This window comes from Haliotis rufescens, unplaced genomic scaffold, assembly GCF_023055435.1.
Source record: "Haliotis rufescens isolate VD_foot unplaced genomic scaffold, xgHalRufe1.0.p SCAF_47, whole genome shotgun sequence".
NCBI classification, from domain to species: domain Eukaryota; kingdom Metazoa; phylum Mollusca; class Gastropoda; order Lepetellida; family Haliotidae; genus Haliotis; species Haliotis rufescens.
The window spans coordinates 3,057,399-3,201,577 of NW_025964190.1; the positions used below are offsets into that span (position 1 = coordinate 3,057,399).

Here is a 144,179-nt window from a genome sequence, read left to right on the forward strand (position 1 = left end):
TAATAGGAAATCTCCTGACATTTTACATTCCTAATACACATTCCTAGTACCAAATGTCCTTTAACTATATATGCCTAATACAATGCATTCCTAACACTAAACATTCCTAATACTTGTACTGTACATTCCTTATACACATTCCTAGTACCAAATGTCCTTTAACTATATATGCCTAATACAATGCATTCCTAACACTATGCATTCCTAACACTAAACATTCCTAATACTTGTACTATACATTCCTTATACACATTCCTATGGAAATTTTTTATCCACATTATATGTGATGGTTAGAGATCCATTCATTAAAAAGACAAAACATATATATTTATATCCTTCGAGTCTATGTGTATGCATCAGTATTAAACAATTTAAAAGTCAGAATCTACAAGTTTTCTGTCCTTACTTTTCTATACTCCGTCATAAATCATTGTGTCATTGTGTCAAGCCTCATCGTTTTTTGACAGAAAGAAAGTTTGTAAGTAAACCAGCAAAACACTTCATTATGAACACTTTTTTTTCATCTTACAAACAAACAAACAAACAAACAAAGAAAATAAACAATAACAGGAGCTGCCTGCCCTAAAACGTGAAGAAACAAACAAACAACTCCCTTTAAACAACTGTCCTGTTTAGACCAGGAGAGTCTGTGCCGGAAAGGGGAGTTTAGAGTACCGTACATCGCTGTTTTTTGTACCTAGAATTAGGGGTTTAAATGTGATGGTCTGTTCATTTCCCTGCATTCACTGAAGGGGTACAATGTTATTTTTTTCTGCGGAAGACAAACATGTTTTTATTGCAAATGTAGGGATTGGGTATGCACTGGTGACGTGCTTCATTCCGATTTGCTTAATAGACGGGGTATATAAATTAGCATTGATTTTAAAGGCTTGTACAGGGGGTCGTCTCATATGTGGCGTCGCTTTATAGACGGCGATATACGGTACATGTGTTTGTTGTTTTCTTGAGTTGAGACAGCCAATGGTGGTTGAGGATCTGCTTCAAATTGTATCCTTGGTGAAGTGTTTTAGTCTTAAAAGGATACGCAACATTTACTTTGAAAGTAAAAGTGGTGTTAACGATAACTCACTTGGTTGAATTCTAGAGATACAGATATAGAGAACAATATTCAGTTATCTTCATCTTTACATGTCAGATTACAGTTGTCTAAGGTGCTGCATTTCGCTGTGCAGAGTTGCATCCCTTGGGCACACCAGGAACCTGTGATCATGGGATCCAATCCTGGTTCGCCACAATTATGTTTCTGTCTGCTTCATACCCGTGCTTGTGGGTTTCACCGAAGTGGTAAACGTCTGAGACCTGCATCACTTCGGGCTTTCCTCCCACATTAATCTGACACGGGATACAGCAGGAATACTGTTAAGAGCGGCGTTTAGCTGACTCACTCGTTTTGATGTAATTTGAAAACTGTTAAGCAGTGTTGAAGTCATAGAGAAATACTATATATTTTGTTTACACAATATGTGTAGTTGTCTTGGAAAGACATTTATTCATGCAAATTAAGCATATGCCTTTATTATTTTAACAGTATTACATCGTTTATCTCAATTTGTTTAGAGTTTACGACATCACCCGTGTTTGCCGTCTATTTCACTGCACTGTTAATAACATTCTATGAAATAAATTTTGTATATAAGAATGTATTTTGTTGTTTATCTGTGTTGAGTACTCACACATTGGGGGGCACGGGTGGCCCAGTCGTCTAAGGCGCCGCAATTCGCTGTGCAGAGTTGCGTCCCTTAGGCACGCCAGAAACCTATGATTGTGGGTTCGAATCCTGGTTCGCCCCGATTATGTTTCTAGGTTTGTCAGCACCATACCCGTGCTAGTGGGCTTCACTGAAGTGGTAAACGTCTGAGACTTGCATCACTTCAGGCTTTCCTCCCACATTAAGCTGACATGCCGTGATATAACTGGAATACTGTTAAAAGCGGCATTAAACCCAACTCACTCACTCACACATTGACTCTGAAAATATATTACTCAAAAGAAGTTAAAGAACACCCAATTTTTTTATATGACTAGTTAATCTGTCATGGCTGGTTGGTGTCTTGCAACACACAGCCTTCCAATTGTGGGTGTTCCTTAACTTCTTTTGAGTAGTATATATTATTTTGACAGAAACAAGCAACTGCATGTAAAGTTAGGAGTTCCAGTGAGATGGGAGTTTCTTGTGGAAAATCTAGACTTGCTTCATTTAGGGCTACAACATTAAGGTAAGGGCTGGCGGAAGGGAAAATAATTTGGTTCAGGGACAGTGACACAGACAATGTTTTATTATCAGGCTGAGTTGTCTGAGGCACGACAATTCACTCTGATGAGTTGTGTCCCTTAGACGTGCCACGATCCAGAGTTTGATAAAAGTTTTGTCATCTTCCCCAGGCAAGGGAGTTAACTGACTATAAAAGACAAGTTAACTAGGCTGGAGTTATATTTTGACTAGATTAAAGTCTATGCATAGTCCGATCCAAATCAAGTAACTAAATTGACATCTCGTTCGTAAAATACCATGCAGATTTTGGTTGATTGGATTTGCAAAACATGTGTATCGACAACTTTGCGCCAACAGATATTTTCCAAATCTTTTAATGTTCTCATTCAAGGTGCTCACATGATTTGATGCACTTTCGAAAGATATCTTGACCTGTTTTATCACATTACAGATTATAGTTCAGATCGTCGTGACTGGGTGCCGCCATTTTGTTTGAAGCAAATGCAAGTGATATGAGAGGTGGAATATAATTGGTCAATAGGAGGGGCATAGAAGGGACATAACTAGTAATAGCCACTGGTGGCGCTAAGGAACAATTGAGCCCAGAAATTCAAGCCTAGTTTGAGGGGCATGGATGGCCAAGTCGTCTAAGGCGCCGCAATTCGCTGAGCACCATACCCGTGCTCGTGGGTTTCACCGAAGTGGTAAACGTCTGAGACCTGCATCACTTGGGGCTTTCCTCCCACATTAAGCTGACACTCCGTGATGTAACTGGAATACTGTTAAAAGCGGCGTTAAACCCAACTCACTCACTCAAGCCTATCTTAGGCAAGGGCCATCTTCCCGAGACAAGAGAGTTAACTGACTTTAAAAGTCCAGTTTCAACCCTTCCAAACTGGGCTGGAATTCTTGGGCTCGATCGTAGCGCCACCATTGGCTGTTATGAGTTATGTCCCTTCTATACCTCTCCTGTGGACCAATCAGATTCCACCTCTTGTATCACTTGCATTTGCTTCAAACAAAATGGCAGCGCCCAGTCAAGACGATCAAGATCTATATTGTGATAAAACGGGTCTTACAACGCGAAATGCATCAAGCACGTTAGCATCTTTATTAAAAACATGAAAAGATTTGGAAAATATCTGTTGACGAGTTGGCGGTGCACATGCTAAATTGCAAATCCTGCAACCAACTGAACTCTGCATGACAGTTTACGAACCGGATTTCTATTTCGGTGTTTTTGATTGGACTACGCATAAGACTCGTTAGACCCTCCAAAATCTAACTCCATCATACCAGCGTAGTTCGGCAAGGGTGGAAACTGGACATTTACAGTCAGTAAACTTGCTTGCCTCGGGAAGATGAAATCCATCTGATTATGATCACTGGTTTGTTTGAACCATGAAAATCCATGTGGGTGGTGCCAAAATGTCAAATGTCGAGAACCTGCATCTCCTGCTTCATCAAAATGCACACTGTTATATAACTGAAATAGTGTTCACTTTCTCGACCTGTGAAGATCCGGGGTAGAATAGGTCTTCAGTAACCCATGCTTGCCGTAATAGGCGACAATGCTTGTCGTTAGAGGCGACTAACGGGATTGGGTGGTCAGGCTCGCTGACTTGGTTGTTGCATGTCATCGTATCCCAATTGCGTGGATCGATGCTCATGATGTCAATCACTGGATTCTCTGGTCCAGACTTGATTATTTACAGACCGCCGTCATATAGCTGGGATATTGCTGAGTGTGGCGTTGTTACACTAGACCCCAAGTCTGACTCTACATGGCCAGGTACTTCGTCTGCATAATAAATATGTGAATACTTTATAATTGGTTGTTTTTAAATTTGGTTTGATGTCCCCCCTGTGTGACACATATTTCCTATCATAATCGATGGAACTATCATCAACCAGTGTAAGCCAACTGTTTGCTGAGGTTTTATTTATATTGGCTGGTATTGTGCGCAACCATCTATCAGTAGCGAAAGTGATGACGTGAATCCTGCTTGGGTATCTTGCAGGAAGCTGAGGCAAGACATTCATTCCCTCTATCTTTTGGGGGGGCACGAGCGGCCCAGTCGTCTAAGGCGCCACGATTCGCTGTGCAGAGTTGCGTCCCTTGGGCATGCCAGAAACCTATGATTGTGGGTTCGAATCCCGGTTCACCCCGATTATGTTTCTAGGTTTGTCAGCACCATACCCGTGCTCGTGGGTTTCACCGAAGTGGTAAACGTCTGAGACCTGCATCACTTCGGGCTTTCCTCCCACATTAAGCTGACACGCCGCGATATAACTGGAATACTGTTAAAAGCGGCGTTAAACCAAACTCACTCACTCACTCACTCTATCTTCTTGTGTGTGAAACCGGAGGACAAACATTTGTTTTCTTAAATCACATAAAATCTATCAACATTAAATTAAATTATGAACTTGTATAGTGCACTTTCACATTTATACTTGCTCGAATATGGTTAGGCCATGATAGATCATATTACTCTGGTCAATGTGCACTATCATTCTGAGGCACAAGAAGGTTAAAAGTCACATCCTACCGGGTACCCATTTACTGCTAAGTGAACAGAGGCGTACTTCAAACAAAGTCACCTGCCCAAGGAGACGCCACACATGATACATGTGCTTCAGTGTGGGGCAGGACCGAAGCCCTATAAACTCCCAGGAGCCAAGCCGCCTAACGACCAAAGTTTTTGCAATCGAAATACAAGTAGCGCGGGAAGTCCCTACGGTGACTGGTCAAAATCGTTCCATACGTCAAAAAATATCCTACATACCATCTGTACCAAAGTGCTACGCTTATGGTTCTTATTATTTTAAGTATATATGGTGGAAGCTGGAACTAAAATAACACGATATTGGAATATATTATTCCTGATAAAATAATAATTTCAGATACATTTTTTTCCTGATTGCTATTTCCGGCTTAGTTTACGAGAAAATACACAGGGTAATCTTAATCTCTGCATATAAAACAATGCCGTTGAGAGCAGGAAATACATTTTAAAGGGTAAAATCATCATGTCTAGTGATGTTTTATATCAAGTTTCATACTTTTATTGACAAAGTTTGTTATGCCTGTTTATTCACCTGAAGTCGTTGAAGGGATACGATAACGCTCATCAATTATTTGGACCCCGAAGGTAGTGTTGTTTGTTTTTTAAAATGTCTGGACAGAAAAATTTAAATGTCCAGTGAGCAATATTTTAAATCGGACATTTGAGATTCCCAATCGGACATGTCCGGCGCATATGACCGTTTCCGGACCCCTGGACCAAACGTTGCTTAACTTCATCTGAGTTGTGACCTGTGCGCTGTGCAGGGGACCATGTGACACCACGATAAAAAAAGAAAGAAATTTAATAGTTCCAACAACCTCCAACCATGATAACAGAAAGGCCTTCTTGAGACTAACAGCAGCTTGTCCATGAAGGCCAAATAACCGTATAGCCTTTAACATGGTTTCCTGGAGAACATGGAGTTTCATCAACACATCACAACAAACACAATATATTAATGAAATAACTGTTTATGTATATTGACACATGTAGCACATTTCAAATATTACTCTTATTTCTGATATCATGTAAAACAGATTTACTGAAATTATACTACTCAGAAAATGTTAAGGACCACTCGATTCTCTCATATTACTATAAGAGCTGTATATTACTATGGTAAAAGTCCTAACAATTTTTGAGTAATATATGTCAATAAAGTTAATCATTTTTTCACAAAATAACATCAATATCTCACAGGACTACACAGCAACAACAGACAACACAGCAGGATAACATATACTGCTCAAAAGAAGTGAAGGATCACCCAATTCTTTCATAATGGTAAAGTTAATCTGTCATGACATGAGAGATTAACTATAGTAATATGAAAGAATCAGGTGATCCTTAACTTCTTTTGAGTAGTATATTATCTAAATCAATTGTTTGACACATGATGGGTAAAATGTCACAAGAATATATATAATTAACTTCATGATGTAATCAAAGACATATCTGACGGTTCCTGAGTTCTCATCCGTGACACTGCAGCCAGTATGAGTGAGTGAGTTGAGTTTAACGCCACTTTTAACAGTATTCCAGTTATATCGCGGCGTGTCAGCTTAATGTGGGAGGAAAGCCCCAAGTGATGCAGGTTTCAGACATTCACCACTTCGGTGAAACCCATGGGCACGGGTTGAGTGCTGACAAACCTAGAAACATAATCGGGGTGAACCAGGATTCGAACCCACAATCATAGGTTTCTGGCGTGCCCAAGGGACGCAACTCTGTACAGCGAATCGCGGCGCCTTAGACGACTGGGCCACCCGTGCCCCCCAGGCAGTATGAGGAACATTTGGAAGTATTAAAGCTTACTGTTCAACTGCTGTCCAAAACTTACTGAAGTACATGCAAACTTGCATTAGGGTTTTGGTAACATATTTACAGTCCTAGAGGTATAAATCGTGACATGAATAATTTACTTCCACCATCAGCCATCAATAAATACAACAATAAATGATGACAAGTCAAAAAGTCATATTTTGATATTATTTTCCACATGATTATTGAGATCAAACCCATCAGCCTGTTAATTATACAAAGCTACTGGAGTGGGTAAAAAACACATTCAGGAAAAAAACAGAAAACAAGCCACAAATTCCTGAACTAAAAAACGATAAAAAGTTAAAATATCCCTACCTAATTATCAAAGTTATTTACAACTCATAAACTGTTAAGTCAAATATTCCACTGTACATCACAGCTAATCGGCATCTTCAAGTGGCAGTCAGCCGCTGCAATCAAGACGGAGTTGACTCGTGGATTTCAACAGGTACAGATGCTAATACTTTTATAACAGTACCATCTGTTTGATAAATGTACGGATATGTCACGGCACTTACAGAAAAAAGAAGTTGATGATGGGGCAGGAAGTAGCCCTGAAACGTGTATGTATCATAAAAAAGTAGTTATACACAGTTGCACAATGCCATAAGTATGTACTCAAAGGCCTGTGATGATGATGATGATGGTGGTGATGATGAAAGAAGTTGTAATACTCCTCATCATGAAACAAGCTGAAATCCACAAGTCAACCAAATCTTCATTACCGGTAATTTAATCTGACTTTTTTCTACATGATTATCTTAAATAACATAAACGATAATGTCACGTGTTGTATATTGGAAGATCAGGTGCGTTACATATATATCTTTCCATCTGCTTTAGACTACTCTACCAACACCTCCAAGTATCATGATTACACTCGATACCTAACACAATTTATTCATGCAGAAACACAATCAATTCATGAATGACTTATCACAGATACTGATTTGCATAACGAGAAACAACAGATTGGTGACACAGCAAGGTTATATCACCACTGAACACAGTGGAATATAATCTGTGGAATAAACACAACGATCTTAACAAAATATATTATCACAAGAATAATGAATCTGGAATGAAGATCATTCTGACAGCATCACAGACTACAGTTAGGAATATCGACTTCTAAAGACATACTGACTTACAAGAGTGGACTTCTAAAGACATACTGACTTATAAGAGTGGACTTCTAAAGACATATTGACTTATAAGAGTGGACTTCTAAAGACATATTGACTTACAAGAGTGGACTTCTAAAGACATACTGACTTACAAGAGTGGACTTCTAAAGACATATTGACTTACAAGAGTGGACTTCTAAAGACATATTGACTTACAAGAGTGGACTTCTAAAGACATATTGACTTACAAGAGTGGACTTCTAAAGACATATTGACTTACAAGAGTGGACTTCTAAAGACATATTGACTTATAAGAGTGGACTTCTAAAGACATATTGACTTATAAGAGTGGACTTCTAAAGACATATTGACTTACAAGAGTGGACTTCTAAAGACATACTGACTTACAAGAGTGGACTTCTAAAGACATATTGACTTACAAGAGTGGACTTCTAAAGACATATTGACTTACAAGAGTGGACTTCTAAAGACATATTGACTTACAAGAGTGGACTTCTAAAGACATACTGACTTACAAGAGTGGACTTCTAAAGACATACTGACTTACAAGAGTGGACTTCTAAAGACATACTGACTTACAAGAGTGGACTTCTAAAGACATACTGACTTACAAGAGTGGACTTCTAAAGACATATTGACTTACAAGAGTGGACTTCTAAAGACATACTGACTTATAAGAGTGGACTTCTAAAGACATATTGACTTACAAGAGTGGACTTCTAAAGACATACTGACTTACAAGAGTGGACTTCTAAAGACATACTGACTTACAAGAGTGGACTTCTAAAGACATATTGACTTACAAGAGTAGACTTCTAAAGACATATTGACTTACAAGAGTGGACTTCTAAAGACATACTGACTTATAAGAGTGGACTTCTAAAGACATATTGACTTACACGACTTCTAAATATAATCACAGTGTGAGGTCTTGAGTGAGTGAGTCGGGTTAAACGCCGCTTTTAACAGTATTCCAGTTATATCACGGCGTGACAGCTTAATGTGGGAGGAAAGCCCGAAGTGATGCAGGTCTCTGACGTTCACCACTTCGGTGAAACCTAGGAGCACGGGTATGGTACTGACTAACCTAGAAACATAATCGGGGCGAACCAGGATTTTAACCCACAATCAAAGGTTTCTGGCGTGCCCAAGGGACGCCACTCTGTACAGTGAATCGCGGGCCCCACGAGCCCCTGCGAGGTCTTGAAGGGCAACTAGATGCAAGTACCAGAAAACACATAAGTATATACTTAAACACTAAAATACATTTTGTTTTCTTTACACAATAACTCTGATAGGCCAAAGTAATGAATTATTTGTTCTCGGGTTCTTCCTTCAGTGACAGTAAGTTGACAATGTTTTGTTAATCTTGTTTTTGAACGGCATTTAGAAGTGATACACATAAGGAAAAGAATGTATAGGTTGGATGGTTTGTTGTTTAACGCCGCACTCAGCAATATTCCAGCTATATGACAGCGGTCTGTAAATAATAAAATCTGGACCAGACAATCCAGTGATTGATATCATGAACATCGATCCAAGCAATTGGGATCGATGACATGTATCAACCAAGTCAGTGAGCCTGACCACCCGATCTCGTTAGTCGCCTCTGACAACAAGTGAAAAAAATGTATAGATGTCAACTTCTTTATTATGAGGAACACAACATTTTGGAGCATATACTTACTCCTTTATCAAGTGAATGATAAAGGAGTAAGAATATACTCCGAAACGTCATGTTCCTCATTATAAAGAAGTTGACATCTATTAATGTTCTTCCCTTTGTTAAATCTGTTAGCATTTATTACTCTAAGAGATATTTTCCCACATAATTTAAACACTCATTGAATTTCAACAATAAAATATTATTGTCTGTGCATTTTCTCTTTTAGGAACATTAGGTGGGTTCATCGTGTCCCTGCACCTTTCCTTGCTAGACATTTTTTTAGAAAGGCTGGTCCATGTTAATATTGTTCATAATCCCAAATTTGCCACAAAAACAACAAAACATTATAGAAAACAGGGTGACGAGATCCCGAAGAACAAATATTAACTAGTTGGGGAGTTATTATAAGTAGCAGATGCATTTCACTCAACAGGTTAACTAATAACAATCAGGTTCATCAAGATGCGTCCTGTCACCTGACCAGTAACAGATGAATCTCATTATCAGAACTCTTCTTGGCTGAAAGGAGGTATGAAGAGCAGATACTGACTTCCAGTTTACAAACATCGGAATCCCATAAAACTGTTTGGAGTAGGTTTGTACTGCATTAAAGTGTTCCGGTATATAACGACTGTACGTAGATCACTGAGCTCTTGTCTCAAAATGTGACCGCTGACATCATGATGACCTTGCTTTCAATGATGTCCTTCAGCCACTTCTCTCGGAACCGAGACATCCCTGGTCTGAAAATACACAAAGGATGGTCATCATCATCATCATCATCATCATCATCATCATCATCATAAACAACAAACTACTCAAACCACTTTTCTTATAATTCTCTAATACATCAAATATCACTTTGAAAAACATACTCTGCAGACTATTACTGAGTAAACAGGAGGTCAAGGTCATGTCAAAGGTCATGTCAAAGGTCATGTCAAAGATGCTAACAATAACCGTATTCGATGTAATAAACGCCCAGGGCGCTCACAAAATTACAAATAGGAGGCTCTTATTAGAATAACATTTTGGTGGGAAAAAAACAGTTGAAATATTGTAAATTTTGTGGTTTATGCTGACAGTCTGAAATAATACAAAAGAAAAGTCTATGCGTATTATACACGACATATATATTTTTCCAGAATTTAATTGCCCATCATTAAGGGTGCATATAACACACGAGTGTGTATTATACACTAATAAATAAGTCTTGTGCACATTGATCAATCGGAAGGGGTGCTAATGGGGATTGTTCACTAGCTTATATATTAGCAAATATCGCCGTGGGCGCTTATAAGCGTGGGGCGCTTATTACGGCGAATATGGTAACCAAATTCCACAAAATCATATTAATACAAATTCAACGGGTCTATGAAACCTGCAGTAGAGTCATAGGATTGTATTAAAATTCCTTCATTCTGGGTTGTTATTTCATAAATAGAATCCGTCTCTCAAGTTTTTTATATGGGAAAATGTTGGAATTCTTAGTAATTTACAACAAAGACCTAAAGAAAAAGGATAACCTGTGGTTAATATTCCAAATATAACCAAAACAAAAAGGACGAGCTGGGGTGAGGTGAGTTGAGGTGAAATGGATTTTAACGTCTCATTCAAGATTATTGCACTTATATAGCAATGACACTCTACGGTAAATCGTCTTGATTCTATATAACGTATGTACATAAAATTGCTGACAGAGCTGTTTGTGGCTATGAGACAATGGCCATAATGAACTGTGTAGACTGAGTGTAGCCAGATATAGCAATCTCCACACTCAATCAATACTACCCCTCATGGCTGTACCAACTGACAGTGTTTGTTGTCATAGCAACTGATTCTGATTAACGATAAAGAAAAATGTACAGGCTTTTTCATTTCATGATGAGACAACCATCACAAGATGATTTGTTTTGTATTTTTTTATGTTGACATTACATGCTATATAGGTCACTGATACCATAGCAAAATTAGTTGATACAAAATGTAAATCTTAAATATTTTATGTTTGTTTGTTTGTTGTTTAACGCTGCACTCAGCAACATTCCAGCTATATGATAGTGGTCTGTAAATAATCCAGTCTGGACCAGACAATCCAGTGATTGACATCATGAGCATCGATCCACGCCATTGGGATCGATGACATGCATCAACCAAGTCAGCGAGCCTGACCACCAGATCCTATTAGTCGCCTCTTACGACAAGCATAGTCGCCTTTTGTGGCAAGCATGGGTTGCTGAAGACCTATCCTACCCCGGATCTTCACGGGTCTATTGACTGGGTCTGTGTTTAACATTGTTGGTTGGTTGGTTTGTTGTTTAACGCCGCACTCAGCAATATTCCAGCTATATGACAGCAGTCTGTAAATAATCGAGTCTGGACCAGACAATCCAGTGATTGATATCATGAGCATCGATCCAAGCAATTGGGATCGATGACATGCTTCAACCAAGTCAGCGAGCCTGACCACCCGATCCTGTTAGTCGCCTTTTACGACAAGCATAGTCACCTTTAACGGCAAGCATGGGTTGCTGAAGACCTATTCTACCCCTTGTAAAATGGCTTAAATATTATTGTTTTCACAACACTGAACTCCATCAGAATAGCGTGTACAAGAGAGGTTAACTGTATGAATAATACCAACATGTACTTCCTGAGTTCCCCTGACCTCAAGATGGCTGTAAGCAAGTAAGAGTTACCCCCCCTAGATCTAAGCTATCCATGTCTTCACGTGTTTAAAATATATAACCTTGCATGTCATAAATTCATAAAACTTATTTTCTGTTAATGATGAAATCTTTTGTTTAATTTAATATAAGAACATGAAAATTGGCAAATTTAACTCTGAAAGAAATAATTTGCATTAATGTGTAGAATGCAAACTCATGTTCTGACAAGACAGTATCATCTTTGCATACAAAGCACACATGGCAACATAATGACATATTTCTGACGAATAGCTAAGAAATCTCAAATATTCCTTTTCTATTTTCCCCACTACCTAAATCACAGAAAACATTGTAAAATTAAAATGGAATATAATAAGTCAAAATGGGCGTAAAAGGCAAAATAGCACCGAAAATTCTATGAATGGATCACTGAAAATCAGTGATGACACCAGGGCCCACTTGCACAAAGCGATCTTAGCGCTAAGATGATCGTAACTCCCATACTTTAGCATAGGCTTACAATAGTCTTAACGCTAAGATCGCTTTGTGCAAGTGGGCCCTGGACCCAGTTGCACAAAGCGATCTTAGGGCTATGACTATTGTAAGCCTATGTTAAAGGATGGGAGTTACGATCATCTTAGCGCTAAGATCGCTTTGTGCAAGTAGTCCCAGGTGTTTGTACCCGTCACTCACACAATTTGCGAAAAATGTAAGTGTTTGTTTGTAGCCTGATGCCACAAAGCAGTACTTCTACCATACAACGACAGCCTGTAAACAAACCAGACAATCACATGACGGAACAAAAATTCCAATGATGCGATAGCCTATAAATAAAACCATTTAGTATTTTTTCCAGAAATGAAGGAATGATATTTTATTGAGCACTTACCTGTGAACAAGTCTGTTTGTTTCGAAAACATACAACACTTCAACGGGGTAATTCTGGAAAGATGAGAGAAAATATGAGAATTCGAGTAATCAGACAGTGATGAATGAAATGAATAATGTGGTCAGCTGAAAGCTAGGAATGAGATACTGGTTCGTCCAATCTTGCTTGACCATTAGCAGGCCATTGACCTTTTACCACTGATCATGTGAGTGAATCAGTGAATAAGGTGAGGTTAACAATGTTTCATTTACACATGTACCACGAAAAGGTATCTAAAAAGCATGTTTCAATCAATAACATCAAATCTTATCGCTTTAACTTTTGGAACTTTACAGGTAAGTTTGCCCGACAAACAAGAAAATAAATTGGTCAGACCATAGCCCATGTTAACAGCATTACATTAACTAACACAAGTGGTGTAGGGAACAGGATACGTGGACAACGATACAATACATTAATCTACAACCCCTGTATCGCGATACATATGATACATAGAGAATCTCACCCGAGTGTCTTTTGATATCAAATATATCAACACGAGTTGATAAAAGTGGAAAAATTCTGAGGCTTGCCGAGGATTTTTGCCACTTTTATCAAAGAGGGTGAGATTTTATTTATCATCCAACATCATTCTTTCAACTTTTTCAATTTGTAGACAGTAATTAGCAGTGTCTTCAGTGTAAAAAGTACTGCAAACAGCTTCAGTAGCAGAGCCATTAGTGATGTCATTTGATTGTGACGTCATGGTAACCAGTGACGTCACAATGGTCTGCAAACCTTTGTGATGTAATTTCATTGCAGCGATATCTACAGTGTAGATATTGCTTGATCTCATCCAAGCGATATCTCCTGTGGATGATAAATTACATTCCAAGGTGTAAAAACGTGAAGAATAACAGAAACTGTTCAACAACCAGCTTATGTAGATTCTCTAGTACATCCTGGTTGGCTATAAATCGTATGTCATTCCCAGTGCAATCTAGCCAATATATTTCTGCCCTACAATATCCCATCTTCAATACCTGAAATTTAAGAACAAATAATTCCAGGTTCTGATTCACCTGCTAAAATAAAGAATATCAACTTATGTAACAGAAATACTGTATCATGATACATGTACAAATCATATCGCACCAATATATAGTATCAGGATATGTATCGTATCGCAACACCACCATATCGTTACACCTCTAGCAACAGCTTCTCCTTGACATCGTTTGTGGTTTTTAGCATGTTTGTTTTTGTTTGTTTGTTGTTTAACGCCTCACTCAGCAACATTCCTGCTATATGACAGCGGTCTGTAAATAATTGAGTCTGGACCAGACAATCCAGTGATTGATATCATGAGCATCGATCCATGCCATTGGGATACGATGACATGCATCAACCAAGTCAGCGAGTCCCGTTAGTCGCCTTTTATGACAAGCATAGTGGCCTTCTATGGCAAGCATGGGTTGCTGAAGACCTATTCTACCCCGGATCTTCAAGGGTCGGTTTTTAGCATGGTTACCTTCGGTTTAATCTTGGAGACGATAAACGTGAAATAGACCGACGCTGTTGCACGTGGAATGGGTTTCCTCCTCGTGGGAATACTCCATCGAACACGGAACTGGAAGCGCCTGTCAAACTCGTGATCATCTTCGCCCATAAAATCAACACAGTAGAGCCAACTGTTCTCGTACTCCCAGGTCTGTTGATAAAAATAATCATGCCATAAAATGAAGGGTTCTTAGACTTTGCCTACAATTTTCCAACAATTCAAATTATGATGCTCCTAAAAGTATTACATTTAAATTCATATCAGTGAATGAGTTAGACATGTTAGCATGGTTAGATTTAATACCTTTTTCTGTAAAATTTAAAAATAAATATTTCAGGCAAGTGTTCATCATCTGTTGTGCCGTAGCTCTTTAACATGATCGAAGACATTATTATTATCATGATTATATTATACATTTACAGTAAACTACGGTTATAACAAACTCAAAGGGACCACTAATTTTAGTTAGTTATATCCGTCGTTTGTTACACGCATTTCAACCGTCAGACATCTTTTATCGAGTCATGTGACTCGATAAATAACAAAAGTGTGCACTGTACATATGCAGAATATGTCCACTTCAATCACTGTCAAGAACGGGCTCACACATCATGCACATTGTACCTATGTGGGGAATGTGTCAAAGGTGACAAGCTGTTGCTGTAGCTACAAGCTTACCCCATCTACACAAAAATCATATCATAATGATCATTTTGTTGACACAAATTACATAAGTCACATCTTAATTGGATAAAAAAACATTTATCTTCAAGTTGTTAGACATTTTTTGTGTAGTAATAAAAAGATATTGCTGGAAAGTTAGAACCTGCTGTATACCAACAGATCTGCTATTATAAAATTAAGTTTTCATTTCATCATGTTCATTCGTTATGTTGATAACCATTATTGAAGAGTTTAGCAAATGGAACAAACCTCAATGAATTCATTGATCTTCTTTTCTGCAGCATCAGGAGAAAATTCTTCTATTGTTAACCATTTGATATTCTGTACTTCATAGTCCTCCTCTCTAATTAATGTGGTCTCCCTTGAAGGAGGCAGCAGCTCAGACTTCAGGGAGTCGCTGGTTTTCTCCCGCTCAAGGTCACCTGTTTCTAACCGTCTGAGAGCATTCTGTATAACCTCGTTCACCATTGACTTCGCCTGGTCGGCATATTCATCGCCTGGCTCGGACATCTGTAATCATGGTAATGAAAGCTTTTTTTCAAAGTATGTGCATTAAGTTGACGTTTACAACATTATCATGTCAAGCATAACCATCACAAAAAGGTGCATAAATCTTGAGGATACTCATAGTCTTTATTTAGGTGGTGGAATCTTGGTTGTTGTTGAAAATATTCATTCTACTAATCATTTGTTTAGAGACTATTTCTTATATGCGTTGTAATAGGAATGTCAAGCAACAAACTGGATGGCTTAAGTCCCACAGTGGTACAATAAAAATTAAATATGTTCGAACTTCTTGTATACATAGTCTGTTATCTGTCATGAATGTAGCTGTTACAACATTCACATGATAATGATGTCAATTTCGGGTCAGGAAAGAATTTTGGCAATGTTTTGAAGTCTGCCAAAAACAATATTAACAAAAAACTCCAGAAAATTACATATTATTTTATCAGAGCGCCTTTAGAACCACAACTTAAGTGAGGCTGACAATGGCATATCAGACATCATAACTGGTCAGGCATACGAGAGGCACAGAAAAGTAATTTCGTGAATTTCTCTTTCCAGGTCACAATGAGACAGAGAGAGATGTCAAAATAATATGTGGGGCTATGTGAAATCAAGTGTCATACCTTTACTGTATCGCGGTTTTCAATATCAAGTCTACAGACGGTTACAAAATCCAATTTGCGTTGTATAGTATTTACACCATGTAAGTCGCCATTTTGTACACTATACTGTTGCCATGCCAAAGATTGGCCAATAGAAAACCATTGTGCAAAGAGCAACAGTTAACATGTTAAGCATTGGCCATCCATCATTACGAATATCCAATGAGATTAGTTGTTAGAAATACGGACAGTACATGCATTGTCATTGGCCAAACGTGTACATCATTCAAAGATGGCGGGGGAAATCGAAGGAAGTGCTCCACAAGCATCTGTCGAAACCAAAATAAACCTTGTAAGGTTGAGAGAACGAGTGAGGAGTTACATTGATAAGGTAACAAGCACTTGAATCAGACACGCACCAATATCATAATCATAAATGTTGCTGGACAGAGAGGGAAACAGTTGACACACGGTCACAACCTGTCACTGGTATAATATTTTACTCAGATTCTTAGTGTTATCATACAATCTGCAAAGCAGTATATCATATATGTATTTTACGATAGAAGAATTCGATCTAAAGCAAGTCAAGACTGCATTTCAACGGGCACAGCAAGCTTTGCGCTAATTAACTCTTCTGTGGCTCTAGTTTCACTGACCTTACTTTTCTTCTCCATGCTCTCGGTCCTAAGGTGAGGGTAGGTCACCCTAACACTCCCAATAGCCCTTTGATCCCCTTTCAGCACACATGCACAATCATTAGGCCTGATCACCACTTGCTGATAAAAATCCCTTTACAATCCTCCAGGTTAGGTACCCCTTTTCGATCCATAGGTTAGGTTTTAGTTGAGTTAGGTTATTTCACCACATTTTACAATTAAATCAAAATTAATCAGAAGTGAATCAGTGGAATTGTTATGAAGTTTCAAGTTTTGTGGGAAAAGTGGCTATATACCGTATTTGACGTAATAAGCGCCCGCGCCGATATTTGCTGATATATTGGCTAGTGAACAATCCCAAATAGCACCCTTCCGATTGATCCATGTACACAAGACTTATTTATTCGTGTATAATACGCACACGTGTGTTATATGCCCCATTAATTACAGGCAAGTCAGTTCTGGAAAAATATATCTGTCGTTGATAATATGCACAGACTTTTGTATCATTTCAGGCTGTCAGCGTAAACCAAGAAATTTACAATCTTTCAACGCTTTCACCAAAATTATATTCTAATAAGAGCCCCCTATTTCTAATTTTGAGAGAGCCCTGGGCGCTTATAACGTCGAATATGGTATGCAGCATACGTTGTAATGTAAATATGCTTGTGGTGATCACCAGGTATATGATCACTGTTTATTTATTATAATAATGCCGATGGTTCCATTAGCATTGATTAGTAAGTAGTCCAGCTAAACCGGCAACGATTTAGATCCACCATGCAGTGTAACTTGGAATCAGAAAAGAAAGATTGTTTAGTGAAGTGCAGTAAGGTGAAGAGCAAACATGTCAGACCCAGTGCAGAAAGTGCAAATAAACATGGTCTGACAATAATCATTTTCTATTTCATGATATTTGTTTCCACATGTTTCGTAACATGTTTTTTAATCATTTGTTTGCAACAAGGGAAAAATTGCTGAATTTCATATTAATGTTATATTTCCTATTTCCTAGCCATGGATGACATGATATGACTAGAATACTGTTCAACACGTTCAAAGCGACATTAAACTCAACTAACTCACTCCAAGCCATGATTTTGCTTAAATGGTATATTTTATAAAAGACCCCTTAATATGCTTAACCACATGGACAACAAATACTAAATAGTCTTTTAATCAGTGAATTTCTGACCTGTAGTTTACAACCCCTTTTAAAAATAAAAGATTCATGCATTTTCTATTTATTCATTCCATAGAGTCACTGTCAGTATATTATTTATTTTTGGTTGGTGTGTATGGATTAATCAATGAGCTGCTCACACAGATGTTATCATGTTAATAATGCTTGTGGAAATATTGTTTTTCAGCACCACTATGATTCAGCGTTGTTTTGGGCAGATAAGCTGGTGTCACTATCTGGAGGTACGTAAACAAACGTTATTTGTCCTTAATCTTGTGAATGCAAGTAGTAACCAGTTGATGATATTTACCGTATTCAACGTAATAAGCGCCCAGGGCGCTCTCAAAATTAGAAATAGGGGGCTCTTATTAGAATATTATTTTGGTGGAAAAAACAGAGTTGAAAGACACATTTCGCAGTTTATGCTGACGGCCTGACTGTTTATATACGACAGATATATTTTTCCAGAATTTAATTGCCCATAATTAAGGGTGCATATAACACACGAGTGCGTATTATACATGAATAAATTAGTCTTGTGTATATTGATCAATCGGAAGGGGTGCTAATTGGGATGGTTCACTTGCCAATATATTAGCAAATATCGCCGTGAGTGCTTATTAGAGCGGGGCGCTTATTATGTCGAATACGGTAGTGTTGTAAAAGTACGAAGGAGGAGAGCACTGTGCATTCCAGGGTTGTGTCATATGCACAAAGTGGGGAATAGGATTTGTATCATAAACATGAGGTTGGACCCTTGTCTCACCACCTTATGCATTTTAATCCAACATCATCAGAAGTAAATCCATACAAGTGTCACGAAATGTGGCTATATACCATGCATGCTCATAATATTAAAAGATGATAAAAAGTATCAGTCTTGGTACAATAAATAGTTTTTTATTTAATATTTTCAGATCATATTGCTTTAAAACTCTTTTCTGTTATTATTTGGTATATTTTCACTGAATCACCAGTAGATAATGAGAGAAAATGTGTGTACAGCTGATTGCCTTTTTAGTCTATATTACAAGATATAGATGTTATCTTGTTACATGTTGATTTCCAAATTGAAACACTTTGTTAACCCAGAAATCTGTACGTAAGAGAACCTTGTGTGACACCAACAAACAACCAACAAATAGTCAATCTCATTAAAATCAGATCTTAGTTCTCGTTATCGCTAAACAAAGATCTGAGGACATCCCATTACGGGTCACGTCAGAACGACCTTTCATCCAACCAATCAGAGCGTTGCTTACCAGATCATGAAAGTGACAGTCGGAATGTGTTTTCAAATCATGCAACCACGATATATTTAACACGGGGTATTCTGAACGATAGTTACGAGTTTTATGATTATATCCATACAATCTAGGCCATCTATAAGCCATTCCAGAATGTTCTTCTTATCAGATTTTAAATTTTTAATCAAGAATATGTCAAAATATGTTTCGAAGCGAAGTCGCCAATTTGAAATTAGTGCCGTTAAGCATGAGAAAGCAGCCTTCTGATTGGTCATTCCATTGGTCGGGCAAAGTTCGCGCAAGGTCGGTCTGATGTGACCCTAATGGGATGTCTTCAGATCTTTGTTAAGCGGTAGAGAAAACTAAGATCTGATTTTAATGAGATTGAACAAATAGTATACAATCAACAATTGTATTACAAAGTTGTTATTGCAGACATAATACTTATGCCAGTACCATAAGGAATATATTGAGGGAAAAAAAGAGAGAAAAGCCTGATGTTTGGGAACTCCATAGCAGGGGCTGTCAGGAACTTGGAATCACATATTTCCAGCCCATGGGTCCGACAAAGTCTTTCTAATCCTAATTTGTTAACTTAAAAACTTCACTGTTTCAAAGTTAATACAGATTTTCTCTTGGTGATCATACAGGTTCCGTGGAAGACGTATATTGGTATGCTCAGACCTTATACCTCACAGGTCAGTATCACCGAGCCTCCCATCTACTGCGGAACAAGAAGTTAGACAAGGTGGGTTATCTCCCTTCAGTTTGATTAAGTTTAACATTAAGCTTGTAGTCAGTCTCAGTAAATCTCTGTCAATATCTGTCAATATCTGACAAACTGAGATTCGGTACCATTGTCAAACTGGAAACCCTCGACAACAGTGATCACTGAACGAGTAGATTTACTAATTGGTATGGGTAAAATGTAATCACTTCCGAAAAAAAATCTAAATTTGTTTAGTGAAAGACACGGCTGAAACAACAGGGTGTAAAAAAATTTAAAATAGTGCAGCCATTATTGTTGTTCCTGTGGAACTGTCCTTTTCTGTTCATTTTCGAGAAGCAGACATCAGATGGGCTACTTTGATTGCTTTGCCCTCTCATACTGAGTTTTAACAATGCTGGTCATGTAAGATCTTGACATGCTTGGAATAGAATCGGAGTAAAAGATGTAATATTATTGAAATTGAAATAATATTATCATGATTATTATATGACTAAATATGTATTACAATAATCATGATGGCAGGTTATGATGAGTGTTGTACTAATCACACAACAAACAACATGTTTAACAATGTTTAATACTCAGAAGAGCTATGTATGTGGTCCAGTGAAGATACGGGTTAGAATAGGTCTGCAGCAAGCCATGCTTGTCATAAGGCGACTAACGGGATCGGGTGCTTAGGCTCGCTGACTTGGTTGATGCTGGTCATTGTATCCCAAATGCGTTGATCAATGCTCAAGGTGTCAATCTCGGGTTTACCGATCCAGACTCGATTATTTACAGACTGTCTTCATATAGCTGGAATATTGCTGAGTACGGCATTAAACAACAAACAAACAAACCGTCAGGTGTGTAAAACACTTATGATCCTGGGTTTGAATCCCTGATTTGCTTGGCTCATCATGTTGGCCATGTGTGAGACAATAATCTTGTCAAAATTGTGTAAAGGTTTGATTGTACACATTTATTTGATCAATACTTTGAATGATTAGTAATGTAATGGTTCAATATATCTTTGGGAACTTGATATTCCAGACACATCCATCATGTAGATATCTCGCTGCTAAGTGTCATGTAAGTATGTGGATTGATTTCGCCATTTTCATTTTTAACCAACTGTTGTCACCAAGAAGAGGGAATCTTGAAAAGATAAGGAAAAGAACTGTGTCAGAAAGGCCAGTTCTGCTCTTTTCAGTAGTTGAAACAAAGCCTATGCACAAGCTTCTTCCCGAGGCAAGAGAGTTAACTGACAATAAAAGTCCAGTTTCCACCCTTGCTGAACTAGGCTGGTATTATGTAGTTACATATTGGCTGGACTAACGAGTCTATGCATCCAATCACAATGGAGCAATGCAATAGAAATATGGTTCCTAAACTGTCGTGCAGATTTTGGCCAATTGCAGGATTTGTAAAGCATGTGCGCTGCCAAATCGTTGTCAACATATATTTTTCAAATCTTTTCATGTTTTTAATCAAGGTGCTTCGCGATGTAAGACCCGTTTGATCACAATATAGAATTTGATTATTGATCAGATGGTCTTGACTGGGTGCAGCCATTTTGTTTGAAGCAAATGCAAGTGATACAAGAGGTGGAATCTCATTGGTCAGTAGGAGAGGTATAGAAGGGATATAACTCATAACAGCCACTCGTAATAGTCACTGGTGGCGCTACGATCGAGCCCAGGAATTCCAGTCTAGTTCGGCAAGGGTGGATACTGGACTTTTAAAGTCAGTTAACTCTCTTGCCCCGGGAAGATTACACACAAGATGTGTGTGGTGTTTATGCTTTGTCATTTCTATCAGGGCTCCAGATAACCTTTTGATTTGTTATCATGTTACATTGTGTTTTCATCAGGGCAGTTACAATTCACTCGCATATTTGGTGAATCATATCCGTTCATGAATTGAATTCGTTACTTGTGGCCGAATATTTATGAATATGCAATCATGTTCATTTACATACCCTGTACCTATCCATAAGAACATATTATATGCATAGATTTCTTCACAGACAACACTCTTATAATATTTGATTTGACAGTATTGGGTTCACTGGTCATTGTCACATTTGAGCAGATACTAGAACCTGGAGAAGTGCAGTATATAAATGTGTAATATATTAATAATTAACAAACCATGTCAAATAATTCTTGTTTTTTGTGTTTTTTTCACTGAATATAACAAATAATAAATGCTGACTTGTTATTGTATTGTAACCCATGCTTGCTGTAAAAGGTGACTATGCTTGTCGTAAAAGGCGACTAACAGATTGTGTGGTCAGACTCGCAGACTTAGTTGATGCATGTTATCGTATCCCAATTGCGTGGATCGATGCTCATGATGTCAATCACTGGATTGTCTGGTCCAGACTCGATTATTTACAGACCGCCGTCATATAGCTGGAATATTGTTGAGTGCAGCATTAAACAACAAACAAACAAAAACAAGCATTCAATCAGTAAATGAAGATTTGTAAATAAATACAGGTGCACTAGTTGTGAAGGCCACATTGGGTGTTGTTATACTATTGGGTGTTGTTATACTATTGGGTGTTGTTATACTATTGGGTGTTGTTATACTATTGGGTGTTGTTATACTATTGGGTGTTGTTATCATGGTTATACTATTGGGTGTTGTTGTACTATAGGATGTTGTTACACTATTGGGTGTTGTTATACTATAGGGTGTTGTTATACTATTGGGTTTCCAAATTCTCATGCATATTTGTAGTCTTGTAGGTAATAATAATTATTTATTTTGCGTACTTGGCACAAATACGCAGGTCATGTGGAGCTTTTGTTTGTGCACTTAAGTCTATGAACGTAATAAATAAGAGTAGCTATTTGGTATAGAAAAAAAATTTTTTTTTCAAAAACAACAATATCAGTGTACAATTGTGCGAAAATGTTGACGTTTTATGACTTATGGTTAATGGACAGGTTATATGTCAGAAAAAATTAGATCTTATTTGAGAAAAAAATATTTCTTTGATTAACTGATCATGCGGATATATAGTTTGGCTCTGATTTGGTCCAATAACCAGGTGTGATATGGAGAACTGTTGTTTCAGTATGAATGCCGTGAGTGGCAGGAAGCCCTCAACATCCTCGACATGGTGGATAACACTCACTCACTCAACACAGCGCCACCTAGGTTCAACCTCACAGATGCGGAGACAAGCCTTCTTATCAAAGATGTAAGTACTAATTGTAAAACAAGCCTAATAAAAAGGGCAATGTTTCAAGACTTCTTGTCCAATATCTTATTCAGCATTTGTTAGAGTGTGATTCAAATAGCTTGTTAAGATTTGTTGTCGCTGAATACATTTTTATCCCCCCGGCATATAATGCGGAGGGATATAGCGATCAGCCAGTCTGTCTGACCGTCCGTAATCATTTCCTTTTCTGAGGCAGAACTCGAAAACAATTCAGTGTATTTGATTGAAACTTTGCAAATCTATCAGTCACATACTGAACTGGTGCCTTTTGCTATTTAGGAATTTTATAAATTTTTATGTTTTACGTTTCCATGACAACAAGTTGGACTGCAAGGGTGGTTTTCGTTTCCAGGGCGTAACTCAAAAACTGTTAAATACTTTCTTACAAAACTTTGCATGTCTACCAGGCACATACTGAACTGGTGCCTTTTGCTACTTAGGAATTTTTTTTCTTTTTTTTTTCTTACGTTTCCATGGCAACAAGTTGGATTTAAGTTTTAATATAGGGTGGGTTCACTTATGGAGTATAACAAATAAACTGTTAAATATTTCCCTGCCAAACATTGCATGTCTATATATAAAGCACATACTGAACTGGTGCCATTTGATATTAAGGAGTTTTAGAAATGTTTATTTTAGAATTTCTATTGCAGCTATTTTGACATGGGCTATGAGAAATGTTGGGTCAGTTACCTGGTTTGGGACCATAACGTGTCCTAAGAGGCGATTTACAGGATCAGGTTGTCAGGCTCGCTGACTTGGTTGATGCATGTCATTGTATTCAAAGTAGATTCAAGTGTAGATTGATGCTCATGATGTCAGTCATGATGTGATTATTTACAGGCCACTGTCATATAGCTGGAATATTGACAAATGAGGTATTAATCAAACAAACAAAGAAAACATAAATCTTCAGCATGATCAGTAGGTATTGCCTACCATATGCTTCAGTTAGACAACCAGTGTCTTGAGTGTAAAAAGCAGAGCTAACCAGCTTCAGTGGCAGAGAAATTAGTGATGTCATGAGATGCCGACATCATGATAACAGAGCTCCAGATAAGCTTTTGGTGTTGTGGGTATTTTACCCATGCATTTTAAAATCATTGGGTATCAGTAATTCTATCTGGGTATTCAAATTTCTGTTACCCACTAGTTTTTACACCTGTCGGTATTTAAGTTAAATATTTAAAAACTCTATTCATCTAGTCCCTGCAAACTGGTGTCGTTTGGGTTTCGAGAGCTTTATAGGACTCAAAAATACCACGACACTTCCACAAGAAAGTGTGATGGCAAATATATATAACTGTCATCGTGGAGTTTGGCAAGGTTGACGGAATGCCTGTTTATAATTTCAAAATAAGTTGCTGATTTGCTAATCGAATACACAGGGTTACTTCACAATATTTTGATGATACGCACAAGTTTTATTTTTGTAGCGTATCTGTAATGTTCGTTGCGTATTTGATAAGCTTAGATTTTATTTTACTGCATATTTCTGATGCATATTTTACGCAGATACGCAGCTTATCTGGAGCTCTGTGATAACCCATGATGTCTCAATGATCAGCAAATCTTGTGGAAACCAGTTTTGGAGAATAAATATACATTTGTATAATCAGGACGGTTGCCTGGAAACATTATTTATTTAACCATTTCATTTATCGCTTGTTTTGCCAGTCTGAGAACTCAGTGAACCTACTGCGAGGTAAAATCTACGAAGCAATGGATAACCGACAACAGGCAGCAGTGTGCTTCCAGGAGGCACTGAAGCAGGATGTCTACTGCTATGAAGCATTCGACCTCCTTGTCAACCATCACATGCTGACGGCAGAGGAAGGTAGGAGTTATCTCCCTTCCTATTTTGATCCAGCCTTTGATTTTATTCTTGAAAAATTGACTGCGGCATATGAATATTGAGTCTGGATCACACAAAATAGTGATTATATCATTAACAGAATCTCTCAGTCCAGGGATACGATGACATGCAATCATGCAAGACACCAAGTACCTAGTCTGACCATCAATTGACCGCCTCCGTGGTCTAGTGGTAGAGCGTCCGCCCGGGGAGCGGAAGGTCCGGGGTTCGATCCCCGGCCGTGTCATACCGGAAGACGCTAAAAGATTGTACTTGTTGTTACCCTGTCTGGCGCTCGGCATTAAGGGGCTAAAACAAGGACTGGTCGGCTCGGAGTCAGTATACTGTGTCTGAGCAGGGTATTCATGTTAAACTGCGGCATGGTATCTCAGTGTGCTAGCACTATAAATCGGCATCAGTCCGGGCTAGTACTAGCAGCCACACACACACACACACACACACACACACACACACACACACACACACACACACACACACACACACACACACACACACACACACACACACACACACACACACGTGTGCATATTAGTGCAATAATCGTGGACGTGACGTAAAACCCAATTTCACCTCACCTGACCATCAATTTAACTTGGTCGCCTCTCAGTGATTTTGTTAGGACAAATGTCATAAGGAGATGATATCAGCAAATAGAGACAGGACATTCTTTAGTGGCATTACCAAACTTGAAAAATATCTGTAGGACATTTTGAATGACAATCAGTCAATGTCCTAGAAAACGAACTAATCGGAAACCCTGCCTCGTAGACAAGCAGAGGTTTCTGGGGACCTGTTCTAAACAGGAATTCCTACATCAGTTCCAAGTTTAGTTTTCAGAATACTTGACATTCATACCTCGGGGATTTATCTCAGATTTCAAACTTGGTGCCCATGGCAGGAAAACTGGGGAAATTGTTTTTGTATTTTGACATTTTGTTTTTTTAAGTTCTTATTTTCAGAGGTATTTTAAACGGCACCGTAACACAGGCCTCAAAGTTGCGACTAAAATGGTCGCCAATGCGACACAAATTTCAATTTGTCTACTGTCTAAAATACAGAGGTAGCCAAATGACTACCTTGAAAAATATCTTGTGGCAACTAAATTCTATTGATACACATATGTAGACACAAAAATAAACATGTCTGCTAATAATTGTACTCACAAATAATTCCTCCCGAAGTCAACAATGAACCGAAATACATGAATATTAATGTAATTAGTATTTTATTTTAGTTGATACTTTATTGGATAAGCAAGGATATACCTATATAATCTAGTAACATAAATTGCATCATTGTTCGAGTCACAAACAACAAAAATCAAGTACAGTTTCCACTAATATGCAATAGAAGTTATTTGATAAAAAATAATTTCAAATGCTTTTGGCTACCTACACTATTGGCTCGACTTCTTAATTTTACCACTGGCTACCTGGAAAAAACTACTTGTAGCCATATGGCTACTTGGTAAAAATTTAAACTTTGAGGCCTGTAGCAATACATTCAATACAGTAATGTAAAATGTTCCTATTCCTCTGTTTCGGTCTCGTCATGTCGACAAAGCTATCATATTCATTATAACTGTATTTACATGAAAGAATTTTTTTACTGCCAATTGCTGCAGACTAAGAGATTCTGGTCAGGTCTTGATAAGTCCCTGTACCTTGCTTGTGAAACTTGGAAAGTCTCTATATACTGAAATCATTAATTATTTGTGCTTGGTTTTCACTCACTCACTCACTCACTCACTCACTCACTCACTCACTCACTCACTCACTCACTCACTCACTCACTCACTCACTCACTCACTCACTCACTCACTCACTCACATTAGCATTCATTAAAGCACTTATCAATGTGATGTTATATGAAATGTCACCTCTTGTCTACACACTGGTGGTATTTCTTGACAAGTGCTTCTTTTGATCAGTTAACATTGTGCACAATAGAATGACTTTTTGACTTTGTGTTTTTCAAGCACACTTGACTACCTGCAAATGCAACATTATTATATTGTGTCTGTTTGGGGGATAAGGAGACGGGTGCTGAAACATTAATGCCCAACTTGTCATGCTTGTCCGACTCACATGAAATTGTAGCAAACAAGAAAATCAGCTTCAGACAATCTTAAAATTAAGAATCTCTTTAGTCAGTTTTGATAAAATCTATTTGTAGTGCTAAATATAGTTTTGTAAAAATGTAAACGAGTTTATGACAAATCCTACTGACGGAAGCGTATTGTTAACTTCCATGTTCTGATCGGTTTGAACCGTGAAGATTCCGGGGTAGAACAGATCTTCAGCAACCCATGCGTGCCGTAAAAGGTGACTATGCTTGTCGTAAAAGGCGACTAACGGGATCGGGTGGTCAGGCTCGCTGACTTGGCATGTCATCAATCCCAATTGGGTGGATCGATGTTCATGATATTAATCACTGGATTGTCTGGTCCAGACTCGATTGTTTACAGACCGCCGTCATATAGCTGGAATATTGCTGAGTGCGGCGTTAAACAACCAACCCACCAAATCAACCAACTTACTTCATTAAGTGACCAGGATGCTAATCAGAGCTCATATTGTTTTTTCGTTGCTTTGTGAGAGGTGAAATTTCACCTCACTGCAAATCAAAAACAGCACAAGATTTTATCACCACTGTTCATAAAAAAATGAAAGATTACATATAAAATTCTTTTATCTAACAAAACAATCAATTATCTTTCGGTATCCTTTCGTAATCGTACTTCCGTGAAGGTGTGCATGTGAGCTTGGTTTTTCATTCATTATAGCAGTGCTAATCTGGAAGTTGAAAATCTTTCTTTTCTTTTTGACCACCGACAATGAATGTTAGGCCATTGTTTGGTAAACCAACTAACAAGAAATAAAGGCCTTATGTTGATGACTGTAACATACAAATATGGCTGGAACATTGTGTGTGAGGAAGAAATGATGTCCACATGACAATCTTTTTTAATATTGTCTTCAGTACAAGAAGTAAAAAACAATGTCTATGGTGTCCGTTATCAGATACTGTTGGTGGCCGTGATGGCAGCTTCCCGAGGCAAGAGAGTTAACTGACTATAAAGGTCCAGTTTCCACCCTTGCCGAACTAGGCTGGTACTATGGAGTTACATTTTGGCTGGACTAACGAGTCTATCCATAGTCCAATCAAAACCTCGCAACGAGATCGAAATCCGGTTCGTAAACTGTCGTGCAGATTTCGGTCGATTGCAGGATTTGCAAAACGTGCACCACCAACTCGTTGTCAACAGATATTTTCAACATCTTTTCATGTTTTTAATCGGGGTGCTCGCCTGATTTGATGCACTTTGCGATGTATGATCCGTTTTATCACAATATAGATCTTGATTATCGATCAGATCGTCTTGACTGGGTGCCGCCATTTTGTTTGAAACAAATGCAAGTGATGGAATCAGATTGGTCCATAGGAGAGGCTCAGAAGGGACATAACTCAAAATGACCACTGGTGGCGCTACGAATGAGCCCAGGAATACCAGCCTAGTTCGGCAAGGGTGGAAACTGGACTTTTAAAGTCAGTTAACTCTCTTGCCTCGGGAAGATGGTGTGAAGGCCACACACTGGGGGCCCAACAGTACTGGGGCCGCCTTCACAGTTTCACCACAATAATCCGGTGTTTGTTCTGACTTTGTACTTAAGAAAACGTAGATCTATATGGATAACAACTTCTGGTTTATTGCGTATAGCCACGATTCAATGTAGATCTTACACCGTTATCAAGCGGGATAACATTGTGAGAATCTACATCCAAACGTTGCAATATGCGATAAACAAGAAGCTGTTATCCATAAAGATTTCCTTTTCTTACTTACTCGCCAACTTCTAGAATGCCAATCAAACCGTGATTCTGTTCAGATATCTGTACACTGTCAGTCCAAGTCAAAACAAAGGCTCGTCCCGAAACACTTTTCACATTCAGACTTTGGTTGATGAAATGTGTACAGTTGTATGTTGTAACGACAGCACCATAATCCATATGAAATGGGGATTATGTGAAATAATCCAATTCTTAAGTTTTGCTACAAAAATATCAGTTGATTAATTGTTGCAATATTGATGTCAAATAAATGTCTCACAATTCTCTGTAACAAAGTTCAATGATCCAAAATGAAATATTGCGAATGACAGTCGTCAGTTTCGTCGTGTCTTCAGTCTGCATACAATAGGTATCCTGAAAACAGTGAGTGCCTGCCAGTGTCTCCATACACGTAGTAAATACCCGCGCTCAGCTCGATCCACAGTCTGTCTCCTACCGCCAGGCGAACAGCGATGGTGTTGCTGACGCCTGTGTAGCCGCCCGTCTCACGGGAATGGACGGAGCTGATGATCTTTGCGTTGTGGAGCAGCGTCAGTTCCACGGCTCGCCCGTACTGGGACAAGGCATTGTAGGACAGGACGTACGTGCCGTTGTGCGGAGCTGTGAAGATGCCGGTGATGAGGTTGTAGGCTGCACCTGGAGAGATGAGAATGTTGCAGCTTTAGTAGTGATTTGTCTGGAATAGGGACCCCTCTACAAAGTGATCTTAGCGCTAAGACTGTCGTTAGCCTAATGGACGTCATGACCATCTTAGCACTAAGACTGCCGTTAGCCTAATGGACGTCATAAGCATCTTAGCGCTAAGACTGTTGTTAGCCTAATGGAAGTCATAAGCATCTTAGCGCTAAGACTGTTGTTAGCCTAATGGAAGTCATTAGCATCTTAGTGCTAAGACTGTTGTTAGCCTAATGGAAGTCATAAGCATCTTAGCGCTACGACTGTCGTTAGCCTAATGGACCTCATGAGCATCTTAGCGCCACGACTGTCGTTAGCCTAATGGACCTCATAAGCATCTTAGCGCTACCACTGTCATTAGCCTAATGTACGTCATAAGCATCTTAGCACTAAGACTGTTGTTAGCATATGGACGTTATGACCATCTTAGCGCTACCACTGTCATTAGCCTAATGTACGTCATAAGCATCTTAGCGCTACCACTGTCATTAGCCTAATGTACATCATAAGCATCTTAGCGCTACCACTGTCATTAGCCTAATGTACCTCATAAGCATCTTAGCGCTACCACTGTCATTAGCCTAATGTACGTCATAAGCATCTTAGCACTAAGACTGTTGTTAGCATATGGACGTTATGACCATCTTAGCGCTACCACTGTCATTAGCCTAATGTACGTCATAAGCATCTTAGCACTAAGACTGTTGTTAGCATATGGACGTTATGACCATCTTAGCACTAAGACTATCATTAGCCTAATGGACGTTACAAGCATCTTAGCACTACGACTGTTGTCAGCCTATGGACGTCATGAGCATCTTAGCGCTAAGACTATCGTTAGCCTAATGGACGTTACAAGCATCTTAGCACTATGACTGTTATCAGCCTATGGATGTCATGAGCATTTTAGCGCTAAGACTATCGTTAGCCTAATGGACGTTACAAGCATCTTAGCACTACGACTGTTGTCAGCCTATGGATGTCATGAGCATCTTAGCGCTAAGACTATCGTTAGCCTAATGGACGTTACAAGCATCTTAGCACTACGACTGTTGTCAGCCTATGGATGTCATGAGCATCTTAGCGCTAAGACTATCGTTAGCCTAATGGACGTTACAAGTATCTTAGCACTACGACTGTTGTCAGCCTATGAACGTCGTGAGCATCTTAAGATCACTTTGTGGAAAGAAGCCCTGCTCGGGAGCAGATATTCGGCCCCAAGTCTGTAGTAAATGTCCCAAATTTGGAATTTATTTCCTAAGTGATGTCAAAAGAACTAACATAATGCCTTTGTAGAGATGACTTGTATTTCACTGATGACAGGACCACTATAGAGGAAGAGGCATAATGCTAAGTCGTACATTATTGCAATGTTGAAATCCTCTGAAAATCAGACTTTTGAAAATAAAAATTGAAGAAAATTATTACAAAAGAATTTCAATTAAACTGCCTGCAAGGGCACCTGCTGATGGTAGCTGTCCCAGATAATCCCTGCTTAGGTTTTTAAGAAGTTTGGATATTTATCTGACCTGTTGTTCAAATTGAAGGCTTCATGGGGTCTGCTAGTTTATCCCCATTTATCATTCGTTTCAATATAAGGTCATGACAAAAATCTTGACTTGTTTTACCACAATTTGAGCACTGGTTGGGTTTGTCCGAAGGTCTCTTATATCATTAACATGATGAACTTATGTAAGATAAACTACTCAATCAATAAAAATAAGTTCTGTGAAGATTCCGGGGAGACTATGACTTCAGCAACCCATGCTTGTCATAAGAGGCGACTAACGGGATCGGGTGGTCGGGCTTGCTGACATGGTTGATGCATGTCATCATATCCCAATTGCATAGGTAAATGCGCCTGACGTCAATCACTGGATTGTCTGGTCCAGACTTGATTATTTACAGACCGCCGTCATATAGCTGGAGTATTGCTGTCTATAGAGACCTATGTAGCCTATTTACCTACTCATTTCTTCATGGGAAATGTCCGAATGTTCGCTGACAACGACCATGCTGATGTCATTTGCCATCATTTTCAAGATTTGGGATTTCTGACAACGAGATCCATGCTCAGTTTCCTGACCTTTATTTTTCATTCCATTTCAATTCAAGTTTTTTTCAAGATAAAATAATTGCATATTTTTCTCACATTAAAGGTGTTCGATTTTTATTTTTTTTATCAAAATATTCATGAAACAAAATTGAAGTTAAGTTTTCTTTAAACTCGATTCTTTCATAAACCGAGTGTTGATATTTTTTATCAAAATGTTTTAAAACAAAATTTGAATTATGTTTGCTTGATATGAAACTGGATTCATTCTTAAAACAAGAATTATTTATGGTCAAAATGTCATGAAACAAAATTCAAGTTAAATATTTGTTCTTGTCATGAAACCATTTTCATTCATATGATGAGTGTTTATATATTTTAGCAAAATGTCTTTAAAAAGCAAATTGAATCATATGTGTTTAATTTGGAACCAGATTCATTCATAAAGCAAGTGTTGGTATTTAAAACATTCCAGGTTCAGAGACCCGGAAATTAACATGAGGTTTTGATATTCTTAAATGAAGGAACCCACTATATCCAATCAGAGGCCGGCTGGAGGGGCTCTCCCTCCCTCCGTACCACCAACACCTCCGCATCTTGTTCTCATTACATTGTGGGAAATGAATTAGGTGTTTCAGTGCAATGTTGGTCCTGCCCTCAGTTGGCTCAGAGCCTAATGTGAGCAGGGAGCAACTATCACAGACTTTTAGTCAAGAATATGGACTCGGAGATTTTACTCTATTATCTTCACATGTTTGTCATATAGAGAATCTCACACTCGTGTCTTTTGATATCAAATATATCAACACAGGTTGATGAAAGTGGAAAAACTCTGAGTCTTACTGAGGTGATTTTCCTCTTTTGTCAACGGGGGAGATTTTTTTATCATCCAACAGCTTGATCACAACCAAGCGAGACCCGTGAAGATTCCGGGGTGGAATAGGTCTTCAGCAACCCATGCTTGCCGTAAAAGGTGACTATGCTTGTCGTAAAAGGCGACTAACGGGATCGGGTGGTCAGGCTCGCTGACTTGGTTGATGCATGTCATCGTATCTCAATTGCGTGGATCGATGTTCATGATGTCAATCACTGGATTGTCTGGTCCAGACTCGATTATTTATAGACCGCCGTCATATAGCTGGATATTGCTGAGTGCGGCGTTAAACAACAAACCAACCAAATCAACCAAGCGATATCTCCTGTGGGAACCAATTTGGGATAATTAAGGATTATATACTTCTCAAAACAGTCAAGGAGCACCTGATGCTTTTATATTACTATAGTTAGTCTATCAATCGATGACATAATAACCATAGTAATACGAGGGCGTTCAATAAGTTTTGCAACTTCAATATAAGACGAAGTCGCAGAATATCTTTTGCACTTTATATTTTCAATATAATCTCCATTCACCTCAATACACTTATTCCATTTGTCCTTCAAGATTTTAATACCACTTTTATAGAAATACACAGATTGGCCCTCTAACCACGCCTCTGTGGCAGTCTTTATGTCCTCGTCGTCCTGGAAGCGTCTTCCACGTAGGGCAGATTTCATTTGCAGGAACAGGAAATAACCACTGGTGGCTAAGTCTGGGCTGTAAAGTTAAATCACCCACCCTTCAGCCCAGACTTAGCCCCTAGTGACTATTTCCTGTTCCGGCAAATGAAATCTGCCCTACAGAAAGTTTACATATTCTTGTGGACATTTTAAGGCCAGATTTGAACCAAATTATGCAGGTTATGGATAGAAGTTGTTGTGACACTGCTGCTGGCCTGTAGGACCAAGTCTAGTCAACCTGCACAACAACCAGTGCTATAGTTTCAATGGTAGTCCACCGCTCTAGTGTGATATCGTGCGCTGTTGATTATTTCTCGGGTTAGAAATTGAAATCTGGATGAAGCTATAAGCTTAATCAACAACCTGAGCAAATTTGTTGATTTTTTTTGTTTATTTGTTTGTTTTTGTCTTATGACGCCCTCAGCAATATTCCAGCTATGTCAGGGAGACCTGTAAATAATCAGGTCTTGACCAGAAAAAACGACGATTGATACTCTGTACATGTTGAGCAACATATCACACAACTGTCGGGTAGATTGTTGATAGAGTAAACATTACTGATAGTTACTTGTTCTTTGTTTATGGAGGGGGGCACGGGTGGCCCAGTCGTCTAAGGCGCCGCAATTGCAGAGTTGCGTCCCTTGGGCACGCCAGAAACCTATGATTGTGGGTTTTGAATCTCGGTTTGCCCCGATTATGTTTCTAGGTATGTCAGCACCATACCCGTGCTCATGGGTTTCACTGAAGTAGTAAATGTCTGAGACCTGTATCACTTCGGGCTTTCCTCCCACATTAAGCTGACACGCTGCGATATAACTGGAATACTGTTAAAAGCGGCGTTAAACCCAACTCACTCACTCATTGTTTATGGATGATATCATAGGCAGTACCCAGATTCCGGGATAAGCCAGTAAAATTGTCCCAAAATAAAATTAAGACTTTCTATACCAAGGTGAGCAGTAAAATTATTACTTTTATTTTTTAACTCTACAAAGGTGACTTGTCAGCTGTGTTTCTCTGATAACACGACCATTAAAGGAAAAAAGGTCAAATACCTAGTTTCACATTATTCTTTTGAGTGCAATGCTCCTCTCTCTGAATTTAAGAAAACATTTTAATATTTTTATAAAAATCCCAGTTTGGGAGAAAATGATAAATGCTACAGGCACTTGCTATAAACTGCTACTAATATAATCCCTGTTGTTGAGAGTGTCCCTGATATGGGTTACCGTTGTTTATGATGATGTCTTTGTGTTTAGTGGAGTGTCTAGGTTTATGAAACTATCTCTAAATTTATGTGATCAAAAGGAAAAAATAATATGTATTTTTAAGAAAATCTCACTCCTGGATATAATTACCACACACACACACACACACACACACACACACACACACACACACACACACACACACACACACACTGTTGTTGAGCGAGTCTATGACCCACGTTACCTTCGTTCAGGACGATGTCTCTGTATTTGAGTGGAGTGGCCAGGTTCACTGGGCCGACGTTTTCTGTAAGTGCGGCGGTGAATGCAACACGCTTCTGGTTCGAACCGCTGCCTTGACCTGAAAAGTATATAATGAATTAAGTACAGGGTAAATAGAGAATGTATCAGATGGAATGTGTGGATCTTCTCGTACCTTGAACCTTCTGATGGGGCTGTGACCTTATTTAGGCGGGGTTGTTGGGTTGTACAAGAAACTGTTACTACCTGACCTGGTAATCCAGAAGGAGTTTTCAGGGAGAATAGGATCAGGCCATTTGGCAGCCGTTGCAGTTTTGATTCAAATCATTCAAAACCCACATTGCCTGCTTAAATGGCTAAGGCAACAATTTTTGTCCTCTTTGGTGTAAGGATTTGACTAAAATAATTAATTTTATTTTACGTGACTGACTCCTTAATCTATAATTGACTAGGGTGCTGTTGTACAAAGCGATCGTAGCGCTAAGGTGATCGTAACTCCTATACTTTAACGTAGACTTACGACAGTCGTAGTGCTAAGGTGATCGTAACTCCTATACTTTAACATAGACTTACGACAGTCGTAGTGCTAAGGTGATCGTAACTCCTATACTTTAACGTAGACTTACGACAGTCGTAGTGCTAAGGTGATCGTAACTACTATACTTTAACGTAGACTTACGACAGTCGTAGCGCTAAGGTGATCGTAACTCCTATACTTTAACATAGACTTATGACAGTCGTAGCGCTATGGTTGTTTTGTACAACAGCACCCAGAAATATGTAAAGATATAACTTCAAATATCTTGACTATTATTTTTAAAATTAATTATGTTACTCCGGTAAATTCATTGTATCCATAAAAAAGTGTTTTGTTTTTGCATTGTATGAAGTTTCAGGCCAGGACAAACTTCTTGTTTGAGTGAGTGAGTTGAATTTTACACCGCTTGTACTTGTAGCAATATTCCAGTAATATCACAGCAGGAGATACCAGAAATGGGCATCACACATTGTGCCCCATATTTGGGGAATCAAACCCGGGTGAACACTTTAACCACTAGGCTATCCCAGCAACCCTTCTTGTGAGAACAAAGTCTTCTAGACAGTCAATACATATCAGCAGTCCCAGCTGTTCAAATCAGGCCAAAGAAACAACACATCAGCATAGCCAGACACTGGCCACCTAACACAATCTACAATGCACGTTTCACAGTTTGAAAAAAGATTAGAATAGTACTTGTTTATGATTCATAGTGTACTGGTAAAAAATAGATTTTTCATATGTTATGTGATTTAAAAAAACACACATCGTATCCCTTCACCGAATCCAGGTGAACGAACAGGTATAACAAACTTGGTCAATAAAATTATTAAATTTGGTATAAAACATCGCTAGACATTGTGATTTATAATTTGAATTGTATTTCCCGCTCTCCAAGGCATTGTTTTATGTGCAGAGATTAAGATTACCATGTGTATTTTCTTGTCAACTAAGGTGGAGATAGCAATCAGCTGTACACACGTTTTCTCCAAAATTAACGGTGATTCCATTAAAAAGTACCCAATGATGCAACTTCAAAGAATTTTGATGCAGTGGTCAGAAGAAATGTATCTGAAATTATTATTTTATCAGGAATAATATATTCTAATATCGTGATATTTTAATGTCAGCTTTTATCATGTTTATTATTTATATTTAAAATTATAAGAACCACAAGTGTAGCACTTTGGTACAGATGATTGCTGGATATTTTTATGTATGAAACAATTTCACCGAGTAGTGCTATATTGAAGGGTACAATGGCAAGGAAACTCTGTTTGACTATCCTCATACAAATCATATACAAACTTTCTCTCTCAGTAACTGGGCAGGAATTATGGGCAGGACTCGGAGTTCTCTCCCTTTAACAATGTATAATGTAATTAACGAAACTAATACCATTGTATTATGTGATGATTACTTGGTGCCAGCACACCAAATATTTCAGCTTGTCTGGCTCGTTATCTTGGATATTTGGGTTAGATCTAATAATATATAAGTTGTATGTTTGCTTGGATTGGATTTAGTATCAGGTTCAATCGGTAAACAATTTCTTTTGTTCAAGCAGAACAGGGATTCAACTTAACACGTCATGACCTGTAACATTCACTGGCCTGTATAGTGGATCATGGGGACACCCCCCAAACTGTCCTCAAGGTAACACGTCATGACCTGTAACATTCACTGGTCTGTGTAGTGGATCATGGGGACATCCCCCAAACTGTCTTAAGGTAACACGTCATGACCTGTAACATTCACTGGTCTGTGTAGTGGATCATGGGGACATCCCCCAAACTGTCCTCAAGGTAACACGTCATGACCTGTAACATTCACTGGTCTGTGTAGTGGATCATGGGGACATCCCCCAAACTGTCTTAAGGTAACACGTCATGACCTGTTACATTCACTGGTCTGTGTAGTGGATCATGGGGACATCCCCCAAACTGTCCTCAAGGTAACACGTCATGACCTGTAACATTCACTGGCCTGTGTAGTGGATCATGGGGACACCCCCCAAACTGTCCTCAAGGTAACACGTCATGACCTGTAACATTCACTGGCCTGTGTAGTGGATCATGGGGACACCCCCCAAACTGTCCTCAAGGTAACACGTCATGACCTGTAACATTCACTGGTCTGTGTAGTGGATCATGGGGACATCCCCAAAACTGTCCTCAAGGTAACACGTCATGGCCTGTAACATTCACTGGCCTGTGTAGTGGATCATGGGGACATCCCCCAAACTGACCTCAAGGTAACACGTCATGACCTGTAACATTCACTGGTCTGTGTAGTGGATCATGGGGACATCCCCCAAACTGTCCTCAAGGTAACACGTCATGACCTGTAACATTCACTGGTCTGTGTAGTGGATCATGGGGACATCCCCCAAACTGTCCTCAAGGTAACACGTCATGGCCTGTAACATTCACTGGTCTGTATAGTGGATCATGGGGACACCCCCCAAACTGTCCTCAAGGTAACACGTCATGACCTGTAACATTCACTGGCCTGTGTAGTGGATCATGGGGACACCCCCCAAACTGTCTTAAGGTAACACGTCATGACCTGTAACATTCACTGGTCTGTGTAGTGGATCATGGGGACACCCCCCAAACTGTCCTCAGGGGTCTTGCAACTGTTGACAAACTGACTTGGGCAGCGCTAGTTTGCCTCCCTGCAGAATATGCTGATATCAGTCCCTGCTGTATTCTGCGATATCATGGTTGCGGAATATTTGCAGAAATGCATCTATCTTGCAGAAAATCACATTTTGTGCAGAACTTGTGCAGAACTTATGCATAATTCTTCATTTATCATTTAACTAAAGCATTTATCCATGACATAAGCTTATGACATAAAAACATGTATGTCATACCCCAATGACATAAGTATGCAAATTATATATGCAAATTAGCTAACCGGAAGAGAGAGCGGTTTGATTTGAAACTATATATTATAAGTGAAGTTACACCAGAGATATAATCAGATTACACAGAATCGTTGTTGTTACCGTTATTAAAGTTTCAATTATTCTGCCAAAGTCTGTTCAAGTATTTTGTTTAAAATAATCCGAGGAACTTTTTTTCTCAGCGAATTGTTTATTTTGGTTTACATGGCTATGGAAAACATGTATCACTACGCACGAGTGAGAATACGCACGTAAGATTTCGACAAGTTGCTGATGTTAATGTTTAATGCAATTATTCCTTAATTTGGAAGCAAAAATGTGAAAATGATAAATAGAATTCATCACTCGTGTTTTTTAATATGGGAAATATCAACCTCGTCCCGTTAATCGGTATTTGCCTCGCCAAAGGCTCGGCAAATACCGATTAACTAAGACTCGGTTGATATTTCCCATATTAAAAAACACTCATGATGAATCCTCTATATATCTGCTGCAGAATATGTCAAATACACTGCAGAATTTTAATTTGTCAGTCGAAAACTTGTTTTAAATGTGTAAAAGTCTAATAGATTTATGAAACAGTGAGTCATTATTGAATTGAGCATTGTATTCATTAATCATTCCAAATAATTATTTGATTGAAGTGTTTGTGTTATATGGACAAAAATATTTTAAAAATAATTTACAAACGATTTATTAAATATTTTACATTTTGAGAAATGGTTAAATGAAACCAGTATCCTAAGTGATGTTGATTTTTGCTTACTGAGAGTGCATGTCCTTCTGTTTACACTAGTGATCTCCAGATTCCCTTCAGTAGGCTATTCTAGCCATGGATATGTTTATGAATTTAAATGCCCGCCGCAAGTCAAACAGGTGCAAAACTATGAAATTCATAAAAACAAAACTTAAAAGTTTGCAGAATTGTGTGCAGAATTTACAAATAATTACTGCAAAATTGTTATGGTTATTTTTGAGTTGTGTGGGGGGATTTGATGGTAATATCAGTGGAAACTGGATAGGGCCTGATATTGTCTGATTGGTTTGTGTACTTCACAGGGAGTTGAGAATATATTTTGACAGCAATCTATCATCTGCTGACAAGTAAAAATTTCCCGTACAAAGCCATCCGTGGAGGACTGTGGCGTTTTATAAGGGTCCAATTATGTTATGAATATTGATATTAACAGCAGTACATAAAGTTTGATACAGCGAACATAATATATAACAAAATGTCTTCTGGATTTTCATTTCTTTTACAATGTAACATCAGCAGTAAGATGTACATCTCTTTACAACCTGGGTAGTAGGTGTTGGCCTCCTGTGTTTGTGTGTATAGTCCTCCATCTTAATTTAAGGAAATCACAATGACAGAGATATCTGAGGAATGCCGTGAAGAAAAGAAGTGGGGGGAAAAATCACAGAAGCCTAAAACGTGGTTATGTAGAATGGCGCCCCCAGCTGTTACAGCGACGAGTATGACTGTGAGGTCACTCAGGCTTATCAACTCATTTCATTACAACAAACAAGCTACTCTGTGCCCTGTCAATCCACACTGATACACTATACAATACCGTATACACCCCTAGAAGTTTTCAATAGTTTTCAAGAAGTCCCGATTGCTTATACGTGTAAATCTTATTTCACCAATCCTCGGAGTTTGTTGCTTGTCCTGCTTGATGAAGACAAAATGTTTACTGTGTTTAAATTATGTCTGTTTTATTCAGTTCCAATTTTGAAGTATTGAGAATCTTGAAGCATATACCTAGTGCTGCTTGAAGAAGACAAAATGTTTACTGTGTTTACGTTTTATGTCTGTTTTATTCAGTTCCAATTTTGAAGCATTGAGAATCTTGAAGCATATACCTAGTGCTGCTTGAAGAAGACAAAATGTTTACTGTGTTTAAATTATGTCTGTTTTATTCAGTTCCAATTTTGAAGCATTTAGAATTTTGAAGCATATACCTAGTGCTGCTTGAACAAGACCAAATGTTTATTGTGATTATGTTTTATGTCTGTTTTATTCAGTTCCAATTTTGAAGCATTGAGAATCTTGAAGCATATACCTAGTGCTGCTTGAAGAAGACAAAATGTTTACTGTGTTTAAATTATGTTTGTTTTATTCAGTTCCATTTTTGAAGCATATAACTAGTGCTGCTTGAAGAAGACGAAATGTTTACTGTGTTTAAATTATGTCCGTTTTATTCAGTTCCATTTTTGAAGCATTGAGAATTTTGAAGCAAATACCTAGTGCTGCTTGAAGAAGACAAAATGTTTCCTGTGTTGTAGCATAGAGAACTGGTTCAGAATTATAGCCCTCAAATGTTACCAGTCAATGAGGACTACCGTCACTGGATCTGTACGTGTCCTCAGCACAATTTAGTTGTCTCGGTCCGGAGGCTTGATACCACACAAGTGTACAAGATGGTACACTTTAAGATTTGATTGACCAGCATGTACCCTGGAACCTTATAAACTAATATCAAAGCTTTAACCTTTTCATGTCCCTAATATGATAATCAGAACAATAAACGCAAAGGTTAAACATGAAAAGATCAGTAGAACGTGACTGTTATGGAAGCCATGTCTCGCATGTGTCAGGCATATTGTCGGACGGTAACCCCAGCCGTGGTGCGAGACAATGGCTGATCAGGTTTACCAGTCATGCCACTGTGTCTTGTTTGATCTACTCTTTGGGGTTCACTGTGATGACTACGGTCACTTCATTTGAAATAATACAACTTATACAATACATCAGTGAAGCGTGATCCCGCTTTAATTGTACTAGAACATCTGGAGAACACTAAACTTAAATTTCCCCAACTTGAATAGGAAGAAAAATGTGGGCACACAAACCAAAAATAATTTCTTGACATCTACACAAAAGACTTCTAAGATCGTCAAACACATACATAATACCGGTATCCTTCATGGCTTACTAACCATTGTTCCATTGTGGCCCCAACAACTGACCTACCGTATTTCACTTAAAACAGGGACGGTGGAAGAACGGTTGATTATGACACTAGCTATTTGCATAATTAAGAAATTATTAAAGCCAAGAAATTATGACAAACTGAATTAGAAATTTAATTTTTAATATTCAAATAAAAAATATAACTGTACTTTATGTTTATGATATTTAGCTCCTAATATAAGTCACTGATTATTTTCTGCTCGCTGTAAGAACACCGTGATATAAGTGGAATAATGTTTTGGTGTTAAACCCAACTCACTCACTCACTCACTTGCTGTAAGAGGAAACTATGCTTGTCGTAAGAGGCGACTAACGGGATCGGGTGGTCAGGCTCAGTGACTTGGTTGATGCATGTCATCGTATCCCAATTGCAGGGATCGATGCTCATGATGTCAGTCACTGGATTGTCTTGTCCAGACTTGATTATTTACAGACTGCTGTCATATAGCTGGAATATTGCTGAGTGTGGCGTTCAACAACAAATAAACATGCTTACAGTTAGAAACAGCTTCCACTACAGTAATGATATAGCCTAACATTCTGATAAAAGTCTCTGGACTAGCCTCAGAAAAACAAATTTCCAAAGCTGGGTAACAATGTCTACTGGTATTTTGAGCTGTCATGCAAGAATGTATGTTAACAATATACTGTCACGAATAACTGTTTTCACATTTTTCAAATGTTTTATTTTACTTTAATTGTCATTTGTTTCGTTGAGAAAATTACCAAACGTCCCAAAATGTTTTATAAATGTTATCATATGTGTGCAAACAATATTCATGGTAGAATGCCCGCTATTGGTAGTTTGACTTGTCATTGATGCATGACCAGAATGAATGATGAACTGCCTTGATTGTTAGAGACCGCCTCCGTGGTCTAGTGGTAGAGCGTCCGCCCGGAGAGCGGAAGGTCCGGGGTTCGATCCCCGGCCGCGTCATACCAAAAGACGTTAAAAGATGGTACTTGTTGTTACCCTGTCTGGCGCTCGGCATTAAGGGGCTAAAACAAGGACTGGTCGGCTCGGAGTCAGTATACTGTGTCTGAGTGGGGTATTCATGTTAAACTGTGGCATGGTATCTCAGTGAGCTAGCACTATAAATCGGCATCAGTCTGGACTAGTACAAGCAGCCACACAAACACACACACGTACATGCACATCGCTATATAGGTGCAATAATCTTGGACGCGACGTTAAACCCGATTTCACCTCACCTCACCTTGATTGTTAGATGGAACATTACGCCCGACACGTCTATGTGTTGAGTTACACTTACTCCCCGACACGTCTATGTGTTGAGTTACACTGGGGGCATTAGGATCTTGTTACATGTTGTCACACTGGGTGACAGAAAATATTTTCTTGTGTGTTCTGAAAATGTCAAATATTTAGTTAAGTTCCTGAGATTCCACGTACTATTTTCTCTGTATGTTCTTCGTGATCTTTATGATACTAATCAGGCCACCATAATGCCATCGAGGCAGACTTACTGCTCAGACATAAAGTGTTATTTGACTCAAATGAAATATGGATAATATGTTTTCAGATGAATAGTATTTCATCACAGAATACATGCTATTGCTGAATCTCACTACACTGTAACATAAACATATATACTACTCAAAAGAAGTTAAGGATCACCCAATTCTTTCATAATGGTAAAGTTAATCTGTCATGATATGAGAGATTAACTATAGTAATATGAAAGAATCAGGTGATCCTTAACTTCTTTTGAGTAGTATATATACTACGAGATGGACCATTTTACATTCTGTTGGGAGCCTGGGGTATTTGTAAGGCAAAGAAAGTTTTTTTATCACTTCTTCAAGACATACAATTTTTATCTCAGAAAGGAGCCAAACAATAATTTTTTCAAAAATGTTCAGTGAATATTGCTTTTCGTGAAAGCAGTATAGAAGATTCGTTTTTGTAAGAATAAATTAAAAACACAAATCACAGACCCCTCCCAGAAAAAACAGTGGATCTCTAAATACACAGCAAGCATCATACCTGTCAATCCTGGCACTCCTGGCACGCCAGGCGCTCCCCGATCTCCGTTCCGGCCCGGAAGGCCGTCTGCTCCTTGCAATCCTGTCTTGCCAGGTTCACCTTTCTGACCAGGAATACCCAAAGATCCCGGACGTCCCGGTTTCCCTGCGACACCAGCAGGTCCCCGAGACCCAACAGGACCTGGGAACCCTCGTATTCCCGGTGGGCCCTGCATCCCAGGGGCGCTGCGAGATGACCCCCTTGATGCAGATCTTCCCGGTTCTCCCTTCTGACCCATGGCGCCAGGGGGTCCTCTGGCGCCCGGCAGCCCCGGAACACCCATCTCCCCCCTCGAACCCATCTCCCCCCTCGACCCCTTCTCACCCTTTACTCCATGCATTTGAACATTTTGTGGACCTGAACCCCGATACTGTTGGTAGTTACTCGGTTGATTACGTCTATAGGGTACGTCCTGAGAAGCTCGTAAAGCTCTGCGTTCGTGTCTGGAAGTTGCTTGGTCGACGATGTTGCTGCAGTCACATTTACACTGACTGCTGTCACAGACGCCGGGTTCACCCTTCTGTCCCTGCATCACTGGCATGGCCATGGGCATGACGGGCATGTAGTTCACGTTCTGACCAGCCTTCATCTGGAATGGCCAGTTGGGTTCCTTCACATCATGCTTCTTGTCACAGTCCTCTGACTCCTCAGCGGCAGATTTACCAATCACAAAAACTGTGAATATCACAAAATATACAACTCTTTTGAATGCCATTTTGGAAATATTCCAACAGGTTGGGGAAATCCCTGATAATTCCAGTATTGGAAGGTGTGGAAGTTAGTGGAAGTTAGCACAAGGTGATATGGCTGTAGTGTTGCAGGGTAGGAGATGCCATGTGATACAGGTGTGTATCACGCTATGTGATACGAGAACTAGCTCCCTCACCTGTATCGCCAGCTGCCCGGCCACTCAGAATCCCGTTCCCTCCTCCCACATCTCAGAGCTCACTTCTACATCTTCAATGAAATGAGGCTCCACAGGAGGGGGTCAAAATGCTCTGTTCTGGATTTCATTGACCTAGCTGCCATTTGTTTGTGGTCTAGCCTAGGTGGTCTTATAGTGCTGTGTTAGAAAATTATCAATGTTACCAAACTAAAGCTAAGCAATTAAATATTCACTCTCTCTTGATGCTATAGAAATATTCAAACTCTAACACTATGTTGTTTATTAACCAATGTTTGCTGACATAGAGAATATCAGAGTTAGAAACTAACAATTTTAGTCTACTTGTCCTTATAATGATAACATATAGCAAAACACTTAAAAATTTCTTCTGATTAATTTCGTCTTCTTGAACAACCGTTGGTCTGTGTTTGTAAGCATTAATGACATTAATAATCACTGTGATGAAATCACCCTTGAAATATTGAACTTATTGGTATTGAGTTCATCCATAACATTGCATCTCAGTGGCATCATGGAAGAGTAAATTTCCAGCGTGACTTAATACAGATGCAATATGGACTTAATACAGATGCAATATGGACTTAATACAGATGCAATATGGACTTGGTACAGATGCAATATGGACTTGATACAGATGCAATATGGACTTGATACAGATGCAATATGGACTTAATACAGATGCAATATGGACTTAATACAGATGCAATATGGACTTAATACAGATGCAATATGGACTTAATACAGATGCAATATGGACTTAATACACATGCAATATGGACTTAATACACATGAAATATTTCTCAACAAATTTAAATCTTGCCCCATTCACTACAAAACACAGGTACTTCATTTTACTTAAACTATTGAATTGATGACCTCTGTAGTGATTTGGCACCGTGGAATGGTTAGGGCACAAAGGGGTGCCCCTTTAAGTACTTTAAGATTGCAGGGAAAACTTTGGGAATTAATGGATGGAGCTTGGATCATATTTTGAGGTAGAGAAACGACCCTTGATCTTCCAAAATGGTTGAAAACAAAGTTTAAAAACAAGGTCACTATACATTAATTACCATGATTATGAGATTTGGAACCAAAATGTTAACAAATATGATATGTGAGACATTTTATTTTTAGTATTATTTGTTTTATATGAAGTGTTTCGAAGCAAAGGTTGGCATTGAATATGAGCATGTGATTGCTGTGAAGCCGTCAGTGTTTGGTTTCACATAGTGTTTATATCATCACATAGTGAAGGTTGGCAATGAATATGAGCATGTGATTGCTGTGAAGCCGTCAGTGTTTGGTTTCACACAGTGTCTATATCATCACATAGTGAAGGTTGGCAATGAATATGAGCATGTGATTGCTGTGAAGCCTTCAGTGTTTGGTTACACACAGTGTTTATATCATCACATAGTGAAGGTTGGCAATGAATATGAGCATGTGATTGCTGTGAAGCCGTCAGTGTTTGGTTACACACAATGTTTATATCATCACATAGTGAAGGTTGGCAATGAATATGAGCATGTGATTGCTGTGAAGCCGTCAGTGTTTGGTTACACACAATGTTTATATCATCACATAGTGAAGGTTGGCAATGAATATGAGCATGTGATTGCTGTGAAGCCGTCAGTGTTTGGTTACACACAATGTTTATATCATCACATAGTGAAGGTTGGCAATGAATATGAGCATGTGATTGCTGTGAAGCCGTCAGTGTTTGGTTACACACAGTGTTTATATCATCACATAGTGAAGGTTGGCAATGAATATGAGCATGTGATTGCTGTGAAGCCGTCAGTGTTTGGTTACACACAGTGTTTATATCATCACATAGTGAAGGTTGGCAATGAATATGAGCATGTGATTGCTGTGAAGCCGTCAGTGTTTGGTTTCACACAGTGTCTATATCATCACATAGTGAAGGTTGGCAATGAATATGAGCATGTGATTGCTGTGAAGCCGTCAGTGTTTGGTTACACACAGTGTTTATATCATCACATAGTGAAGGTTGGCAATGAATATGAGCATGTGATTGCTGTGAAGCCGTCAGTGTTTGGTTACACACAATGTTTATATCATCACATAGTGAAGGTTGGCAATGAATATGAGCATGTGATTGCTGTGAAGCCGTCAGTGTTTGGTTTCACACAGTGTCTATATCATCACATAGTGAAGGTTGGCAATGAATATGAGCATGTGATTGCTGTGAAGCCGTCAGTGTTTGATTACACACAATGTTTATATCATCACATAGTGAAGGTTGGCAATGAATATGAGCATGTGATTGCTGTGAAGCCGTCAGTGTTTGGTTACACACAGTGTTTATATCATCACATAGTGAAGGTTGGCAATGAATATGAGCATGTGATTGCTGTGAAGCCGTCAGTGTTTGGTTACACACAGTGTTTATATCATCACATAGTGAAGGTTGGCAATGAATATGAGCATGTGATTGCTGTGAAGCCGTCAGTGTTTGGTTTCACACAGTGTCTATATCATCACATAGTGAAGGTTGGCAATGAATATGAGCATGTGATTGCTGTGAAGCCTTCAGTGTTTGGTTTCACACAGTGTCTATATCATCACATAGTGAAGGTTGGCAATGAATATGAGCATGTGATTGCTGTGAAGCCGTCAGTGTTTGGTTACACACAGTGTTTATATCATCACATAGTGAAGGTTGGCAATGAATATGAGCATGTGATTGCTGTGAAGCCGTCAGTGTTTGGTTACACACAATGTTTATATCATCACATAGTGAAGGTTGGCAATGAATATGAGCATGTGATTGCTGTGAAGCCGTCAGTGTTTGGTTTCACACAGTGTCTATATCATCACATAGTGAAGGTTGGCAATGAATATGAGCATGTGATTGCTGTGAAGCCGTCAGTGTTTGATTACACACAGTGTCTATATCATCACATAGTGAAGGTTGGCAATGAATATGAGCATGTGATTGCTGTGAAGCCGTCAGTGTTTGATTACACACAGTGTCTATATCATCACATAGTGATGGTTGTTGATGGACATGGCTATTTTCCTTATCTGTAAGAACATGGGGACAAGCGAAGGATGTGAGATGGATGTTCAGTAGTGAGGGAGGCGGGGTCAAAATCTTACAGTTGTCATGGTTATGCTCTAACATACGTACTACAGGTGTTTTTATCAGTGTGTGTTTTTTGCAGTCGTATCAAGATTTATTTTGGAAATGGGCAACATTTCAAAGTTAGAAATTGGCACTATTATAAATTATACTCCTTGCCAAACTGCCCAATAGTTAAGGTTTCCTAAGGACTAGCAGAAATTTGTCATTTTTAAGGGTTTTGCTATATGTTATCATTATAGGGACTTGTGGACGAAAACTGTTAGTTTCTACCACTGCATTTGCTGGATTAGTATGATACTTGAAAATACTTGAAGAAAGATACATTTTGAATTTTGAATTGAAACTATAGAAAAAAGTTGGGTTTTTTGTCAGTATACAGTTTTCTTTTGAAACTCTCCAAATCCAGCAGGGTATTGATGTCAGCTATAGGTTTTTATCTTTTCATCAATATTCTACCTTTGGACCATAGATTGCCGAGGTACATTGTTACACCTCTGCTGACCACAGAGAAAAAACCACATCTATCACATGGTTTTGTGGGTGAGGATACAGACGAGGGGGGGAGGATGCTGGAGCAGTGGTTGAGGTAACAATGTGCAACTCATCTGCCCAAACATCCCCACATCTTGTTTAGAAAGGTGTCCCCCATGTCAGTGGCCTGGATCACCTGGGTATGCCAACATCTTCGTTATGGCCAGTGTGTGTGGGACGTCTTGGTCTCAGACTACAGGCACAAGTGGCCATTTTGCCGTCTTGTTTACAGATGAATGCAGGTTCTGTACTGTGCTTCTGTTGTTTTATCCTCAGTGGGATTCATGTCTTTGGCTGAGGTTATTTTGGGTTATTTTAGTTCAGATTTGTTTCTGAGGCAGAGGTCCGTCAAAATGTCCTTATGGCCAGACTCAATTGTGGAATCAATTTCTTTGTTTTTATACTGTTGCATGACCGAGTCGTGTTACATAACATATTTCAATTGTGAGGAACTCTCCAAAGTACAGTACAAAGTCATCTAATCTGTGTCTCAGTTTGCTGTGCAAGGTTGTGTCTCTTAGGTCTGCAGGGTTGTGTCTCTTAGGTGTGTAGGGTTGAGTCTCTTCGGCATGCAGGGTTGTGTCTCTTAGGCGTGCAGGGTCGTGTCTCTTAGGTCTGCAGGGTTGTGTCTCTTAGGCATGCAGGATTGTGTCTCTTAGGTCTGCAGGGTTGTGTCTCTTAGGTGTGCAGGGTTGTGTCTCCTAGGTCTGCAGGGTTGTGTCTCCTAGGTCTGCAGGGTTGTGTCTCCTAGGCGTGCAGGGTTGTGTCTCCTAGATGTGCAGGGTTGTGTCTCCTAGGTGTGCAGGATTGTGTCTCCTAGGCGTGCAGGGTTGTGTCTCCAAGGTGTACAGGGTTGTGTCTCCCAGGTGTGCAGGGTTGTGTCTCCTAGGTGTGCAGATTGTGTCTCCTAGGTGTGCAGGATTGTGTCTCCTAGATGTGCAGGGTTGTGTCTCCTAGGTGTGCAGGGTTGTGTCTCCTAGGTGTGCTGGATTGTGTCTCCTAGGTGTGCAGGGTTGTGTCTCCTAGGTGTGCAGGGTTATGTCTCCTAGGTGTGCAGAGTTGTGTCTCCTAGGTGTGCAGGATTGTGTCTCCTAGGTGTGCAGGGTTGTGCCTCTTGGGTGTGCAGGGTTGTGTTTTCAAGGTGTGCAGGATTGTGTCTCCTAGGTGTGCAGGATTGTGTCTCCTAGGTGTCCAGGGTTGTGTCTCTTAGGTTTGCAGGGTTGTGTCCTAGGTGTGCAGGGTTGTGTCCTAGGTGTGCAGGATTGTGTCCCCTAGGTGTGCAGGATTGTGTCTCCAAGGTGAACAGGGTTGTGTCTCTTAGGTTTGCAGGGTTGTGTCCTAGGTGTGCAGGGTTGTGTCCTAGGTGTGCAGGATTGTGTCTCTTAGGTTTGCAGGGTTGTGTCCTAGGTGTGCAGGGTTGTGTCCTAGGTGTGCAGGATTGTGTCTCTTAGGTGTGCAGGGTTGTGTCTCTTGGGTGTGCAGGGTTGTGTCTCTTAGGCGTGTAGGGTTGTGTCCTAGTTGTACAGGGTTGTGTCCTAGGTGTGCAGGGTTGTGTCTCTTAGGTGTGCAGGATTGTGTCTATCAGGTGTGCAGGATTGTGTCCTAGTGGTACAGGGTTGTCTCCAAGGTGTGCAGGGGTATGTCTCTTAGGTGTGCAGGGTTGTGTCTATCAGGTGTGCAGGATTGTGTCTTTTAGGTCTGCAGGGTTTTGTCTCTTAGGTCTGCAGGATTGTGTCTCTTAGGTGTGCAGGATTGTGTCTCTTAGGCGTGTAGGGTTGTGTCTCCTAGGCATGCAGGGTTGTGTCTCCTAGATGTGCAGGGTTGTGTCTCTTAGGTGTGCAGGATTGTGTCTCTTAGGTGTGCAGGATTTTGTCTCTTAGGCGTGTAGGGTTGTGTCTCTTAGGTGTGCAGGATTGTGTCTCTTAGGCGTGTAGGGTTGTGTCTCCTAGGTGTGCAGGGTTGTGTCTCTTAGGTGTGCAGGGTTGTGTCTCTTAGGCGTGTAGGGTTGTGTCCTAGTTGTACAGGGTTGTGTCCTAGGTGTACAGGGTTGTGTCACTTAGGTGTGCAGGGTTGTGTCCTAGGTGTGCAGGGTTGTGTCCTAGGTGTACAGGATTGTGTCTCTTAGGTGTACAGGGTTGTGTCTCTTAGGTGTACAGGGTTGTGTCCTAGGTGTGCAGGATTGTGTCTCCAAGGTGTACAGGGTTGTGTCTCTTAGGTGTGCAGGGTTGTGTCTCTTAGGTGTGCAGGGTTGTGTCTCTTAGGCGTGTAGGGTTGTGTCCTAGTTGTACAGGGTTGTGTCCTAGGTGTACAGGGTTGTGTCACTTAGGTGTGCAGGGTTGTGTCCTAGGTGTGCAGGGTTGTGTCCTAGGTGTACAGGATTGTGTCTCTTAGGTGTACAGGGTTGTGTCTCTTAGGTGTACAGGATTGTGTCCTAGGTGTGCAGGATTGTGTCTCCAAGGTGTACAGGGTTGTGTCTCCTAGGTGTGCAGGGTTGTGTCTCCAAGGTGTGCAGGGTTGTGTCTCTTAGGCGTGTAGGGTTGTGTCCTAGTTGTACAGGGTTGTGTCACTTAGGTGTGCAGGGTTGTGTCCTAGGTGTGCAGGGTTGTGTCTCCTAGGTGTGCAGGGTTGTGTCTCTTAGGTGTACAGGGTTGTGTCTCTTAGTTGTACAGGGTTGTGTCCTAGGTGTGCAGGATTGTGTCTCCTAGGTGTGCAGGATTGTGTCTCCTAGGTGTGCAGGGTTGTGTCCTAGGTGTGCAGGGTTGTGTCCTAGGTGTACAGGGTTGTGTCCTAGGTGTGCAGGGTTGTGTCCTAGGTGTGCAGGATTGTGTCTCCTAGGTGTACAGGGTTCTGTGTCTTAGGCGTGCAGAACATTTCCCTGGCTTTATGACAACCGAGATGTAGACAGTGTAATGATTTCAATCACCTCCCCTATGAAATAAAACCTTTACACAAAATAAACCAATGACATATACATGTTTAAAAACGTGTTTTTCAAATCTTGTTTTCTCTCTTTGTATGAACTACTGGCCCTGGGCGCAGATTAGTGTTCAGATATGGGTGAATTGTGCAGTTTATCATTAAAACATGAAACTTTGCACACAGCAAGACTAAGCATAAAATAGAACTTTATCTATAGGGCCATCACACATTTTACACTCTTATTTCTGATACGAACTCAACCACAACATTTCCTTGTGTGTTCCTGCCAGGCAGTACTGTTATCCTTGTTATTGAGGGTATTGAAAAGTCATTCAAGGGTCATGTTAGATATCAAAGCCAAGCTGCCTGCTTGACAGTCGTGGTTATTTTGAGTACAGGGGAAACATGAAAGTCTGATAGGATGTAGACAGGAGGCTACCTGAAGGACAAGCCCGGCACTTCCTAGGTTTAATTGAAGCAGCAGGAAGCAAACTGCTGCATGGCACATAGTGATGCCTCCCCCCACATGGCCGGCTGGATGGTCGTGATAAAGCATTCACTAATCACACCATCTCAGGTCATTCATTTTAGAGTGGGCGTTTTGTTGTTTAACGCCTCAATCAGCAATACTCCAGCGATATGACATTCTACCATGCCATTGAAGGATCCTTGATTCTGATTGGTAAAACAGAGGTATTTCTTCCTACTGATACCTCTTTTAAATTAAGTCATAAATTTGCGGAAAAAACTAAAATGCTTGGTTTCAAATTAAATTAGGAAGTATCTGGTCTACAGTGGGACTACATCAAATTTCAAAACACAGTTGGTTTATTTCCTGAGCGGCCTGTAAATTATCGAGTCTGGCCCAGACATTCCAGTGATAGATATTATGAGCAATGATCAACCAGGGCCCACTTGCACAAAGCGATCTTAGCCCTAAGACTATCGTAAGCCTATGTTAAAGTATGGGAGTTACGATCATCTTAGCGCTAAGATCTCTTTGTGCAAGTGGGCCCTGGTATGATGGCATGCCATCAACCAAGTAACGGAGTCTGACCCAAAGTCTGGAAAAAATGTCAAATTGGAATTTAAGTTTGTATGATTCATGTGAACATGGTTAATATATATATTATAACTAATGGTAGTGCTATGTGGAGGTGGCTTGTATTTCACTGATGAAAGAGGACATGGCTTTAATGCCTAGTTTAACATCTTTATGCAGAATGCAATGTTAACACACCTGGCTAAACTACCTGTGAATTTTGGACAATGTTACCTTATAACAAATCTCAATGTTAGACAAAATAATGTTTTTTTCCCAATTTCTCTGGCAAGGGCACTTTAAAGTCCTAAATTTAGATACATCTTTGCTATCAACCAAAAGTTGCTTGTAGAAATGTTTTCAATAAATTGTAAGTCTAGTGTGGACGATCTCATTACGTTTGTGTTTTACCAAGATAATGTTTCACAAGACCTGTATATCAATCAATGAGACAAAGATTTAATATCCAAAAACAACTTTTGAGATAGTCCTTATATACAGTCAACAATAGTTTGAGATTGAAATGCTATATGCAAGAAACAATTTATGGTCTGTTTTATGTAATATGTTCGACTTGTAGATCAGCTTCATCCCTTGGATCTGATGTGTAGCCCAGCGTTACGAGCGTAATGTCCACCACAATTTGTATTGTACAAGGTATTGACATAGACAGCGTGGGACATCGGACCCCCACTAGTTTCTCCACATCCCATGGAGCTGGTGTTGTGTTTCCAGCAGGCTGTTTTATGGACAAGCTGAAACCGTTCAGAGCCTCAATAAATTAGTCTGTGGTTGTAAGAAGCTTCACCTCTCGCCTGTGTTTAAGGCACGACATGTCACTGTGTTGTGTCCTTCTGGGATGGACCCATGAAGATTCCGGGGTAGAATAGGTCTTCACAGGGGTAGAAACTAACACTTTTAGTATACTAGTCTTTATAATGATAACATATAGCAAAACCCTTAAAAATGGCAAATTTCTACTAGCCCTTATGATACCTTAACTATTGGGCAGTTTGGCAAGGACTATAGGACTAGTGCCAATTTCTGACACTGTCTTCAGCAACCCATGCTTGCCGCCAAAGGCGACTATGCTTGTCTTAAAAGGCGACTAACGGGATCGGGTGGTCAGGCTCGCTGACTTGGTTGATGCATGTCATCGATCCCAATTGCGTGGATCGATGCTCATGATATTTATCACTGGATTGTCTGGTCCAGACTCGATTATTTACAGACCGCCGTCATATAGCTGGAATATTGCTGAGTGCAGCGTTAAACAACCAACCAAACCAAACCTTCTGGGATGCCAGAAACATGGATTGGGTTCGAATCCCCCACTCACTCTGATCTGACTCTAGGTTTGTCAGCACCATGCTGTGCTCGTAGGTGGTGAGAGTTGTAAACATCTGAGACCTGCATCCCTGAGGGCGAAGCTGACAAGCTGTGATGTAACTCAACTCTGTTCAAAGCAGCCTTAAACTGAGCTGACTGACTCCGGCCCCACACTTGGCTTCAGTGAGCAGGATGATAGCCATGGGTTAGCCTAGGCATTCAAGCGTCAGGCTGAAGATTTGGGTGCCCTAAGGGTCTGACCATTTTATATTCTTGGGGGTGGGGGGGATGGACTTTAGTTTTATCCAGCAGTAGAAACTAACATTTTTAGTCCTCTAGTCCCTTAACATATTGCAAAACCCCTCAAAATGGCAAATGTTTACAAGTCCTTATGATACCTTAACTATTGGGCAGTCTATTTAGCAAGGACTACAGGATTAGTGCCAGTTTATTCCACTGTTAATAAAAGAAATTAGTTCCCCAGAAAATTCTTGAAAAAATAATTATGCTTCAGACTGTTGAAAAAAAAGAATATACCTGCCATAAAAATGACATAAATGTTGCAAGGCTCACAGTTTTACATTTAAAAATCTGATTTTGTAGATGAAGCTGAAAATTTATCTGATCTGAGACCAGTGTGAAAACATCGTAAAACCAGTGCACACTACATTGCCTATATTTACATTGATAAGTATGAAATGTGATACAAGGATTTATTAAGAATGCCAAACAAAGTGCTTTTGGCAGACAAATGTTTTTCAGGGGTATTTTAATATTTCACTGAATGGTCCTGTTATTGGTGAAATATTAATCACCTCTGCATTTGTTATTACAATAATCATGATAATAACATGACTTGACCTTTTTTTATTCCAATTTAGGAATTTTTGCTGACATCGACTTCCAACTTGAGGTCAAATATCAGCCTCAGTGAGCAGGTGTAGATGTTTGATCACAGTATTGATATTCTTTTCACAGCATTTCTATTATCATTACTATATACAGATTAGAATAAATATATACTGCAAAGATGATCATGGCACAGTCAGGCTCCTTGTCCCCTCCATGGGCAGCCCAGACAGCGAGGCGCTGCCTAGTCGAACCCACCCAGAACTTTTCGGAGAATGTGAAGACTCCCCAACACTGCAGCCTTCTGCATTACCCAGATTGTCAGAAGGGCTGTATTCCTGGTAGCAAATCCGGGTACTCACCCAATGTCAGTCAACAGATTGGGGGTACCAAACCTAAGGCACCGAAAACAATGGGGAGTCGGACAAACTTGGTACTTGGAATGCAAGCGTGACATTTCGTAAGCAAGGCCTGCATTTTTGCTGTGTTATTCTGAATCTTGTCAATCACATTAGTGTCAAAAGGAACAGAGAACTCAATGATTTATATATATATATATGATTTCATTGGATTTATCAAAAAGGACAAGATCAGGTTTGTTGGCTGTATGTGGGCCTATCCCAAAGATACAGTGGGATTACTTGAACACAGTTGTGATTGAAGAGACAGTAAGAACTTGTAGTGTCATGATCTTTTGGGGAACGCCAAAAGGTCTTAAATATCAAGGGGCACGGGTGGCCCAGTCGTCTAAGGCGCTGCCATTTGCTGTGCAGAGTTGCGTCCCTTTGGGCACCAGAAATCTATGATTGTAAGTTCAAATCCTGGTTCGGCCCGATTATGTTTCTAGGTTTGTCAGCACCATACCCATGCTCATGGGTTTCACTGAAATGGTAAACGTCTGAGACCTGCATCTCTTCGGGCTTTCCTCCCACATTAAGCTGACACGCCGTGATATAACTGGAATACTGTTAAAAGCGGTGTTAAACCCAACTCACTCACTCACTCAACTACTTCAACTTGTGAATGTTACCAACGAATAAAGAAAATTACCACAACAATAACGTCTTGCTGCTGCTGTGGTTCTGCCCAGCAGTCAGTGACTGTTCAAGGGGTGAGTGTAGGGTGAGGGAGAGGTCAGTGTTTTCAGTGACAACAAGCCCGTGGTGGCAGCACGTTACCTGCTCTCGTGGGGAGGCAACACAAGGAGCCTTTGTTCCACCAGACTAAATACATGTTTAAAATAACATCATTAAAAGACCTTCCCAGTTGGAGTTGACCAAACAACGTATTTACCATATTTATGTCGTTATTGAAGTTCTTTGAAACCTTCCAGCAATCGTTATGCCTTGTATTGCAAAGTCCCCAGGCTATTGTATAACTTGATTCTTTAGAAGTGAAAATAAACCTGCCTGTTTGCTTTATCTACAGCTACAGATTGACTTGCGAAATATGTGAAACATGTTGAATGTGTTCAGAGGACAATATAAGTGTCTCATGACTGGGCTATATTTAGTGGGAAGTGATACATGTCAAGTTCTCCAGATACAGTTACAGCCGTCAGTATTTACTCACAGGTTGTCATTCGCCTTTTGGTATTCAATATATTTCCACCCCTGGGTCTAGTGAATTGGGAATTTTAAACCCCAATAATTCTGCTTAAAATGCTGTTGCAGATGACTTTTAATTTGCATCTGTTCATACACTGTCCCAAGTGTGTTGCAAGCTCACAACAGCTATATTTATGTTACCATAGTGAGCAAGAGTTGTGCTTCTTTTTTTTAATATATAAGATGAGTGTCGGTACTTTATCTGGATGTAAACATACTGTCGCGAGAGCAAATGGAATGGCAGAAGTTCTCTATCTGTCTTAGAGCACAGGAAAATACTTAAGTTCGACAAACTATACATTCCACCATTCACATTCAAACAGCGATAGAAACTGAGTCCACTCATCCTTATAATAACGTCGCAAAACCCTTAATAATGGCAGATTTCTACAAGTCCTCATGATACCTCAGCTATTGGGCAGTTTGGCAAGGACTACAGGACTAGTGTCAATTTCTAACACTGCATTAACTGATTTCTAAGCTGTTTGTTTTATTTCTGGTTGTCTGATACATTGCAAGTATTAAATCTTCATACTCTGGTCTGGTAGCGTTAAGGCGTTCCCTTGTCACGCCAAGGACCCGGGTTCGATTCCCAATATGGGTACAATGTGTGAAGCCGATTTCTGGTGTCCCCCGCCGTGATCATGCTGGAATATTGCTAAAAAGCAGCGTAAAACCATACTCTCAGTCGCTTGCTCGTTCGTTCGTTCGCTCGCTCGCTCACTCACTCACTCACTCACTCACTCACTCACTCACTCACTCACTCACTCACTCACTCACTCACTCACTCACTCACTCACTCACTCACTCACTCACTCACTCACTCACTCACTCACACTCATATAATATTTCCAGTAAAACATATTCTCTATAGACTCGATTTATAGCTGAAGAACAGTTTCTGACATTGTGATGAGATGATTTCAGTGAAGAAATCAAAGCCGATTATATGATTGAGTGTGGTTCGTACAGTACAGTGTTTGTAGTTTTATTCCTGTCGTGCTGAAATCTATAAGTGTCACGAAGCATGAGAGATGTTCAATAAACTGCATACCTTGTAGTACTCTATCAGCATTTAGATGTGGTCACTTGTCCCAAATAGTGACCACCCATTACACGAAAATATTTACCTGTGCTTGAAGCAGTATACCCTGCAATAGATTTATGTGATGCTTGCATTCAATCTGTAAGTAATGATATACTAGTACGCAGTCTGAAATTGCCACACAGACCATTAGTCCATATTGAGGTTTTGAATATTGTCTTCAATATTTGGACGCAAGCCAGTCAAAATTAATGAGGTATTGCTAAATTTATTTACATATATACGCAGAGCTCTGCATATATTTTGTTGTGTTTATCAGTTCACATCATTAGTGTCAGATGAAGCTGATTGTCGGATTAACGAGTGTCAAATTATCAAGACTTGACTGTGAAAGGCTAAGCTAATTATAATGTTTTTAATATATACAGACAGAATGGATAACATAAATATTAATATTGTGGTGTCCACTGCCTACATGCCTATTAACGTTGGGGTAGCCTAGTGGTTAAAGCATTCGCCCGTCACGCCAAAGCCCCACTCAATCACTCTCACTCGCTCGCTCGCTCACTCACTCACTCACTCACTCACTCACTCACTCACTCACTCACATGCTTAAATATACCGTTATTTGACGTAATAATCGCCCAGGGCACTCTTAAAATTAGAAATAGGGGGCTCTTATTAGAATATGATTTTGGTGAGAAAAAAACAGAGTTGAAAGATCGTAAATTTCGTGGTTTATGCGGACAGCCTGAAATGATACAAAAGAAAAGTCTGTGTGTATTATACACGACAAATATATATTACCAGAATTTAATTGCCCATAATTAAGGGTGCATATAACACACGAGTGCGTATTATACGCGAATAAATAAGTCTTGTGTACATTGATCAATCGGAAGGGATGCTAATTGGGATTGTTCACTAGCCAATATATTAGCAAATATCGCCGTGGCGCTTGTTACGTCAAATACTAAGAAATATAGTCCTAAATATATTGAATCGTGGTTGTGCTATATCCCTAGCTGATATGTAGGTAGTGTTTTGATTGGACACGTGGTGTATGAATTAGATACCTCACCAAGCAACTAGACCACAGGTAGATGAATGGAATGCAAGCCATGTATCGTTCTTCCTGGGTAATCTCCTTTCATTACCTGCCATATGGTCAGGTGGGAAGTAGTTGCATGCCAGCTAGTACATTCTGGCCAATGCTAGCATCAGGAAGACTTATTCTCATTACAAGTCTGCAGCAGCCTCTGCCTGACAGTGGAGCATCACTTAGCTTGTTGCTGACAGCGGCAGGTGGATTTCTCTCAACTTGTTGTTAGGAAATTAGTCTTGCTACATCAAGTCTCAGTTTGTTAAAGGTAGTTTCAAGATATGCCACACCAGTATATGTAATAAATCCTCACAGTGTGAATGAACGGGCATTAAGTACTTTCATGGGAACCAAATTTTAAGAACGAGAACAAAACTAGCGAGGTTGTTTCCATAGTTTGGTATCAATTCATCACCCACATATCAATCAGGAATCTGCCCCTGGTATAACATCCATGTTAGTTCTGCTGACAGGCTGAAAACCTGTTTCCTAAAATCCTGTTCATGTTGTACACTTTTTCACAATAAACACAAACTGCCAACTCTAACCAATTTCTCAACTCATTTCCTAAGAACTGTTTGTCTTTCTTCTGTGTGTTTTCCTAATGATTAATTAAGCAGCGTATGATCTGTTCCACTGACATTAAATATTTATGTATACAGACTTTTGTAACTAGGCCATTTTCTTTTATTGCCATGATGACCAAGTATAGCAACCAGATGCTGCTGATATTTGACCTGGAACACAGAGTGAATTACACTGGCAGTTTGTTCCTGAAATTTCACTCTATCTGCTCTCCCTCCGTCACTCATTCACACACTCGCTCACTCCGTCCCTCACTTACTCACTCACACACTCCATCCCTCACTCACTCACTCACTCACTCACTCCGTCCCTCACTCACTCCGTCCCTCACTAATTCACTCACTAATTCACACACTCACTCCCCACTCACTCCCTCACTCACTCACTCCGTTCCTCACTCACTCATTCCGTCCCTCACTCACTCACTCACTCCGTCCCTCACTCACTCACTAACTCCGTCCCTCGCTCACTCACTAACTCCGTCCCTCACTCACTCACTAACTCCGTCCCTCGCTCACTTGATCACTCCGTCCCTCACTTACTCACTCACTCCGTTCCTCACTCACTCACTAACTCCGTCCCTCACTCACTCACTAACTCCGTCCCTCACTCACTCACTAACTCCGTCCCTCACTCACTCACTCCGTCCCTCACTTACTCACTTACTCCGTCCCTCAGTCACTCACTCACTCCATCCCTCACTTACTCACTCACTCCGTCCCTCACTTACTCACTTACTCCGTCCCTCAGTCACTCACTCACTCCATCCCTCACTCACTCCATCCCTCACTCGCTCACTCACTCACTCACTCACTCCGTCCCTAACACACTCACTCACTCCATCCCTCACTCACTCACTCCGTCCCTCACTCACTCACTCACTCACTCCGTCCCTCACTTACTCACTCACTCATTCACACACTCACTCCCTCACTCACTCCGTCCCTCACTCACTCACTCCGTCCCTCACTCACTCATTCACTCACTCCGTCCCTCACTCACTCACTCACTCTGTCCCTCACTCACTCACTCCGTCCCTCACTTACTCACTCACTCACTCACTCACTCATTCACACACTCACTCACTCACTCACTCCATCCCTCACTCATTCCGTCCCTCACTCACTCCGTCCCTCACTTACTCACTCACACACTCCATCCCTCACTCACTCACTGACTCTGTCCCTCACTTACTCACTCACACACTCCATCCCTCACTCACTCACTAACTCCGTCCCTCGCTCACTCACTAACTCCGTCCCTCACTCACTCACTAACTCCGTCCCTCGCTCACTTGATCACTCACTCCGTCCCTCACTTACTCACTCACTCCGTCCCTCACTTACTCCGTCCCTCAGTCACTCACTCACTCCATCCCTCACTCACTCCATCCCTCACTCGCTCACTCACTCACTCACTCACTCCGTCCCTAACACACTCACTCACTCCATCCCTCACTCACTCACTCACTCACTCACTCACTCACTCACTCCGTCCCTCACTTACTCACTCACTCATTCACACACTCACTCCCTCACTCACTCCGTCCCTCACTCACTCACTCCGTCCCTCACTCACTCATTCACTCACTCCGTCCCTCACTCACTCACTCACTCTGTCCCTCACTCACTCACTCCGTCCCTCACTTACTCACTCACTCACTCATTCACACACTCACTCACTCACTCACTCCGTCCCTCACTTACTCACTCACTCACTCCATCCCTCACTTACTCACTCACTCATTCACACACTCACTCCCTCACTCACTCCGTCCCTCACTCACTCACTCCGTCCCTCACTCACTCCGTCCCTCACTCACTCACTCCATCCCTCACTTTCTCACTCACTCATTCACACACTCACTCCCTCACTCACTCCGTCCCTCACTCACTCACTCCGTCCCTCACTTACTCACTCACTCACTCACTCACTCACTCATTCACACACTCACTCACTCACTCATTCCGTCCCTCACTTACTCACTCATTAACTCCGTCCCTCACTTATTCACTCACTCCCTCCGTCACTCATTAACACACTCACTCACACACTCACCCAGTAAGCATCATTTCCATCAAGCTGTTTATAGAGAAATGTGTTGAAAAATCCCTGTCAGAATAGTAGCATTACTTATCAACTCCAGGGGCGGTCATCTAGCCAAGTGGTTAAAGTGTTTACTCATCAGGTCAAAGACCCGGGTTCGATTTCTGACATGGGTACAATGTGTGAAGCCCATTTCTGGTATCCCCCGCCGTGATATTGCGGGAATACTGCTAAAAGCAGCATAAAACCATACTCACTCACTCACTCACTCACTCACTCACTCACTCACTCACTCACTCACTCACTCACTCACTCACTCACTCACTCACTCACTCACTCACTCACTCACTCACTCACTCACTCACTCACTCACTCACTCACTCACTCACTTATCGATTCCACATCCCTGCACATATACATGTACATATACATTTGTTTAAGACCCAACTCGGCCATGTTTCCAAACAAGAAGCCAGCTTCCCTGTCAGAGACGACTCAATGGCTTGCTTACACGCGAGGTCAGCTGTCGACATTTTCCAGTAGAACTACGCTCCCCACGGATCGTGTCTCCTTATCTGATTGCTCCCTGAATCTGAGCCTGTCCGAATACACCAGAGCTTTATAATTCATCACCCTGCATGTCCCAGATCGTGGTGCATGCATCAGATGTGTGTCAGTGTTTGCTTGTGAAGCATGTTTCTAGCATGAGATATGGAGTACTTCCTTTAATGTAAATAACAATTATGTCAGCTGTCAAAAAATGTGCTTCCACGGTATACTTGTTGCTGCGAGAAGTATGGGCAGCTTGCCAAATGTCGTTTGATGAGAAGCATTCCCGTTTAAACTGATATTACAAAATGATTAATTGTTGTGACAGAGAAAAATGTTACTTTTCAAAAGTATAATCTCCCAACAGAAGTACATTATGATCTATGAAATGTGGCATTCTGAGTAGGCTAAAGGGACCCTTTTTATTACCTGATCATATTCAGGACTGTCAAAGAGGTTTGATTTTTGTCAGATGGGGTTTAGCAGGACTGTCAATGAGGTTTGATATATGTCAGATGGGGTTTAGCAGGACTGTCAAAGAGGTTTGATATATGTCAAATGGGGTTTAGCAGGACTGTCAAGGAGGTTTGCTATATGTCAGATGGGGTTTAGCAGGACTGTCAAGGAGGTTTGCTATATGTTAGATGGGATTTAGCAGGATTCTCAAAGAGGTTTGATATATGTTAGGTGGGGTTTAGCAGGATTGTCAAAGACGTTTGATATATGTCAGATGGGGTTTAGCAGGATTGTCAAAGACGTTTGATATATGTCAGATGGGGTTTAGCAGGACTGTAAAAGAGGTTTGACATGCAGTCAGATGGGGTTTAGGAGGACTATCAAAGAGTTTGATGTACTGTCAGATGGGGTTTAGCAGGACTGTAAAAGAGGTTTGACATGCAGTCAGATGGGGTTTAGCAGGACTGTCAAAGAGGTTTGACATGCAGTCAGATGGGGTTTAGCAGGACTATCAAAGAGGTTGATGTACTGTCAGATGGGGTTTAGCAGGACTGTCAAAGAGGTTTGATGTACTTTCAGATGGGGTTAAGCAGGACTGTCAGAGGTTTGCTATATGTTAGATGGGGTTTAGCAGGACTGTCAAAGAGGTTTGACATGCAGTCAGATGGGGTTTAGCAGGACTGTCAAAGAGGTTTGACGTACTGTCAGATGGGGTTTAGCAGGACTGTCAAAGACGTTTGACATACTGTCAGATGGGGTTTAGCACGACTGTCAAAGACGTTTCATGTACTGACAGATGGGGTTTAGCAGGACTGTCAAAGACGTTTCATGTACTGACAGATGGGGTTTAGCAGGACTGTCAAAGAGGTTTGGTACACCAGTATTAAACGACAAGGTTTCAACTAGATGGGATAATTACGTCAACTGGGTACTGTAGACAAACATAGACACACAGGTGAGAGAATCGGGGAAGAGTTACCCACAGTTCCCCCATCTGGTAAGAACGTTACTGCAGGGAGCTCAATATATTAGTGTTATGAATGATTCCCAGATTACTATTCTCATGCTTGAGGTGAGATTGCTATCCAGTATAAGCACTGTACTGATGTACCGTGTCTGACCTACCTACTGGGCTGCAGATGGTGGCTTACCTGCATCGCTTGCATACCTGTGACCCATGCTGGTAGTGGGGATGCTCAGGCTGGAGATTAGGATCAACATTTCATCATCGTTTGATCATTTTCAGCATCAGGAAATAATAATTCAACTTTCCAAATAAATGTAATAATTGACTGACAACAGCATATTAAATGTCCATAAATCTTAATATTATTTTATATATTTATGTTTCTGTACCTGAAGAGTGGATCTCGGTTGTGAAACACTTCTTTACAATTAAATTTGTGCTCTTGCCCAACTCTCTGAACATCGCAGGTCATGCTCGTAATAAAACAAAGAATCAAGGGAGCATCGATTGTATCAAAATGGTGCCAAACAGTCAGTGGGAGCCTCTATAACTATGTACCTACAGTCACAGAAATTAACAAGTTAAAGTCAAATAATAGTCCAAACATTAAGTACACAGGGTGCTGAATGCTACTGTATGTATTTGTAGACTTAAAACGTCCTGCAAATGTTATGATTACATTACAGAGAAAGCTAACACATCATTATCATTATGATCATAATAAATATTATTATTTATTATCTAAAGCCTATCTATATATGCTATCTAAATGACATAATTGTGCTGGATATTTCTGTTTTCAAGTTTCTGTCCACATCAGTGATATATGTATAATGAGCTTTAAAGTATTGGTTGGGGGGGGTTGGGTAGCCTAGTGGTTAAAACCTGGTTCGATTCCCGGCATGGGTACATTGTGTGAAGCCCATTTCTGGTGTTTCCCGCCGTAACATTGCTGGAATATTGCTAAAAGCGGCGGAAAACCATACTCACTCACTTACTCACTTTTGAGATAATTAATAAATTTATGAAGCAAGAGGTTTTAGAGTTGCACTTCAGAGATTTAATCATTTCCTACTTTTTGTGGTAGTCTATCATGATACCAGTGGTATTGTCAGTCCGTATCATGATACAAATTGTATCGCAAGATGCAAGACGATACTCAGCTCTAATGTAAATAATCATATACCTATTAAGATTTCCTTGGCAAAAGCATGGAAACATAGTATCTAGGGTTTGAAATTGCGCATGGCACAGTTAAAATTGGGATGTTAATGGTTAAAATATGCTCCCTGTTCTTAATTGAAGGGTACACTAAGTGTTTAGAATAATATTTGATGGTTAAGTTGGTTGGTTGGTTTGTTGTTTAACGCCGCACTCAGCAATATTCCAGCTATATGACGGCGGTCTGTAAATAATTGAGTCTGGACCAGACAATCCAGTGATTAAAATCATGAGCATCGATCCACGCAATTGGGATCGATGACATGCATCAAATAAGTCAGCGAGCCTGACCACCCGATCCTGTTAGTCGCCTTTTACGACAAGCATAGTCGCCTTTTACGGCAAGCATGGGTTGCTGAAGACCTATTCTACCCCGGAATCTTCACGGGTTGGTCCCTTCAAGTTTGTTAACCATAGTCTATTCTTCCGATGATGATGATGATGATGATGATGCCAACAGTAATTGTTTTACTGTGTTCAGCTGTAACAGCACCTGTGCAATTGGCAGGCAAAGAACACTAAATCATGTACAAACGTTTTATTTTTATCCTAACTCTAAAGCCAAGCTGAAATTACAACGACACAGTGTGGTCGACACAAGGCACACATATTTTTTTTATGCTTTTAGATCTGTACCCGCGAAGTGTGTGAGCGAACTTCACATAGAAACGAAACAGAGCGACCTTTTCAGAAACTTAGCATACTTACAGAAATACAATCTGTGATAATATCCTTTTGTAATTGTTTTACTCTCTGTTTGTTTCCCAGGACACCGGGATGTATTTAATACCCTGCTTCGTCAATACAGTAAAGGGGTGGTGGGTAGCCGAGCGGTTAAAGCGTTCGCTCGTCATGCTGAAGACCCGGGTTCGATTCCCGACATGGGTACAATGTGTGAAGCCCATTTCTGGTGTTCCCCGCCGTGATATTGCTGGAATATTGCTGAAAGCGGTTTAAAACCTTACTCGCTCACTAATACATAAACAATATTGTGTACATGTGTTATTAGGAAAAGATGGTTTTTGATTTCTTTGTTTAGCCAAATGAATCAACCGCTGGATTTTCTGGCCCAGTCTTGATTATTTATGATATTGCTGTAATACCGCTGACCGTGATGCAAAACAAAATCTAAGACCTGTTGATTGTGTTACACAGTTCTTGCAGTAACCATGGCAACTCCAAAGGTGTGCATGACATTCATCCCTGCCACAGTGGAATTGTGATTTTCCAGACATTCAAAACATTTTGTTTGGATAGAGTGTCATTTTGTTTTGGAAGTTTGTAGAAGCTCTTCATAAGATGTTTCTTTGTCTCATGGCTTGGCCTTCATTGTGAAAATAAACAAAATGATTACCATGGCAATAGGGTATCTGAATATTACGGTTGTGAATTGTACATGTTCCCTTTGCGTGTCAGATGATTCACACCATTAACACGTATTCTATTTTGTTACTATCAGCAACATTTAGCTTGTATTGATAGTCATTTAAAAAAAGACAAAAGTTTGAAATTAATTTCAAAGACTCTACTTATTGGTGACATATTATTTTGTCCCTTTTTCAGTTGAACCACCCAGGTTAATATCTTGTACAGTAAACTACGGTTATAACAAACTCAAAGAGACCACTAGTGTTTGTTTGTTATAACCATAGTTTTATAAGCATATATTCTGTAAATGACAAGGACCAAGCCATAAGTTTGTTATATTCATCAGGTCATTATAAGCATGTTCATTATAAACGTAGTTTACTGTTTATTGTCAGTAGTGCATATCTTAGGATTCCCAGACTCCACGTTTCAGGAGCACAAGATCCTCGCTAGACTGCCTCCGTGGTCTCGTGGATAGAGTGTCTGCTCGGACCGCCTCCGTGGTCTCGTGGATAGTGTCTGCCCTGATCGCCTCCGGGGTGTCGTGGATAGTGTGTCTGCCCGGACTGCCTCTGTGGTCTCGTGGATAGTGTGTCCGCCCGGACTGCCTCCGTGGTCTCGTGGATAGAGTGTCTGCCCAGACTGCCTCCGTGGTCTCGTGGATAGAGCGTCTGCCCAGATCACCTCCGTGGTCTCGTGGATAGAGTGTCTGCCCGGACTGCCTCCGTGGTCTCGTGGATAGAGTGTCTGCCCGGACTGCCTCCGTGGTCTCATGGATAGAGCGTCTGCCCGGGTCACCTCCGTGGTCTTGTGGATAGAGTGTCTGCCCGGACTGCCTCCGTGGTCTCGTGGTCTCGTGGATAGAGTGCCTGCCCGGGTCACCTCCGTGGTCTCATGGATAGAGTGTCTGCCCGCACTGCCTCCATGGTCTCATGCATAGAGCGTCTGCCCGGGTCACCCCCGTGGTCTCCTGGATAGAGTGTCTGCCCGGACTGCCTCTGTGGTCTCATGGATAGAGTGTCTGCCCGGACTGCCTCCGTGGTCTCGTGGATAGAGTGTCTGCCCGGACTGCCTCCGTGGTCTCATGGTTAGAGCGTCTGCCCGGGTCACCTCCGTGGTCTCGTGGATAGAGTGTCTGCCCGGACTGCCTCCGTGGTCTCATGGATAGAGCGTCTGCCCGGGTCACCTCCGTGGTCTCGTGGATAGAGTGTCTGCCCGGACTGCCTCCGTGGTCTCATGGATAGAGTGAAAACACAGTACTTATTGTTACCCTGCCTGGCGCTCGGCATAGTGGGGTGTCTCATTGGACTAGCACTATAAAACCAGCACTATAAACCTCATCAGCCAGATTCTCTCCATGTATATGATTGGTTTATCAGCACCATGCCTGTGGGTTTCTCCAAGTGTTAAACTTCTACGACCTACATCACTTCAGGCCTTCTCACATTAAACTATTCTGCTATGAACAACTGACATTCTGTTCCGCAGTGTGTTCAACCAAACTCACTCACCTACATTCCCTTATTGTGTTTCCAGGGGGGCAGTCAGGTAGCCTAGTGGTTAAAGCGTTCGCTCGTCACGCCGAAGACCCGGGTTCGATTTTCCAACATGGGTACAATGTGTGAAGCCAATTTCTGGTGTCCCCCCGCCCTGATATTGCTGGAATATTGCTAAAAGCGGCATAAAACCTTACTCACTCACTCACTATTGTGTTTCCAGAGAGAAGCCTACTGGATTGTCTCCCCTTCCAATCCCAGTGTCCTGAGGAAGAGGTGGAGTTGGTCAAGTTTCTTTACGAAAACAAACTGAAGAAGGTAAGAATGTGACTGCTAATGTTAGTGTGCCTGCTAGAGGTGTTGTAATATTATCCATATATGTGGCCCACCCGGAGAAACGGGACTTAATGGGTGCGAGGATACGAGTGTGCTATGTCGTCATAAAGACGTTTGACGTTTGACTTCAGTGTAGATCGATATGTGTGATGTCATGTATCTCTGTAATAGTTATGAACTGAAGCTTGTGAATTGTATTGACCGCATCCACTAACATGTCAAGGGACCCGTGAAGATTCTCGGGTAGAATAGGTCTTCAGCAACCCATGCTTGCCGTAAAAGGTGACTATGCTTGTCGTAAAAGGCGACTAACAGGATCGGGTGGTCAGGCTCGCTGACTTGGTTGATGCATGTCATCGATCCCAATTGCGTGGATCGATGCTCATGATATCAATCACTGGATTGTCTGGTCCAGACTCGATTATTTACAGACCGCCGTCATATAGCTGGAATATTGCTGAGTGCGGCGTTAAACAACAAACCATCCAACATGTCAAGGACTTGACTTTCAAGCTTAATGTTGAGTACTGTACAATACAAAACTACTGTGTAGTTCTGAGTAGGCTCAAAACACAAGAAATGTCCCCAATTAATCAGTGTGAGAAGAAATCAAGTAAATTGCCAGGCTGCCATCAGGACTCACAGACTTTAGAGGCTGCAAGACCCGACCAAACTCTTCAGACCCTCAGGGGGCGGTCGGGTAGCCTAGTGGTTAAAAAGCGTTCGCTTGTGACGCCGAAGACCCGGGTTCGATTCCCGACGTGGGTACATTGTGTGAAGCCCATTTCTGGTGTTCCCCGCCGCGATATTGCTGGAATATTGCTAAAAGTGGCGTAAAACCATACTCACTCACTCACTGCCATGAGATCAGTCTGCCATGAGATCAGTCTGCCATGAGATCAGTCTGCCACGAGATCAGTCTGCTATGTGATCAGTCTGCCATGAGATCAGTCTGCCACGAGATCAGTCTGCCATGGGATCAGTCTGCCATGAGATCAGTCTGACACGAGATCAGTCTGACACGAGATCAGTCTGCCATGAGATCAGTCTGCCACGAGATCAGTCTGCCACGAGATCAGTCTGCCACGAGATCAGTCTGCCATGAGATCAGTCTGCCATGAGCCTACAGGCAGGCGCTGATTTCAAACACTGCCATTAATTGCAGCCATTATTTCCTATTTTAAACTGACATTGAAAAGATGGCGATGTATGTCACCAACCATGAAATGAGGGACCTCATGAGTGAAAAATCACTTTTTCACTTTTCTTTTTATTTTAAAACTACAGTATCTGGAACGCAAAAATACAATTCACAAGCTTCAATTCATCTTTAATACAGAGATACAGGACATCAAACATTTGGACTACTTTTCAGACTTATAACTGTTTATGTAATAATTGCAGTTTTTAAACATAACGTCTTTTGAATTGAAAGTAGACATGTTTGCTGAAAGGTTTTGATACAATATTTTTATTACATTACACGAGAGAAATAAGATGTTTTTGTACAGTCCGCACAAATGGCGTTCTTCACAGAAGTAAGTTGACGTCTAACGTCTTTATGACATCACAGCACATTTGTATCCTGGCGCAAATTAGGTCTTTTCACCTGGTGGGTCACAAATGTTGTCTGGATTAATGACTGCTGCCGCCATGGTTGTACGTATGTGTGCTGTATGGCGCCTAGTGCAAGTGAGTGGTGCATGGGTTTCATGTGGGTGCCAGACATCTATCATCTTCCCAAGGCAAGAGAGTTAACTGACTTTAAAAGTCCAGTTTCCACCCTTGCCGAACTAGGCTGGAATTACTGGACTCGATCATAGGGCCACCAGTGGCTATTACCAGTTATGTCCCTTCTAAGCCTCTCCTATGGACCAATCAGATTGCACCTCACGTATCACTTGCGTTTGCTTCAAACAAAATGGTGGCGCCGAGTCAGGACGATCTGATCGATAATCAAGATCTATATTGTGATAAAACGGGTCTTACATCGCGAAATGCATCAAATCACGTAAGCACCTTGATTAAAAACATGAAAAGATTTGGAAAATATCTGCTGACAACGAGTTGGCGGTGCACATGCTTTGCAAATCCTGCAATCGACCCAAATCTGCACAACAGTTTACGAACCGGATTTCGATTTCGGTGCGCGATTTTGATTTGGACTATGCATAGACTCGTTAGTCCAGCCAAAATGTAACTCCATAATACCAGCCTAGTTCGGCAAGGGTGGAAACTGGACTTTTATAGTCAGTTAACTCACTTGCCTTTGGGAAGATGTGTAGTCCTTGTCAAACTGCCCAATAGTTAAGACATCATAAGCACTAGTAGAAATTTGTCAATTTTAATGGTTTTGCTATATGTTATCATTATAAGGACTAGTGAACTAAAACTGTTAGTTTCTACCCCTGTACTCCTATCAATAAGACTCTGCTTTCCGGGAAGACGCAGCCATGGTCATCTGATGTTCTCCAATCATCGTGTCATTCCATGTAGCAATGTAATGTTTAGTGTACACATTAGATAAAAAATTGATGTGACCTCCACTGGAGGAGCAAAGAATGTTCAGACTCACATTTCTCCATCTCTTTCCAGTACAACAAGCCCGGGGATATTAACCTACCTTCCTCTCTCGCATGTCTCAATGACAACCTTGACATGGTCGTCAACCTGTCCGAGCGCCACTACTACAACTGTGATTTCAGAGAATGTTTCTCAATAACTTCAGTGTAAGTAGACAGTAAAGCCTTTCAGTTTTTCTTACCCTCCTGGGGGCACGGGTGGCCCAGTCGTCTAAGGCGCCACGATTCCCTCTGCAGAATTGCATCCCTTGGACACGCCAGAAACCTATGATTGTGGGTTCGAATCCCGGTTCGCCCCAATTATGTTTCTAGGTTTGTCAGCACCATACCCGTGCTCATGGGTTTCACCGAAGTGGTAAACGTCAGAGACCTGCATCACGTCGGGCTTTCCTCCCACATTAAGCTGACAAGCCGCGATATTACTGTAATACTGTTAAAAGCGGCATAAAACCCAACTCACTCACTAACTCACTCTTACCCTCCTGGTTTGAAAAACGGGGGTATATAGCGATCACCACGTCCGTCCGTCAGCTGCCTGTTTTCCGTTTTCCGGAGCAGAACTCCAAAACTGTTGAATATTTCATGTTGAAACTTTCTATGTATATATAAATCAATCTAGTAGGAAACTGGTGCCTTTTGATGATTTGTATTTTAGAATTTGTCTATGACGATAAGTTGGACTTAAACTGAAAATGAAAAGTGCTTGTTTCAAAACTTCCAAACTGTTGAATATTTCAGAATGAAACTTGCTATACAGATCAGTCTAGCAGTGAACTGTGCCTTTTGATGATTTAGGATTTTGAAAAATACTAATAGCATTTTTTTTTTCTTCACTGAACTGAAGGTATCCAATGGCAATGCCTCAAAGTAGCCAAACTCTAGGATTATCCTGGAAATTTTTACCTATGAGAGAACATCTCCCCTGGTGCAAAAGCAATGAGATTTTAATGAGATTGTTTGGCGTGTGATGAGATTTTACTAATTTTCAGAGATATTTCATCTTAACACATTGTGGAAACTATTTGATTTTTGGTACTTGTGACTCGAATAATGTTGCAAATAATGTTACTAGATTATAAAGACATATCCTCGGATATCCTATTTTCTAACATTAATTATTCCACTGCGAATACATGTATTTAAAAATATTAGCATTTAATAAGTTTAAACCAAAATTTACATTTGACGCATATTTCTTCTACTTTAGGAGAAATGACACTAATATTTCTGTATTTCTGTTCATTGTCGAATTGATGGGGAATTATTCGCGAGGACAATTATAGATTGTTTAGGGGGCATCAGCTGTTCATTTAGTTGTCACACAGGAGACAACAATCTGGGGTATTAGTTGCCAAACTCTATTTCCAAACTGCACCATCACCTGATGACACTTGTTAGTTTGATTACAAAATTGTTGGCCTAAATTTCAGTGTAAAAATTCTTTAGAAAAAATTCAACTTCCACATTAATACTGCTGCTAATGAATGAACAACAAACCTGTTTGACCACGGCGCTGATGTTGACCATATCCTGTTTGTCTTCCAGAGTTTTGTGTAAAGACCCCTACAACAGCAAATGTCTCCCCCTACATATAGCCGTGTTGGTGGAACTGAAAAAAGCCAATGGTAAGTTCTCCTGAAAAGTACCCGTGAAGATTCCGGGGTAGAATATGTCTTCAGCAACCCATGCTTGCCGTAAAAGGTGACTATGCTTGTCGTAAAAGGCAACTAACGGGATCGGGTGGTCAGGCTCGCTGACTTGGTTGATGCATGTCATCTATCCCAATTGCGTGGATCGATGCTCATTATATTAATCACTGGATTGGCTGGTCCAAACTCGATTATTTACAGACCGCCGTCATATAGCTGGAATATTTGCTGAGTGCGGCGTTAAACAACAAACCAACCAAATCTCCTGAAAAGTTTCTGGGTTCCGTTTTTTAAATTTAGGACAAAGTTACGTCTACTCTTTAAAAGCACTAACTTGAAGTTTATACTGATGTGTGCGCTAAATGTAACCATGGTAACACGTGTGTATAGGACAATGGACCCATTACTCTGGGTAAACAAGTCGTTTCACATTGCAAACTGTTCTAGTTAACCCCAAAGAAATGGAATGGTAGCCTAGTGTTTAGAACGTTCACTCATCATGCTGAAGACCTTGGTTCTGTTCCCCAAAGGGTATAATGTGTGAAGCCTTGAAGTATTGCTTAACGTAGTGTAAAACCATGCTCACTCACTCTTCAAAAGAAATCACTGGATTGTCTGTCCAGACTCGATTATTTACAGACCGCCATCATTAAGCAGAGTGTGGCGTTTAACAACAGACAAATAATCATCTTTACTGACCAATCAGAGGCCAGTTGCAGTGATGTTTTCTCTCTTTTTGTTTCAGCATTGTTTTATATAGCACATAAACTAGTGGAATTCTATCCGACAAAGCCAGTAAGTGTGTCACCATTTATACAAAATATTTATATTTATTTATTTAATATTTATATAGAAACGGGCTCCATCACGTCCGTCACGTTTCGTGTCCGAAGCATAACTCAGAAACCGTTCAATATTTTTTCATCAAACTTTGCAGGTCTGTCAAGTACATGCTGAATTGGTGCCTTTTCCTATTTAGATGTGGTGTCTTATTTTTTCCGATTCCATGGCAACAAGATGGACTTAGGTTCCAAACTCTCCTTTTTTTTACAATTTCCATGACAAGTTCCACTTCGGTTAAAAAAGGTTAGGGTTTGTTTAGATTTAATTATGTCATAAATTCTGCAACAGGGGCGGGGGATATAGCAAACTCTTGTTCTTAATTGGAATGTTGAGAATAAAATAGACCATCAAGACAATCCCGTCTTCCACCTTAAGAATAAAAGAAGCTGTTGTTATACTTGATACCTTAGTGTAGCCTTGATTTGTGGATATAAGGAAAGTGCACCGAATTTTGTGGTTTAAGTGTACGATTTTGTTTTGTATACTCACTAATCATTAATGAATCTATTCAGCTAAAGGAAAAGGCCGAACATTCCACTCAGGAGTGGAAAGTTTGTTTACCGAAGCCATTTGCATTGATCATCCATTCATGTGTACCGGTACACAAAATGTGACGTCACCTTGATTCGTGGATTACGTAGTATTAATATATCACTATGTACGACAGCCTGGTACAGTCAGTGTGTTATAACTACACAAGCAGATGAGATTCGAGAAAGTTGGTGCTTACAGTATCCTTTTTATTTGACTTTTTGTGAACATAAGATTTGGAATGGTTGATCTAGTGCTATTTGTCTCAATGTTTTAATATTTGATTTTACTGTTGGTACGTGTAATGCAGTGGGGGCGGTCGGGTAGCCCAGTGGTTAAAGCGTTCGCTCGTCACGCCGAAGACTCTGGTTCGATTCCCAACATGGGTCCAATGTGTGAAGCCCATTTCTGGTGTCCCCAGCCGTGATATTGCTGGAATATAGCTAAAAGCGGCGTAAAACCATACTCAATCATTCAATCAATGTAATGCAGTGATTCGGAACATCATTGTCAGCAGGGTGTGGGAGTGTGTACACCAAGAGTACCGCTGTGTGACGTCATGTGTGTGACGTCATGTGTGTGACGAGATATCAAAATAATTACTGCAATCCACGAATCAAGGTTATCTACAGATTTAGGTAACTGCTCTGTTAGCTTTATTATTATGATTATTAACATTTATTTCAAACATAATGTAATCATGTTAAATTTTTTTAATATTTGTAAAAAGTGTCGATCAGCAGCTTGGAAACCAAGCAATAAGATTTTATTCAATTTAGAAAACAAACACTCACGCACCTCCCTCTCCGACATTAGGGGGATGGGTCGCCCAGGAGTCTAAGGTAGTCATCGTATCGCAATTACATGGATCAATGCTCATGATGTTAATCACTGGATTGTCTGGTTCAAATTTGATTATTTACAGACCGCCGTCATATAGCTGGAATATTGCTGAGTGTGGCGTTAAACAAAAAAAAAAAAAAAAAACAAAACACATCCTTAACCATGTCACTTGGTGTGCATCCAAGATTTGAGTTTGTCATGATTGAGGGTTTGTCTGCACCGGTGGACATAGATCCCCCAGTGGGACCTGCCTCACTTCAGGCTGTGACAGGGGCGGTCGGGTAGCCAAGTGGTTAAAACGTTCGCTCGTCACGCCGAAGACCCAGGTTCGATTCCCGACATGGGTACAATGTGTGAAGCCCATTTCTGGTGTCCCCCCACCGTGATATTGCTGGAATATTGCTAAAAGCAGCGTAAAACCTCACTCACTCACTCACTCACTCACTCACTCACTCACTCACTCACTCAGGCTGTGACATGCCACGATATTACTGACACGGTGTGCAGCATTATACCCCTCCTCTCCCATCTCTGTGTTCTCCAGGTTGCCTGGTTCGCTGTAGGCTGCTACTACCTGCTTATAGGTAAAAGTGAGCCTGCCAGACGATATCTCAGGTACGTAGCTTCACTAACATTTATTCCAACAAATATAGTTATCTTATTTATAAATATATGTCCAGAAAATATAAAGCAAAATCCAAATGAAAATATTACATCACGTATATGTCCTGTATACAGACAAATGTTGATCCTCTGGTTTCAGTAAAGCTACAACACTAGATCGAGCGTATGGACCTGCCTGGCTGGCGTTCGGACATTCTTTTGCAGCAGACAACGAACATGATCAAGCCATGGCAGCCTACTTCACAGCCTCCCAGATCATGAAGGGGTGAGTGGAGTTGTCTCCCTTTACAGTTCTTAGGACACTTCTACAAAGTAATCGCAGTGCTACGTCTGTCCTAAGTCTGTGTAAAAGTATGGGGGTTATGATTGTCTTAGCGCTACAGCTGTCACAAGTCTATGTAAAAGTATGGGGTCACAATTGTCTTAGTGTTACATCTGTCGTAAGTCTATGTCAAAGTTATGAAGTTATAATTGTCTTAGCGCTACAGCTGTCATAAGTCTATGTTAAAGTTATGAAGTTATGATTGTCTTATCGCTTCATCTATCACAAGTCTATGTAAAAGTATGGAGTCACAATTGTCTTAGTGTTACATCTGTCGTAAGTCTATGTTAAAGTATAGGGTCACAACCGTCTCAGCGCTGCACCTGTCCTAAGTCTATTCTATGTTAAGTATGGGAGTTACGATCGTCACACTGGTAAACAGTGATTTAAAATCAGCTATGTCACCTAGCAATACCTTGTCACCTTGTCAAGTAGCCATAGTGTACTTAGTTTTTATGTAGGTAGAATTTTGGTTCTTTAGTAGCAAATTCAAACATGCAAAAAGAAATTTTATTCAACAAAATACTGAAAAATTAAAACCTTTTGCTCAGTTTCTTAAAGGAATAGAGTTGAATTTCACTGTGTCATGATGTAATGTTAGGGGTAGACACCATCGGTCATATCAAGCTGGTCCACAGTTCATGTCAGACTAGTGTTTATTTAAAATAACTAGTTTGTGGAATAAAACAGGTTTGTCAAGATTGTTACTAGTCCCGGACTAACAGACTAGTGGCATTGTCTATCCCTGAATGTGCCCTTCAAAAATAAATATGCTTATCTCAATTAAAAAAAATTCAGTTAAGTATTAAACACATCCCATGGATGTTGATTTCCATATTTTGATTTCTCTATTGCCTTCTAGGTGCCACCTGCCTGTGTTGTATATTGGCCTGGAGTACGGCCTCACCAACAACTCCAAGCTGGCCGAGAAGTTCTTCAGCCAGGCTCTCAGTATCGCCCCCGAGGATCCGTTTGTCCTCCATGAGATGGGCGTCATAGCCTACCAGAACAACGAGTGAGTCCGGTCGTCAGGCTTCCGCAGGCTTATACAGAGGGCGCTAATACTTCATGCTTATTAAGTCCATGGATTCATCTCGGATTGTGAACTGCCCTTGCGGTCACATCAGCAAAAATGCATTATTCTGTCCCAAAATTGGAACGTCATATAATGCGGGGGGATAAAGTCAACGCCTCATCTGTCTGTCCGTCCGTCTGTCCATCTGTCTGTAATCATTTCATTTCTGAAGCATATATCTCGAAAACCATTCAATATTCTTCAACAAAGTATGTCAGAATTATCAAACAGATCCTGAAGTAGTGCCTTTTGCTATTTACTGATTTGGGGCATTTTTATTTTTATTGATTTCCATGGAAACAATTTGTACTGTGTATGTATAAGGGGATGTATTTCGTTTCAAGAGCACAACTCAAAAATCATTCAATATCTTTCAACATTACTTGGCAGATATATCAAACAGATCCTGAAGTGGTGCCTTTTGCTATTTGCGGCTTTTGGCTTTTTTATTTTTCTCAATTTCCATGAAACAATTTAGACTGAGTCTCTAAAGGGGGGAAGGTGTTGTTTCCGGAGCACAACTTTAAAACTGTGAAAGACTTTTCATCCAAACCTGGTACGTGACTAACCAAGGGCTGAAGTGGTGTCTTTTGCTATTTAGAATTTTTTCAAAATTTGATTTTTCCCTATTTCCATGTAAACAAGTTAGACTTAGCTAAAACAGAGGTTGGTGTTGTTTCCGGAGCAGAAGTAAAAATCTATTCAACATATTTCATCCAAACTTGGTACATGTATTAATCAAGGGCTGAAGTGGTGCCTTTTGCTACTTGGGAATTTTAATACAATGTATGTTTTCCTGTTCAGAGTGGTGTGTCTGTCTGGACCATACTCTTTCTTGAAACTGTGTACACACCAAGACCAGGTTGTCAACTGGTGCCTTTTGCTATTTAGGGATTTTTAAAATTTATAATTTTTCTGTTTCCATGGCAACAATGTTTGATTTTGACTCGGTTCATTGTGGTGTGTACCTGACATAGAAATTCAAAGTTCCAAATCCCACTTCCATGGTATTGTTTTGATAGCTCAATAACTACTCTTGTATACGGACAGAGATATTAGATGGCATTGTCAGATGATTTGTTCTTTCCATATTGTTGGGGCCGGGGGGATTTGACTCTTGTTTTATATTGCTTCAATTTCTTGATGTCAACTAACTTGCAGTTAACTATCCTGACATAAAGTAATCCCCCTTTCCAGAGTTATCTCCCCTGCCGTTTAGTTATCTCTCCTGACAAGGTTATCCCCCCTGGCATGTGGTTATCTCCCCTGAAAGATGGATATTTCTCCTGACATGTGGTTATCTCCCCTGCCGTTTTTTAATCTCTCCTGGCATGTGGTTATCTCGCCTGTCGTTTGGTTATCTCCCCCTGACATGTGGTTATCTCCCCTGACACGTGGTTATCACCCCTGACATGTGGTTATCTCCCCTGACATGTGGTTATCTCCACTGACATGTCATCTCCCCTGACATGTGGTTATCTCCCCTGACATGTGGTAATCACCCCTGACATGTGGTTATCACCCCTGACATGTGGTTATCTCCCCTGACATGTGGTTATCTCCCCTGACATGTGGTTGTCTCCCCTGACATGTGGTTATCACCCCTGACATGTGGTTATCTCCCCTGACATGTGGTTATCACCCCTGACATGTGGTTGTCTCCCCTGACATGTGGTTATCTCCCCTGACATGTGGTTATCTCCCCTGACATGTGGTAATCACCCCTGACATGTGGTTATCACCCCTGACATGTGGTTATCTCCCCTGACATGTTGTTGTCTCCCCTGCAGTCTGGTGGAGGCGGAGCAGTACTTCATGGAGGCGCTGAAGAAAGTGCAGGCTATCAGCAAACAGACCATGGCGGAGAAGTGGGAGCCGCTCCTCAACAACCTCGGCCATGTCTGCCGCAAGAGGAAGTAGGTCACTCTTCTCTTTCAACCCAGATTCAGGGGAAGCAGTTGTCCATCAAGAGTGTCACCATGATAAATATTGCCTAGTTAGATTTTTCTAATTGAGAAACTGATTGTGCAAGAAAAGCATAAAATAATATTATGCCTCTGAAAGATCAGAACAATGCTGAACAGTGGGCCACCTCCTAAATGTTGTTTGTTTGTCTGTCCCCAGGAAGTATGAGGACGCCCTAGAGTACCACAAGCAGGCGGAGATGATCTGTCCGCAGAACCCCTCAACGTACTCCGCCATCGGCTACGTGTACTCCCTCATGGGAGACAACATGAAGGCTGTCGACTACTTCCACCGCGCCCTCGGGATCCGCAGAGACGACGCCTTCTCCACCACCATGCTGGGTCATGTGATCGAGGCCCTGATGATGGATATGTCACCATGTGAAGGTAACCACGTGGCCTTGACTAGCTGATACACTACGTTCACTACTGTATTCAATGTAATAAGCGCCCAGGGCGCTCTCAAAATTAGAAATAGGTGGCTCTTATTAGAAAATTATAGTTAAAGGATAAATTTCGAGGTTTATGCTGACAGCCTGAAATGTTTATATAGGACAGATATATTTTTCCAGAATTTAATTGCCAATAATTAAGGGTGCATATAACACACGAGTGTGTATTATACACGAATCAATAAGACTTGTGTACATTGATCAATCGGAAGGGGTGCTAATTGGGATTGTTCACTAGCCAATATATTAGCAAATATCACCGTGGGCGCTTATTAGAGCAGGGGCGCTTATTACATCGAATACGGTATTTGTTTTATTAAATTGTGAGATTTATTACAAAAAGACATCGTGGATAATGGTGACTAGTTATTGATTTCACGGCAGTCACAGCAGCCGAGGCAGGGTGTTATGGTGACAGTAGAAAGCGTATAGGTTGAAAAAGATGATATGAGTATCATTCTGTCGGACATTTTACTTTGTAGTGTAAGGAGATTAATAGTAAATGTCACAGTTTCAGCGAGTAAACAAATAGGAGTTTTGCAATGCAGTGCAAAAAATCATCCAATTTAGTCAAAACCATAGTCAAACAAGATAATGGTGCTACATGTATTTTATTGTAGACACAATTTATGGATAACAACTACTTTAATACTGTAAAGGCGACGTGTATAGATCCTTATACTGTTGTCAAGCCTTTACGGTATTAAAGGTGTTTTTCTCCATACATTGTGTCTACTTTGTCGTCCGTCAGCTCTAAGTAATGCCTATCAAACAATTCATGTATTTCATTTATTTAAATATCTACTTTTTTAACCCAATTATTCTTAATTGGATTTGTCATCTCTACTTAAGCCTTCGTTCACTCGTTCTGTTCGGGACAATTAACCTAAAATTGATGTTCTATTTGAGGTGGTGAAGAAGAGGTGCCAAAGTTCGACAACCCCAAATTCAAATTGGTGGCAACACCCATAGCAATGTCTGTGGCTGAGGACACGTCGCCAACTGCCACACCCCCTAACGACAGTCTAGCCGACACCAGCTTAGCAATAGATGAGGTGGAGATGGATGCTAGTGACTGACGGGTGACTTCATCACCAAGTCAGTGCAAGACTAGCAGCATCCTGGCAACGCCAGCTTGTTGTTATCAGGATTATGAACTTGTGTGAAGTGTGGTAAGCGACTGAGATTTCTATTGTGATGCCGACAGTCTTCCTTTGTGAGGGAGAACTTTTAACACAGATGGACATTGTCTGTGAACTCAGGTTGGCTTCCAAGTTTCCAGACTACGCAAACCTTGTTGTGTTGTCAAGTTGACAAACTGACGGACGTCTAAACTTCAAGGACGTGGGACAAGAATGGAGCTTGCATCGGATGACGGGAGCGAGGTGTTTCTAGATTACAGACAGAAACTTGGACATAGAAAGAACCTGATGTAACTTTAGAAGTTTACATGTGAGAGTTAATGTACAAGATGACCCACCACAAATGTTATTGGTTTTTGCGACACAAGTGCTTGTCCTTTTTTCGACTCTTTTCTAGGAAATCATGATTTCACACAAACGCTAGAATCTGATTATGAAGTATCTGTCAATTTTATCATGACTTTCAGGGCGGTGGGGAAGCCTAGTGGTTAAAGCGTTCACTCGGGTTCAATTCCCGACATGGGTACAATGTGTGAAGCCCATTTCTGGTGTTATTGATATTGCTGGAATATTGGTAAAAGCGGCCTAAAACCATTCTCACTTTCATCTGCAGCCAATGTGTTCAGTTTTATATTTAATATTTATGAGATATATATGTTATCTGAAATAGACGTCATGTCTTCACAAACTTAATGTAATTTAGTCTGTATTCCTTGCCACAAAAAAGAGCGATTATTAATTAAAGAAGATTGTATATACTTAATAAGGCGTGCTAATACTTAATAACATGAAAAACAAGTCATTCTGGCAATAAGGAATATTACCGGTACTGTTAGAACAAATTTTGTCAAAACAGTTTAAAATGCACTGTAACTGCCTGCAGATTCTTACATGGATTGTTACGTGGATCAAAACTAACGTTTATCACTAGCAAAATGGATATTTCTAGAAAAGCGTACTATGAAACTTTTGTCAGTACTGGAAGCAATGTTCCATTTCACCTGGAAGGCTTGTTTTTATTTCATATTAGCTCACAGCAATCTTCGATAATTGATCATTGCAATATTTCGTGACTATTGCAAGTGGAAGGGACAACCGCTGTAACTCCTCAACTGGTCCATGTTTGTCATCTTGGTGGGAGGGCATCAAGTTCTGGGCATTCGATTCGTGGGACTGAACATAATGGTGAAGTCTGTATTTTGTTGGAGGTATGGCACCTCATGATTCCTCATCTTGTACATACATGAATAAATGTCTAATCAGTGAACAGTGTAACTTGTAACTTGACAAGTCTCCACGTCTGCATAATGTTTCCTCAGGTTTGTTTAACACTGCTCTCGGCAATATGACAGGTCTGTGAATATTCGAGTCTGGACCAGACAATCCATTGATTGACCTACACAATTGTGATCTGATGACATGCATCGACCAAGTCAGCAAGCCTGAATGGTTAATGGCATTCAAACAATTCAAAAGCTACCACATTAACTTGTTTTGAACAGAAGTCTACACAATGTTTCCCCAGGACGAAGATTGTGCTGTTTGGAAAAGGATGTCTTCATTGTTGATCTGACGTTTTTACAAGTGGTAGATGTTTGTTTGTTTGTTGTTTAACGCCGCACTCAGCAATAATCCAGCTATATGACGGCGGTCTGTAAAATAATCAAGTCTGGACCAGACAATCCAATGATTGACATCACGAGCATCGATCCACGCAATTGGGATCGATGACATGCAATATCCCATTAGTCGCCTTTTATGGCAAGTATGGGTTGCTGAAGACCTATTCTACCCCAGAATCTACAAGTGGTAGATGAATGTGAATGGTAGTTTACAAACATTTACTCTCAAACAATACTTCCCAACTAACACCTGCTGATGAGGCATTAATATTCACTCGCCTCAGTCTGGGGTTCGTTCCCTGGCCACGCAATACCAAAATGTTACCCTGCCTTTCACAGCTAACGTGTCTAGTGGGGTTAAACTGCAGCACTACTAAACTGTCAAAAGTCCAGACTAGTACAGGCGTGAGCACACTGTCGCTATGTAAGTGCAATAAACCCCATATCACCTGCCTCAATCCACAGGAGTTAGTTGGGCTTAACGCTGCTTTTAACAGTATTCCAGTTATATCGCAGCGTGTCAGCTTAATGTGGGAGGAAAGCCCGAAGTGATGCAGGTCTCAGACGTTTACCACTTCGGTGAAACCCACGAGCACGGGTATCATGCTGACAAACCAAGAAACAATCGGGGCAGCCGGGATTCCAACCCTCAATCATAGGTTTCTGGCATGCCAAAGGAATGCAAGCCTGCACAGCGAATCGCGGTGCCTTAGACGACTGGGCCGCTCGTGACCCCGCCTCAATCCACAGACAGAGCACTGAGCTCAAAGAGAGCCTTCTTCAAACAAGCACAAGATACCATTATGTAACAACAAAAACAGATTATTCCCCGGACATGTTTTATTCTTGTCTGTACAACTGTATTTACTCTTTGTCCGACTTTCCTGTGAGCTGCTTGGTACCACGCAGACGACCGGTACGCCTGGCAGCGATAAGACCAACCTAGATGACGAAGATAAAACATACAAATTATTATGTTCAAGATCAACTGTAAATGAAAACTATTTCTTAAATCATTTTCTAAGCTTTACAACACGTTGCCTGAAAAGTCACAGAAAGTGTTTCCCTTTAAATTAAAAAAATCATTCAGTTTTCACAAATATACCGTTTAAACTTTAATAGATATTGCAATGTTTTGAATCAATATTTCAAAATTTTCAATAACATAATAGATATTCTGTATTCAAGAACACCTTGACATATATCATGTGAATCATTATTTTGGTGTATTTTTAAGAGAAAGAAAAGTAGCAAAAACTCAACAAATAAAATGTAAGACTTGCAGCCTACCTTTCTACCAGCTGAGGTGTCCCTCCTGACGGTAGAGGCCTTTCCAATATGTTGATGGTTACCACCACCGTGGGGATGCTCAACGGGCTGAAACACACACACCGACCAGTGAGGATCACGATTTTTTTACTTCTCGATACAAGTATCAATCACAATCACACACTAAGTAAAAAGTATCGATTCTTACCTTAAATGTATTCTTTAATAAATGTTACACCAAACACCAATTACAAGTGAAAATAAGATGGCTGACGCACCACAGAGCATGTGCAAGTATCGTTATACATATAGGAAAGTGAGCAAGGTATCGTGATATGCACAGATGTATTGTCCAAGCTCTAATCAATAGTGAATTTTACTTTTGGTGTCAGAATTTACAACCATCTGGGAATGAAGCCCAGTTCGGCAGACAATCCTTAACCACAAGCCTGGGTAAATGATTGATTATACTACATTTGGTTGAGATACTGAACACAAATGGTTTTTCATCAGCATCTGTAGATCCTATACTCACGTTCATGGCAACACCTCTGACTTTAGGCCAGCAGTTTCTCTTGGCCTTGTATTTGTGATAGGCACGTCCTGCCTTCAACATTGGTTTGTCAATACGACCGCCGCCAGCAACGATACCTGCAAGTCAGTTTAGTGCATTAACAGGGGTGTGATCAATCAATGCACAACTTCTGACTTGTTACACAAGATCACCAAACAAAAAATCCGCTTTAGTTGTCTGCAGACATTAATTTTGCAGATTTTTAGTCAATGTTGATAAAGTATTTAGATTGACACATGTCTGCAATTCAGGTTTGCAAATTAACCTATTTTACCAACTAAGGTTTCTCAAATGTCGTTTTTTTTCCACGAATACCTCAACACTGCTGATACACATAACTTTTTGAAAACAAGTATTTGTCACAGAGTGACGAAATATCCCCCGCCTGTACACCATAGTACCAAATATGAAGACAATCCAGCGATTAGTTCTTGAGATATTGTGGCAACACCGTTTTCCAACTCCAAAAACAGATTTGCCTGCTGTGACCTTGAAAATGGGGTCAAGGTCACCAAATCTGACAGGTGTATGCGGTGTCTGTATATACACTATAGTTCCAAATATGAAGACAATCCAGCGATTAGTTCTTGAGATATCGCGGCAACACCGTTTTCTAACTCCAAAAGCAGATTTGCCTGCTGTGACCTTGACAATGGGGTCAAGGTCACCAAAACCGACTGGTGTCTGCGGTGTCTGTATATACACCATAGTTCCAAATATGAAGACAATCCAGTGTTTAGTTCTTGAGATATCGCGGCAACACCGTTTTCTAACTCCAAAAGCAGATTTGCCTGCTGTGACCTTTAAAATGGGATCAAGGTCACCAAAACCGACTGGTGTCTGCGGAGTCTGTATATACACCATAGTTCCAAATATGAAGACAATCCAGTGTTTAGTTCTTGAGATATCGCGGCAACACCGTTTTCCAACTCTAAAAGCAGATTTGTCTGCTGTGACCTTGAAAATGGGATCAAGGTCACCAAAACCGACTGGTGTCTGCGGAGTCTGTATATACACCATAGTTCCAAATATGAAGACAATCCAGTGTTTAGTTCTTGAGATATCGCGGCAACAAACAGGTGGGATGTACGGACGGACGTACGGACGTACGTACGGACGGTCGTGAATACTATATCCCCCGCTTCGCGCTTTCGCGCGGCGGGGGATAAAAATCTGAAACTGCACAACTATGACAGTAACTCATATACTTCATATACTTCAAAGCAGACTTACGATGGTCATAGCACTAAACATTTTTGGGCGAGTGTGTAGGACTGAAATTACGGATAAGCATGGATCATCTTGTAAGTCATGTTTTAAATAGACCAAAAAACTTCCTCACTACTCACCAACCATAGCCCTGTTTGTTGAGGGAATGGCTTTCTTGGAACCGGAGGGCAGCTTCACGCGTGTCCTACGTGTGTCTGGGTTGTGTGAGATGACTGTGGCGTAGTTTCCAGAGGCGCGTGCAAGCTTGCCGCGGTCGCCGGTCTTCTCCTCTAGACTGCAGATGATGGTACCCTCGGGCATGGACCCTACTGGCAGCACGTTGCCAACTTGGAGGTTGGCTGAAACACACAGGAGGCCGCGAGATGTAGCGTTTGTTGTATTAGGAGAAAATAGAATTTAAGTGCGGATGTTCTGGGTTTGTCAGCATCATGACCGTACTTGTAGGTTTCACCCAATTGGTAAATGTCAAAAACATGCATCATTTCTTCATCATGGTGGATTATTTACAGCCGCAATAATATTGAGTTTGATTTTTTGTCGCTTTTAGCAATATCCTAGAATATCATTGTGGGGCTTTACATTTTGTACCCATGTGGGGAAATCGAACACAGTCTTCGCCCTGACAAGCGAATACTTTAACCACGCGGCTACCCAACCACCCTATTTGACTTAAAATAAGCACCCAACGATCACCTTCGAGACCAATCTGTCTAGTAATCCTTATAAGCACCGTTACTCAGCTTGGAAAAGTGCAGCTAAGACAGAGGGAGGTTAAAAGCAAACATAACAGCTCAGAGCTCGAATTGTCAACATAATTATTCAGGTCAAAGTGAAGAATTATTTTTAGCTCATCATCGCTTTTGCTGTTTCTATTTTTCACACTGACTGTGGCTAACATGGCTAATGTGTGTCTGACTATTTGGTTTGTGTATTCTGACCATGCACAGCATTATTTACTTTAGTATGTAGAAAATAGGATCTGCATGTACAATCAGTGTCAATCAGTGTCGACACCTTAGCTTCCAAACTATTGCAATACAAATCACAATACAGATACCAGCAAAGATATATATTGCAATAATTTGCCAGTGTGGCCCTAGAAGATACAAAATTTAACATATACTAACTTAACACTGTAAGTCGCATCTAAAATCTTTCACCAGAAACCCATAAAGGAGCTAACCAATGTTCATTAGGACCAGTCAAAACTTCATAATTTAATAATTTGGCTATTTGGTTAATGCCACACTCGGCAATATTCCAGCTATATGATGGCAGTCAGTAAATAATCCAGAGAGTACGATGACATGACTGAATCAACAAAAACAGAAAGTCTGACCACCCGATCCCGTTGGTTGCCTCTGACGACGAGCATAGTCGCCTTTTACGACAAGCATGCTAAACATGCTTAAGACGTATTCTAACCTGTATCTTCATGGGAAGTTTGTTATTTTGCTCCAAATTTGGATAGTTTTAAAGTTATTTTCGTAACTTCAGAGGCATAATAAAACAAAATTGCATATCATGCAACAACGTAACACTAAGCATTAAAGCCTCTTCTATTGGTCTGTTATCAGCATGATCAGTGAAACAAGTCACCTCATCCAAGCCCTAACAATTATCTGAACACGAATGAGACATTTTCCTCATGATCAATCATAAATAAATTCAACGTAAGAGTGAGACACAACAGCCTCTTAGAAAGAGGGAGGTTAATAGCAAACATAACAGCTCAGAGCTCGAATTGTCAACATAATTATTCAGGTCAAAGTGAAGAATTATTTTTAGCTCATCATCGATGTTACATTTTCCATGCTTCACATTTTCTGTGGCTAAAAGACTCCTACCATGAGTACAAAATTTACAGGGTTCGAAATGGGCATTGGAAATAAGTCCGAGACTGGTAACACTGAGTATGGTCTTAACCCTGTTTTAGCAATATTCCAGCAATATCACGGCGGGTAGTAACATTAAGGAATGACTAGGGACATAACCTGTAATCTGTCGGTGCTGTATCAAACTGTCATGGTCACAGCAGAACATAGCCCAGCATTGTGAAAATATCTACTAAGTAATGAAACAATTTCAGGAAGATCAAGAACCAGTTCAAAATGTTTGACACTATGAGTGAGCGAGCATGGCAGACTGATCTCATGGCAGACTGATCTCGTGGCAGACTGATCCCATGGCAGACTGATCTCGTGGCAGACTGATCTCGTGGCAGACTGATCTCATGGCAGACTGATCTCATGGCAGACTGATCTCGTGGCAGACTGATCTGATGGCAGACTGATCTCGTGGCAGACTGATCTCATGGCAGACTGATCTGATGGCAGACTGATCTCGTAGCAGACTGATCTCGTGGCAGATTGATCTCATGGCAGACTGATCTTGTGGCAGACTGATCCCATGGCAGACTGATCTCGTGGCAGACTGATCTCGTGGCAGACTGATCCCATGGCAGACTGATCTCATGGCAGACTGATCTCGTGGCAGACTGATCTCGTGGCAGACTGATCTCATGGCAGACTGATCTTGTGGCAGACTGATCCCATGGCAGACTGATCTCATGGCAGACTGATCTCGTGGCAGACTGATCTCGTGGCAGACTGATCTCATGGCAGACTGATCTCATGGCAGACTGATCCTGTGGCAGACTGATCTCATGGCAGACTGATCTCGTGGCAGACTGATCTCATGGCAGACTGATCTCATGGCAGACTGATCCTGTGGCAGACTGATCTCATGGCAGACTGATCTGATGGCAGACTGATCTCATGGCAGTGAGAGAGTGAGTATGGTTTTACGCCGCTTTTAGCATTATTCCTGCAATATCACGGCGGGGGACACCAGAAATGGGCTTCACACATTGTACCAATGTAGGGAATCGAACCCGGGTCTTCGGTGTGACGAGCGAACGCTTTAAGATGTTTAACCACTAGGCTACCCGACCGCCCCTTTGACACTGACGTTTCTACTGGTCCATCTCTGAAACTCACCTTTCTTTCCGCAGTACACAAACTGTCCTGTGTACATGCCCTCGGCAGCGATGAACGTCTCATTCTTCATCTTGTACCGGTAGGGATCACGGAATACAACTTTGCACAGGGGGGCTCCACGGCCGGGGTCATGGATGATATCCTGATGCAAGGGAGGTAATTCATAGCAGTGAGCAAGATCGGTTGGAAACTCAGTCAATTTAATATTTCCCAGTATGTCAGCCTAAGGTGGGAGGAATCTCACTTTGTGGTGCAAGTACGAGATGATTACCACCATGGTGAGCGAGCCATGAATCATACTCACTTCTTAAAGTATTTGGGAAAACACTCCACAGTTAAGATTAGGAACCTCTTGTTAATTGAAATACATGTGGCAATAGTTTCTGCAAAAAACAACAAAAATTGTATCACAGAGTAGGGGGTGAAACAATACATCGATGCACCGAGAGTTTTCATGAGACGATATGTTATTCTTTGTATCGATACAAGACATACACATGCTGAAATGAATTACTTACTACTCGTTTAATGACCCCTCGTGTTTTTATCAGTCAGATATAGGAAAATGTGTTGTAATTAGTGTTTCAAGTTCACTACTACAAATAGCCATTACGAACATGTGTCTACCAGAGCTCCCGATAAGCTTTTGGTGTTGTGGGTATTTTACCCATGCATTTTAAAATCATTGGGTATCAGTAATTCTATCTGCGTATTCAAAATTCTGTTACCCACTAGTTTTTACACATGTGGGTATTTAAGTTAAATATTTGAAAACACTATTGATCTAGTCCCTGCAAACTGGTGTCGTGTGGGTTCGAGAGCTTTATAGGACTCAAAAATACCACGATACTTCCACAAGAAAGTGTGATGGCAAATGATCATGATGTAACCGTCATCGTGGAGTTTGGCAAGGTTGATGGAATGCCCGTTTATAATTTCAAAATAAGTTGCTGATTTGCTAATCGAATACGCAGGGTTACTTCACAATATTTTGATGATACGCACAAGTTTTATTTTTGTAGCGTATCTGTAATGTTTAGTTGCGTATTTGATACGCTTGGATTATATTTTACTGTGTATTTCTGCATTTCTGATGCGTATTTCAAGCAGATACGCAGCTTATCTGGAGCTCTGGTCTTTCCTTTTGAACCTGCTCTAGGATATTTATTGTCCAGAAGTTTCCATGTGATACGACGTAAATATGGGTATAGCGATAAGTATTGTATCGAGACCTTGCTGCATCGTGTCACCCCTATCATAGAGTGTATTACATGTTGTAGGGCAACAGGGAGCGTGGAATGTAAAATCTCTGCCGCTACACACACTGCTTCACAAAGACTGCAAGGCTCACATCATTTCCTTCAGGTTAACACTTGAGTGAGTGAGTATGGTTTACGTCGCTTTTAGCAATATTCCAGTAATATCGCGGCGGGGGACACCAGAAATGGGCGTTTACACCTTGTACCCATGTCGGGAATCCAACCCAGGTCTTCAGCGTGACGAGCGAACGCTTTAACCACTAGGCTACCCGACCGCCCCGGTTAACACTTAATGTTTGCTTAGAAAGTAGCTGTGTGACACACTTACAATACCTGTGTTTCATATGAAACATACACCAGATCGATTTTGTTGAAAGACAAGTGTTCCCTTAATTCAGATCCACAACCTACCCATGCCTTGCTCTCATCGTTCCCAACTGTGGGGAGATTTGACAGTACCAAATGTAACATTTGAAACCTCACTCAATTCGAAAATCAACTATCAAATCAACAGGTAACATAGCTCTACAATAAAATACGCATCAGAACTGCAGAAATAAGCAGTGAAATAAAATCCAAGCGTATCAAATACGCAACAAGCAATACAGATACGCTACAAAATTGAACTTGTGCGTATCATCAAAATATTGTGAAGTAACCCTGCGTATTCGATTAGCAAATCAGCAACTTATTTTGAAATTAAAAACGGGTATTCCATCAACCTTGCCAAACTCCACATTGACAGTTACATCATGATCATTTGCCATCACACTTTCTTGTGGAAGTATCGTGGTATTTCTGAGTCCTATAAAGCTCTCGAACCCACACGACACCAGTTTGCAGGGACTAGATGAATAGTGTTTTTAAATATTTAACTTAAATACCCACATGTGTAAAAACTAGTGGGTAACAGAAATTTGAATACCCATATGGAATTACTGATACCCAATGATTTTAAAATGCATGGGTAAAATACCCACAACACCAAAAGCTTATCGGGAGCTCTGAGAACGTACACTATTCAAATATTTTGGGGCAACTCACATCCAGATGGTGTTTTAACACCTACATCAGTGTAATATTCAAAGATATTGTAGCAAAGACGACAAAACTTGACTACCTTGATGATGCCCTTGATGTAGCCGTGTCTTTCTGCATAGTCAACGGCTCGGAGTTTGGCTGCCCCTTTCCTGTGTTTCGTGTGGGCCTTGAACACACTTCCTGGACCCTTTCTCTGGGAACGGATTACACGTCCCATGATGACTGAAAAGAATACATTAAAAAAAGAAATCATAATCAATTTCTTAGGCAAGAAAAATATGCTGTTCTGACCAACCCAATAGAAGAGTAACTCCACTGTTTGACATCTAAACAGTTTACCATCTTCATTGTGCAGAGATCCTTAAGGTTTATTCCTTATTGTATTTGAATCTAGCGAATCTCTAAATCAATATTATGAATCCATATATAGGGCTAAAAAGGATCACTGAAGACACCTTGGCATTCAGGCTTACTTTCGAACACTGCCAACCCTTAAATTTTCTGAGTTATTGTCACATTTATGTATAAGTGTGTGTGATCAGTTATTTTGGCAAGTGACCTAAACATTGCATGAAATAAATCTCTAAATGGGCACATGCTATAAGACAATTCACATTTTAGATATGAATCTCCATATAGTCTTTAGCAAGGTCACACACATGATGAAAAGAAAACTCACCAATTTAAATGTAAACAGATGTTGTCCATATTCACAGAAAATGACCATTTAATGTTTAGTGACTCCACCGATTAGTAAATCTTTCAGGTAAACATTAACTACCTTGTGTAGTATACATTTATGTATCACTTTATATAGAAAAACAGACCATATATTATTTAACATGTAATCACGCATCCTGACACAAAGTATTACTTTAATGGGCTTTGCTGGTCAAACAAATGTGGCTTATGGGACTCTATATAGAATGGGCTCTTAAATCTGCCTATTAAACACAAAAAATATAAACACTGACAATCGTCAAGTATCATATTATACCAATACCAAACTTAAATTGTCATATTTATATAATTGTCCCATACCAAAAAGAATCTATTATGAGCTAGATTGAAGAAAAACATTCCTCGGGAAACTGATGTGGCTAACGTTTAATCTAGTTTGATCCAGCGTTACCTTTCCTGGAATCAGATTTGTGTACGTTCAAGTTATTAATCAGATTCTTTGTCAAATACAATCACAGCCAGAGGTGAATCTAGCATATACGATAGTTTAGAATAGTTTGAAACCAAGAATGTACATGCAAGTACATGTGAGATAAACAGGGGTGATCGCATATAAACTAGATGAATTTCACTAACCATCATACCATCCATAAAAATATTACACCCATATTATGAATCATGCTAAAGACATTTTATTTTCATCGATAAATATACATGATGTTCGTAAAGTTATTACGATTTTTGTGGATTTCTACACAGTAAATGGCTCACGTCCTCACCTATAAGGCCGTAAACGGGTAAGAGACAGTGCCCGGATGTAAACTTTACGACATCAACACAAGCGCGGAAATATCGGGAGACTCCGTGAAAATTAACGAATACATCGAAACGTGAAGCGATAAATACTTCATGTTACCATTATCCAATCATTCAAAATCCTTGTGTGATAAAGGCAAATGGCATGTGATATAACCATTGCGACATTTCTCAAACCGGTCTCGTTACTGTATATGACAGTACATAAAGGACACTGATCGTCACATCTTTCCTACAGGTCAGCCGAAATTGCCTAGGCAGAAGGCGACCTCTTAAACACCTAATGCAACAACAACAACACATCTTTCATTAAACATTTTGAGTCGATACACGAGCAGCACGTTTTGAGATTTTGAATCATTACTCCACATGTAAACTATTCGTTGTTAAGGAATAAGTAATTGCCGTATTTTCCTCATCTTAGCTTATGGGTAAAGCAATGAACGTCACATGTATAATTTTCACAGATCGATCCAAAGTATGTTCAGATATCACCCAATCAGCAGCAACGTCAATATCTACAATATCTCAAATGATTTTCATTCAGTAAACACATACAGATGTGGCTCATAGTATGTAGTACCACATCGGAAACCTATAGAACAAGATCCTAGGTCATATAGGGGTGCAATTTGAAGTTATTATAAAATTACTGGGGAAAATAGAGAGAGAAAAATAGGGACCGGCTATTTGATACTGTGTTGGGGTCAGGGGAAGGGGCGTGTATGAAATATGAAAGTAACGTTATTTTTCAAAGCATTGTCTGCCATTAACTGCCCGACGAAGGAACAACTATTTCTGATAACACGAGGGCATTTATATGATAATGATAATTCTATCCATTCTATCCAGTCTATTTCAGAAAAAAATATTAAAGAAAATTATCCGGTTTTCCAGACATAAGAATGTTCGCTGGTTGTTCTGAGGAGAAGATCTCTGTTGGGAAAACAAAAATTGTTTGGGCTCTTTTCAAGGGAAAAGTGTTTTGAAGCAGCGAGCGAAAACATTATCCCCTAACAAAATATTATAAGAAAACTATTGCTGCTGTGGCGGACATGTTCATATTAAACAATTGATCAAAACCCGGGAGCAATATTTAGAAACACGTGTATGTGGTCGTTAACAGTTTCAGCTTCACTTGTTGAATAAATAGGAATCGCCCTAAGTCCGAAACGTGGAGACTAAGTTAAGTACCAGCTTTAAGTTTTGGTAATATGCCCTATCGAAGTAATCACACGTAAAATCCTCCTCGGAATTTCTGTAGAGATATCGTTGGTGGTCTACAGTAAAGCTGTCCCAACACGTCGGAATCAGCAACACTTTCAGTGAGCAGAATATTTTGCTGAAAGTCGTTTTATTTCTGTTTCTAGTTTCATTAAACATCAGTTTTCTAGAAATGTACAGACTTGTGATTTCGGGCTTTGATAACATTTGGAGGTGACATGTTTGGTGCGTTTCTGTTACATGAGACATCTCTCACCCTCCACATGAGATATCTCTCACCCTCCACATGATACATCTGTCACCCTCCACATGAGACATCTGTCACCCTCCACATGAGATATCTCTCACCCTCCACATGAGATATCTCTCACCCTCCACATGAGACGTCTCACCCTCCATATGAGACATCTCTCACCCTCCACATGAGATATCTCTCACCCTCCACATGAGATATCTCTCACCCTCCACATGAGACGTCTCATCCTCCACATGAGACGTCTCTCACCCTCCACATGAGATATCTCTCACCCTCCACATGAGATATCTCTCACCCTCCACATGAGACGTCTCACCCTCCACATGAGACATCTCTCACCTTCCACATGAGATATCTCTCACCCTCCACATGAGAATCTCTCACGCTCCACATGAGACGTCTCACCCTCCACATGAGACGTCTCTCACCCTCCACATGAGACATCTCTCACCCTCAACATGATACATCTCTCACCCTCCACATGAGACGTCTCTCACCCTCCACATGAGACATCTCTCACCCTCTACATGAGACATCTCTCACCCTTCACATGAGACATCTCTCACCCTCCACATGAGACGTCTCACCCTCCACATGAGATATCTCTCACCCTCCACATGAGACGTCTCACCCTCCACATGAGATATCTCTCACCCTCCACATGAGACATCTCTCACCCTCCACATGAGACATCTCTCACCCTCCACATGAGATATCTCTCACCCTCCACATGAGATATCTCTCACCCTCCACATGAGACGTCTCTCACCCTCCAAATGAGACATCTCTCACCCTCTACAGGAGACATCTCTCACCCTCCACATGAGACGTCTCTCACCCTCCACATGAGACATCTCTCACCCTCAACATGAGACATCTCTCACCCTCCACATGAGACGTCTCTCACCCTCCACATGAGACATCTCTCACCCTCTACATGAGACATCTCTCACCCTTCACATGAGACATCTCTCACCCTCCACATGAGACGTCTCTCCCTCCACATGAGATATTTCTCACCCTCCACATGAGACGTCTCACCCTCCACATGAGATATCTCTCACCCAGGAGACCGTCACAGATCAACAGCAGAACTAAGGAGAATCAGCACACTGTTACAAATAAAAAGAAACCCTTTCGGTTGATTATATTTATTTAAGTAAAGAGGAACGTTTCACACAAGGTAAAAAAAGTGTATTGTTCCACACAATGTTTGTTTGTTGTTTAACGCCGCACTCAGCAATAGTTCAGATATATGACGGCGGTCAGTAAATAACCAAGTCTGGACCAGACAATCCTGTGATTGACATCCTAAGCATCGATCTTCGCAGTTGGGATACGATGACGTGCATCAACCGAGTCAGCGAGCCTGACCACACGATCCCGTTAGTCGCCTCTTACGACAAGCATAGTCGCCTCAAACGGCAAGCATGGGTCACCTCAGGTGAGTTGCATAGAGCCGGTCTTAAATGGAGAAATCGCCTTCCTGTTATTTTACGCCTCTCGAGGCAAGGGAGTTAACTGACTGTAAAAGTCCTCTGGAAGTTGGTTATTGTACGGAAATCTCTCCTGATAACAGGATCATGTCTAGGTGTCGTTTTTTGTGTTTGAAAAAAAGAAAGTGCTGAAATAAGTTGCCTTTGATTTAGCGAGATGTGAACTTGATTCACCGAGCTTACATTGAAAAATGACGCTAACCAAAATATTTCTATGATCGATCGGTTATAACATTTTTTTCATTTTTTTTATATTTTTTTTAAAAATAGGCTCCAATCTCAATTTGAAGCAGCAGAGTTAATACGCCCATTTCAGGTGGCCTTTTCTTCAGTTAGTATGCCTCTACACATTTCTGTCAATATTCCATAATATTGTGGCGAAAAATCGGCTTCACACATTGTACCCATGTGAGGATTTCAAACCCATGGGGGCACGGGTTGCCCAGTCGTCCAAGGCGCCGCGATTCGCTGTGCAGAGTTGCGTCCCTTGGGCACGCCAGAAACCTATGATCGTGGGTTCCTCGCCCCGAATATGTTTCCAGGTCTGTCAGCACCATACCGGTGCTCGTGGGTTTCACCGAAGTGGTAAACGTCTAAGACCTGCATTTCGGGCATTCCTCCCACATTAAGCTGACACGCCGCGATAACTGCAATACTGTTCAAATCGGCCTTAAACCTAACTCACTCACGCCAAACCCATACCGGAATATCTGATCTGATATCGAGGCTATGGCGGACAGATTAGGATCAGCTACCCGTTTAATAGATAACCAGACACGTGAAGATCCGGGGTAGAATAGGTCTTCAGCAACCCATGCTTGTCTCCCCCCGTGAAGATCCGGGGTAGAATAGGTCTTCAGCAACCCATGCTTGTCGCCCCCCGTGAAGATCCGGGGTAGAATAGGTCTTCAGCAACCCATGCTTGCCGTAAACGGCCACTATGCTTGTCGTAAAAGGCGACTAACGGGATGGGGTGGTCAGGCTCTCTGACATGGTTGATACATGTCATCGTATCCCAATTGCGAGGATTGATGCTCATGATGTCAATCACTGGATTGTCTGGTCCAAACTCGATTATTATACAGACCGCCGTCATATAGCTGGAATATTGCTGAGTGCGGCGTTAAACAACAAACAAACAAACAAACAAACTCACGGATTCACATATTCAAGCAAAATATTTACGAACACAGTTAAGGGATGCATGGGAAGTTTGTCTAGCATCACCGGTATTTTGTTGGGAGTTAATTAGACGTTGCAGAGAACAGTTGCAAAGTGCAACCGCCGCTCCATTCGAATTACCATCTGATGTTCCGTTCGTGCAATAAAGGTGTGTTGTTATTGAACAGGCAATCTCTACACGGGAAAGTTATAAACATGTTTGTGAGATGGGTGAAATAACAGTCGATAGTCTATCCGCCTTCTTGCTGTTCATAGAAAATATTTATTTTCATATAAATATGCGAGAAATAAAGATATATCCTTTTGTTCCACGTTGTACCACATGTCCTCTTCAGTAGCTGTCAATACATCGACGTTTCTTTTCGTTTTTTAAAGTACAGAAAACTACGGTTATAACGAACACCCTTATAACGAACTGACGGATATAACGAACTTACTTTTTAGTCCCGACTCTTTGCTGTAGTTATGCTGTATATATGCTTATAACGAACTACGGTTATAACGAACTAAAAATAGTAGTCTCTTTGAGTTCGTTATAACCGTAGTTTACTGTATATACCATATAGGATGCAGACAAACTAATACCAGTTCTACTTAAACCAGCAAATATAAACAAATGAAGCAACAATGAATGCTACAGGAATAAAAGAAATAATATAATATTTACGAAATAGAATAAAAAGAACAAATGGATATTATGCATGAGTTTGATACACGTGTTTTTGGTATATATTTGTTGGTTTAAGACGCACTCGGCAGTATTGCAGCTTTTTCAAAGCATTCCTATATGATCAAGTCTTCACCAGGCAAACCAGATGGTTGGCGTCACGGGCAATGTCCAACGCAGTCGGAATACGATGACGTGCAATCAACCAGATCGCCGAGTCTGGCCACACAAACGATTTTAGTCTTACGCAACCAATGGAGTGAGTGAGTGAGTGAGTGAGTTGGGTTTAACGCCGCTTTTAACAGCATTCCAGTTATATCACGGCGTGTCAGCTTAATGTGGGAGGAAAGCCCGAAGTGATGCAGGTCTCAGACGTTGACCACTTCGGTGAAACCCACGAGCACGGGTATGGTGCTGACAAACCTAGAAACATAATCGGGGCGAACCGGGATTCGAACCCACAATCATAGGTTTCTGGCATGCCCAAGGGACGCAACTCTGCGCAGCGAATCGCGGCGCCTTAGACGACTGGGCCACCCGTGCCCCCAATGGAGTGCTATAAGACGTATAGTCTATTCTGGTCCCTCTAGGAGACGTTTAAAATGCACAGTTATGTAAGAGGCCCGTGAAGATCCGGGGTAGAATAGGTCTTCAGCAACCTATACTTGCCGTAAAAGGTGACTATGCTTGTCGTAAAAGGCGACTAACGGGATCGGGTGGTCAGACTCGCTGACTTGGTTGATGCATGGCATCGATCCCAATTGCGTGGATTGATGCTCATGATAGCAATCACTGGATTGTGTGGTCCAGACTCGATTATTTACAGACCGCCGTCATATAGCTGGAATATTGCTGAGTGCGGCGTTAAACAACATACAAACCAATCTGGTCAAGGTGATATGAGTCATAAAATAGTCCAAAATCTCTTAAAACTAGTATTATTGACCCATTACATAAAGATTCTGTCCACAGGTGCGAAATGTTATTTACTATCATCAACCAAGAAGCTATCTTAAGAATCCATTAATTGTAGATTTTAAAGGCATTATCCCACCTCTGGTCAAGGTGATGTGAGTCATAATATAGTCAAAAACCTCTTAAAATTAGAAACATTGACCCATTACATAAAGATTCTGTCCACAAGTGTGAAATGTTATTTACTATCTGCAGCCAAGAAGAAATCTTAAGATTCCATTAACTGTAGATTTTCAAGGCATTATTCTACTTCACCTTTTCGCGAACACGCGGGTATCATAACTACAGTCCGTTTGACTCCAAATGAGAACGATGAATTGCAAAATAACTCGAAATCCAGAAAGTGTATGAAACATCAATACCGTACTTGACCATGAATACTCTGTACCCAACAAAATCTGAAATTTATTTATTTTAAGACCCATGACGGATGAAGTTCTTTAAGATACTATCATGTAATTTTGTATCGAAATGTGTACATGACACGTAGGGGGGACAAACCGTGGAAGGCACAGCGCAAGCACGCATGCACTGCACGTTCTGTGGTAGGGGAAATGACAGAGCGTTAGAGGGGCCGTCTCATGATAATTTCAGTCGCAATCTGACTCGCTCATGCCATAGATCTCGTCGTCGGAACTGCTGGTGCCTGAACCGACTGCCACTATTATAGGTTGGACTGTTGCTGGCCGTAGTCCATCTCGTGACCAATAACGTGGCTCTATCTCGTCAACGACTGTGGCCACACAACGCCTCCATGTTTCTACTGTTACCCGACCAAGGGATTCCTTTACGAGTTGTTCAACGTCTCGTAATTTGAACGTTGTGTTCGATCGTCCAACGTCACCCTTGACGATGCCCCATACCAACTCGATTGGATTCAGGTCGCAGTGATAAGGTGGCAGTCGTAAGACAGCGTGACCCTGACCTTTGTTGTCACTGTCAACTTTATACACGGGGTCAGGTTTCATAGTTTTGATTATGTCATAGAGCTGTGGTTTCGTCGCTCTAGAAGGAAAGGTAATGTTCCTCCGTTGCAGCCAAGTAACCATGTCTCCTTTACGGTTATTAGAGGTTGGAGTCTTGCTTTCTGGATCCTGCACACTATGATACGGTGCATTGTCCATGACAATGAGAGACTTGGTTGGCAAAGCAGGGACTAATTTATCTTTCACCCACTCCAGAAATAAATTGCCGTTCATTTCTGTGTAGTAGTCCCTGTTGTCTTTAGCCTTGGCTCTAAAGACGAGGTCACAGTCTGGGAGAAAACCCTGACTAGCAGAACCAGCATGGAGAACTATGAGTCTTTCTCCCTTTCCCATTGGTAACTTTCTACCAGACTCCTTACAGTCACCACTGGGTACCCACTGACTGCTGGCTGTGTGTGACACATTTACCCATGTCTCATCTAAGAAGCTCATATAATTCTTCACGTTTCTGCTTGATGGTACGAAGGTAATGATTTCGGAGACGAACAATGTCAGACCCTTCACACAACACAGTCCTATTTTCTCCAGTTATCTTTTTGTATTTGTAACCAAATGTATGCAACAGCTGTCATAGTTTGTACTTTGTAACACGTAAATCATGGTCAGTTTCAGGGTGTTTCTTCAAAAGTCTTAGGGACAGGTACTTATTCTCTGAGTGCAGTTTAACAATTGCACGTCTGACTTGATCCCTCTGAAAACTGTCTAATTTATCAACCTTGCTGGTTTTGACATGTTCCCTACCTCCTTGACTAACAACATTTTAAAGTTTCTGAGGGGACATACCAAGAGCTTTTGAAGCTCGTTTCAAGAATTTATTAATTGCATAAAAAGGCTTTGCTCTTTCTGCTTCACTTCTAAAGAAATCATACACATTAAACATCAACTGTTTAACATCTGCTGAGTAGCGCATCTTGTCATTGAATGAACACGGTCACTGTGTAGCACGTGCAGACCGTGCTTGTGCTGTCCCTTCCACGGTTTGTCCCCCCTACGTGTCATGTACACATTTCGATACAAAATTACATGATACATATGTAGTTTCTTAAAGAACTTCATCCGTCATGGGTCTTAAAATAAACAAAATTCAGATTTTGTTGGGTACAGGGTATTCATGGTCAAGTACCGTCTTGATGTTTCATACACATTTCTGGATTTCGAGTTATTTTGCAATTCATCGTTCTCATTTGGAGTCAAACGGACTGCAGTTGATAGTGATTTATAAACACAAGCTAAATGTACATTAGGAATGCACTCTGCTTTTAGCAGAGACTTCTTATGATGATGGAAATGGTTTACAAATATTTTGACATGGATCGATGGAGGTAGTTGTTGCGAGTAGTAACTAGTTCGGTGAATTACGTAACTGATATGATATGAATAATGATGAGTTGAATCGGCTACGACTCAGACAGGAAGTACTTGCGAGATCGGTTTTAGATCATCAGTAATGCAACACCATCTCAGATTATAGTTCCAGCTACGGCTGAACAAAGATCTGAGGGCATGCATAGGTCACGGAAGAACGACCTCTCGCGAACTTCGACCGACCAATGAGAATTGACAAGAAGTGACAATCAGAAGGCAGCCTTCTCGAGCTACACGGTAGAAAATGACGCCTTCCATTTCAGACCACAGGGCCATGTAACTAATAATAATAACAATAACAAACTCGCAAAAAAAATCGTAGACGAGTCCGAAGGCCGAGCCTTTGGCATCGTCTGCGAGCTCTTTTGTTACTATTATTAGTTACGTGGTCCTGTGGTATAACAGATGGCTAAGACGCAGTACTTTCCACGGGTTATGCAAAGTCTCTTCCGTTCAAATATTTATCCCATTAAAGCGAGAGAGACCCTGATTTTGCCGGATTCGGTCGTACAGGCCGTATAACTGTCGTTCGGAAGACCTCGTATTAACCTTTTCGGGGTTGCATGATTAGAACACGCATTCCAAATGTCACTTCCTGATCTGGTAAGCGATGCTCTCATTGGTCTGATGAAAGGTCGTTCTGATTGAGACCCGTAATGATATAGCGGTATAACGAGAACCAAAGAACTGATTTTAATGAAATTGTGGTTTCACCAACTTAGATATTCAATCAATATATAGTAGTGGTTGTCAATAATACACTGTAAAAAGGGAATTCGGTCTTAATATTTGACACCTTACTTCAGTTCTTCCATCTTGTGTTGGCTGCATAAACCCATTACATCTCTTCACAATTATCCCCGTGTGTGCGCGAGTTTGGCCGAACAGCTTTGAACAGTATTGCAATATATTACTCCAATTTCGATAAACATATCCTTTTCTATCATACACAAAACTGACTAGACTGAAGTCTAGTGAATATTTAAATATGTCCTATCAAAAGTTGAGTAGCTTATTATAATGAGACAGAAGTGTTTTGATAGGCATTTAGAAGTAATAAGCGCCCCTGGCGATATTTGGTAATATATTGGCTAGTGATCAATCCTAATTAGCACCCCTTCCGATGATCAATGTACACTTATTTATTCGTGTATAATACGCACTCGTGTGTTATATGCATCCTTAATTATGGGCAATTAAATTCTGGAAAATATGTCTGTCGGGTATAATACGCAGAGACTTTTCTTTTGTATCATTTCAGGCTGTCAGCATAAACCACGAAATTTACAATCTTTAAACTGTTTATTATCTCACCAAAATTCTAATTCCAAAAAGAACCCCCTATTTCTGATTTTGAGAGGGCCCTGGGCGCTTATTACCTCGAGTGAGTGACTGTGTGTGAGAGTGAGTGAGAGAATAAAAGAAGTTGCTTTCCATCAAAAGTGTCATGTATTCATATAATGAGAGGTAGGGCCAAAGTGACAGAAGCCGTCACATTCATTACTTTCTTGAAGACGAACAGTGTTTTCTCCAACAGATCAAAGCACAACTTCTCTTTACCCAGGGAGTCTCAGTGAGGATCCTCTGTAGTCTCCCTGCTTAAACAAAAGACAAAAGGGTTGTTTTTTTTCTCAGCTTTATTGCATTCAACTATAAACGTTCAAAATGCCCAGATGTAACACTTGGTCATGTAGACAACTTTGGCTTGCTCCAGAGAGAATAGGTCATGGTAATGTAGTTTGCTCACTTAACAGATATTCACCATGGAAGAGCCATTCGAAGGTAATATACTAAGTATGCAACCATCACCCTGAAACCTCCCAATGCTGTGCCTTACAGTACGGACACAAACCATGAACCATCTCAATGTGAGTGATTATATGAAGGCATCAGGACTCTCCATGGCAATACTTGCATACATATTAATCACTAACTCATTTTGGGAAATAAATTACACAGCATATGTATCTGAAACTATCAAACTGGTTCCTATGTGTATGCTCTGAAAGACATCTGTAACAGATACAGTACCCCTCTCTCAAAGCTGGGATACACTGCAGTAGTAAGCACGTTCACATACCCTGGAAGTGACTAGCATGTAGGCACTGTTCAAGAGTAGGCAAGAAGCCTCTTAAATGATTACAACAAAATCTTAGTACCATCCTCTTTGAATGATGGCAAGCATTCAAAAATATGAAGGCCTTCAAAATGGCTCTATACATCTCTAAGATCTAAAGTAGATGAAATCAAGTTTTTTCTAATGATATCACATTTTGATATTCATGTGGACTGACCGACCTCAAGACATTGCTCGAGGACATCATAAAAATACTGCACCTCAGATCTATCAATGATAACAAAATATTCATGTGAACAAACATTGAACTGTGTTCCACAACTCAATCATTCTCATATCTCGCTGACCTCAGGTGTCAAACCACAAATATTTTGTGCTGTTTAAAAATCTTCAAACACTGAAACTGTCAAACATGTCCCTTCTGACAAGTTCAATAATTATTTGGACCGAGACAGATTGAAACACACAATCTGGACTCCCAAGTGCATTAGACTCAAGTGTTTGTGTAGAATGACATACAGCACAAATATCATGGCATACGTTAGGGCGACACATTACTCCATTTACATGGAGGTGACCAAATGTAACATCTCGACGGTTAGCCAGACTTTTACACAACTAAATAAGTTTGTCAATATGAGAAAAATGCCGTCCCATATAAAAATCAACTCTCTCCTTAGTGCTTTATAAATTTGCCTCGTGGTTCTTGATTCAACCATTTAATAAAACCATGAAATGGTACATGTATAAGATAATGGCTTAAGTATCACATATAACAATGAAAAACAAATACTACAGAGTATTGCTGTATAGAAAAAAAACCTGCAATCCCATTGTCTGTGCAGAGAACCCTTTGTTCGCATATACATGGCAAAAACATTCTTGGGAGTTCTTGGGCAAATAACCATGTTTCGGATCATGAAAAGGTTGGGCAAGAAATAGTTAAAACAAAAGGAGAAAACTTGTTCAGTTTCCGTTGTTCTTTCAGCTTGTTCAGATATTACATAGGACTGGCATGGCTGCCCAAGAATCAAGACCTGTGTTTTGCCAAGGCCACATCTCCTACCATGCATTAAAATATCCACAGGTCAGGCAGGGAAACTGAATGACACTGGATCATACTGGTGTGAAAAGGGGCCGATCACATAGCAACCAACAGCCTAATTGCAAATCAAGACCTGTGTAACAGTCAGATCTAAGTTGGGAGGAGTACCTGTCATTCGTACATGACTAGTTCAGGACAATACAAATAATACTAATCAATAATAAAATCCCTGCTCTCACTCCCGTTCAGGGCTTCCCTGAGCTTAAACTTTACATATGGATCAACATGTTATATCTTTGCGCAGTTAAGAGGGCAACATTATTTTAAAAAATAACATGTAAAAAAAATAATGTAGTTTGATTATCATAAAATCCATGATAACTTTTATGATACATGATCAGAAAGAAAATTCAGAGATCCTTCAAGTAAGTACTCTGATCATGTCATACAGTGGAGACTACGTCCCTGTAAAGTAAGTAATGTCGAGTATTGATAAAAAGACATGATATGTTAGGCTCACCGATGCCAGCGAGTTTCATCTACACGATGGGAGACTGTTACACAGCCAAAATTTGAGTGGAAGGAACAGTGAATATTTCACTATGTGATCATAAGTTAACATTAACAGCATATCAAGATCATACCAACAAGTAAAATGCTCACATAAAAGAATGGGTACCTCTTCAAAATGCACAATACCCCATAATCTGCAGTTGGCTAGAAATGAATGACGCAATACGCCCTCATAGTCATCACAGATTGTTCAATGTGGTCCCTGGCGATATCAACATAAGTATGCAAGTACTTCAGACATCAACAATGCTCGACCCTGAGCAGGACCAGACAGACTTGCCAGCTACCAACAACTCAATTGCAGCCTCGCTCGCACACGCGTTCACACACGCACACTTCAGGCAGGCAGGCAGACAGGCACCCACTCTCACAAATATGGGAGCATTCTTCACAAGTCAGTGGGTAGGGAAAAAGACGTAAGCACCAAAGTCTCCGAGACATTAAGTTCCATTATTCAGGCTTGCCTAATGAACGAACCAACCATACAATTCATGCCAAAACACTCCCCATAATTGCTTGTGGCAAGGCCATTATACTGATGGATCATCATACAGGGAATTGCACATAGGGCTATCTATGTCATGAACAAGATCTATCACAGATATTGGGCTATGAAATAAGTGATATTCAAACCAATTTGAATGAAAAAGGTTCACCAAGGCAAGCCTGACATGTCTCTCAGATCGAGGCACCTATATGTGCTGGATATTCTCGGTTCTCTATGTAAGAACTCCAATGACTATATGGGCAAGAGTTTGAATGGAGGTTGATTAAAATAACATGATACTGGATGAAAATCACTTATGCTGTATTATGAAGTTGTACATAACATGGAATGTTGTATTATCATGTCATGATCAATTTGACTGTTGCGGACTTGAAACGTCCTATCACTAGCAGTAGGGTTTCTCTGCAGCTAAATGGGACCAGCCTATAGGTACAGATTGATCCTGTATAGACATAAATACTGTTGTATACTGTTGTATAGCGTACCATATTCTACCATACATGACAAAACACTAGTCGTCATCATCACTTCTTAACACATTGCACTAACTTTGGAGTACAGGAAATTGGCACTTGAAATGCAAATAAATAGGCTTCGATCATTTGTGAAATGGGTAGTGGAATTTCAAAGTTAATTCAGACAGTTAGACTATATACATCACATGACAATGGAATACGAGGCAAATGAATGTCATGTTAAATTCTAACTATAACAAAGCATAATATTTCAACTGACGGTTCCTTTATATGAATAAATGTACGGCATATATTTGTTGTGAAACATTAAAGAAATATAGAACATTCTCAAAGAACAATTTTGCTGTGTCAACAAAAATGGTTCCAAATGTTTAACTACTCAATTGATCTCCGATAACCTCTATCCCTGCCACCACAGTTTGGTGCATTAGCTTAAAATTTGGGAGCAGTCATTTTGAGGTATCCCCTGATTGAATGGATACTTCTATTCACCTTATTACTCCATATTTAGTACATATCGAATAATATAATTCATAGATTACTGTAATGCAACTTTTAAAGCTAAAGGAAAGAGTTTCACAATCGACGCACAGGGTTTAAGTAGTGAACATGTAGTGAGGCATCATTCTCAATAATTTCAATCTTGCTCAGCGATGCATCAACGAGACCTCTGGCAATCAGAGAACAGCCCGACCTGGCCTACACAGTTCCATACATGTATTAGTTACAAATATCTGCAAAATGTTTTGATTAAAACAAATATGTTAACACTTCTTGGATAAATGCATTGAGAGTGAACATGGTGTTCTTCAGGCAGGGCATTTGAGGTAAAGATGTGTTAACATACAAAGTCTTCGTGAAGTGCCTTGCAAGTGTGAACTGTACTGGTCACACGTAGTAAGGTACGACTAATTACGCACCTTACACAGGTTAAGAGATGAACAAGACAAATACATTACATTTTGTAGAAATATGGCACTTCAGTTTGTCAATGCCCTATTCAGGGAGGAGTCGACAACGTTCGGCAATACATATAAAACCCTGTGCTTCTGTTTTCCCTTCGTATGTGCTTTGAGGCTTAGGAAATCATCCCTCTGTCGAACACAGTCAGCTGACTATGATCAGCCATAATAAGTCCCACCTTACAACCAACCATCTATCTAGGTATCACTAATACTTTCTGCATTAGTGATCTGTCAGTGGACTTGGATTTGCACATACACGACCAAATCTGAATTTATCACAGGACGGCATCTTATACACAAAAACTAATCTAAAATATAACACCAAGAAAATTGTTTTAAAAATGATGATAATAAAAAGCCTGGCTCTTTAGATGGAAACAGGTGAAGAACCAGTATAAACGTGTGAGTTTCCAATTGTTTCGATAATTTACCAGTAGTAACAGATGAACGATTACATTTAAAACAAGGCTCATAAAAGTCTTCCAGCATTGTTGGATGGACTAAACGTCGTTCCATCAACAGTGAGTATCTCTGTATTATAAAATAACACAATTTCCACATCTGTATTAAGTGAGTGAAGACATTTCACCCAACAAGTGATATTTTGAAAGACAGCACAACTGTCTAAATAGATGCTGAACAAATCCAGCCATTTTCATGTAAAATTTGCAAAAATTGACAGTTTTGTTTTCTTCATCTGTAACTTCAGAGCGTAACAGTATCCTGTCACAGGGGTACATTCTGATATTGTTGAACAGTGCAAGGCGTCAGCATGCCTTGCAAGGTTAACTTTGGCACAAGTCAAGACCACACACGAGTCTTGATCATGCACAATATCAGTCAAATAATTGTTACTGGTTCCATCAACTGTTTGCCAGTCAAAATAACAAAGTGCACCGTTCCAAGCAATATGTGAGAAGGGGAGGTAACTGCACTGACAAAAACCAAACTGGAGTTGAAGGGAGACAACTGCAGCTTTGTCTCCTGTTCCAGCACGTGGAGGTCAGCAGTGATTTAGTTGCCCCACCAGTCGTTAGCAGCTGGCTGTTGGTTGTACGCTCCTCCATAGTTGCTGTACTGGTTGTACTGGTTGTAGTGGTTGAAGCCTTGCTGCTGGAACCCAGGGGTCGCAAAGCCCCCAGATTTACCCTGCTTACTCTGTTGACGGTAATCACGAGCTCCAAATCCTCCAGATCCATAGCTGGAAGGGAAATGCACACAATGACTACATGCTGACAAAACACTTATTAAGTGAGTGAGTGAGTGAGTGAGTGAGTGAGTGAGTGAGTGAGTTGGGTTAAACGTCGCTTTTAACAGTATTCCAGTTATATCACGGCGTGTCAGATTGATGTGGGAGGAAAGCCCGAAGTGATGCAGGTCTCAGACATTTACCACTTCGGTGAAACCCACAAGCACGGGTATGGTGCTGACAAACCTAGAAACATAATCAGGGCGAACAAGGATTCAAACCCACAACCATAGGTTTCTGGCGTGCCCAAGGGACGCAACTCTGCACAGCGAATCGCGGCGCCTTAGACGACTGGGCCACCCGTGCCCCCCACACTTATTAAGAAGTTGCGAAGGAGTTATTCTTATAAAGGCATATACTCTTATTACTTCTTTTATTATTAAGCATTTTTTCAGCTCAATCACAAAGATTATGAAGTAGAGATCTCTGAGCGACGGTAAATCAGTCCATACCACGACACACCAGGGACCATGATAAGAAAAATTGGGATTCAAACCCATCACTTGCAGGATCTTGGTCCGACTATGGGACACTATTCTGCCACCTTGACAACTCTGCTACCCATGACCTCGAATTCAACAAAAGGTCGGAAAGAACATCTGCAGCAGACATAAACAGACGTATCTTCTTATTGTTTATTGTATGGTATTAATCTTGTCATGCTGATCCAATTACGTTTTATACAGAGTATATCCTGCAACATACCGTCTCCCACCGCCACGTCTGCTTGTTCCGCCAGATGAACGAGCCTCGTGAGCCATGGACTCGAGCCAAGTTGGAACCTCCTGATTGGCTTCCACTAGCAAGTCCAGCAGGTCACGGATAATGTTCTTATTCTTCTCATTGAAGAAAGACGTGGCAAGACCTGGAAACAGAAATATATGGAAGCAATTATAACCATGTTTTAGAAGCTGTCCCTCCCTTAAGATCTAGTGTCATTTTCAAACATCTCTCCATGCATTCATTTGCAGGAATTCAAACATTGCTTGGGCTCAAAATGATTAATTTCAGTTGCTAGCAAATATTTATCAGTCATGAGTACCTGTGGTATGTAGATTAGGTGATCACTATGCACATAAGTCAGGATGCCTTTCATAGCATGGAATTGATAAGCATCTACAACAGTCTATGAGTCAACTAGCCGAACTTTTCTCACAGGAATATTTTCAGTAGATTTTAGTCTTAGTAATGTACTATCATGACTATTGGACGAGCTTACTATATGTACCACTACAAATGGCTACATATCCTTCCGAATTCATGTTTGTCTATCCCGAGAATATAAATCTGTGCTAAGGAAAAACACAAATCCCATGATGGTAGTCCTCATTGACTAGTAGTATTTGAGGGCTATAATTCCGAAAAAGTTCTCAATGCTTAATTTTTTCCAGAAACTGGGACTAAAAACATCGGAGATCAGTTAACATTTGTCTTCTTCAAATAGGACCAGTACAAATTCTGGGGATTACTGAAAAAAGGTTTACACTAGTACTAAAAGAAAACCCAAATTTCTAAGGCTGGCTGGCTGCCTGTCATGCACCTACAACGTAACGTTTGTTTTTCCAATTTCAGTTTTATGGCTATAGCCGATTCAGGGAATGAGTATTTGCAGACATCTTTTACCCCATGAAAGCCTCACAGAAGTTGTCACTAGCACTTGTCCTTTCCCACCATAATTACTAGTACATTTGGTGACAATTTTCCAGGAAATGATTCTTTTTGTTGTCGTCAAATGCCACGCTTAGCAATATTCCATCTGTATGACAGCGAGTCGGTAAATAATATAGTCTGGACCAGACAATACAGTGATTGATATTGTGAACAATGATCCATCCTTTTAGGGTATGATGACACTACAAACTGAGTCACCGAGCCTGACCAAGTGATCCATTTGGTTGCCTCTCACAAGCTCAGGTTGCTGGGGATCTATTCTATCCCATAATCCCCATTACAGATTAACTTATTCAGCTACATTGCTGTCTAATACTACTAGCATCCTCTATGATAGAAGCTGCTACTCACCAAGGTTGCCGACACGTCCAGTACGCCCAATTCTATGGACATACTCTTCAATGTCACTTGGCAGATCAAAGTTGATGACGTGACGAACGTTGGGAATATCAAGACCTCTTGCAGCAACCTGAAAGTATTAAACAAGTATCAGCTACAATGCATTCATGATATGTTGATAAACACTGCACTCAACAAGAGTCATCAGAAAGATGAATGTTCTTGAAGAAGCATACATTGTTTACCCACAAAAGATCCACCATGGTCGCATCCATATGAAATGCAAATTAAAAGACGTGTGTTTCTGTGGATTTTTTTTATGCAAACAAATGACAAATTATAAGCATCAATAACTAAACAAGCGTATAGTCGACGAAGTCATCTATATCCCCCACCCATTTTAACATGTTATGGTCCCAAACAAGGTAACTGATCCAACATTTCTCTCAGCCCATGTCAAAAAAGCTGCAATGGAAATTCTAACATTTCTAAAACTCCTTAATATCAAATGGCACCAGTTCAGTATGTGCTTTTTATATAGACATGCAATGTTTGGCAGGGAAATATTTAACAGTTTATTTGTTATACTGCATAAATGAACCCACCCTATAATAAATTTTAAATCCAAATTGTTGCCATGGAAACATAAAAAATAAAAATTTCAAAAATTCCTAAATAGCAAAAGGCACCACTTCAGTATGTGAGTGATAGATTTGCCAAGTTTTGATCAAATACACTGAATGGTTTTTGAGTTCTGCCCCGGAAAAGGAAATGATTACGGACGGACGGACAGACTGGCTGAACACTTTTCCCCCCCGCATTATCTGCCGTGGGGATAAAAATATTCACTAGCAATGTGACAGGGCATGTAAATAATCAACTCCTGACCCAACAATCCAGTGATTTATACTGTGCGCAAGGACCCACACTGCAAGTGCATGTCACTAAGCCCGACCACCCAAACCACAAAGTTGCCTCTTATGGTCAGCGTAAGTTGTTTAGGAGCAGAATCATAAAACACAGGGGATTGTTACTATCAAACACCTTAGGAAATTTAGCTTGGACAATAGATTCTAATCTATAATTTGCTCCACGAAAACAGAATACATACCGCAGTAGCTACTAGGATCGGCCTGTCTCCTGAACGGAACACCTTCAATGCATCCTCCCTCTCGCGCTGCGACCGGTCGCCATGGATACTGGTAGCAGGATAACCCTCCTTTTGCAGGAACTCCTCCAGTGCATCGGCACCCTTCTTGGTCTCGACGAAGGTCAAGGTGAGGGACTCGGGACCTGTAGTGAACATGCCTTTAAGACATGGAGAGGGTATTAGACATTTGCTCATGTAGGAGAGATACCCTTGGGTGACCTCACTTCAGCAATCAGCATGCACAAAGAAGCCCATCAGACAATGAAAATCGTTTCAATTCCAAAGAGGATTTCAATACGAGGAATTCACACATCATTTGGGCTTGTTATCGAATCTTATATTCCACCACTGTATTTCCAGTTCAGAGTCCAAACGTACCGCCGAGGTTAATATTAAGATAAATATGGAAAAGACAAAAGGTTGCAGAGAGAAGCTAAAGGGATTTCTGTTATGTTGCCAAAGCTCAGGTTAATCGTGGAAAGGACTAACTGTTTGAAACACTGGCATTAGGTGGGAAAATATAAGGAGTAGCAAGTTATAATAGAGCATTATCAGGGCTCGAGTCAAGGAACTTGAAAACCAAGTGGTACCAAACAAAACAAGGTTGCACATGTGTGGAAAGTACGAGTTCAGAAACAAATTTAGATGTATTTTTTTTCACATTCACTTGGTGTAGGTAGACATATAGTAGGGCGGTTACGATACACTTGTGTATTCGATGAATCGAACCGAAACCATTCATGAATTGAATTCGTTATTCATGGCCACTAGAACCGAATATTTATGAATATGCTATCATGTATATTTACATATCCTGTACCTAAAAATATCCATAACTTTTATATGCATAGATTTCTTTCAATGACAACACCCTAATAATATTTAATTTGATAGTATTGTTTTCACTGGTCATTGTCGCATTTGAGCAGATACTAGAGCCTGGATAAGTGCAGTATATAAATGCATAATTTATTAATAATTAACAAACCATGTCAAATAAATTATGATGTTATTGTTTCACTGAATATAATAAATAATACATAAACTGCTGACTTGTTATTGTAATTGTGAATTAATATTCGTATTCGTTACCCTATATTCGTGATATGAATCGTATTCGCCTCATAGTGTATTCGTTGCAGCCCTACATATTAGGTTGCATTTTTCAACAATAGGCTGCACTTATGAATGTTTTATATTGCCACATCAAGCCCTGACTATCCAGGAGGCAGAGAAGGTGAAAGGAGAATTATGTACCATAGTGTCACAGGCAAAGGCTCATCCTTAATAACCGACTCCCTACTGTGGAAGGTAAGGAAAGTTGTCTGTCTTGGAAGTCAAAAAGACTACCCATAAAAAGTTAGTGATAAACAACTTCGTGACCAGCATTCACCTGGAGGCCCTTTTTAAGGCAAACAATCCTATCAAGCAACCTATTACTGGTTATCAAAGAAATTAGGGTCATTATTTTATCATAATTGGTTTTTGTTGTTTGCAAACTTGGCTCCTGAAAATGTGGACAGTATAGATTGGGGAGATCATGATAAATCCAAAGAGTCGTGATAAAACTCTCCCCTGCACTTTTGACAAATGAATGTGACAGACCCAGTGGTTATGATAGGCATATACCTGCAACACTAGAGTGGAACATTTCAGTTGTCTCAGCAGTTATTAAATTAACAAGAAATTGCTGTCTGAGGACAGTTTTCTTTAAATTAACAACAGACTGCTGTCCTAGGACAATGAATCGCTTATAAACACTTATATTGTATATTCACATGTACTCATTTTTCACATTACTACACTATTGTACTTATGGTCATGGCAAGCATACATGTAGAAATTCAGAGGAAAGGGTTCAGTAAATTTAAGCCTTTAAATATTGTAAAATACTTGAGATATGGTTGAAAAGATTAGTTCTGTTAAAACTGGGATTTGACTGGTTAGCTTTTCTCAAAGGCCTATCATAGAATAAATACTAATCACCCAGTCATATTGAAATAAGTTATTAATGCCATTATACAATGCTCCATCAACTTGGTGACAGCTAAATAATAAACAAATGTGCGTAAAGTGTTTCAGTGTAAAGCAGCTGAAGCTTGCGCCACTCTGCAAGGCTACCTGATGCATTGATAAGATCAAGGAGGAAGGATCTCTTCTCGTTCTCCTCCACCCACACCACTTTCTGCGTGATGTTCTCACTGGTACTGCCAACTCGGCCCACAGCCAAGAACACGTAGTTCTCCAGGAAATCACGGGCTAGGATCTGTAAGGGAAAGCCAGATGAAAGGTTCTTCTCTATGGATGTTTAAACAAGAAAACATGGTATTGCACCACTTTCAGCAATAATCAGCGTTAGAAATCCTATGGACTATCAGAAATTTGCCCTAGTGTTTTGCTATATGTTATCATTGTAAGGACCAGTGGACTAAAACTGTTAGTTTCTACCGCTGATAATCCAGCCATATCCCAAAAGGGCACACCAGAAAAGGGCTCCAGACATTGTTGCAATGTGAGGAATTGAACCAGGCTTTTGGCATGTCAGGTGAATGCTTCAAGAACTAGTTCCTGACCTACATTCACTTGAATTAAAGTGAGAGTATAGTTTTACGCCGATTTTAGCAATATTCCAGCAATATCGGTGTGTGTGTGTGTGAGAGTGTGAGAGTGTGAGAGTGTGAGAGTGAGTGAGTGAGTGAGTGAGAGGGGACACCAGAAATGGGCTTCACATATTGTACCCGCACCTGAATTAAAAACTACACTTAGTTCAAAATGTATTAAAATGTTATAATGGAGAAGAGAAACCTGCATATAACAGTGTAAATAATGCTGTAGATAATTTCAATGCAGGTCATAAGTAACACAAAACTTGCCATTGTTAAGTACCAACCTGATCTAGCAATACATTCTGATTGGTTGGTTGGTTTGTTGTTTAACGCCGCACTCAGCAATATTCCAGCTATATGATGGTGGTCTGTAAATAATCGAGTCTGGACCAGACAATCCAGTGATTAATTTCATGAGCATCGATCCATACTACCCCGGTGTCTTCAAGGGCACATTCTGAAGGTTATATCTTGGCTCATGTAAGGCAGCACCTACCTGGATCTCCTTGGGGAAGGTGGCACTGAACATGAGGGTCTGTCGTTCTCCGGATGCAGGCATGCCATTTTTCTCCACTATCAGACGAATCTGGGGCTCAAAACCCATGTCCAACATACGATCAGCTTCGTCAAGAACCAAGAACCTATAAAAGTGAAATAGTTAATACAATTTCACAGATCAAGCAAACTCCAGATATGAATGAATGTAATTACATTTTACGTTGTAACCCATCAGACAATGAAAATCGTTTCAATTCCAAAGAGGATTTCAATACGAGGAATTCAAACATCACTTGGGCTATATCTTGCAAAGAAACAATTACCAAACACTGCTTTATAACTTAATCAGAAAAATCACAGAGAAGCTAGTGTTGGTAAGTATGATGAAACCAGGGTCAATCTGCTTAGTTTGTTTGTTTGTTGTTTAACGCCGCACTCAGCAATATTCCAGCTATATGACGGCGGTCTGTAAAATAACCGAGTCTGGACCAGACAATCCAGTGATTGACATCATGAGCATCAATCCACGCAATTGGAATCGATGACATGCATAAAAGCAAGTCAGCGAGCCTGACCACCCGATCCTATTAGTCGCCTTTTACGACAAGCATAGGTCGCCTTTTACAGCTAATATGGGTTGCTGAAGACCTATTCTACCCCGGAATCTTCACGGGTCAATCTGATTAGTCAACCCTACCATCTTATGGAAACAACTCTGCAGTGTCAGACAACCTACATCTCAACCAGACAGGGACTATGTTCATAATTGTGTTTTTATTTTGATGTTATGTATTGTGATCTTGATGTTATGTATCGTGATCTAACATTAAAGTATCACGTCACAACAGGTCATGGAGGGCTATACATCTCAGGATCCCCCAAAATGATATTGGTCATCTAGGCGAAATGCATGACCTAAGGTATAGTTATGACAGTTTGGTTCAATGCTGCCTTGAACAATACTTCAGTTACATCTGACACAAGTTTGATGAAGGATTGTTGTTAACCCCGATCTTCAAGGGTCAGTTTGATGGAGGGAAACCTGGAGTAATGAAGGTCTTACCGACCAAGGATCATAATGGAGCTAAATCTGGCCTTCAAACCCAGACATCACAGCCAGGCACCCAAGGAAACCAGTCCGCATAGCTAGTTGTAGTGCACTAGACTAAAGACCCAGCTATGCATTAAATTCATAATTACACCCTGACCTCAGAATCAGAATACACACAGATGCCCATCAGACAATAAAAATCGTTTCAATTCCAAAGAGGATTTCAATACGAGGAATTCAAACATCACTTGGGCTATATCTTGCAAATAAACAATTACCAATCACTGCTTTATAACTTAACCAGAAAAATCACAGAGAAGCTAGTGTTTGTAAGTATGATGAAACCAAGGTCAATCTGATTAGTCAACCCTACCATCTAAGGGAAACAACTCTGCAGTGTCAGACAACCTACATCTCAACCAGACAGGCACAATGTTCACAATTGTGTTTTTATTTTGATGTTATGTATCGTGATCTAACATTAAAGTACGTCACAACAGGTCATGGAGGGCTATACATCTCAGGATCCCCCAAAATGATATTGTCATCTAGGTGAAATGCATGACCTAAGGTATAGTTATGACAGTTTGGTTCAATGCTGCCTTGAACAATACTTCAGTTACATCTGACACAAGTTTGATGAAGGATTGTTGTTTACCCCGATCTTCAAGGGTCAGTTTGATGGAGGGAAACCTGAAGTAATGAAGGTCTTACAGACCAAGGATCATAATTGAGCTAAATCTGGCCTTCAAACCCACAGACATCAAAGCCAGGCACCCAAGGAAACCAGTCTGCATAGCTAGTTGTAGTGCACTAGACTAAAGACCCAGCTATGCACCAAATTCATTATAACACCCTGATCTCAAAATCAGAATTCACACAGACGCCCATCAGACAATGAAAATCGTTTCAATTCCAAAGAGGATTTCAATACGAGGAATTCAAACATCACTTGGGCTATATCTTGCAAAGAAACAATTACCAAACACTTCTTTATAATACCTTAAAAACCAAGGTCAAGCTGACCAGTTGACCCTATCATCTATGGGAAGCAACTTTGCAGTGTCAAGTTGCAATCACTGTCTGGTGGAAGGGTAGGCCATCAGAAATGCCACACCCTAACAATTGTAAATACACTCACTTGCAGTAATCAAGCCCAATCTTGCCTCTCTCCACCATGTCGACAAGACGGCCAGGGGTTGCCACGAGCATGTGGCATCCACGATCTAGATCTCTCATCTGTGCGCCAATGTCCGCACCTCCATACACCACACATGGCCGAACTCGGGATCTGTAAGCAAACTATAAACACACCAACATTAACTGTCATTTACCTGAGATTGAAATTCTTCAGACTAAAAAGGATTTCTATTTGTTCTTTGATACATGAGCTAGTTTTAATAACAATTAACCAACGTCGGAGAAAACAATTGCATGAAAACATTTGTTTTAGGGATCAATCACAAACTTTGGAATCCACTTGCACAACTGATATAGAAAGTCAAAGTGAAGAGTTCAGTTGAAAATCTGAAGATTTTATAGTGTGGTGACATCCATGATGCAGGACGTTTGGCTCACATGTAATAGTGGCAGGGGCTTTGCAATAATTACATAATTTCAAATCCATACAACATCTGGAAAGAGTTTGGGATGGGTTATGGTCAACTTTCAAATATACTTTTAGATTGCATTTAATTAAATCTTAGCTTGACCCCTGTAGAAACTTATTTAGTGTGGAAATAATGGCTTTCTGGGGACAATTCAACACTGGTGGGTGATGGCCCGTGTTCATAAATCCCAAAAATTTGATCATCCTTGTATCATAAACTCACCTTTCTGGCTTCATCGTAGATCTGAGAGGCCAGTTCTCTTGTGGGGGCGAGAACCAAGGCAATGGGGTACTGCTTAGTACGCTTGCCGTATTGTCGCTGCTGCTTTGAGAGATACAAAACATGTCATTACACACAAACACGTCATTACACACAAACACGTCATTACACAGTAACACATCGTTACACGGTGAAACATCACAACAGTCAACAATGTATACCCTAATGTTGAAAACACATCTGTACCCTGTTGTGGAAATTAAGGGTTCATATTCTGCTGCCTCAGTTTATTCAATATAATAGCTGCATTTTCTTTAGAAAATCCAAATATTGAAAAACTTTGCACCTCTCCTAGGTAAAAAAACTGTTCACCAAGTTTGAAAAGAATCTATGGGGTAGTTTTCAAGCTATAGGTCAAAAACAAAAATTTCCTTGAAAGGATAGACAAAATTCCTTGGAATGACTATATAGTCACAAACTCTAAGGGTATAATATTACTACCTGTTGAGGGACTTGACCAGGTCCTTTGTCGTAGATCTGGTTGAGGATGGGCACAAGGAAAGCAGCAGTTTTGCCAGAGCCTGTCTGGGCACATGCCATCAGATCTCTGTGGCCTAGTACGATTGGGATTGAGTACTTCTGCACAGGGGTTGGCTTAGTGTACTTGCTCAGTGCAATATTGTTCCTGATGATCTCACCAAGTTCACAGTCCTCAAACTGAAAACAGTTAAGAATCATAGTATTAGGCATAGTCGTAAATGATTAATCACATAGTTCTCTGACCTTCAGATGTGGTGAATTGGACATATGAGACACTATAGAGATATAAATTGGTCATTAGGGATGAAACATTTGGTGCTCTGGTGCATCTGGAGCTTTTATGTGATGATGCGATACACAATAGGCATTTTTCTGTATCGATACAAGACAATACACTAGCTGAAATACATTACCTACTCTTTTCATGATCTCCAATGTCTTTGTCAGTCAAATATGTGTTGTAATTAGCATTTTGAGTTCACTTCTAAATATAGCTGCTACGAACATGTATCTATAGCTGGGTTTTCCTTTTGAACCCGTTCTGAAATATTTCATTATCAAGAAGTTTCCATGCGATATGACGTATATATGCGCATCGTGATACGTATCGTATTGTGACCCATGTATCGTCATACAGACATGGAACACTTAACCTTGCTGTATCTTTTCACCCATGTTGGTCATCTTCAAAATAAATAAAGGATAGTTTGGGACTTAAATTCAACATCAGTTGTCTAATCTTGATTTAGTTAAACTGAAAGGTAAGCCTGAACATGCCAGAAGGAGCACCAAAATCTCAACACGAGCCTGCAACAAGTTACATACACTAGATTGTGTCATATGAAAGCAATAAATCTTACACTGTCAGCAGCTCTGGGAAGGTTCTCTCCACTAGCATCAACAGGAATATCATCATATTTCTCAAAGTTGATGCCAGTGCTGCTTGATCCAAATAGCTCCCTGAAAGATAGTAATTACAATCAATTATCAGTGGCATCTAGGAACAATATCAGTAAACCATTTAATACACACACAGCACAAAATTGAGTTTGATGTTAAGACTGAATATGCAAGTACCAATCACGTCATGTTGAATGACATCTGATCAAGATTTACTCACTGTTCAAGTCGTTCATTTTTCGGCAAAGGGATAGACCAGTCTTCGTTGCGGATATCCTGGTTCCCATTACGGCCGGCCCATGCGTCGCCGTCAGTTCTGTTGTCCCACTTGTTGTGGCCCCACTCTCGTTTACGTGGGGTGCGGTCCTCGGCCAGGGCGTCCCATCGGCTGCTTCCCACAGGCTGTGGGGGAAGACTCCCCTGCCGGTCATACTGTTCTCCACCCCATCTGTTGTCGGGTCTTTAACAAGCCATCATAAATGATTAAGGACTACATTAGAAATTAAGGGGATATTTAAAGTTATTGTTAAAAGGGAACTTCCTTGCTGTTTCCATGCTGACATGAGGTGTTGCATTCTGTAACTACAGCTTGCTGACTACAAGGTTCATACTGACATGGAACACTTAAATTCAAGGCCTTTTCATTCTCATGTTTACTCTCACAATTAGGCAAATGAAGCTCTAAAACAGGGGCAGTAACTCTGTCAAAATTAGTTGAAATGAAACGGGACTGCGATATGCATATCAACATGTCGACATCTTATGTGTAGAGTGTCAGGGATATTCTCTGGAAACTGTAGGAGGAGCTGATTTCACAAGCTTAGTACCCTCTGTGGGACGGACAGACGGCGCCACGACATAATCCCCCTTCGGCCATTCTGGCCCGGCGGGGGATAAAAGCAGTATGAACATCACAAATTTCAAAACAAGATTGATTTTCACAATCGTCAAAGAAGAAAAGAAGTCGTGTCATGAATGTCACTGTGATAAATGACACATATTCTTGTTACATAACTTGTTTTTGTGTTTTAATACCTTTATATACAAGGTTGTCATTTTGTCCAAATTCAAGGCTTTTCAAGGTTGACACTAAAAACCTACATTGAATCAGCACTTATCACTTAATTCAATAAGGTTAATTTGGAGAAGTGCTTGAAGTACACGGATTCTACCTGTCATTTCTTTGGAAGTTTCCACCACTTCCTCGTCGGTTATTGAAGTTGCTGAAGCTGGCGCCCTGTCTCCCGCCTCGGTTGAAGGTGTTGTAGCCACCCTGGTCTGGAATTCCTGGAAATAAACCGAGACCTCAAAGCTGGTGTACATATATTATACCTATTGCAACTGAAGTATTCTCAATATCATGCAACCAAATAAAGATCCTGTCTGGCATACCAGAAGGAAATGGTTCATGAACAGCTGTGGGGTAGAAAACGACATGGTGGGTGGGTTAGTGTTGATGGGGTAGGGAGAAAGGGATGGTTAGGCGGAGAAACAAATCTGAATGGATCCAAGCAGCTGTATCATAAAATACTTATAGTGACGGATATAGATCATCCTGATGGACCTACCGCCAGTATCATAGATGAGTATTTTCGTTTTCAACGCCTAACTACTTCGGTCTGAATTGACATCAAGGTCTTCAGGGTGCCAAACATGTTACTATTTCAATTATCATCTCTGTCTATTCTGTGGGATTACGGTTATTTCGCGGAAAATAGAACATTTATTGGTCTCAATACATGACTTACATTGTCAATGGAGGAAACAGATTTCACTAGTCTTCCCGATAAACTAAGTCAACAAGATACATAAAATGTCAACCTTCAAAGTAACACATACCACAATCATTACATTTTACTATTTATCTGGATGTCAATGACTTTCTCTAAGGGACTTCTATTGGTCTGATGCAATTTTCCAGTGTTTCTTAACACTTAACACTATATCTAGTAAAATGGCACTGGTAGACAGTTGATGTGACCTTTGTGCCTCACTCTATTAGCACCAACATGCCAATGTTTCATTTCTCATACTTGGTCTTGTAACAGCAAGAACATTTTCAAAAGTAAAACATCAAATCTACACCAAAACAAAGACGCTTCATTCAAATGAACCATGTGTGGGTTGCGATCCCGAAAACAAATAACAAATTGTCACAGTTGGCATGTTAGTAGCCATAAATGAAAGCATACTCTACTGCAGAAGATTTCACCCCTACATGTTTAACATTATATTTGAATCCGATATTTATATCCTTAGACACTCCAATAGCGTCATTATGCTTGCTACACACAATACACGACACTATTCATTAACACAGCACAAGTTTAATACCTTAACCATTGGCCTCTCCAATTTTAAAGACTGCTTTGACGTAGCTCAAATATTGCTGACTCGGCCTAAATCATTCACATACATCACAAAATTCAGACTAACACTCCTTACTCACACTCTTACTATAAAAAAAAAAGAAAAAAAATTACCCATAAAAAAAAGATCTACAATGTCTACTGCAGAGAAAGCACAACAATCATTTACCCTGAGGCCCAGGCATGGGAGCACTGTAACCTCCGCGGTAACCTCCCGGACTGCTGTTGTAACCTCCACGATAGCTACCGTCTGAAAAGTAACTTCACCAATGTTACAATGTTAAACCAAACGAGGAGCAATCATTGATGTGCAACTACTGGGCCAGATAAGATCAAATATCAATAGTTGACTATCGATAGTTTCAATATATGTACACACCAAAAAAAATACACTGATAAACAAAAATCATGTACTTTGCTATGTTGGCTGCTTGGAGTGAACTGTTCAAACGGTATATAGGTTACACAGAGTAACCTCCGACCACTCCAATGTATGTATTGATGCACTAACAAACTTAACGACTCATTCACTGATGATGGTACAAGCACTGCACCATGTACACAATGCTGGGCACTTAGTCTTCCTTATGTGTTAAGCAGGACATATCGAGACCATTCATGACATTGTTATCATTGACCAAGCCCTTGATGAACCTTCACATTAGGCCTATGGTATCATACAAGCTAGGTTTAATATCAGATAGTTTTCTAGTAAATTTGGTACACCGACTAAGAACTAGAATCACCACTACATTTGAAAACAAGGTCACATAATGCTGGACAGAGTTAAACAAGTCCTAAATATGCTTAATAACAGCAACACTCAAGGTATCCAGAGCTGTTTTTTTTATCCACTCTAAAGTTAACACAGGACAACCAACCTCTTCCATCACCCCCCTGCTGACCGTATTCTCGCCCACCACCCCAACCTCTCTGCTGTTGTGGTTGTGGGGGTGGCATTGGTGGGGGGACCTGGGGAGTCATTATCCCTTGGGGTCCTCCTCGCATGTGAGGGGGGACATAGCGCCCTGCCTGAGGAGCGGCACCTGCAACAGATGACCAATGTGTCACCACTGAGAACCAACACATGTTAACATGCTTAACAAGATTTCGCTTATGCATGTCTTAAGGTTAAATTATAAAGAAAGCATTTTAGCCTGTAAAACAGACAAAGACCAATTTGTTTAAATATTTTCTTTCTAATGGAAGTTATGATAGATATACGATAGTTGAAGCCAAACGACTCAATGCTTGATTATGTAGAGTTGACATTCGTCAATATACCCTTAGCCACAATTGGTCAGATTGTCAAACTGTACATGTTGATCACATATTTATTCACATAAAATACATATCTGATATATCAAGGTGACGAAATATTGTGGACAGTGCATACGAACAATATTGATATAGCAAACGAAACCAATCAATTGTGAAAATGTGCAAAACTAAACCAAACAAGTTTAAAATTTGTCTAAGAATAAAATGTTTATTAATACAGATGAAGGAATACAATGTTTCCACGCCACAACATAGTTCGTGTTTCTAGATTCACTTGTTCTCGTCATGCTGGTAGATACGAGTTCATCTTGTTCACAAACATATAAACATAATAGACTGGTTCCATCAGTAGATCAAATAGGTGATAACATAAATAAAACTAAATTTACCAAAAAGGACAAATGTGACTGCAGAAGGCCCTGTCAGGTACATCATAGAGTAAAGATAAAAGATACTAATGTGCTCCCATTCCTAGTTTCAGCATCTTTTTGATCAGTTCATTCTTCTATGACATTGACCACTTGTCATCCAACATTTCCTAAAGACATTTTTCATTTTTTTTAAACAGTCCGTGTTCCCGCTGGCTTTTGAAACTGCCAGTCCACAACTCTAAAAATTACCAGTCCCCACCATTTTGTTGTCAATCCCAACTTTCAAAAAATTCAAAAACGAATGAAAATTATTTGGTTTTAATTCTTTCAACATTTTGTTCAGTGCAAAGATGTCATCTCTGATGTAACTTAGATCTATAAGTCATTCACTCAAGCTTCAGTCACAATTTTCTCTTTTTTTAATATTTCCAGATGAACTCGCTACAAATGGATATTTAACCCAGAAATAGACATGGGGAAACCCTGATGGTAACAAGACAAGCTGACTTTCTTAAATAAAATGTACTTCTATGAATATCACCAATGTTTTGTTCAACAGGATTTATAAGGTACTTAATTTGCCGGTCCACAGGGACTAGCTGACACATGAATTACCGGTCCAAGCCTAATTTTACCGGTAAAAAACTGTTAATTACCAGTAAACGGGAACGCTGACAGTAACCAAACAGTTATAGAAAAATGATCTGTCAAAATGTGTGAAAAATCATGGAAATGTCCTCATAGCATTTGTCTTCAGCAACATTACTGTTACAGTAAAAGACAACTTCAGCTTGCCAGATGAAAGTATATTTAAGATGTGTGATCAAAATTGATTTGACGATTTTGAACACATTAATGTTAGCTGATTCATGATGTGATGTCGAGTTTTATCACATACACCTTAAGTGATCAGTGAGAAGGGTAATCGCAGTCAAGTTGCTGAACCAAAAGCTTATTTAAATGTTTTGGGGGACCACTGACATTGTACATGTCAGAATAGCTAACCTCTACACTTGCACAAATTTCAAAATTCCGAAGTCAACAAAGGGACCTCTAATATGGCTCAAAGTTCCAGGGTTCAAAATTCATAATGGAGTACCATTGTTATGGCCAATTTGATAACCAAGCAGTACAAAATGAGTTCCCAATGTTTTAAGGCCATATCTACAAATCACATTTCTTAAAACAAAAGTACCTTGTGACGTTTTTTTCTTTGTGAAGTCAGTGAGAAATGTACTTCAGACAAGCATGACAAACCGGAAAACCCCATGGGAAATGAACTTATGAACATGCTTAATGAACAGAATTTGAAATAAATCATTTTATTATCCAAGATCATTTTGTTGGTTTGCATAAACTCCAAAGTGCACACTTGAAAGACTACATTTCTATCTGATTTCACACAAATGCAAAAAGAAACAAGAACTATGTTACAACTATTGTTAAATCTGAAACAACCGATATGTCAACAGGTAGTACATAGATTATACGCCCTTCGTAATACAGACCCTGTTAATGTCAGCTTAGTGTGACATTCTGGTCAAACAGAACTTGAAACGGTGTTAGTCATGATTGGATAATAAGTATGGTATACTAGTTGCATAATATCTTCCTTTTGAATTTGATGGTTATTGAAACAGTTGCCAAAATGAAAATGCTCAATGTAGGATTCAAATATAGCCTCATCCTGATATATCTACACTAGCAGCAATCATCCTGTTGCACTCAATGTTCCTCCTGCCAAATGTTCAATCAGCTGTTTGAGAATAATGGCAATGAATTGAAATTGATGCGATTTTCAAAACATTAAACTGCTAAAAACTGTTCACACCAATGGGCATAATACAAAAAAACAACTTTAGACAATGATTAATAGCTTCAGAAAACAAATACAACTACTAAGGAGGTTCATCTCGCATAAAAAAGTGAAATACAATTTCAAACCATCATGCAGGTATATTCGTTGATATTGTACTTTATTTTACTTTTTTTCTATTGCCAAAATGATCGTGAATAGCACCTTAAAGAAATTACATTAAATGGCTGAACAAAGACAAAAAATATCAGTGTGGAAATTGTTATGTCTGTTCAGTTGCACTAACTTGACATTCATGAAAAGAAAAGAAAAATGTTTTCAAAAATTTTGAATAGGTGAACTGACAAGCGAAAATGTAAAAAAATCAGAAATAAAATGTTTCTTGGTCTATGTCGTGGACGGGAACAAAAAAAAAATCAAGTGTTCCTAAAAAAAGGAAAGAACAGACAGTACCAAGATTATGTTCACACTTGGTTGTCTTCAACATTGACATGCTAATCCACAGTAACCTCTGTATTATTTATTGTCACACATCCTTACAATAAAGCATGCTGCCGCTAACTTCATATTTTAGACACAAGTTTGTAAAAAAAATATAATACATCTACGTTCTAAACGCTGAAATATCAAATGTCATGCACCAATCCCAAAACAGTAATGTTGGACATTTTCTGTTCGTTTGAAAACACTCACTACATCATTCACAAGATGAGAAATACTACATAATCTAACTTAATATATTGAAGAAAGATAACAAAAGCAAAATACAAGCTTGGGCTAATTATTAAATGATAGCACAGAGCATGAGTATCAAATATGATACAAAACCTTGCCCGTAGAATACGATTTGCTCAGGCGGATATCGGTTGTTTGGTCGGAATTGGCCATCTACAAAACACAGTAACAAGCAGTAAATGGAAGTGCTCTTGCACGTTTTGATATTAGTAGGAACCTCGAAGAAATACTATTTTCCAGTTTAATGCCCCCCCCCTGTTAAATTACTTCAAAAGCTGCTCTCGATCACTACATGACATTTGAATGGTAAGGAAATGCGGTGATAACTGTAGTCTGTAGATAAATCTTTTCCGAGAGAAACCCAAGACAAGGAGATCTTTTCACTGGAAGATCACGAAAAGTGCTTTCAGCCCATACTTGAATCTTGTCTTAAAACATGGCCGACAAATTGACACTTCTTGTGGATTATATCAAACAGAAGTAAGTGCAAGATCACTTCCACAATCAATGCAATTTGATGTACAGTATCATCTTGTTAAAAGCATTTATATTATTCAACTGCTAAATGTGAAGAAAAAATTCATATTCACAGCAAAAATATACCTCCACTTCACAATAAATCTTAAATTAAGACAAACAGGTGTAGTGTAAGTTTTATTTCAAATCAAAACAATAAATACCACCAGAGCTTACAGCAACACACAGAGTGATGGTAATGACAAGAGGCTAGGAATGCACAAGTCAACGTTAACTGGTCAAGCGGGAGCTCACATGCACCTTAATAACTGGTCAAATACTCCAAATTGAAAGAAATACATTCAACTTCCTAGGAAAACAGCACGATTTTACTATCTAGGAAAGACTTGTCAATAATTGATACAATACAATTTCTTTTCAGCTGCAACGATATATTTCAAAATATTTCTTACATTAAATGGCAGGGTTAGAAATTGGCACTAGTCCTATAGCCCTTGCCAAACTGCCCAATGGTAAAGGTATCACAAGGACTAGTAGAAAATTGCCATTTTTAAGGGTTTTGCTATATGTTATCATTATAAGGACTAGTGGACGAAAACTGTTAGTTTCTAACACTGAAATGGCATATTTTGTATTCCCTACACTTCCCAAAAGCACTTATTTTCAAGACGGGTACGCCTGACATGCTTATCACTGCTAATATACCAGCATATAAGGATAATGCTGATATCGCTATAAGTGACACAAGATCACGGGAATCAGACAGTATACAAGCTTTATAGAAAGATGTCCTTCAAAAATTATGATTCAAAATTTAAGTTGTCTTGAACCTTAAGTATACAAAAGAAGTTCTTTTCAACATGTTCAAATGGCTTACTTATTTCAGTCTCACTTACACCCTTGATTTCCTATGCAGGTATAGAGAAAACAATTTCTTCTTTTACACAGTAGTAACAAGGTAGGTATAACTCTTATATTAAGAACGCATGCACTTGATGTAAACATTTCTATACAGCACTAAGATCACAGGTCTACCATCAAGCTGTTTTCTATTTCTTTGTATGATCGCTCACTTATTAAAAAGGGATAAGAAAAGAACATGTACAAAGTTTAAATGGTTCATTCTTAAGTTGGTAACGATGTCCATACTGTGACAATTTTAAAAAGGGAATCATTCTCAATTTAAACCAAATAATTTCCTGTTGCATGCGGCACTTTTCGTAATGTTGTACATGACACCAAAGATCAATGGCAGGCCTGTGGAAATAAAACCAAATCTCCCAACCAACATTTGGAAATACCGCTGAGCAGGTGGTGCTACCGGAAATACCTGTTGCCGACCTGCAACAACAACTACTCACTGTTAGGTGGCCCAGCTGGGAAAGCCTGGGCAGTCCAATCACCGCGACCACGGCCTCGGCTGGCGCCGTTCAAGTCTAGCCCAGCAAACTGTTAACATAAAACCAAATGTACGACTGCACAGATTCAGCAAGAACTTCATACAAAGTACTAAATTGCACAAAGCGATCTTGAGCTATGATTATTGTAAGCCTATGTTAAATTAAGGGAGTTATGATCATTTTAGCGCCAAGATCGCTTTGTGCAAGTGGGCCCAGAAGCCACAATCAACATGATCAAAATATGGTAGCGATATCCATATCCACTGGACAGGTAGAAATGTCTAAAGTACTGTCGATATGTACTGTAACATAACATTTAGGAAAGTATTTTTTATTGCACGGATTAGTGTTTGTTTCTTGCTGCACATCGCTATGCAAGACTGTAAATTATCTAGACCACATAATTCAGTGATCGTCATGAGCATAGATCCATGGTAGTTAAAGTCAATCTGATCATCCACTAAGTCGCCTGTTATGACAAGCATATATTGCCGTGATCCATATTTGTACCCAGTATTCCCACAGTGCCATATGGATTAGCCACTTACCGACAGTGACTTTAGCAACTAGGCCACAACCAGAATCCAGCAAAATTTTGTTCAGCGTAGTAAGCTCAGCTAATATAAATTATAATACCAAGCTAATAACACGAAGCTGTACTAATGCTACTAGCCAAGTTCTGGCTAGTTTTTAGGGCACAGTTTCTACATTTGCCATGTGTTCAAAATTATTATCTCATAGAATCTGTTTGGCTTTTGGACTTATATTTGTTCAAACAGGGGGTCAATGTGCTTAAAATCCTTCCAAAACAAAACACAACATTGAAGACAAGCGAGGAACTGCTCTAACTGGTAAGCAAATGGAATGATCATGGTAAGAAGTTAACTAAATCAGCCGATTCAACCCTTATTTCCAATGTCTGCTTCTTTATTAGTTTGAGGCACCTGACACCTGGTAGTTTACCAGTGATTATCAGTGTTCATGGTGGCGTTTGAAACACTAAAAATTACCAGTCCCCCTTAATTTTTTGTCAGTCCAAACTTTCCACAAATAAATAAACATATGAAAATGACCTGGCTTTAATTCTTTCGACATGTTTGATTGAAAAGATGTCATCTCTGAAGTAACCTAGTTAGATCTACTCGTCATTCACACAAAGTTCAGTCACAATTTACACCTTTTTTTTTATATTTCTGGACGCTGTCGCTATGAATATATACTTAACCTCAAACCAAAGCAAAATGTTATTTCCTTGTACTACAAATGGACAACAGGACACCCTGATGGTAACAGACAAGCTGAGCGATAAAAAACGTACTTATTTGAATATCACCAGTGTTTGGTTCAACAACAACTTATAAGGTACTTTATTTGCCGGTCCATAGGGACTGGCAGTCAAATAAATTACCAGTCCAAGCCTAATTTTACCGGTAAAAAGAACTGGTAAATAAGAACACTGTATTATCTACAATTGATCTTGCTCAGACCCTCTGAAATATGTCATTTTAAGAATAGGATCAATATCAATGAATAACATCACTTGCCAATTCAACCAAAGCAATAGGCCCAGTTCTCACGGGTCTAAGCTTCCATGTTGCAAGAAGAAAATGTCTTACATTAATTCACCTAAAGTATGTATTATAATTGAACACGAAAAAAAAAAATTCAACTTGTTCATAATTGTCATTTTGCAGTGAGATATCAATACTTCACTGGCTTGTCATAGTTCTACAGTAGATTCTCCAACCGTGAATACACATTGACACTGTGTTGTGCAATAGACTAGATGTGTGTATTTTTAAAAGCTAATACCAGATAACCGAGCCAACAAAAGGCAATCTTCCTACTATCTATAAATCAATTTAAAACTCTATATTTATCTAGGTTGCCAAACTTAGTTACTGTAAGTGCATGTGGGAAGCAATTTGGAACATCGTGGCCAAAACTGTTTTTCTAAAATATAACAAAATTCAGAGGTATCCACAATGGCTTCTCATGAGCCCTACTCAGTGCATGAACTTTGTGTAAACCCAACCACTGCCTGATATTGAAGCAATGTGAAAAGATGAAGGTCACAATGCTATTTAGCACACATGTCAGGAGAGGATCATTGCTGTAAGCATCATGTGATCTGTGTCCTAAAAGGTCTTTGCATTTGCTGGATAACTACCTCATAGCAGTCATAATTATATTCAAAGGTGGAGGATGATTACATATACTAATATAGTAATATGAAATATTAATGGTCACAAAGTGCTTCTTTAATAAACATCTTATTTGAAACTCAAATTTGTGCTTTTGGAATAATGGTTCAGACTGTAATAACAGGATTCATTATCGTAAACACTTAACATCTAAACCAATACTGAAATACAAGAAAAATAAGAATGGCGCATTGTCCTATACAAACCATGCATGATAATTTTCCCGATCCTACCAAACATGTCATCGTATAGTCACAAATTTGGTTTCATTTTGATCTACACTAATTTGGAACAAAATGAACAGATGTGATAAGAAAATCAATATTTTGAATTTAACAATTTTGATTCTTCTTGTAACTTCTTAATTCATGAGACTGTTTCTGAACTGCAAATCTCAACGCAAGAATAGATGATACTAGTGAACTCAGTGAGATTCCTAGTTAAGATTAAGCATCCATGGACCATGTTCTACTTTTAGAACATTGTTTTTCACATGTAGCGATGTGTGACATGGTTCTGTAAGAAGGCCTCTCCCTATTAACGGAAATTGTCGAAGGTAGACTATAGTGTGAATATACAAAACTGATAAATCGTGGTCCCGATTTCAACTTACAAATCTGATTTTTCATCATCATGCGCAATTACGATCAAACGAAGCGGGCATATATCTCATGACAGTGCAGAAATTAGGCCCATTATTTCAGGCTCATCTACAGATCAATGAAGTCCATGAGAACATGAAATCCCTAACTTCCCTACCACCGTCCAAAACCATGCGGCCTCAGCTAGCCTATTAAGGACCACGCGACCCCGACCGCGAACTGTGGAAAATTTTGTTCAAAGGAATTTCTTCCAGCTAAAACAACATTCATGAAATGACTATTCACATCGAAAAGCTCTTACTCGTTGATGAATTTATGTTTTGAAAACAAAGAAAAACCTTTTCAACAGGAAAGATATAACAATGAGAGTGAATTTGTGCGATCGCTGTTCACGCTCTCTTCACGTGGTCGGCGAGATCGCCATGCCATTTCAGAGCACAAAATAGAACGACACTAATTTAGGTCAAAATCGCAGTTTAACTAAATATTTTCTGTAAAAGATTCGACAGAATATGTCTACACAATATACCTGCTGCTCTAGACCCTTTCCATTTTGATGGGTATCATTGGGATTCATACGGAAGGTTGTCGTTTCCCTTTACCGACGAAAGATGGATAAAACAAGATGGAGTAGAGTCCACAAAGAACGCTATTTATAGTCTCATTTCGCTGACCTAGGGACCAGTAAGTGTGTCGATCTGTATATTGACCATTGTGTTATATTTTAGTTATTTACTACATTAACCATGTATTTCCCTTATAGTTTCACTTATGTTTGCGGTTAGTATACCTTAAGTGATAAATGTGTCCTGGTTTTATGTAAATATCAAACGAGAAAAATAATGTCTCCCTACAGCCATACCCAGCACACAAAGGACAGCAGAAATGTAGAAAGAAACTACAAATCTCGCCGCTAGAAAACATACATCTAAATTAAATGTCGTTCTTGCGTTTACTATTTATTTGATTGTTTCATTACATCTGCACCCCGTGGAGTGACATTATATTATGATACGGCTAAATTGTGTAATTACAATTGCTTTAATCATTATTCGTTCCTATTTATTAAACCAGAGACCATGAAATATATTATTTTATCGTTCTTGTTTTAACATGTTCAGTTTAAATGTTCATTAAAATACCTAGCCAAATCGCACCTAGGCAAACTCATTTACAAATAAGATATTTACATACTACATGTATTTTTTTGTATACAAATGATACCGACAAATTACAATATATCTGAGAGAAAATAGAAATATCTGATGTGACAATTGCAGCTTTTCGAAACATCATAGTTTCCTAAAAACATTTTTCAGTGATCGATGTTGAACACTCAAAAAATTAGATCTGACTAGTTTCAGGGTGTTTATTAACAATTGAAAAATTAGTTTTCACCTTGTATGCTTTTTGTGGATATATTGGATTTCATCTACGTCATCGTAGACGATCTGTACACCACTTACATCGGCGTGACGGTGAAGGCGACGTTCGACAGCCAAATAATAGTCACCTCGGTTATCCAGTCTATCGTATTCTAATATGGCAAAGATATATGCGTTCGAACTATCTATAGCATTCCATCACCGAGAACGTGGTCTCTCTCTCTCTCTCTCTCTCTCTCTCTCTCTCTCTCTCTCTCTCTCTCTCTCTCGATGTTTCTTATTTTATAAATGCGATCAGGAAAATATCGCATCTCATTCAAAAAGGAAAAGGTCTTCAGCAACCCATGCTTGCCGTAAAAGGCGACTATGCTTGTCGTAAAAGGCGACTACCGGGATCGGGTGGTCAGGCTCGCTGACTTGGTTGACGCACGTCATCGATCCCAATTGCGTGGACCGATATGTTCATGATGTAAATCACTGGATTGTCTGGTCCAGACTCGATTATTTACAGACCGCCGTCATATAGCTGGAATATTGCTGAGTGCGGCGTATATTAAAAGTGAGAATGGCTTTACGTCGCATTTAGCAATACTCCAGTAATATTCTCGCTTTTACCAATAGGGTTCGATTCCCGACATGGGTACAATGTGTGAAGCCAATTTCTGGTGTCCCCCGCCGTGATATTGCTGGAATATTGCTAAAAGCGGCGTAAAACCATACTCACTCACTCACTCACTCACTTTTACCAATAATTATTGGCTATCCCACAGCCTTTGTATATTATAAACATAAATGTACATAGTATATATCTTGAATAAACGCCTTCTTACAAGTACATACTAAATATCTGTTTGGTATTACCTTTATAACACATATATACTTTTAAACACACCTAACATTTGTTACCAAACAAGATGGGATAATTTAGAAGCCTTGGACCTGGCGTCTATTCTGTTTATATATTCTGAGATCCCCAAATCCCTAATATTCCACGACACACTGACACAAGTTGAGTAGGTTAGAACACATTAAGCACTTCGTGCACGTGCAATTTGTGATTCACGACCAATTTTGACGCATTTAGAAGATAAACATACTGTGTTTTATGTAGAGCTAGATTACCTGCAGATTTTTCCTCGCTGAATTGTATTGCGTATACAAAGAAGACGTAACAAGTAAGGTACATATATGTAAACAGAGACGCGAGAGCCCTGACCTGGAATTGGGAGATAGTCAGAGATAAGAGAGGTCGTAAAATCCTTCAGTAGGAATATATACCCCAGGCCCATACAAGATTACTACGGAAGCTATTAAGAGCTTTTTAAAAAAAATAAAATTCTTAAACTTTTAAGATACTAAGTTGAAATTTCAAGATACATAAGTTGAAATTTCAAGGTTAATAAGTTGAAATTTCAAGATAGAAATTTCAAATTAGTATCTTGAAATTTTAAAATAGTATCGAAAAAATATTTTTTAAAATGGCCCTAAAAGGCTTCCGTAAATTGCAACATTAATGAACATATTATTTATGCAGGAGAACATCTTATTTCATCCTTATGTAGATTTTATAATCTTCGGATAAAACTGCAGTATGTACCCTATGACAATAGACTTGGCATGGCCATACCAATATATAAGGGGAGGAAGGAGAAATCGGATTGTCGAAATTATAGAGGTATAACTTTGACATGTCTTTGAAACACTACTGCTCAAACGCACAGAAGAAACATTGTTTTCGTGATATGTTACAGTTTGGATTTAGCCATTATGCCTGTATTTACCTTGATAGAAGGTATTCAATATTACATACAAAGAGACTCTACAGTCTATGCTGCTTTCTTAGATGATGAAAACGCATTCGATAGAATGTGGCACAATGGGTTTCTTTACAAGGTGAGGTGAAATTGGGTTTAACGTCGCGTCCAAGATTATTGCACTTATATGTGGCTACGTATACGTGTGTGTGGCTGCTTGTACTAGTCCGGACTGATGCCGATTTATAGTGCTAGCTCACTGATATACCATGCCGCAGTTTAAAATGAATACCCCATTCAGACACAGTATACTGACCCCGAGCCGACCAGTCCTTGTTTTCGCCCCTTAATACCGAGCGCCAGACAGGGTAACAACAAGTACCATCTTTTAACGTCTTTTGGTATGTCGCGGCTGGGGATCGAACCCCGGACCTTCCGCTCTCCGGGCGGACGCTCTACCACTATACCACGGAGGCGGCCAGGTTTCTTTTCAAACAACATGAACTAGGTATCAGAGCTAATACACGGAACCAACTACATCATTGATATACAGATAGTTATGATTATAATTCCTACCAGGGTGAACAATCAGACGGATAAATTGTTCGGCAAGGTGTAGGACAAGGCAATATAATCTCTGCTTGTTTTTCCTTGTTTTTGTCATAGTCCCAAAATACATCATATTTTCTTCTATTTTTTGTAAATAATTTTGACTTTATAAAATAAGACTAAACATCATATTTTGGGTATGTTACTTAATAATTTGTGTACTACAATTAACTATCAGTCGGTTTTTGAATACACCGGCCTTCATTCACAAGGTTGGGTTGATAAGCACTATGTATTAAGCGTTAAGACTACATTGTGTAGTCGAAAGGCATTATGTATTAAGCGTTAAGCCTACATGCATGTTCCGTCCAAAGTTATTATCAGTCGGTGTTGATATACGCCTGCCTTCATTCCCAAGATTTAGTCTATAAGCGTTATGAGCTAATTGTTAAGACTACATGTGTGTAGTCGAACGGCATTATGTATTAAGCGTTAAGACTACATGCATGTTCTGTCCAAAGTTATTATCAGTCGTTGTTGATATACGCCTGCCTTCATTCCCAAGATTTAGTCTATAAGCGTTAGGAGCTAATCGTTAAGACTGCATGTCCAGCGTGAGAAGTAAACATTATTCTATGATAACGCGCTCTCCAAGAAAACTTATGTAATTTTAGTCATTTCTGCATACTCATGTCCTTCAAAACTGAGAGGTAATCTCTGAAATTCAGATAGTCAGCATGTTAGATTAGCAACATTGTGTAGATATTGTTTAAGTAAGTGATAATTGAAAATGCGACCGTATCATGACCTAAGAGCATCAGTGGTATAAATAACGGCCTTTATTCCGGGTACCTCACTGTTGAGACACACGGAATAAAGACTGGCCACTAATAGATGCTTCTCTTGGTTGTTTTAAGGTAAGATATGTTCACTTCATGTATATTGTATGTTCTTAAACTATATTCCTATTTTTCCTGTTTTCTATTGCATTCTATATTCTCAGTTGGTTTGAATATAATCAACATTTTAAATTAGGCAAGAATGACTAAGGTAACCAGTAAAGTTAGTATTATAGTAAGGTTAGATCATGTAGCACGAAAAACAATCTAACAATATAGTGTATATTAAAATAGTATAAAATATAATATGATAACGTTTTTAGACATTGGTTCAGCAAATTTATATTCCGCCGGGCTCGTGGAAGCAAAGTAATTCCTGTGCATCTGTTGTCAATTGTATATTTTATTGAATGTTTGCAATTGAAGTGTGCATGTATGTAAATGAATGCATCTTTAAATGATTACTGTGTGTGTTCCATTCAAATGATTCAAACTACCCTTGATGTAATTAATGTTAAAACAATGTACTTATTGAGCGAGGCAACTGTACTGTACACGCAAAACCCGTGCGCGCACATAACACTTGTTGTTTAATTCAGCTGCTCATGTATTGCTATATCTTCAGTATTATTAAGCTCTATTTATTTCTACGTTGTACACATTCAATGACATGCCTTCGGGCATATAACTTTTTGTTATTAACGGTAGTTTAGATATAAAACATGTGGCCATATTATTTAATTAGCAGATTGAAATCTTATTAATATTTGTATATTCTATTATTCGGTTTAAGTTGTATTCTGTAAGGTTGTATTGAAGTAAAGTTCATCTTTACGTTGCACATAAACATTAAAAGATCATGTAAGGTTATTTTAGTAATGGGTGAGATATTTGTTAATAATTCTATATTCTTATTATTCGGTTTAAGTTGTATTCTGTAAGGTTAGGTCATCTTTACGTTTCGCATAAACATTAACAGATCATGTAAGATTATTTTAGTAATGGGTGAGATATTTATTAATATTTCTATATTCCTATTATTCGGTTTAAGTTGTATTCTGTAAGGTTAGGTCATCTTTACGTTTCGCATAAACATTAAAAGATCATGTAAGATTATTTTAGTAATGGGTGAGATATTTATTAATATTTGAATATTCTTATTAATTGGTTTAAGTTGTATTCTGTAAGGTTGTATTGAAGTAAAGCTCATCTTTACGTTTCGAATAAACATTAAAAGATCATGTAAGATTATTTTAGTTATTGGTAACACATGTAGTATGTGTCTTACCGAAGAGTTATCCTGTTTATCTAAAATACATTGTGCTTAATTGCGCTATATCACGTGTATTATATTTTCAACCAAATGTAAAGTGTCTTCGTTTCATTGTTAAATGCATTTGTTTACTGTATGATATATTGTAAGACTTTAACTGTAACTGTTAATTCATAATTTTCGGAATACTTCAATTGTCTTAGGTTGTACTTTGTTTATGCTTTATTGTGATATGTAAATCACTGTTGAGACACACGGAATAAAGACTGGCCACTAATAGATGCTTCTCTTGGTTGTTTTAAGGTGTGCGGTCCCTTGCTAATTCCCCGACAGCTAATTCTAGGAATTATAATTAGCCTTGACCAAACATTAACCTTTAAAGGTTATTATAGGTCATAAGGTTTATTATATTTTTATCAATGATCCTACTACAGCCCTTGGGCAAGCACAATGTGGCATTCGTGCATATGGTATGGATATTCTACAGTCTTGCTTGCTGACGATACTACACTAAGTCTAGCCGGATCATACGCTCTGCCCAGAAAAATACTGTCAGAATTCAAGAAAAAATATCAACTCCTTAAGATCTTTAGGATTAAATAGTTGTGATCTTTATCCAATTTCATGCGTGAAAGTATGTTTCAGAATGATTCTCAAAACCAGCCTCTATGAATGTAAATATGTTTTTGACACAAAGCGTCAACATGCCTGATCTGTTGAAAGGCGCACAAGATATTTTGCATGCCTTTTACAGGATCTAGATAAAAGATTTCCACCAGAACCTACTATTGCGAATTTTGGACTTAAGACAAGGACTGCATATACTGATAAACTTTCCCTCGAAAATTGAAATGTCGAAATATATTAATTGTAAATAAGAAGAACAATTACGGCTCAAAAAGGTATCAACACAAAGCATGTCCCGTTAAAAGATAATTGATACGAAATTAAAGTGTCATATAGTTTGTGTGAAAGTCTCATCACGCAAAAAAACTTTCCAAAGAATGTAACCTCTGCTTTGATATATAACAGCCACTTTTTTGACATTGTGAAACATTTATATCAGAAAGAAATGCATATTTCTTTTTTCTAATTGATTTAAATGATGTTTAAATTTAAATTTTAATTGATTCGACATAAAAAGGGAAACAATTATTCTATCATTTCTATTCGGGGCTATAACAGAATTTACCCTCAATCTGGACCAACATTTCTGGGAAACTATCATACTACAATTCACCTCATAATTGGTTGGTTGGTTGGATTACGCCGCACTCAGCAATATCCCAGCTATCCCTATCCTAATGCGTCACCTAACAACGGGCGTGATAATGGCCCGTCGTCAAGCAATATGAGGGCATTATCAAGTTACAGTGGCCCGCTGATTTCTGATAACATTGCGGGCGGTTTAATGATGATTCTATCCATTTAAGCTATAAAACAGTTTATAGCTAAAATGGATAGACTTATCAAGTCAGCGATCCCGTTAGACGCTTCTTACTATAAGGGTAACGCTATTTTTCAGGGCATTATCATTTGTAGAACACCGAGGTCTTCCATTAATTGCCCGACGAAGGAGGGCAGTTGAAAAGACCGAGGGCTTCTGCAAATGATAATGCCCTGAAAAAGAGAGTTACCGTCATCATAGCTAAAGTGGATGGAATTTGTTATGAAATAAAAAGAAACGACAATTTCGGTTATGAAACAGTTACTGCAATCAACACGAATGTCACTGACCCACTTATACAAATATGGAAAAGTCATAGAACAAACCAGATGACGTCACTATAATACGTGACGTCACTTTCTCTACCCTATGACGTCACTTAAGAACGGGCTTGATAATTGCCCGTCGTCAAGCAACATGACGGCATTATCAAGTTACAGTGCCCCGTTCATTTCTGATAGCGTGCGGGCGGTTTAATGATAATTCTATCCATTTTAGCTACAAGACAGGCATAGTCGCCATTTACGGCAAGCCTGGGTTGCTAAATGTAATGTAATGTAAATGTAACGCACTGACACGCAGTGCACAGGATCGAGCAATGAGCGGACGTCAACGTGTAACTTGATAACGTGAAGCCATTGTTATGATACTTGCACTTGCACTAACGCCATCTACCTGCGCTATCTACTGGGGGCACGGGTGGCCAAGTCGTGGCCCAGTCGTCTAAGGCGCAGCGATTCGCTGTGCAGAGTTGCGTCCCTTGGGCACGCCAGAAACCTGTGATTGTGGGTTCGAATCCCGGTTCGCCCCGATTATGTTTCTAGGTTTGTCAGCACCATACCCGTGCTCGTGGGTTTTCACCGAAGTGGTAAACGTCTGAGACCTGCATCACTTCGGGCTTTCCTCCCACATTAAGCTGACACGCATATGATAAAATCAGTCGCATAAGGCGCATAAGACGCCGCTTATGCGACTGATTTTATCATATGCTTGATTCTCAATTCAAAATATCTTAAGCTAGCGATAGATAGATAAACAAAAGAAAAACTGTTCTTGCCCGTAGTCAGCACTCATGGTTTTATTTTTCAAAATATAATTTGATTTAAAAATTAATACAAATAATTCGCATAATATGCTTTTTGGAGGCACAAATTTACAACACTGCAAACATGTCAGGGGTCATGTGGTTGCAAATTCATTTCTTACCCTAGTCTTCATAGAACAAATGTTTACACAAAATTACCCAGCCACAGATTACTTTATACAAACTCTTGCAAACATAAGCGAGGGTTAGATAGACATATCAAATTTGCCATTTCTTTCAATTTCCATTCCATAATAATCAAACTTTGTATACTTTCTTTTGCACCCCAGTTTAGAAACTTTGATTTGTGCTCGTGAAGTAATTTATTTATACTGATCATAATTTGAGCTTTTATTCATAATCATCATAATGTTATTTCTGCATTAAAACGATAATGCGCTTGGCCGCTCATGCTCGACTGTCCACATGGATTTGGTGTCGATATTAGATATTTTACAGGTACAGCTACAAAACCTACGGAAGCCTTTTAGGGCCATTTGTTTTTTTAATTTTTTCGATACTATCTTGAAATTTCAAGATACTAAGTTGAAATTTCAAGATAGAGAAGTTGAAATTTCAAGATACTATCTTGAAATTTCAAGATAGGGAAGTTGGAATTTCAAGATACTAAGTTGAAATTTCAAGATACTGAGATGAAATTTCAAGATTATTCACTTCAAACGTATTTTTACATCTTAGGATGTTAAAAACTTCTTATCTTGAAATTTCAATATAGTATCTTGTAATTTCAACTTCTCTATCTTGAAATTTCAACTTCTTATCTTGAAATTTCAACTTAATATCTTGAAATTTCAAGAGAGTAACTTGAAATTTCAACTTAGAATCTTGAAATTTCAACTCCTTATCTTGAAATTTCAACTTAATATCTTGAAATTTCAACTTAGAATCTTGAAATTTCAACTCCTTATCTTGAAATTTCAACTTAATATCTTGAAATTTCATCTTAGTATCTTGAAATTTCATCTTAGTATCTTGAAATTTCATCTTAGTATCTTGAAATTTCAACTCCTTATCTTGAAATTTCAACTTAATATCTTGAAATTTCAACTTAATATCTTGAAATTTCAAGATAGTATCTTGAAATTTCATCTTAGTATCTTGAAATTTCAAGATAGTATCTTGAAATCTAAACTTAGTATCTTGAAATTTCAACTTAGTATCTTGAAATTTCAAGATAGTATCTTGAAATTTCATCTTAGTATCTTGAAATTTCAAGATAGTATCTTGAAATCTCAACTTAGTATCTTGAAATTTCAACTTAGTATCTTGAAATTTCAACTTAATATCTTGAAATTTCAAGATAGTATCGAAAAAAACAAAAAAACAAATGGCCCTAAAAGGTTTCCGTAAAAAACAGATATTTTGTTATATAAAACTTTGAGCCTGAATTTTTTTTTAGAGAAAAACACGTTGCAACAATGTAATTCTTGTGGCAGGCAATTTCTTTTTGGTCCAACAGTCTGAAGCACAATCATATTTTTCAAGAATTTTCGGTGACAATTGAATTATTTTGATAAAATCGATAAAATAACACGCCCTAAAATGTGAAATGTTCGGTTCCCCCATCGCTGGACAACTCAACCCAACCGCCACTGGCTCCGTCGGTTAAGATTACTTATATAAACAACTGTCAAATCAGGCCAGAAGAGTTGTATCTTTCACGCAGGTGTTCACCAGAATTGTCACGTGATGCCATGGTTACGAGGTTAGCCAATCGGGACACACTTCCGTCGCACGAGTTTTTAATGCGCGTGATCCAGTCTCAATTGATGGCACCAGACGTGACTAAATTTATCAAGTGCACCGGTCCATATCAAGTTTATTCCGACAAGTTGTTCAGAATTCATTTAGAATCGAGATTACAATGAGCTTAGATCCTAATTTCTCACGTTTCTACAATTTAAGCGCTACGGTGCGCGTTGCTTTTTAAATTTTGTCCTGTGATGTGCATTACGAAGAGTATTTACGAAGATTTTTCAACGTGATTTCCTGCCTGCCGTACGTTTGTTAGTTTAGAGACAACGTTAAACAAAACTAAAAGGTAAGTGCAGCAATATATAATTATAATGTGTTTTGTGTTTGCGCTGTATTTATCTTGCTCTAAATGTAGAATGTTGTCTAAAGTGTGCCGGTTTGGCGTGAAGCCGCTTTGGTCTGCGTTGATGAGACTATGTTTTGAAATCTGTTGGTAAACATATAATGTATTACATATTCCCAAATTCTCCAACTGTAACAGGGGCGGTCGGGTAGCCTAGTGGTTAAAGCGTTCGCTCGTCACGCCGAAGACCCGGGTTTGATTCCCGACATGGGTACAATGTTTAAGCCCATTTCTGGTGTCCCCCGCCGTGATATTGCTGGAATATTGCTAAAAGCGGCGTAAAACCATACTCACTCACCCACTCACTCCAACTGTAACATTTGGGGTACAAGTGAGAGATGAATTGAGGGTTTAACGACGATTCACAGATTATCTCGTGGTGTTATAGTCTATGCAAAACAATATAATTATATCATGCCTCCCCGGGTCTTTGGCTTGACAAGCAAACGCTTTAACCATTAGGCTAGCCCACTGCCCCTCTGTCGGTTTGTATGGTATGGTATCCCTAATAATCCCAATGCCCCTCCCCCCCAAAAAAAACAACAACAAAAAAACAAAAACAAAAACAAAAGAAACAAACAAACAAACAAACAACAAACAAAACAACAAACTGTATTCGAAACTAGGAATATTTTCTTTACAAGACTACTTTGAAACCGATAAATGATATATCGACTTATTTGTACTGGTGTATTTTAGAAATGGTATATTTAACATTGCATAATCGTGCCGAGGAAGCCTTTATGACGGACACGAGGCTGTTAGCTGTTGTTTATGTCACTGGTGTAGCATGAAGTAACGTAGCTTGTGGTTAAAACGTTCGCTCCTAAAACGAAAACCCTGGGCCCATTCCTCAATTGAGTACTATGTGTGAAACCCATCTTTGGTGTTCCCGTCTTAATGCGGCTGAAATATAGATATAATTGTGTAATTAGTTAAATTGAACACACATTCACTGACGCCCGATCTTTTCCACGGCCGTGGCTCCCTGGCTCTCTGCACATTACTCCGCGATCAAAGACCGCCCTTATATTAACGGCTCTTGGCTCTTATATACTCCAATAATAAGCTTTTTGAATATATTCATATTTGCCGTTTACGTAAATTGTTTGTGAGCTACATTCTTTATATTCTTGAAACTGGAGCTCTATCTTTCATTGAACATTTAGATGCATCACGTTTTATTATGAGAGCCTAACTAACGATGTGATTTGGCTGTTGACAGACACATCGTCACATTGACTGTGCAGATTTCATATACACACATTAATTGTTTATTGTTTGCAGCAAAACTGCAAATGATAAATTGTGTCATATTTCATACATATCAGTTATTGTTTCGTTCTTACTAATGAAATGTTCTTTGAACTCTAAAATGATATAAGTGTCAGCATTTGGGACTATATTTCATTCTGTAATAATATGGCTTAGGGCGATATAAAATCAAAGTCAACCACGGACTGAAAATAATTCGAACAATATTATATAGGTTATATACCCTTGAAGATCCGGGCTAGAATTGGTTTTCCGCAACCCATGCTTGTCGTAAGAAGCGACTCGCGTGGTCAGTGTCTCTGACTTGGTTGATGCATGTCATCGTATCCCAATTGCGTGGATTGGGTATTTCTGAAAGAGAATGTTTGGTGTTTCCCTGGCAACATATTGGAGATACGTATAGCAATCGTTTCCGGAGCATAACTCGTAAACCGTGTGGTATTTTATTATGAAACTTTGCACATCTCTCAAACACATGCTGAACTGGTGCCTTTTGCTGTTTCCTCTATGTTATAGTTACAACACACCAAGACGAGTTGTTTGGGCAGTAAAAAGCCCCTCGGTCCTTTTGTCTGTCGATCAAATGCCAAGCCAAACCGTGCTCTTACTGCCCAATCAAGGAGTAGGTGGGTGTGTTGTAAGTGACTTGTAGCACGGGTTGCGACGGTCATTCCAAAATTGCGCGAGTTTGTGTAAAATTTAGTGACGTTTAATATGACGTTAACTTTTAACGTTAACGTTTAACTTTTAATCTAATTGTTAAATCAAGTGTAAACTTTGGAATTTTCAAAGGCACATTAGAAATGTCAACTATTAATTTTCCGAATTTAGCAAAATGCGTTCTGTGTCCAGTTGTTTTTATCTTTTATTTAAGTTATAAACATTTCTATTGTTTTTTGTTGTTTATTTACGTTATTACTCTTGAACACTGTGTACAACACTAAAGAAACATTGTAAGTTTCAAATTTCTCAAGCTAGTAGGCGGGGCTTGCTGATATTGGCATCAGCCAATGGTAATAATCTTTAACAAACCGTGCTCTTACTACCATGATACAGCACGGGTAAGATCAAAGGTACCGCTCGCAACCCAAGCTACAAGGTAACAAGTTGGCCCTAACCCACATAGAGGTTGCTTTCATTACCAGAGCACAACTTAAAAACCAGGAATGTAGTAGTGTTCATTTCTAGATCATACATCCATATTTGTTAAATATATCTTCCACGAAATATTTTTCACATATGAACACGGTACTGAAATTGTCATGCTATTATGGATTTTCTACAAAAAGATCTACGTGGGATTGTCTGAGAATATGTGTCCCTCTTGACAAAGGAACGTGTACAAGGTATATGGTGAATTATTGTGAGATGCTCACAAAACACAACCTACACGTGGCACACAATTGATGCTTGTATGCTTTGTCTTCATGAATATTTACTACTATGGCTCCTTGGCGGATAGGGGCGGTCGGGTAGCCCAGTGGTTAAAGCGTTCGCTCGTCACGCCGAAGACCCAGGTTTGATTCCCGACATGGGTACAATGTGTGAAGCCCATTTCTTGTGTCCCCCGCCGTAATATTGCTGGAATATTGCTAAACGCGGCGTAAAATCAAACTCACTCCTTGGCGGATAGTGATAACGCTGTCTTCTTGTTTATAATGTTTTGATAGTGGAGAACTTTGATAAACTAAGCCAATGCTTTTTAATGTTGTGATTGTATTTCCATATTTTTATTGTAGAGATAAAAATAAGATGAAACTTGTTACACATCTTTAAAAACCGACAGTGAAATGTTTTCTGTAACCGTTTTCAACGTTGGCCGTTTTCACTAGGACTTAATTATGACATGCACGAGTTGACCAAGTTTGACATGTGGGGTGTCCATGTTAGGTGTTGGCAGAGAGTTTCTCCAAAGAAATTAGGCTCTTTATTTAGTTATTTCTTCATTATGTAAGGGTAGTTTGGGTGTTGAAGTGGCATGAATTGGTTTTCATAATAAGCTAATTCTATTGTATTTGTATTAATTTTGAATCCCCAGTTGGAAGACCAATTTTGAATTACTAAATTTTAGTACTGGTAGAATTTGTTTGTGTGCTTGTTTACTGATATAGATTATGTTTGATTTTACTGTAATATTTCTGTCGGTTATGAAAGAATATACGACATTTAGAATGCTTTGCGTTCTGTCTTTCGTATAAGGGAAACCATGTCCAATGCTTCAGTATTTAAGTGAATAAAAACTGTCCAAAGTGTATTCTTTTGTGCTTGCGCTGTTTATATATCTTGTGCTAAATGAGAATGTGGTTTAAAGTTTGCCCGTTTGGGAAGAAGCCGCTTTGGTCTGCGTTGGTGTTTTGATATGTGGAATTTATTAATTAATTGTTAATACTGTTATTAATATTTGTTTCTATGATCGTGAGGTTGATCAGATGGGGCGGTTTGAGTCATTTAGGTTTCCCTGGTTTGAGAATTGGTAGCACCGCAACTGATTTCCAGTTTGAAGGGATGGTACCAAAGTTCTAAATTTGATTTAACAGTTGTAGTTTTAAAAAAATAAAAAAATTGATGGGTGGTGGTTGTGCATAATGTTGCTGATGTTGTCTAATCCTTTGTCAGAGGCAGTACTTTTGTTGTTTTGTAAGTTCAATTTGTAGTACATATAAGTTTGTTGTTTGGCTTTGTCGAGAAGGAGGGTGTAGGCTGTGTTTTGGTGTATTGTTTGGGCAGTTTTTGTCTTCAGTTTAGGAATTTATTTGTGTGGTTGGTGGAGCTACTAGTGGCCGAGAAGTGGGCAGCTAGTGCGTTTACTTGGTCTAAAGGTGACCCGTGAAAATCCGGGGTAGAAAAAGTATTCAGCTACCCATGCTTGCCGTAAAAGGCGACTATGCTTGTTGTAAGAGGTGTGTAACGGGATCGGGTGGTCAGGCTCGCTGACTTGGATGATGCATGTCATTGATCCCAATTGCGTGGATCGATGCCCATCATAATAATCACTGGATTGTTTGGTTCAGACTCGATTATTTACAGACCACCGTCATATAGCTGGGATATTGCTGAGTGCGGCGTAAAACAACAAACCAACCAACCAACCAAATTGTCTAAATGTGTGGACTGGTTTTGGTGAGAGAATTGAATTTCCTTTTACAGATATGAATTTTTCCCACAGAAAACTCAATTGCTGAGTTGTACAGTACAACAAAAGGTTTGCCAATGTTTCTTTTTAGTTGCTGTAAATAAGTCTTTAGTTTTGTTTACTAATTGTTTAGTCAAACATTTTTTGACTGATTGAAGGCAATAGATGTGCTTGGTTTTTGTTGCGGGTATGCATTTGGCTGCTATATCATGAATTGTACAAGTTAAGTTTGTGTTTTAGGTTCTGTGTTTGTTTTAAATGTCTCTTGTGTCTTTTTGATTGCATAGTTTTGTAAACAGCTGCCTGTTATTTTTTTAAAGTTGTCTTTTATTCGCTAATTTTTATCTGAAGTTTGGCCAGATGATTGTTCGGGGTTGCTAGGTAATTTAAAATAGATTTACATTGCGAAGCGATCACTGCCCAAAGTCATTATGAACATCCCAGCTAAGTTTTGTGATAGGTTTCTAATTGTAACAGAAAGATCAACTGCTGCTGGATTTTGAGTGAGTGAGTGAGTTAGGTTTAACGCCGCTTTTAACAGTATTCTAGTTACATCGCGGCGTGTCAGCTTGGGAGGAAAGCCCGAAGTGATGCAGGTCTCAGACGTTTACCGCTTCGGTGAAACAAACGAACACGGGTATGGTGCTGACAAACCTAGAAACATAATCGGGGCAAACCCGGATTCGAACCCACGATCATAGTTATACGACTGGGCCACCCGTGCCCCCGTTGGTTACAGGAGAGCCGAGTGGGTTTGTTGTCGTTTCAACAAATTAGGCTGTTGCTGTCCAGTATGACGTGCACCCCTTGTAAACAGAGTATAAAACGTTATATGTTGTGTGCGGGTTTCCAGGTCATCAATTGTAATACTTGCTTTTTATATGATAAACTGCCGGGCAAAAATTATAAGAATATATAAACACATGCTTGATGGTGGCTGAAAATGAAACGAACAAGAAATGGTTATTCCATGGTGATGTATTTTGATACGGGTATCATAGGTGATATTCCATGCATAGTGTCAATGATTATTACCCATAGGGTTAGAAATGATCCAGCTAAAAAACATCAAATGTTCCCCCGTGCAAATATCACTTCACGCGCACCAGTGTAATGTTTACGTCATTCGGACGGCATTGTTGGCGTCATTCGAATTGTTTTCTGACGTATGGTCGGAATGACATCACACGAGAAAATGACGTCATAGCTGAATATTGTTAACGTTTTCCGAGGATTGTTGTATCTAAAGAGGAGCTCCAAACAAAGGATTAAGAAATAATTGGCAATAAAGAAATTATAACCCTCGTATGTGTGTCTCCCGCTCGGGGAATACAAGAATTCCGACACTCGTTCCGTAAAACTAGTATGATGCACATGCTCGTATAATAATCTCCATGTATCTCACAACAGATCAGTCTTTTAAAGCTTTGATAAGTTTTGGGATTTTCAGGTCAAATCCAATTTTCAAGTGTATGCTTTCTTTCGCCAGGCAGGTTGGACATAAATACTATTTATTTACGTTTTACGAATAGATGTTTTATTGGCCATGGCGTCAAGATTTGACGTGTGTGTATATGTGTTTGTGAAGTGCGCGCGCGTGCGTGTGTGTGTGTGTGTGTGTGTTTAAATTTTATTTGCCATAATTATTGCCCTATTGGTTGGGGGCGTGGCCACAGGGGTAGTAGTTGAAGGGGGATTGGGAACGCTGATTGTGGGTGGGGGAGGGGCGGAGAGGGTTGTGTGTTTGTGTTAGATGAGACTGGTTATGAGGGGAATGATGGCTGTGGTTGCTTTGGGTGTTGGAGGGGCTCGGGGTTGGTTTTGTGGCTATTTTGTTGATTTAAACTTGTGGATTGGTTTGGTTGGGGGAGGGATGATGGTCGGGGGAGGATAGTTGTATGTTTTGGGTGTTAAAAGAGGTAGGTGCTGTGAATCTCGTTGTATTTGCTTTAGTCCGAAGTGGATGGATGGTGTTTGTTATTTGCACTACTACGTGATTGTTGCATGTTTTGGGAGGTCTGGTTGATGATGTGCTTGTTTATTTTTCAGTAAAAGTTGTTTGATTGGGCATGTGATCGAAGAGTCTGCATGTCCTTCGGCCTTACAATTTACACATCGGAGAATCTA

At 39.8% G+C, this 144,179-nt stretch overlaps 5 protein-coding genes across 9 annotated transcripts; 1 reads left to right on the top strand and 4 right to left on the bottom strand.

Annotated features, from left to right (window-relative positions):
- Nucleotides 1-9,466: 9,466 nt before the first annotated feature.
- Nucleotides 9,467-16,472, bottom strand: LOC124120561 (A-kinase anchor protein 14-like). The gene is made up of 5 exons (XM_046483422.2): nucleotides 16,357-16,472; nucleotides 15,473-15,733; nucleotides 14,510-14,689; nucleotides 13,000-13,052; nucleotides 9,467-10,184 (listed from the first exon to the last, which is right to left on the bottom strand). The coding sequence occupies exons 2-5, from the start codon at nucleotides 15,731-15,733 to the stop codon at nucleotides 10,100-10,102; spliced, it is 579 nt and encodes a 192-aa protein (XP_046339378.2). The 5' UTR covers nucleotides 16,357-16,472; the 3' UTR covers nucleotides 9,467-10,099.
- A 137-nt stretch (nucleotides 16,473-16,609) lies between these two features.
- On the top strand, nucleotides 16,610-80,087 carry LOC124120542 (cell division cycle protein 16 homolog). The gene is made up of 16 exons (XM_046483388.2): nucleotides 16,610-16,726; nucleotides 18,365-18,419; nucleotides 20,075-20,172; nucleotides 21,190-21,228; nucleotides 23,225-23,350; nucleotides 25,049-25,208; nucleotides 66,681-66,775; nucleotides 69,389-69,522; nucleotides 70,921-71,000; nucleotides 71,770-71,819; nucleotides 73,786-73,856; nucleotides 74,005-74,130; nucleotides 75,050-75,202; nucleotides 77,053-77,178; nucleotides 77,387-77,613; nucleotides 78,588-80,087. Exons 1-16 carry the CDS (start codon nucleotides 16,628-16,630, stop codon nucleotides 78,755-78,757), a joined length of 1,809 nt encoding a protein of 602 aa, XP_046339344.1. The 5' UTR covers nucleotides 16,610-16,627; the 3' UTR covers nucleotides 78,758-80,087.
- On the bottom strand, nucleotides 28,705-44,278 carry LOC124120543 (collagen alpha-2(VIII) chain-like). The gene is made up of 3 exons (XM_046483389.2): nucleotides 43,291-44,278; nucleotides 34,840-34,956; nucleotides 28,705-29,735 (listed from the first exon to the last, which is right to left on the bottom strand). The coding sequence occupies exons 1-3, from the start codon at nucleotides 44,042-44,044 to the stop codon at nucleotides 29,431-29,433; spliced, it is 1,176 nt and encodes a 391-aa protein (XP_046339345.2). The 5' UTR covers nucleotides 44,045-44,278; the 3' UTR covers nucleotides 28,705-29,430.
- Nucleotides 80,088-81,267: 1,180 nt separating the features above from the next.
- LOC124120553 (60S ribosomal protein L8) lies at nucleotides 81,268-90,377 on the bottom strand. Its single transcript, XM_046483411.2, has 7 exons — nucleotides 90,275-90,377; nucleotides 88,894-89,036; nucleotides 86,515-86,656; nucleotides 83,635-83,853; nucleotides 82,247-82,362; nucleotides 81,733-81,819; nucleotides 81,268-81,384 (listed from the first exon to the last, which is right to left on the bottom strand). The coding sequence occupies exons 2-7, from the start codon at nucleotides 89,029-89,031 to the stop codon at nucleotides 81,307-81,309; spliced, it is 780 nt and encodes a 259-aa protein (XP_046339367.1). The 5' UTR covers nucleotides 89,032-89,036; nucleotides 90,275-90,377; the 3' UTR covers nucleotides 81,268-81,306.
- Nucleotides 90,378-100,748: 10,371 nt separating this feature from the next.
- LOC124120554 (ATP-dependent RNA helicase DDX3X-like) lies at nucleotides 100,749-127,840 on the bottom strand. Of its 5 annotated transcripts, none has more exons than XM_046483413.2 (17): nucleotides 127,724-127,840; nucleotides 124,350-124,437; nucleotides 122,605-122,664; nucleotides 119,190-119,354; nucleotides 118,478-118,558; nucleotides 117,112-117,226; nucleotides 116,160-116,399; nucleotides 115,900-115,999; nucleotides 115,001-115,216; nucleotides 114,503-114,601; nucleotides 113,812-113,972; nucleotides 111,618-111,762; nucleotides 110,637-110,781; nucleotides 108,477-108,673; nucleotides 107,378-107,495; nucleotides 106,061-106,220; nucleotides 100,749-105,307 (listed from the first exon to the last, which is right to left on the bottom strand). In XM_046483413.2, exons 1-17 carry the CDS (start codon nucleotides 127,769-127,771, stop codon nucleotides 105,121-105,123), a joined length of 2,325 nt encoding a protein of 774 aa, XP_046339369.1. In that variant the 5' UTR covers nucleotides 127,772-127,840; the 3' UTR covers nucleotides 100,749-105,120. The 5 variants fall into 5 exon arrangements, with proteins under 5 accessions (XP_046339369.1, XP_046339370.1, XP_046339368.1 ...); XM_046483414.2 differs by having other exon boundaries at nucleotides 108,477-108,658; nucleotides 114,503-114,604; XM_046483412.2 differs by having other exon boundaries at nucleotides 114,503-114,604.
- Between the last annotated feature and the right edge of the window lie 16,339 nt (nucleotides 127,841-144,179).

Bases quoted from the DNA above. Each gene is read 5' to 3' on its own strand.
- LOC124120561 (XM_046483422.2), bottom strand. From the start codon at position 15,733: ATGTCCGAGCCAGGCGATGAATATGCCGACCAGGCGAAGTCAATGGTG. The intron at 13,053-14,509 runs GTAACCATGCTA...TCATCTTTCCAG, and splicing joins TCTCCAAGATTAAACCGAAG to AATTACCCCGTTGAAGTGTT. The intron at 10,185-12,999 runs GTAAGTGCTCAA...GTGTATTTTCAG, and splicing joins ACAAACAGACTTGTTCACAG to ACCAGGGATGTCTCGGTTCC.
- LOC124120542 (XM_046483388.2), top strand. From the start codon at position 16,628: ATGGCGGGGGAAATCGAAGGAAGTGCTCCACAAGCATCTGTCGAAACC. The intron at 66,776-69,388 runs GTAAGAATGTGA...ATCTCTTTCCAG, and splicing joins ACGAAAACAAACTGAAGAAG to TACAACAAGCCCGGGGATAT. The intron at 75,203-77,052 runs GTGAGTCCGGTC...TCTCCCCTGCAG, and splicing joins ATAGCCTACCAGAACAACGA to TCTGGTGGAGGCGGAGCAGT.
- LOC124120543 (XM_046483389.2), bottom strand. From the start codon at position 44,044: ATGGCATTCAAAAGAGTTGTATATTTTGTGATATTCACAGTTTTTGTG. The intron at 34,957-43,290 runs GTATGATGCTTG...TATACTTTTCAG, and splicing joins AGGAGTGCCAGGATTGACAG to GTCAAGGCAGCGGTTCGAAC. The intron at 29,736-34,839 runs GTAACGTGGGTC...TCATCTCTCCAG, and splicing joins AGACATCGTCCTGAACGAAG to GTGCAGCCTACAACCTCATC.
- LOC124120553 (XM_046483411.2), bottom strand. From the start codon at position 89,031: ATGGGACGTGTAATCCGTTCCCAGAGAAAGGGTCCAGGAAGTGTGTTC. The intron at 86,657-88,893 runs GTAGTCAAGTTT...CCCTTGCATCAG, and splicing joins ACATCAAGGGCATCATCAAG to GATATCATCCATGACCCCGG. The intron at 82,363-83,634 runs GTGAGTAGTGAG...ACTGACTTGCAG, and splicing joins AACAAACAGGGCTATGGTTG to GTATCGTTGCTGGCGGCGGT.
- LOC124120554 (XM_046483412.2), bottom strand. From the start codon at position 127,771: ATGAATCCCAATGATACCCATCAAAATGGAAAGGGTCTAGAGCAGCAG. The intron at 118,559-119,189 runs GTTGGTTGTCCT...GTTACTTTTCAG, and splicing joins GCAGGGGGGTGATGGAAGAG to ACGGTAGCTATCGTGGAGGT. The intron at 106,221-107,377 runs GTGAGTAGCAGC...TTCTGTTTCCAG, and splicing joins TGGACGTGTCGGCAACCTTG to GTCTTGCCACGTCTTTCTTC.